At 41.4% G+C, this 141198-nt stretch overlaps 8 protein-coding genes across 15 annotated transcripts; 4 read left to right on the top strand and 4 right to left on the bottom strand.

Annotated features, from left to right (window-relative positions):
* Positions 1 to 15585: 15585 nt before the first annotated feature.
* Positions 15586 to 22467, bottom strand: kynu (kynureninase). The gene is made up of 14 exons (XM_084346836.1): positions 22321 to 22467; positions 20915 to 21101; positions 20705 to 20825; positions 20531 to 20613; positions 19391 to 19452; positions 19195 to 19266; positions 18890 to 18964; positions 18299 to 18445; positions 17609 to 17707; positions 17450 to 17523; positions 17292 to 17344; positions 16965 to 17050; positions 16165 to 16395; positions 15586 to 16039 (listed from the first exon to the last, which is right to left on the bottom strand). The coding sequence occupies exons 2-14, from the start codon at positions 21081 to 21083 to the stop codon at positions 15920 to 15922; spliced, it is 1392 nt and encodes a 463-aa protein (XP_084202962.1). The 5' UTR covers positions 21084 to 21101; positions 22321 to 22467; the 3' UTR covers positions 15586 to 15919.
* Positions 22468 to 27691: 5224 nt separating this feature from the next.
* Positions 27692 to 59450, top strand: LOC311253308 (von Willebrand factor D and EGF domain-containing protein). Of its 3 annotated transcripts, none has more exons than XM_084347186.1 (33): positions 27692 to 28742; positions 35182 to 35366; positions 35556 to 35784; positions 36460 to 36525; positions 36675 to 36907; positions 38197 to 38286; positions 38750 to 38891; positions 39668 to 39885; positions 41191 to 41264; positions 42112 to 42388; positions 42570 to 42772; positions 42860 to 43758; positions 44536 to 44672; positions 44750 to 44911; positions 44996 to 45100; positions 46526 to 46640; positions 47938 to 48209; positions 48810 to 49029; positions 49232 to 49369; positions 52246 to 52713; positions 53098 to 53268; positions 54009 to 54367; positions 54447 to 54942; positions 55029 to 55124; positions 55207 to 55302; positions 55400 to 55495; positions 55595 to 55690; positions 55831 to 55926; positions 56014 to 56109; positions 56406 to 56501; positions 57920 to 58015; positions 58108 to 58205; positions 58744 to 59450. In XM_084347186.1, exons 1-33 carry the CDS (start codon positions 28661 to 28663, stop codon positions 58762 to 58764), a joined length of 6228 nt encoding a protein of 2075 aa, XP_084203312.1. In that variant the 5' UTR covers positions 27692 to 28660; the 3' UTR covers positions 58765 to 59450. The 3 variants fall into 3 exon arrangements, with proteins under 3 accessions (XP_084203312.1, XP_084203311.1, XP_084203310.1); XM_084347185.1 differs by having other exon boundaries at positions 52243 to 52713; positions 54450 to 54942; XM_084347184.1 differs by having other exon boundaries at positions 52243 to 52713.
* Positions 59451 to 61970: 2520 nt separating this feature from the next.
* Positions 61971 to 64471, top strand: LOC311253245 (uncharacterized protein). Its single transcript, XM_084347069.1, has 2 exons — positions 61971 to 62801; positions 63840 to 64471. The coding sequence occupies exons 1-2, from the start codon at positions 61974 to 61976 to the stop codon at positions 63873 to 63875; spliced, it is 864 nt and encodes a 287-aa protein (XP_084203195.1). The 5' UTR covers positions 61971 to 61973; the 3' UTR covers positions 63876 to 64471.
* Positions 64472 to 67307: 2836 nt separating this feature from the next.
* LOC311253529 (eIF5-mimic protein 2-A-like) lies at positions 67308 to 76387 on the bottom strand. The gene is made up of 12 exons (XM_084347560.1): positions 76280 to 76387; positions 75039 to 75112; positions 74753 to 74929; positions 74007 to 74101; positions 73782 to 73847; positions 72974 to 73109; positions 72169 to 72278; positions 71912 to 72082; positions 71230 to 71376; positions 69150 to 69288; positions 68603 to 68725; positions 67308 to 68027 (listed from the first exon to the last, which is right to left on the bottom strand). Exons 2-12 carry the CDS (start codon positions 75100 to 75102, stop codon positions 67996 to 67998), a joined length of 1260 nt encoding a protein of 419 aa, XP_084203686.1. The 5' UTR covers positions 75103 to 75112; positions 76280 to 76387; the 3' UTR covers positions 67308 to 67995.
* Positions 76388 to 77782: 1395 nt separating this feature from the next.
* Positions 77783 to 91303, bottom strand: aox6 (aldehyde oxidase 6). 2 transcript variants are annotated; one of them, XM_084347385.1, is made up of 35 exons: positions 91188 to 91303; positions 90143 to 90200; positions 89953 to 90049; positions 88963 to 89071; positions 88698 to 88824; positions 88521 to 88582; positions 88156 to 88236; positions 87384 to 87464; positions 87166 to 87310; positions 86507 to 86599; positions 86228 to 86379; positions 86020 to 86113; positions 85828 to 85937; positions 85381 to 85565; positions 84945 to 85107; positions 84794 to 84871; positions 84534 to 84703; positions 82808 to 82934; positions 82420 to 82542; positions 82193 to 82289; positions 81992 to 82116; positions 81739 to 81872; positions 81545 to 81632; positions 81077 to 81163; positions 80787 to 80978; positions 80474 to 80701; positions 80302 to 80397; positions 79546 to 79674; positions 79375 to 79449; positions 79244 to 79296; positions 79053 to 79167; positions 78908 to 78973; positions 78547 to 78735; positions 78292 to 78459; positions 77783 to 78117 (listed from the first exon to the last, which is right to left on the bottom strand). In XM_084347385.1, the coding sequence occupies exons 1-35, from the start codon at positions 91239 to 91241 to the stop codon at positions 78067 to 78069; spliced, it is 4002 nt and encodes a 1333-aa protein (XP_084203511.1). In that variant the 5' UTR covers positions 91242 to 91303; the 3' UTR covers positions 77783 to 78066. The 2 variants fall into 2 exon arrangements, with proteins under 2 accessions (XP_084203511.1, XP_084203512.1); XM_084347386.1 differs by having other exon boundaries at positions 88156 to 88233.
* Positions 91304 to 94478: 3175 nt separating this feature from the next.
* On the top strand, positions 94479 to 102405 carry LOC311253147 (growth/differentiation factor 8-like). Its single transcript, XM_084346925.1, has 3 exons — positions 94479 to 94831; positions 96266 to 96636; positions 97483 to 102405. Exons 1-3 carry the CDS (start codon positions 94504 to 94506, stop codon positions 97861 to 97863), a joined length of 1080 nt encoding a protein of 359 aa, XP_084203051.1. The 5' UTR covers positions 94479 to 94503; the 3' UTR covers positions 97864 to 102405.
* A 789-nt stretch (positions 102406 to 103194) lies between these two features.
* On the top strand, positions 103195 to 111718 carry stat1a (signal transducer and activator of transcription 1a). 4 transcript variants are annotated; one of them, XM_084347664.1, is made up of 25 exons: positions 103195 to 103305; positions 104992 to 105119; positions 105387 to 105531; positions 105625 to 105720; positions 105827 to 105913; positions 106004 to 106082; positions 106169 to 106260; positions 106479 to 106630; positions 106743 to 106901; positions 106999 to 107091; positions 107271 to 107330; positions 107436 to 107456; positions 107593 to 107683; positions 107799 to 107840; positions 108047 to 108136; positions 108518 to 108616; positions 108728 to 108863; positions 108961 to 109016; positions 109146 to 109240; positions 109325 to 109464; positions 109618 to 109806; positions 109967 to 110042; positions 110129 to 110225; positions 110387 to 110428; positions 110837 to 111718. In XM_084347664.1, exons 2-25 carry the CDS (start codon positions 104992 to 104994, stop codon positions 110864 to 110866), a joined length of 2295 nt encoding a protein of 764 aa, XP_084203790.1. In that variant the 5' UTR covers positions 103195 to 103305; the 3' UTR covers positions 110867 to 111718. The 4 variants fall into 4 exon arrangements, with proteins under 4 accessions (XP_084203790.1, XP_084203791.1, XP_084203789.1 ...); XM_084347665.1 differs by having other exon boundaries at positions 104989 to 105119; positions 109149 to 109240; XM_084347663.1 differs by having other exon boundaries at positions 104989 to 105119.
* A 1325-nt stretch (positions 111719 to 113043) lies between these two features.
* Positions 113044 to 138916, bottom strand: glsa (glutaminase a). Of its 2 annotated transcripts, none has more exons than XM_084347552.1 (18): positions 138496 to 138916; positions 127854 to 127944; positions 127479 to 127597; positions 124673 to 124802; positions 124500 to 124579; positions 123537 to 123700; positions 122157 to 122215; positions 118601 to 118633; positions 118061 to 118119; positions 117852 to 117918; positions 117679 to 117729; positions 117354 to 117530; positions 117135 to 117266; positions 116791 to 116883; positions 116376 to 116437; positions 116223 to 116299; positions 116066 to 116129; positions 113044 to 115655 (listed from the first exon to the last, which is right to left on the bottom strand). In XM_084347552.1, the coding sequence occupies exons 1-18, from the start codon at positions 138768 to 138770 to the stop codon at positions 115508 to 115510; spliced, it is 1881 nt and encodes a 626-aa protein (XP_084203678.1). In that variant the 5' UTR covers positions 138771 to 138916; the 3' UTR covers positions 113044 to 115507. The 2 variants fall into 2 exon arrangements, with proteins under 2 accessions (XP_084203678.1, XP_084203677.1); XM_084347551.1 differs by having other exon boundaries at positions 127854 to 127950; positions 138496 to 138915.
* Positions 138917 to 141198: the final 2282 nt, after the last annotated feature.

Here is a 141198-nt window from a genome sequence, read left to right as displayed (position 1 = left end):
AATTCAGATTTTTTTTCACTCATTTTCAAACATTTTCACTGCAAAGACAATAAAACTGAGATTCTGAACATTTGTTTTCCCTAAACATCAGCCAAATTCTGCATTTTTATAGCAAACAAGTGCGTTGAGGTCATTTGAGACTCATTTGGCTTTCACCTGGTCTTCAACCCATGACTTTGAAGTTCCTACTCAGTATTTCAACCACTTACTTGTTTTGACTCTATCCTACATGGCCACTGGACCAACATGACAACACAAACCTGTCTGACAGCAACGGATGAAGAATATCAGCTTACTAAGGGGATGCCACTTTTTACTGGCATATGCCGCTTCTAACTGGCATATGCCGCTTCAAGTCGAGATTGTTGCCAAGTTGATTATTACGCAGCTTCTGTTTCACAAGTTGTATAGTGCCCCATCAGGAGTGGTATCCTGTTTAACACGGCATACCAGTCAAGCAATGCAAAAAAAAATTCTTCTGAATTCAGATTTTTTTTCACTCATTTTCAAACATTTTCACTGCAAAGACAATAAAACTGAGATTCTGAACATTTGTTTTCACTAAACATCAGCCAAATTCTGCATTTTTATAGCAAACAAGTGCGTTGAGGTCACGTGAGACTCATTTGGCTTTCACCTGGTCTTCAACCCATGACTTTGAAGTTCCTACTCAGTATTTCAACCACTAACTTGTTTTGACTCTATCCTACATGGCCACTGGACCAACATGACAACACAAACCTGTCTGACAGCAACGGATGAAGAATATCAGCTTACTAAGGGGATGCCACTTTTTACTGGCATATGCCGCTTCTAACTGGCATATGCCGCTTCAAGTCCAGATTGTTGCAGAGTTGATTATTACGCAGCTTCTGTTTCACAAGTTGTATAGTGCCCCATCAGGAGTGGTATCCTGTTTAACACGGCATACCAGTCAAGCAATGCAAAAAAAAATTCTTCTGAATTCAGATTTTTTTTCACTAATTTTCAAACATTTTCACTGCAAAGACAATAAAACTGAAATTCTGAACATTTGTTTTCCCTAAACATCAGCCAAATTCTGCATTTTTATAGCAAACAAGTGCGTTGAGGTCATTTGAGACTCATTTGGCTTTCACCTGGTCTTCAACCCATGACTTTGAAGTTCCTACTCAGTATTTCAACCACTAACTTGTTTTGACTCTATCCTACATGGCCACTGGAACAACATGACAACACAAACCTATCTGACAGCAACTGATGAAGAATATCAGCTTACTAAGGGGATGCCACTTTTTACTGGCATATGCCGCTTCTAACTGGCATATGCCGCTTCAAGTCCAGATTGTTGCCAAGTTGATTATTACGCAGCTTCTGTTTCACAAGTTGTATAGTGCCCCATCAGGAGTGGTATCCTGTTTAACACAGCATACCACTCAAGCAACATATGATGCAAAAAAAAGTTCTTCTGAATTCAGATTTTTTTTTCACTCAGTTTCAAACATTTTCACTGCAAAGACAATAAAACTGAAATTCTGAACATTTGTTTTCACTAAACATCAGCCAAATTCATGGCAACGGCAACGGCAACTCAAGTAAATTCATGACGCTAAAAAAAATTCTTCTGAATTTTCTTTCACTCAGTTTTTTTTTATTTTGGCCTTGATGCGGCTTTATTGACAGTAAAGCTTGAGATATGAAAGGAAACAGTATGAGAGAGCAACACAGCAAAGGGCCCCTTTCCAGGACTTGAACCCAGGGCTGCCGCAGCAAGGTTAAGGCCTCTGTAGATGGGACACCTACTCTACCAACTGAGCTAATCAGACAGTTTAAAAATTTGAAATTCTGAACACTTGTTTTCACTAAAAATCAGCCAAATTCTGCATTTCTTCTAGCAAAAAAGTGCATTAAGGTCATTTGAGAGTCATTTGGCTTCAAGACCTTGAACCCATGACTTTGAAGTTCCTACTCAGTATTTCAACCACTAACTTGTTTTGACTCTATCCTACATGGCCACTGGACCAACATGACAACACAAACCTGTCTGACAGCAACGGATGAAGAATATCAGCTTACTAAGGGGATGCCACTTTTTACTGGCATATGCCGCTTCTAACTGGCATATGCCGCTTCAAGTCCAGATTGTTGCCAAGTTGATTATTACGCAGCTTCTGTTTCACAAGTTGTATAGTGCCCCATCAGGAGTGGTATCCTGTTTAACACGGCATACCAGTCAAGCAATGCAAAAAAAAATTCTTCTGAATTCAGATTTTTTTTCACTAATATTCAAACATTTTCACTGCAAAGACAATAAAACTGAGATTCTGAACATTTGTTTTCCCTAAATATCAGCCAAATTCTGCATTTTTATAGCAAACAAGTGCGTTGAGGTCATTTGAGACTCATTTGGCTTTCACCTGGTCTTCAACCCATGACTTTGAAGTTCCTACTCAGTATTTCAACCACTAACTTGTTTTGACTCTCTATCCTACATGGCCACTGGACCAACATGACAACACAACCCTGTCTGACAGCAACTGACGAAGAATATCAGCTTACTAAGGAGATTACACTTTTTACTGGCATATGCCGCTTCTAACTGGCATATGCCGCTTCAAGTCCAGATTGTTGCCAAGTTGTTTATTATGCAGCTTCTGTCTCACAAGTTGTATGGTGCCCCATCAGGAGTGGTTTCCTGTTTAACACGGCATACCACTCAAGCAACATCTGATGCAAAACAAAATTCTTCTGAATTCAGATTTTTTTTCACTGCAAAGACAATGAAACTTCTGAAATTCTGAAAATGTATTTTCACTAAACATCAGCAAAATTCTGCATTTTTCTAGAAAATAGTGCATTAACATCAGGTCTTTTGGCTTTCACCTGGTCTTGAACCCATGACTTTAAAGTTCCTGGGTAGTACTGTGAGCAGCTGTGGCACAGGGAAAACGCCTGTGTCTTGTTATCAGCAGGTCCCCGGTTCAATTCCCATATGGCTCCCCTGGTGTTCCTGGGTAAGATACTGAACCCCAAACAACTCCCGATGTTGATTGGCACTTTGCATAGCACACTAAACATCAGCCAAATACTGCATTTCTTCCAGCAAAAAAGTCATTTGAGAGTCCATTGGCTTTTACCTGGTCTTGAACCCATGACTTTAAAGTTCCTACTCAGTATTTCAACCACTAGCATTCAACCAATTTCACTGCAAACACAATAAACTGAAATTCTGAACATTTGTTTTCACTAAACATCAGCCAAATTCTGCATTTTTATAGCAAACAAGTGCGTTGAGGTCATTTGAGACTCATTTGGCTTTCACCTGGTCTTCAACCCATGTCTTTGAAGTTCCTACTCAGTATTTCAACCACTAACTTGTTTTGACTCTATCCTACATGGCCACTGGACCAACATGACAACACAAACCTGTCTGACAGCAACGGATGAAGAATATCAGCTTACTAAGGGGATGCCACTTTTTACTGGCATATGCCGCTTCTAACTGGCATATGCCGCTTCAAGTCCAGATTGTTGCCAAGTTGATTATTACGCAGCTTCTGTTTCACAAGTTGTATAGTGCCCCATCAGGAGTGGTATCCTGTTTAACACGGCATACCAGTCAAGCAATGCAAAAAAAAATTCTTCTGAATTCAGATTTTTTTTCACTCATTTTCAAACATTTTCACTGCAAAGACAATAAAACTGAGATTCTGAACATTTGTTTTCCCTAAACATCAGCCAAATTCTGCATTTTTATAGCAAACAAGTGCGTTGAGGTCATTTGAGACTCATTTGGCTTTCACCTGGTCTTCAACCCATGACTTTGAAGTTCCTACTCAGTATTTCAACCACTTACTTGTTTTGACTCTATCCTACATGGCCACTGGACCAACATGACAACACAAACCTGTCTGACAGCAACGGATGAAGAATATCAGCTTACTAAGGGGATGCCACTTTTTACTGGCATATGCCGCTTCTAACTGGCATATGCCGCTTCAAGTCGAGATTGTTGCCAAGTTGATTATTACGCAGCTTCTGTTTCACAAGTTGTATAGTGCCCCATCAGGAGTGGTATCCTGTTTAACACGGCATACCAGTCAAGCAATGCAAAAAAAAATTCTTCTGAATTCAGATTTTTTTTCACTCATTTTCAAACATTTTCACTGCAAAGACAATAAAACTGAGATTCTGAACATTTGTTTTCACTAAACATCAGCCAAATTCTGCATTTTTATAGCAAACAAGTGCGTTGAGGTCACGTGAGACTCATTTGGCTTTCACCTGGTCTTCAACCCATGACTTTGAAGTTCCTACTCAGTATTTCAACCACTAACTTGTTTTGACTCTATCCTACATGGCCACTGGACCAACATGACAACACAAACCTGTCTGACAGCAACGGATGAAGAATATCAGCTTACTAAGGGGATGCCACTTTTTACTGGCATATGCCGCTTCTAACTGGCATATGCCGCTTCAAGTCCAGATTGTTGCAGAGTTGATTATTACGCAGCTTCTGTTTCACAAGTTGTATAGTGCCCCATCAGGAGTGGTATCCTGTTTAACACGGCATACCAGTCAAGCAATGCAAAAAAAAATTCTTCTGAATTCAGATTTTTTTTCACTAATTTTCAAACATTTTCACTGCAAAGACAATAAAACTGAAATTCTGAACATTTGTTTTCCCTAAACATCAGCCAAATTCTGCATTTTTATAGCAAACAAGTGCGTTGAGGTCATTTGAGACTCATTTGGCTTTCACCTGGTCTTCAACCCATGACTTTGAAGTTCCTACTCAGTATTTCAACCACTAACTTGTTTTGACTCTATCCTACATGGCCACTGGAACAACATGACAACACAAACCTATCTGACAGCAACTGATGAAGAATATCAGCTTACTAAGGGGATGCCACTTTTTACTGGCATATGCCGCTTCTAACTGGCATATGCCGCTTCAAGTCCAGATTGTTGCCAAGTTGATTATTACGCAGCTTCTGTTTCACAAGTTGTATAGTGCCCCATCAGGAGTGGTATCCTGTTTAACACAGCATACCACTCAAGCAACATATGATGCAAAAAAAAGTTCTTCTGAATTCAGATTTTTTTTTCACTCAGTTTCAAACATTTTCACTGCAAAGACAATAAAACTGAAATTCTGAACATTTGTTTTCACTAAACATCAGCCAAATTCATGGCAACGGCAACGGCAACTCAAGTAAATTCATGACGCTAAAAAAAATTCTTCTGAATTTTCTTTCACTCAGTTTTTTTTTATTTTGGCCTTGATGCGGCTTTATTGACAGTAAAGCTTGAGATATGAAAGGAAACAGTATGAGAGAGCAACACAGCAAAGGGCCCCTTTCCAGGACTTGAACCCAGGGCTGCCGCAGCAAGGTTAAGGCCTCTGTAGATGGGACACCTACTCTACCAACTGAGCTAATCAGACAGTTTAAAAATTTGAAATTCTGAACACTTGTTTTCACTAAAAATCAGCCAAATTCTGCATTTCTTCTAGCAAAAAAGTGCATTAAGGTCATTTGAGAGTCATTTGGCTTCAAGACCTTGAACCCATGACTTTGAAGTTCCTACTCAGTATTTCAACCACTAACTTGTTTTGACTCTATCCTACATGGCCACTGGACAAACATGACAACACAAACCTGTCTGACAGCAACGGATGAAGAATATCAGCTTACTAAGGGGATGCCACTTTTTACTGGCATATGCCGCTTCTAACTGGCATATGCCGCTTCAAGTCCAGATTGTTGCCAAGTTGATTATTACGCAGCTTCTGTTTCACAAGTTGTATAGTGCCCCATCAGGAGTGGTATCCTGTTTAACACGGCATACCAGTCAAGCAATGCAAAAAAAAATTCTTCTGAATTCAGATTTTTTTTCACTAATATTCAAACATTTTCACTGCAAAGACAATAAAACTGAGATTCTGAACATTTGTTTTCCCTAAATATCAGCCAAATTCTGCATTTTTATAGCAAACAAGTGCGTTGAGGTCATTTGAGACTCATTTGGCTTTCACCTGGTCTTCAACCCATGACTTTGAAGTTCCTACTCAGTATTTCAACCACTAACTTGTTTTGACTCTCTATCCTACATGGCCACTGGACCAACATGACAACACAAACCTGTCTGACAGCAACGGATGAAGAATATCAGCTTACTAAGGGGATGCCACTTTTTACTGGCATATGCCGCTTCTAACTGGCATATGCCGCTTCAAGTCCAGATTGTTGCCGAGTTGATTATTACGCAGCTTCTGTTTCACAAGTCGTATAGTGCCCCATCAGGAGTGGTATCCTGTTTAACACGGCATACCAGTCGAGCAATGCAAAAAAAAATTCTTCTGAATTCAGATTTTTTTTCACTCATTTTCAAACATTTTCACTGCAAAGACAATAAAACTGAGATTCTGAACATTTGTTTTCCCTAAACATCAGCCAAATTCTGCATTTTTATAGCAAACAAGTGCGTTGAGGTCACGTGAGACTCATTTGGCTTTCACCTGGTCTTCAACCCATGACTTTGAAGTTCCTACTCAGTATTTCAACCACTAACTTGTTTTGACTCTATCCTACATGGCCACTGGACCAACATGACAACACAAACCTGTCTGACAGCAACGGATGAAGAATATCAGCTTACTAAGGGGATGCCACTTTTTACTGGCATATGCCGCTTCTAACTGGCATATGCCGCTTCAAGTCCAGATTGTTGCGGAGTTGATTATTACGCAGCTTCTGTTTCACAAGTCGTATAGTGCCCCATCAGGAGTGGTATCCTGTTTAACACGGCATACCAGTCGAGCAATGCAAAAAAAAATTCTTCTGAATTCAGATTTTTTTTCACTCATTTTCAAACATTTTCACTGCAAAGACAATAAAACTGAGATTCTGAACATTTGTTTTCCCTAAACATCAGCCAAATTCTGCATTTTTATAGCAAACAAGTGCGTTGAGGTCATTTGAGACTCATTTGGCTTTCACCTGGTCTTCAACCCATGTCTTTGAAGTTCCTACTCAGTATTTCAACCACTAACTTGTTTTGACTCTATCCTACATGGCCACTGGACCAACATGACAACACAAACCTGTCTGACAGCAACTGATGAAGAATATCAGCTTACTAAGGGGATGCCACTTTTTACTGGCATATGCCGCTTCTAACTGGCATATGCCGCTTCAAGTCCAGATTGTTGCCAAGTTGATTTTTACGCAGCTTCTGTTTCACAAGTTGTATAGTGCCCCATCAGGAGTGGTATCCTGTTTAACACGGCATACCAGTCAAGCAATGCAAAAAAAAAATTCTGAATTCAGATTTTTTTCACTCATTTTCAAACATTTTCACTGCAAAGACAATAAAACTGAAATTCGGAACATTTGTTTTCCCCAAACATCAGCCAAATTCTGCATTTTTATAGCAAACAAGTGCGTTGAGGTCATTTGAGACTCATTTGGCTTTCACCTGGTCTTCAACCCATGACTTTGAAGTTCCTACTCAGTATTTCAACCACTAACTTGTTTTGACTCTATCCTACATGGCCACTGGACCAACATGACAACACAAACCTATCTGACAGCAACTGATGAAGAATATCAGCTTACTAAGGGGATGCCACTTTTTACTGGCATATGCCGCTTCTAACTGGCATATGCCGCTTCAAGTCCAGATTGTTGCCAAGTTGATTATTACGCAGCTTCTGTTTCACAAGTTGTATAGTGCCCCATCAGGAGTGGTATCCTGTTTAACACAGCATACCACTCAAGCAACATATGATGCAAAAAAAAGTTCTTCTGAATTCAGATTTTTTTTTCACTCAGTTTCAAACATTTTCACTGCAAAGACAATAAAACTGAAATTCTGAACATTTGTTTTCACTAAACATCAGCCAAATTCATGGCAACGGCAACGGCAACTCAAGTAAATTCATGACGCTAAAAAAAATTCTTCTGAATTTTCTTTCACTCAGTTTTTTTTTATTTTGGCCTTGATGCGGCTTTATTGACAGTAAAGCTTGAGATATGAAAGGAAACAGTATGAGAGAGCAACACAGCAAAGGGCCCCTTTCCAGGACTTGAACCCAGGGCTGCCGCAGCAAGGTTAAGGCCTCTGTAGATGGGACACCTACTCTACCAACTGAGCTAATCAGACAGTTTAAAAATTTGAAATTCTGAACACTTGTTTTCACTAAAAATCAGCCAAATTCTGCATTTCTTCTAGCAAAAAAGTGCATTAAGGTCATTTGAGAGTCATTTGGCTTCAAGACCTTGAACCCATGACTTTGAAGTTCCTACTCAGTATTTCAACCACTAACTTGTTTTGACTCTATCCTACATGGCCACTGGACCAACATGACAACACAAACCTGTCTGACAGCAACGGATGAAGAATATCAGCTTACTAAGGGGATGCCACTTTTTACTGGCATATGCCGCTTCTAACTGGCATATGCCGCTTTAAGTCCAGATTGTTGCCGAGTTGATTATTACGCAGCTTCTGTTTCACAAGTCGTATAGTGCCCCATCAGGAGTGGTATCCTGTTTAACACGGCATACCACTCAAGCAATGCAAAAAAAAATTCTTCTGAATTCAGATTTTTTTTCACTCATTTTCAAACATTTTCACTGCAAAGACAATAAAACTGAGATTCTGAACATTTGTTTTCACTAAACATCAGCCAAATTCTGCATTTTTATAGCAAACAAGTGCGTTGAGGTCATTTGAGACTCATTTGGCTTTCACCTGGTCTTCAACCCATGTCTTTGAAGTTCCTACTCAGTATTTCAACCACTAACTTGTTTTGACTCTATCCTACATGGCCACTGGACCAACATGACAACACAAACCTGTCTGACAGCAACTGATGAAGAATATCAGCTTACTAAGGGGATGCCACTTTTTACTGGCATATGCCGCTTCTAACTGGCATATGCCGCTTCAAGTCCAGATTGTTGCCAAGTTGATTTTTACGCAGCTTCTGTTTCACAAGTTGTATAGTGCCCCATCAGGAGTGGTATCCTGTTTAACACGGCATACCAGTCAAGCAATGCAAAAAAAAATTCTGAATTCAGATTTTTTTCACTCATTTTCAAACATTTTCACTGCAAAGACAATAAAACTGAAATTCTGAACATTTGTTTTCCCTAAACATCAGCCAAATTCTGCATTTTTATAGCAAACAAGTGCGTTGAGGTCATTTGAGACTCATTTGGCTTTCACCTGGTCTTCAACCCATGACTTTGAAGTTCCTACTCAGTATTTCAACCACTAACTTGTTTTGACTCTATCCTACATGTTCACTGGACCAACATGACAACACAAACCTATCTGACAGCAACTGATGAAGAATATCAGCTTACTAAGGGGATGCCACTTTTTACTGGCATATGCCGCTTCTAACTGGCATATGCCGCTTCAAGTCCAGATTGTTGCCGAGTTGATTATTACGCAGCTTCTGTTTCACAAGTCGTATAGTGCCCCATCAGGAGTGGTATCCTGTTTAACACGGCATACCAGTCAAGCAATGCAAAAAAAAATTCTTCTGAATTCAGATTTTTTTCACTCATTTTCAAACATTTTCACTGCAAAGACAATAAAACTGAAATTCTGAACATTTGTTTTCCCTAAACATCAGCCAAATTCTGCATTTTTATAGCAAACAAGTGCGTTGAGGTCATTTGAGACTCATTTGGCTTTCACCTGGTCTTCAACCCATGACTTTGAAGTTCCTACTCAGTATTTCAACCACTAACTTGTTTTGACTCTATCCTACATGGCCACTGGACCAACATGACAACACAAACCTGTCTGACAGCAACGGATGAAGAATATCAGCTTACTAAGGGGATGCCACTTTTTACTGGCATATGCCGCTTCTAACTGGCATATGCCGCTTCAAGTCCAGATTGTTGCCAAGTTGATTTTTACGCAGCTTCTGTTTCACAAGTTGTATAGTGCCCCATCAGGAGTGGTATCGGGTTTAACACGGCATACCAGTCAAGCAATGCAAAAAAAAATTCTTCTGAATTCAGATTTTTTTTCACTCATTTTCAAACATTTTCACTGCAAAGACAATAAAACTGAAATTCTGAACATTTGTTTTCACTAAACATCAGCCAAATTCTGCATTTTTATAGCAAACAAGTGCGTTGAGGTCATTTGAGACTCACTTGGCTTTCACCTGGTCTTCAACCCATGACTTTGAAGTTCCTACTCAGTATTTCAACCACTAACTTGTTTTGACTCTATCCTTACATGGCCACTGGACCAACATGACAACACAAACCTGTCTGACAGCAACTGATGAAGAATATCAGCTTACTAAGGGGATGCCACTTTTTACTGGCATATGCCGCTTCTAACTGGCATATGCCGCTTCAAGTCCAGATTGTTGCCAAGTTGATTATTACGCAGCTTCTGTTTCACAAGTTGTATAGTGCCCCATCAGGAGTGGTATCCTGTTTAACACAGCATACCACTCAAGCAACATATGATGCAAAAAAAAGTTCTTCTGAATTCAGATTTTTTTTTCACTCAGTTTCAAACATTTTCACTGCAAAGACAATAAAACTGAAATTCTGAACATTTGTTTTCACTAAACATCAGCCAAATTCATGGCAACGGCAACGGCAACTCAAGTAAATTCATGACGCTAAAAAAAATTCTTCTGAATTTTCTTTCACTCAGTTTTTTTTTATTTTGGCCTTGATGCGGCTTTATTGACAGTAAAGCTTGAGATATGAAAGGAAACAGTATGAGAGGGCAACACAGCAAAGGGCCCCTTTCCAGGACTTGAACCCAGGGCTGCCGCAGCAAGGTTAAGGCCTCTGTAGATGGGACACCTACTCTACCAACTGAGCTAATCAGACAGTTTAAAAATTTGAAATTCTGAACACTTGTTTTCACTAAAAATCAGCCAAATTCTGCATTTCTTCTAGCAAAAAAGTGCATTAAGGTCATTTGAGAGTCATTTGGCTTCAAGACCTTGAACCCATGACTTTGAAGTTCCTACTCAGTATTTCAACCACTAACTTGTTTTGACTCTATCCTACATGGCCACTGGACCAACATGACAACACAAACCTGTCTGACAGCAACGGATGAAGAATATCAGCTTACTAAGGGGATGCCACTTTTTACTGGCATATGCCGCTTCTAACTGGCATATGCCGCTTCAAGTCCAGATTGTTGCCGAGTTGATTATTACGCAGCTTCTGTTTCACAAGTCGTATAGTGCCCCATCAGGAGTGGTATCCTGTTTAACACGGCATACCACTCAAGCAATGCAAAAAAAAATTCTTCTGAATTCAGATTTTTTTTCACTCATTTTCAAACATTTTCACTGCAAAGACAATAAAACTGAGATTCTGAACATTTGTTTTCACTAAACATCAGCCAAATTCTGCATTTTTATAGCAAACAAGTGCGTTGAGGTCATTTGAGACTCATTTGGCTTTCACCTGGTCTTCAACCCATGTCTTTGAAGTTCCTACTCAGTATTTCAACCACTAACTTGTTTTGACTCTATCCTACATGGCCACTGGACCAACATGACAACACAAACCTGTCTGACAGCAACTGATGAAGAATATCAGCTTACTAAGGGGATGCCACTTTTTACTGGCATATGCCGCTTCTAACTGGCATATGCCGCTTCAAGTCCAGATTGTTGCCAAGTTGATTTTTACGCAGCTTCTGTTTCACAAGTTGTATAGTGCCCCATCAGGAGTGGTATCCTGTTTAACACGGCATACCAGTCAAGCAATGCAAAAAAAAATTCTGAATTCAGATTTTTTTCACTCATTTTCAAACATTTTCACTGCAAAGACAATAAAACTGAAATTCTGAACATTTGTTTTCCCTAAACATCAGCCAAATTCTGCATTTTTATAGCAAACAAGTGCGTTGAGGTCATTTGAGACTCATTTGGCTTTCACCTGGTCTTCAACCCATGACTTTGAAGTTCCTACTCAGTATTTCAACCACTAACTTGTTTTGACTCTATCCTACATGTTCACTGGACCAACATGACAACACAAACCTATCTGACAGCAACTGATGAAGAATATCAGCTTACTAAGGGGATGCCACTTTTTACTGGCATATGCCGCTTCTAACTGGCATATGCCGCTTCAAGTCCAGATTGTTGCCGAGTTGATTATTACGCAGCTTCTGTTTCACAAGTCGTATAGTGCCCCATCAGGAGTGGTATCCTGTTTAACACGGCATACCAGTCAAGCAATGCAAAAAAAAATTCTTCTGAATTCAGATTTTTTTCACTCATTTTCAAACATTTTCACTGCAAAGACAATAAAACTGAGATTCTGAACATTTGTTTTCACTAAACATCAGCCAAATTCTGCATTTTTATAGCAAACAAGTGCGTTGAGGTCACGTGAGACTCATTTGGCTTTCACCTGGTCTTCAACCCATGACTTTGAAGTTCCTACTCAGTATTTCAACCACTAACTTGTTTTGACTCTATCCTACATGGCCACTGGACCAACATGACAACACAAACCTGTCTGACAGCAACGGATGAAGAATATCAGCTTACTAAGGGGATGCCACTTTTTACTGGCATATGCCGCTTCTAACTGGCATATGCCGCTTCAAGTCCAGATTGTTGCCAAGTTGATTTTTACGCAGCTTCTGTTTCACAAGTTGTATAGTGCCCCATCAGGAGTGGTATCGGGTTTAACACGGCATACCAGTCAAGCAATGCAAAAAAAAATTCTTCTGAATTCAGATTTTTTTTCACTCATTTTCAAACATTTTCACTGCAAAGACAATAAAACTGAAATTCTGAACATTTGTTTTCACTAAACATCAGCCAAATTCTGCATTTTTATAGCAAACAAGTGCGTTGAGGTCATTTGAGACTCACTTGGCTTTCACCTGGTCTTCAACCCATGACTTTGAAGTTCCTACTCAGTATTTCAACCACTAACTTGTTTTGACTCTATCCTTACATGGCCACTGGACCAACATGACAACACAAACCTGTCTGACAGCAACTGATGAAGAATATCAGCTTACTAAGGGGATGCCACTTTTTACTGGCATATGCCGCTTCTAACTGGCATATGCCGCTTCAAGTCCAGATTGTTGCCAAGTTGATTATTACGCAGCTTCTGTTTCACAAGTTGTATAGTGCCCCATCAGGAGTGGTATCCTGTTTAACACAGCATACCACTCAAGCAACATATGATGCAAAAAAAAGTTCTTCTGAATTCAGATTTTTTTTTCACTCAGTTTCAAACATTTTCACTGCAAAGACAATAAAACTGAAATTCTGAACATTTGTTTTCACTAAACATCAGCCAAATTCATGGCAACGGCAACGGCAACTCAAGTAAATTCATGACGCTAAAAAAAATTCTTCTGAATTTTCTTTCACTCAGTTTTTTTTATTTTGGCCTTGATACGGCTTTATTGACAGTAAAGCTTGAGATATGAAAGGAAACAGTATGAGAGAGCAACACAGCAAAGGGCCCCTTTCCAGGACTTGAACCCAGGGCTGCCGCAGCAAGGTTAAAGCCTCTGTAGATGGGACACCTACTCTACCAACTGAGCTAATCAGACAGTTTAAAAACTTGAAATTCTGAACACTTGTTTTCACTAAAAATCAGCCAAATTCTGCATTTCTTCTAGCAAAAAAGTGCATTAAGGTCATTTGAGAGTCATTTGGCTTTCACCTGGTCTTGAACCCATGACTTTGAAGTTCCTACTCAGTATTTCAACCACTAACTTGTTTTGACTCTATCCTACATGGCCACTGGACCAACATGACAACACAAACCTGTCTGACAGCAACTGATGAAGAATATCAGCTTACTAAGGGGATGCCACTTTTTACTGGCATATGCCGCTTCTAACTGGCATATGCCGCTTCAAGTCCATATTGTTGGCAAGTGGATTATTACGCAGCTTCTGTTTCACAGAAGCCCCATCAGGAGTGGTATCCTGTTTAACACAGCATACCACTCAAGCAACATATGATGCAAAAAAAAAAGTTCTTCTGAATTCAGTTTTTTTTTTCACTCAGTATCAAACATTTTCACTGCAAAGACAATAAAACTGAAATTCTGAACATTTGTTTTCACTAAACATCAGCCAAATTCTGCATTTCTACCAGCAAAAAAGTGCATTAAGGTCATTTGCCATTTGGCTTTCACCTGGTCTTGAACCCATGAGTTTACAGTTCCTACTCAGTATTTCAACCACTACCTTATTTTAACCACTATCCTACATGGCCACTGGACCAAACAGACAACACAAACCTGTCTGACAGCAACTGACAAAGAATATTAGCTTACAAAGGAGATGCCACATATGCTGCTTCTAGCTGGCATAAGTCCAGATTGTTGTCAAATGACATGACGCTAAAAAAAACTCTTCTGAACTTTCTTTCAGTGAGTTTTTTTTTTATTTTGGCTTTATTGACAGGAAAGCTTGAGATATGAAAGGAAACAGGGTGAGCAACACATCAAAGGGTCCCTGGCCAGGACTTGAACCCTGGGCCACTGCAGCAAGGCCAAAGCCTCTGCACATGGGACACCCGCTCTACCAACTGAGCTAATTAGATAATGAAATATTTGAAATTCTGAACATTTCTCTTTCACTAAACATCAGCCAAATTTTGCATTTTTCTAGCAAGTCCAAAAACATCCTGAGATTGTGCCTTTTTAATACAATAAAAAACGCAGCATTTTTCAATGTCTGCTCATGTCTTGTATACACCAGCTACACCGTCATTTGTTCCCGTGGGAGGAGAATGACCGGCAGCTTCTTCTCATTTCTTTCTGTTTGAAATACTTTTTCCTTTTGCGTTGTTACCCTCTTAAACTGAAACCAACTCTTTTACATTAAACAAAAAAACTGCCACTGAACATTAAGGTCATTTGGCTTTCACCTGGTCTTGAACCCATGACACTAACTTATTTTAACCCCTATCCTACATGGCCACTGGACCAACATGACATCACAAACTTAACTGACAAAAAATATCAGCTTACAAAGGGGATGCCACTTCTTACTGGCATATGCCGCTTCTAACTGGCATATGCCACTACAAGACCAGATTGGTGCCAAGTTGTTTATTATGCTGATTCTGTTTCACAAATTGTATGGTGTGCCATCAGGAATGGTTTCCTGTTTAAAAACATATGTCGCTTGCACATGCAAAAAAAATGTCTTCTGAAATTTCGAAAAGCCAAATTCAAGTCATAAACACAGGAGAGAAAACAATTTCAGACGTAGAAAAATGGAACACCAGAAAAAAATGTCTTAACTTGCCCCTCAGAGCTTCAGTAGATTCTTATTCTTGTTCTTATTTTTATATTAAGTCCTGTTTTTAACATAATAATTCAGTCAGTGATGTTATTTCAAGTGTCATTTGCAGAATGTACTTGTTAGAAATAAAAACTCTCATTATGCAGAACAGTATTTAAATGCAAACTTTTATTTTTTAATTAAAAAAGAATAATAAAAAGAATAAAAGTAATAGAAGTAGCATTGTATTGTTTACCTGTGTGGGATGAAATCAGTTCAACTCAACTCAAGAGAAAAAGAAACTCTGCAGACTGGGTTTTTAATTTTATTTTAATGTTGTAGTAAAAATTGTTTATTTTCAGCCAATTCATGTTAAAGTTCCTGAAACAGACAAACACTGATAATAACCTGAGAGAGGTCTCAGTGATGCAGTAAGGCAGCAGGTGAAAGAACAGAGGTGATGGTTGTTTTTCAAGTACAAGGTCAAAAGAACAAATGTGTTGCATTAAAAACAATCAATAAACAACTTTATTAAGTATGAGCAAAGTTCACAAATCTGAGAATAAAGCTGTTCTGGACCTGTCTGAGTTTACAGCAGTCAGTGGATTTAATCAGCGCTGTAAACTTTCACTGCTCTTCTCTTCACTCATTGGCTGCCGGCGGCGAGCGCTGCTCCCAGTGTTTCTACAAAACGATGGACGTCGCTGAAGGAGTTGTAGAGCGGCACCGGGGCGATACGCAGCACGCTGGGCTCCCTCATGTCACACTGAACAACAGGAAGTCACAAAGTTCATGTTAGAGATCATGAAAAGAGAAATCTCCTCTGTTATAAAGAGACTTTGGAGGGTTATTTTCATCTTAAAGCTGTTAGATTATTTAGGATCTACTCACAGCGACGCCCCTCTTCTCCAGCTCCTGGAAGACCTTTCGGATGTGGATGGAGAAGCAGAGTGAGAGCTGGCAGCCTCTCTGCTGGGGGTCGGAGGGCGTGATGATGCTGACGTGAGGTTTGTGAGGCTGGGCAGGGTCTTTGGTGTAAAAATGCTTGATCAGGTACTCCAGGTAACCCGTCAGCAGGACGGACTTCCTGCGCAGCGCCTGCATACTGGTCATGTTGAACACCTGGAAGAATGATATTGAGGTGAAGTTGGTTAGTACTTTGGTGGAAAAAAGTATTGCCAGGATAATCTTTTAAAGTTTCTTTTTTTTTCATGTGTAAAACCGGATGAAAAAAAAATCAGGAGACATTTTTTTACCGGTAGAAAAAAAATTTCCAGGGAAAAAAATGTTCTTGAAAAAAAAAAAAAATTTTCATTTGAAAAATATTGGAATGATTTTTGATTTTTGAGATGTTACTTTGTGATTTATCAATTCATGCACAAAAGGGTTCAAATCCATTGAATTATCTAAAAAATGCATTGGTTAAAACATGGATTTTCTTGATTCTTACATATTTTGGAGAAACATTCTCTTCAGAGACAAAATGTCATTATCATACTTGATGAAAATTTAGATTTTATGTGCAAAATTCCTCATAGACAAATCTTGATATTTCAATAAACAAATTACAGAAATTTAGATGAGAAGTAAAACCAGGTGCCAAAAGAATATTCCAGATCAATTTCTGGGAATCTATTTTCCCAGTTGTTCATGTTGAGAAAGTTCTTTCATTAACCCATGTGCTGCAGTACCTCCAGACTGGCCTGCAGGGGGCAGACCAGCAGGATGGGCTGGTTGGACAGTCTGAAGCCGCTCACTCCAGGCTGCAGCTCCAACACTGAAAACACATGCAAACAACACTGTAAACTACACCAAACACATGGAGCCGTCTGAGACTTCAGTCATTCATTTACTGTACAAACAGAGTTTCTGTGTTAATACACAAATGTGGCGATACTCCTGATGTAATATCATGTGAGACCACAAGATGTCAGCAAACAGCAACTTTAAACTCACAGCAGTGGCCTCAGAAATGTGGAGGTGAGTGATAAAATCTTTTAAAAATGATTTCTGCTCACCGTTACTCATCTGGAAGCGAGTGTGCAGGTTGTGTCCCCACCATCCCATCAGCCTGAGGAACAGGATGTAAAAATGATGAAAGCAGTTTGACTCAAAAATTAAAAATAAACCTGAAGCTTTAAACATTTAGAAGAAAGGTTTTGGACGAAGCTCTCACGCAGGTTTGATGGTGTCTTTGTGTTTCTCGTGGATAAATGCAGCGCCAAGACCTCCAGCACCTGAGTTTATATACTGAGAGCAGACAGTCGTCATCAGGCCACACTGTACATTATATATACATCAACTCATATGTGGAGGATTCTTCCTGTCAGCTGACCTTGTAGGAGCACCAGCAGGCGAAGTCGACCCCCCAGTCGTGCAGCTTCAGCTCGGCGTTTCCTGCAGCGTGGGCGCAGTCAAACCCCACGAAACAACCCTGACAGACAAAAGGAAAATAAATTATATTCTCCTGTTCTCATCTGTTTTATGATGACTAGTATAAGGGATCAAGAGTTAATTCACAAATCACATTTTTTTCTTAAACGTCAGATTTTTGCAGCACAAAGTATTTCCACACTTGGAGAACAAAGGAAATCAGCGTGTTTATAATAAATGTAAAAGTCTGAGCGATCGATAGATAAAATACTAAGTGCATCAAATAACAAAACATTACAAGAAAGCAAAAATAAATCTAGCAATATTTGCAGGTTTATAGGAGGACTGAGGATCTTAACTGTCCTCAAAAACACATTCACAGTTTTTTATCTTTGCCTTTGTGTTTCAGGGTCCTAAGAACTGTCCAGAACTGATTCCCTCAAATTTAAGGACCCAAGGCATAATAAACAACTTGGCACCAAGCTGGACTTGAAGCGGCATATGCCAGTTAAAAGCGGCATATGCCAGTAAGCAGTGGCATCCCACTGTAAGCTGATATTTCACTGCTGTCAGTGAAGTTAATGTGATCTCGTTTTTTGGTTTTCTCCGTGATTATATTTAACCCTTGGTGGTTTGCATGTCTTTCTGTTACCTTCCTTTGGCCCGCCTCAGTGATGGCGGCCATGTTGAACAGCTGACCGGTGTAATACTGAACTCCGCTGAGCATCACCACAGCGATGGAGTCGCCCTCCTTCTCGATCACCTCCAGGATGTCCTCCGTTCTCAGAGTCTCTTCTCCCTGAACAGTGATCAAACACAGTTTTCACTCCGCCTTCTCAGTTATTGTGTCCTGTGACGTTTTCTTTCTGGTGATCCATTTTCTAAGTCTGAATAGTTTTATCTCCTGTGTTTGTGGCTTGAGAACGAGTGGAAAAAAAGGTTTACCAGGATAATAAGGATCCAAGATTCAAGGGGGTGAAAGTTCAAGAGAATTTCTTTATTTTTCACGTTTGAAACCGAGATTGTTTTTTTTCTCCTGACTTCTTTTTCTTCACTCGGTTTCACACATGAAAAAAATAAATCTCCTGGAAATGTTATCAGACTTAGAAAATGGATCATCTGATTAAAAAAAGTCTTCACTTCCATAGGAAGTACTTTGTTTTCCTAAATATGTAGCTCAGAGGCTAATGCTAGCTCACAGCAACACAACTGAACTTTGTGTGTGAACTGTCTGCTCTTGTACCGGTCTGGCCTTCAACAGCAGCATGCTCTCCTGAGGGTCGAATCCTCGCAGCTGGATCTGAGACTCGACGGCGTACTGAGGACAGAAGAGACAGGAGTCACGTTCATTTGTTGTTTCTGTGTCGGACCACCAGCTTTTAACATCCAGTGAACTTTGATATTCACAGTTTTTATCTGAGCTGGAGTCAAAGTGCAGCAGGGCTACAACCAAGAAGTAAAAATTGGATTTGCGGCTCAATAATTCAAGCAGATTGTATAGAAACTGGGTGTTTACGTGTCGGTTCAAACATTCATAGGTGAACTCACGTGGTCTGAAGGAAAGGCTTTGTCTTCCAGGAGGATTTTGTGGCGAGCTGCTGTGGGTTTGTAGAAGGAAAGCTGCAGAATAAAGACATGAACTGTCATTTTGAGTCTTTTCTAACGTCTGTTTTTCCTTTTTTTATTTTTCTTCCAGTTGTGTTTTGCCGTCTTCTAAATGCTGACAGATTTGTTTGTTTCTTACCATCAGAAGGTGTAAATTAACTGTCAGGCCGTTCATCAGTGCCACCTCCTCAGTTTTAGCTCCTGTAATGAAAAGAGAACGACTTCTCATTTCATACATCGGTGCTTTTCTCAAGGATCACTGAAGATCCGCTGATATTTAGAAGAATCACCAATCTAATTTATCTTTAACGCCGTACATGCTGGATCAGTCTTGTGAAATCTTTCATTTCTTCTTGTGTTATTTATTTTTTTGTCTTGTTATTGTGTAATATTTTTTAATAAATCGAAGCAAATGTGATGAAAAAAGTCAAAATGTAAAGTTCTGTTTGTTTAAAAACCCGTCATGTGGACTTTGGACGCCACAAAAAGTGCAGTGACCCAAACAAGCAGCTTCACAGGAGAATGATAAACAGCATTACAACAACACTGAGTGAACATCTGGATTCACGTGTTCAAGTGTTTTGTGTTCAGCTCCATTTGATTTAAAAAATGTTTGATTGCACAACCCAGTCTCCAGAATAAATGTTAGCTCAGTACATTTCTGCAAAACCACATTTAAGTTCATAATTAGTGTTTCTTTTTGTTGCAACTTTACGTTTGTTTCAGTTCTCTCCTTTCGTAACGCTGTGTTGTGCTCTGGTTAGGTTTAGGCACAAAAATCACTTGGTTAGGGTTAGAAAAACATCATGGTTTGGCTTAAAATATCTGTTACAAAAACATCTGGAGTTGGTCCGACTTCCAATGAAAAATAGCCGGTTTGGTCGCCACTAAAACAGCTGGAAAAGTCCCCACAGACGGCCTTGAAATGGCATTGTTTGGCTTAAAATACCTGTTGTGATCTCCACAAAAAAGCCTGGAGATGGTTTGACATCCCGTGAAAAATAGCCAACACTGGTCAACACTAACCTTGCTGGAAATGTCCCTGTTTGTCAGCCTTGAAACGACATGGTTAAGCTTAAAATACCTGTTTTGGTCGCCAAAACAACAACTGGAAATGTCCCCACAGACTCGAATTGCAGTCGCACATTAAGCAGCCTTGAAATGTCATTGTTTGGCTTAAAATACCTGTTTTGGTCCATTGAAAAATAGCCAGTTGTGGTTGGCACTAAAACAGCTGGAAATGTGGACACAGAAATGTTTAAAGTACAGTGTCTCTCACCAACAACTTTAGCCATGAGGTCCTCGATGTTGTTCTCAGCCCAGGCCCAAGGTCGAGAGCCTCCTGTGTGACCGTGGACACCCCTGTAACAGAGTAGATGTTACACACTGTAACTGAACGTTTACCTCATATTGAAACCCTTTTGATAAACGATGAATATAAGTGAACACGTACGTCTTGGCCCACTTCTCCAGCTCCTCTTCCAGGTACTTCCTGGCCATTTTGGGCTGAAGCCCCAGTGAGTTTCCCACGAGGTAGATGCATTCTTTGGTGCCATCGACCAGCAAAGGATCAGCTACAGAAACACCAAACACACTAATGCTAATTATTTTCATAGGCTTAAATGACTTGACATTGATATGCAATCAGCAATTTTTCACTCACAGGGAGGCAGGTCTGCTATTTTGGGCACCAGGAATTGCTCCCTGAGATGTCTCAGTTGGTCATGTTTGTCGAGGTACGCAGCCACGTCTGCAGAGGTCGGACTGCAGCCCAGCTCGGCTGAAACCCGCCTCAAAGTTTCTGTCACTGTCGAGCCATCAAACGGGTCCATTACTGTGAGGCTGCTGGCCTGCAGAGAGACAAAATACTACACTTTTTGTAAGTTCAACATATATTTCAGCCCAGTTAGTTACGTGTTGGAATAGTATGTTTCTGGAAACCACAGAAACAAGACTGCTGCCAAGAGGAAAAACAGCCCACTTCAACGGGGTGATTTCATTCAAGATGTTGAGACTTTTTACGGCCATCTTTGAGTTAATGAAACCAGATATTTTTGACGAGATGTCGGGACTTTTTGCAGCCGTTTTTTGGTGAACAAAACCAAATAGTTAGCACAACGTCTTTTTGCAGCTGTCTCAACAAGACATCGGGAATCTTTGCAGGTGTCTTTAGAGCAACAAAACTGGATATTTGTAATGGCACGTCAGGACTTTTCACAGGTTTGCAGTTTCTCCCTTGACAAGAAATCCTGAATTAAAGGGAAAAAAACACCCCAAAACATCTGATTCATTCAAAACTTCTTTTAAAATGGCCACAAAGTATTTTGGAAGTTGTCTCTCTCCAGTGAAATAAGAACTTAACTTTTCAGGAACTAAGAAAACGCCACATGCACTCTTTTTAGTTAAGTATTGGACGAGGATCAAATCATTCATGCAGTCATCTTTTCCTGTCTTGATTTCCCCTTTTACTCGCCTTCATCAAACTGCCCCGGCACCAGTTCAGCTTGGCTCACATTACACCCATTCTAGCCTCACTGCAAAGGTTGCCAGTTAAAGTACTGAATTGATTTTTTAAGATTAATTTGGTTTAAATCTTCTACTGAAATTAAAAAGATTGGACTTGCAGCAAAACACATAAACCTGCGAATGACATTTTCAAGAATGTAATCTGTGTTTGTAGTTACATTTTTAAGTGCACATTTGGATATATATCTCAATAAACATGCTATAGTGTCTATTCTATATGAGATATGAGTTTGTGTACAGAAAGGCCTCACTTTTCACCTCACCTGTTCACTCATACATCAGCTGCAGTTTGTTAAAAGTTGTTGAAAAGTGTCTGTTTTAGTGTAAATGCTGCTTAAGAAAGTCTACTTCACTATGAAATGTATATTTGTGGTGAAACCTGCGAGCTTACTTCCCCTGGGAGTTTTACTCTGCTTCATCGACACCGATAACAGTCCAGTTTTTACACAATCTAATTAAAATGCTTCTGTTTACATTCAACACGTGTGACTCGTCATTCATGCTTTCATTCCGTTAAACAATGTAGCAAAAGACAAAACTCACGGTGTGCAGATGAGCTTCCTCTCCACAGTCAGCTGCTGGACTGAGTGACTCTGGAAATGTTCTTTAACCTCTCTGTTAACTCACTCAGGTTAATCATTGTTCTGATGAACAGAGCTCGAGATAAAAACAGAGAGGAACATGTCCTCCGACTCTTCAGCGAAAGTGATCCGACTGATTCCTGATGTGTAGTTTTGTGCCGCAGGCAGAAGAGAGTGACTTCCTCATTTCTCAGTTTCTTTTTATTGTGAAAATCTGAAGTTAGAGTGTGAAGTTCCACATGACACACCCAAACATGTGACTCCTGTGACTGTGCTCCTTTTACTCACTGCAGCCACAAGTGGAAATTATAATATAATGCTAAATGATTTAGCTGTTAGCCAGACTGTTGAATATTTAGCTAAAAAGCTAAATGAAAGAGTGTCGCCATTGAACAAAAGTCAAGTAAACTGACTTGGTATTTTGCATTATAGAGAAATGTGGACTTGAAGTATGATACCCACCACATTAAAGGAACAGTTCACCCAAAAATGAAAGTTCATCATCTCCTCCTCTCCATGCTGATGTCCACAAAACATTTCTGGATCTTCTCCTAAACAACTGAAGTAGCTGGAGACTTGTTTTAATAAACAAAAAGGCTCCATACTGGTGCTAACCGAGGCTGTGGAAGCCCAGATATCCCAAACTGATGTGACAAGCTATTTACATCCTTACATCAGAGTTAAATGTGCATTTTCTTCAAATGTCCACTAGATAGCAGCAAATAACAGTCAGTCTAGAAGGAGATTAATTTAACTGTTAAGATGTCAGGTTCCCTTAATGTTTCCTGTGTTTCACTCTTCTCACCATGATTATAAAAAAAGTCTAACAATCACTACAGCTAATATAAATGCACTCACACTATGAATTACAGATGAGGTACATTCTGTACAAACAGATTTGCAGGTTCAACATTCTGATTCATTCATTCAACATTATGATGCTGACACTATGTTAAAGCAAATCCATGCAAGAGTATGTAGAAATGTCTTATTACAATATAGAGATCAATAATTGGATAATATTTATGTTTAGTGGACTGTAATAGTTTTTTAATGTTTCGTTGTGTTTTCATATTTTATACAAAGTTTTAATTGTTTTCAGAACTACCATCTATATCAGTGCTGCCAAAGGGCCCGCAGCCAATCTTTACCTGCCATAAGGTTTGAGTTGACCTGCCAGATGTTTCAAGCAAAACATATTTATACATAATTTAAAAAATTGTAAAAAAAAATGTTTTTGTTTTTTTTGCGGGTAAAAATGCTCTGCTATTAATTTGAGGGAAAATATTTGTTTTTGTATCTCTGCTGCTTTTTATTGATTAAATGTGTGTATTATTTACATAACTGCATATTTTATTAAGTTTGAGTCTAACTCTGAAGACCTCTCGTCTGAAAAACGGTTCTCATATTCTCATCATGTGACTTTAAGGACTGAGATTTGGCTTTCGGTGAGTTGAAGTTTCAAGTGTTGTTCATCTTCTTCCTCACCTTCTTCTTCTTCTTCTTCTTCTGCCTCATTGTTCCTCCTCACAGCTCACTAAGCTGTCTGCTTTCATGTCGTCACATTAGCTGCAGCTGACGGTGATGGTGATTCAATCCATACTGCATCAAACTGTGTTGGAACATAGAATAATACAGCCATGTACAGCATTAACTACACAATATTGTTTCTCTTTAATATTCGAAAAAGAATCAAGATTACACACGAATGTATTCATTGAAAGGCCTCAAAGGACTTTAATTTTGTGATGAGAGCCAATCAGAGCCAAGTCCAGAGGTGTTGAGAGGTGTTTTTAATCACCTTTCACGAGTAAGATTGTTTCCTCACAGTAACCTGACATTACCTCAGTGACACCTCACTGTTTGGGAAATGTCTCATGATCAACCTGGACAGAGTGAGATGGTTTAGAGGTGACCTACAGTGCGGAGGTGTTACCATCACTCAGTGAGGTCCAGCAGTCTGTGTTTTGACTCAAAGTGAGGCCAGAACCTTCCGTCAGACACCATCTCTGGAAAACCTCCTGACTCAACTGACAAACTTCACTGTATCTTCTGGGGATTTTCAAGAGGATCTGAGAAGGTGCCCTGAGAAACGCCTTCAACACAACACAACACAACATAATGCAACATAACACAACACAACATAATACAGCACAACATAAAATAACATAACACAATACAACACAACATAACACAACATAACATAACACAACATAACCATAATATAACACAACATAACAAAATATAACATAATACAATACAACATAACATAAAATAGTATAACACATCGCAACAGAACATAAAATAACATTACATAACTCAAAATAACAAAATATAACATAATGTAACATAACACAACATAGCATAACATAACACAACATAATAAAATATAATATAACACAACATAACATAATAAAATATAATATAACACAACATTACAAAATAACATAAGATAACATAACATAACACAGCACAACAAAACATAATGAAATATAACATAACACAATATAATATAACACAATATAACATAACACAATATAACATAACACAATATAACATAACACAATATAACATAACGTGAATAAAAGTTTAAAACAATACCTCGTCGGTGTTTCTAACCTAACCTTTGTATCATGTGTGCTGTATTGTCCCTTCATGCTTGTATACATGTATATGTCTATGTGCCTTTAACTATACATATTGCTCCTACAGCTTCATGTGCATGTTGTAAAAACAAAACTGCTCACCTTAGACATGACCTTCAGGAAAACTCAATAACAAGTGCCCTGTAGGTCAAGCTGATTGACCTTTGACCCCATTCACCCTGCCCTCTGAGTTTAGAGTTTACAGTTGAATGAGCATTTTTAGGTCATGATGGTTTTTCGTTCTCCACAAGAGCTGGAAACAATAACTACAAATGAGCTTGTCGTCTCTAAGACAAGCTGACATAATCAAAGCAACCAGAGCCTTTTTTTGTTTTAATCTGACTGCACTCTTAAAAATGACAAGCTATTTTAAAGACATCAGGACGGCACATATTTGAGCCGTGTTCTCACACCACACGTAAAGAAAACATGTATAGATTGCGCGTGTGGTTAAAAACACGGCATGTTTTAGAGAAGACGACGTTGGTGTTTTGAAAGGCTAACAACGCAGACGTGTTAAAAATGACTCATGGTTTTTAATAGTGCAGAAACAATATGGTTGCAAGATGTTTGTGGGCATTCGCTGACATGCCTCTTGTATGTTCCTCCCTTGTTTTTCTCACAGTAAAGAAAAGGATGTGTGACATCTGGAAGCGCTCAGGAGGCAGGACTGAAACTTCCCCCCGTGTCGTTTCTCAGGGCACAAACATCAAAGGAGGCTGCAGATAATGTCTCCTGTTCAGAGACGAGCCACCACCGCCGCCGCTGCAGTCTCAAGCAAACCAGGAGGGTTTCAGGAGGTTCTCAGGAGGCTAATGTTGGTGATGCGGCACTTGTGAACACATGCAGGACAGGTGTGAAAAGGCCGAGAGCTACAGGACAAATTGGGGTTTGAGAGCAGGAGCAGCAGGGAGGACAACAGGGTAGAAAGAGTTTTTAGTTTCTGGCCCCTGTGTCTTGAATTAGGTTTCTTATCTCACTAATTTTCACTAAATTTTGTTTCCGAAAGAAACCAATATTTTGCTTTCTTGTTAATTCCTTCAGTGTCTCTGGTTGTATTGTAGCGATGTTGCAAGTTTTTATGCAATGAAACACCTTTATTTTTAAGGTTTAAGCCAAAAGCTGACACAATCAATCACAACCAGCTGGTCAGGAGTTGTGGATGTTAAAAAACCCCAAACTTACCCAAACATGTCCGATCCACTGAAATGTTACTGATGTGTTTCATTTTGGTTAATAGGTGAAATGAAATGGTATCATTACTTCCTTTATGTGATGTATTTCCTGTTGAAACAGGTCACCACGGGGTCAACCTCAAGTGTAAAGCAATCAGCTTTTAGTATGTGAGAGAAAGGTAGTTGGGTTGGATCAGAGAGAAATCTGTGAATACTTACTGGGTCGGACTTTTTGTTTCTTGAGGCCGTTTCACAGTCAGCGTTGGGATTTAAAGTTGCAACTCTGGGCTCATCAGTGCTCTTCATATTTGTTTTTATTGCAATTGTTTGGAAATGGGGATGAACTGAAGTAGCTTTTCGAACATGAGAATTGACAGTTTGTTTAATTGTTGCATCCGGCAACTTTTCTGTAAAGATTTCAGTATACTAAAACCACAAAAGTGTGAACAGCTGCTCCAAATGGCAACACTTGGAGGCAGGTTGGATGTTGGTTTCAGAAAAAGTTGTAAAACCAGGGCCGAAACTTTACATTTCTTTATGTTGCAACTTTTGCTGCTACGAGAACAGCTGGGAAATGTGCTGTCTGGTTAAAAATATCCAGTAGTTTCACACTTACACATGTTTAAACCCAGTCTTGAACAGTGGTCTCTGGCAACCTTCTCTTAAAAAACAACATTTTATTCTGGTGTCAGAATCCACAAGAAAGAGTTTAAGACACAACGTGTTTCAGGTTTTAAATACCTGAAAGTGAAGCAAAGTGCTTAAAAACCACCTGCTAACGTCTCAAACTAAAGGTCTGAGACTTTCTCACAGTGCTGAAGTCTGAATGAAAAGGCGAGCGCAGACCACCTGCTGCTCCTCTCAGGTCCTTTATTTAGTGGAAAGGTATGTCTCTTTGTCTCAGTGGCCTCCAGCACCTGATATTTACTCTTCAGTCGGGAGGCCGACCTTCTCTGTTTCAGCTCTGCGGGCTCTCACTTCCCCCCGCAGTGAAATCATCTCAGTCACAAACTGTTTTCAGTCACATGAAGAGATAATGAACCGAGCGAACAGATTAGGCCTCTGCAGAGGGCAGCGTTTAGAGTCTAACCCACATTTTAGAAATGGAAAACAATCTGCTTTAAAGAAAATACAGGTTTTTAATTTAAACTCAGTAAACAAGAAATTTAGTGTCAAGTACAACATTTTTATACTGTCTTCATACTGTTTTGCTTTCTTTACTACATCATGTGTATATTGTTTGTGTTTGTATGTATTTCTCTTCTGTGTATTAAGTGTTTTGTGAAAATCATAACAAATTAATCCTGCAAGCAGCTTTGAACAGGACCTTGCCCTTCTGTGTAAGTTGGACTGGTGGCAGCCACGGCTCTAAATTATTAGTATTACTTATTATGTGTTATGTTTCAGTATGACAATAGTTGACCACACCTTGAAGTGTCGAGTAAATCATGTTTATTTGTTTCATGTTGATTAAACTTAAAGTTTATAATCTTTTATTTTCATACCACACTTATAAACATGAGTTCTTCTAACTCGAAGACTTTTGACTTTAAATGATGCTGAACAGTCGTTGAGTCAACTTAAGTTAACTGAAGATGAATTTTCAAGTTCAGCTAAAATAGAAAGAAAACTTTAAACAAACTATTCAACCTAAGTTAAGTTAACTCAAATATTTAAGGCTGTAATCAAACTGGAAACAGCCCAAAATTATTTAGTGTACAAAAGTAGCTGATAGATAAATAAGGTTTAAAAAAGAAACAATAACAATATGTGATATCTTGAATGAAGCCTGTCCTCCACTGTTAATAATTCCTCTCATGTGCATCCTCTTATCCTCGTGTTGCTCCATCATGAAGCCTGACTGGACCTGACTTCCTGCACAGCTGCTGTCATGCTGTGAGTGTATACAAGCAGGCGGACACGCTGAGCGCATACAGCTGCGTGTATATACAACGTAGTGATGTGTGAAGGCTGCTGCACGATGTCCCAACTGTCGGTTCCGAGTCCGGCGTGAAAGTTTGACTCTGGACCAAGTTTACTGAAGGTGTCCACTGGTTCTGGAGGAGAATGAATCAGACGTGAGTCAGTGAGTTGGCTGCAGATGAAGAGCAGTTTGGTTTTGTTTGGATCTGCTGATTCTCAGGATGTTTCAGATCGTGTCTGTTTCCAGTCGCAGCTCAGGAGCGCAGAGAGGAGCGCAGCTCTTGATTGGGATCATTATTGATCTGAACCCACGTGATGTTGATGGAGAGACGCTCGTGAGGACCCACCTACAGGCAGAGACTCCTCGGTGCTTCACTGCCTCCTCCCTCCTCTCCTGTTGTCATCTTACGCGCTGCGCGCTCACAGCTCGCAGACTCATTTCAGCCTCTTTCCTCTAATTATCCAACAGTTTGCGCCACTTTCCCAACAAACTTTCAATGGGACCCGACGACTGAGGCCAGCCTGCTGCATCTCTTTAGCCCCCGGAGGAGCCGCAGCCATGGACTGTTGCGCATTTGGTTGTGGATTTTTACGCATCGCCTTGCTGTGGGTCGTGCAGTTTGGAGCGTTTGCGCAAAATGGTAAGTGGATCAAAAACTTCTCTACAGCTCAAAATCCTCCAGCTGGTGCGCAGAAGATGCTTTAAGGCACAAAAGCACTTCATGATTTGGGGCATTTAGAATAAATAAACATCTTTTAATGATTCATTCGTTAAATATGAAACAGATAAAGGAACATCTTGCCTGTGACTGTGCAGAGCTGCGGGTCTTGGCCTGTGAAGCTGCATTCCGATCACTCAGCAGGTCCAGCAGAGGTTAGATGGACCTTCAGAGACAGAAAGAACAAACCTGCAGTCACATTCAGAGGACAGAAGCACACTGAGACACCCAACTCAAAGAAAGACAGATATTTCCGCTGAATGAATGTGCCAACTTTTGATTTAAACGCAAAAGTTCCTTAATTGATGCAGCAGCTCTTTATAAATCATTAATTATCACTTCACTTAAAGAAAATTAAGGTCCTGGATGTAAATTGAACTCAATTAAAACTACAAATTACTGAAGAAAAAGGTGATAAAATGCTTCAGAAACAACATGAACAGAAATAAAAACAGTCTCTGAGAGAAATCCTCATAACAATGCAGCTTTAATTGAAACAAGACAACAAAACTGAGTTGTGGTGACTCACTACACAACATTTAACACTTGTTGCTCAATGTAAGACTTCTCCAATCATGCTGTTGTCGTTCTGCCAGTTCTGACATCACACATGTGCCCCGAATTTAAAAAGACGACTGTAGAAAAGATGATTCTGATTTAAGCCCAAAAACTCAGATGTGATTCTTCTGTGAGCTGCTTTATTCACAGAGGAGCAGCTGTCAGGAAAGGTACGCCAAGGCAAATGTTCAGAGCCTCCCTCAGTAACATTTGGGATACATACATACATAAACCTCCTTAAACCTCCCATGACGGCACTATACTGCACCGCTGCTGCCTCAAAACCAGAGGTGGCAAAAGTCCACACACTGATACAGCTTCTTTACTCGAGTAAAAGTAATAGGTATAGTATAGGCTCTGAAATGTACTCACAGTATTAAACTCATATTAATATAATCCAAAGACTATTAAACTTAAAGGTAGAGTCAGTAGGATTTGTCCCAGCTGTTCCTGAACTGTTATTTTTCATTCCCGGGACGTCAAACAGCCACATCCGCCATTAAAGTGTCCTAACGAGCCTGTTTTGAAAATGTGAAGAGGAGAAAGTTCAGATATTGAAACTTTGGTACAGTAACAAAGTACTTCATTAATTTAAGATTTAATTGTTATTAATACACAGAAATGTTATGAATCACTGAACAAGGTTTGGATATGACAATTTTTTTCGTTGGTGTCAGATTATTTCTAACATATTGGTGATGAGCTCTGATTGGAGGGACCAGTGGTGAATTTTTTGCTTTGGGCCCCAAAGGACTACAGAAAAAACAGTGTCTTATTAATATTAACACATATTGATTCTGAATATTTAAACAGTTTCAGTACTCGACAGCATATTGACACAAATTGTTTTCACAGGCCTGAAACAAATGTTTCCAAAAGGTATGATATTTATGTCCAAGCCAAGAACAAAGTTGTACCTCATATATCTTATATATATATTCTCTATAAAAATATAAAATGTTATGTTGTTTCAATCCTCTTGGTTTCTGAAATGGTCTCAAACATCGATATTTTTGAAGGTACTGTATTGAATGGCAGCCAACGTGTTCCAAAACAATCCAAAAGCGTCAGTATTTGACTTTAAAGTGGTGATTTTATGACTGTAATCTGGTGTTTTCCATCCAGTTAATAATGCAAATATCTGATACAAGAGGAATCTTTGACTGGAGCCTGAAATCAACCAATGTGAACACACTGACTCACGCTTTAAATCCGATTAAACTCAATAAAGACTGCAACGTATATTTATTTTAAGTGTCGATTCATCTTGTTGATTGTTTTCTCGATTGATTGATTGATTGATTAGTTGTTTGGCAAAGATATTCAGTTTTCTGTCACAGAGGAGGAAAAAAAACAGAAACAAACCCTAACAAATAACTCAGTGATTAATCAATTATTAAAATAGCTGACGACTAGTCGATTACTTCTACTCAACTATAACAAAAGCTGTCATCTCCGTCCAACATGCCACCCTGTCTTCCCTCTCGCTCATATCTTTGTCTCCAGGACGTCCAACGACACATCAAAGCACGCGGTCGTAAAACTTTAAGGCAGCCCGTCGTAAAAAGAAGCGCTGTGGGTCGGCAGAGCTCTGCAACAAGAATACCAGGCATTTCTGTGCCAAAACAAACTCAACTCCTGTAACTGGAGGAGACGCATTTTCACACAAAATTCAAACAGTATTGGTTCAACAGGCTGAAAGACGCCTGTGGAAACCAGCAACAAGTCTTAAATTCTTCTCCAGGTGCTTAAAACGCCTCTAACCTCACTGAGCCCTCAGTTCATCAATGAAAAGTCATGTTGTGACACCAAACATCGTCCAGACCCACTGGACTTTATTCTGAAGTCTAGACAAGATACTGAAGTTTACTGAAACCCCAAACATCTGCCAATATTTTGTACTTGACTATCTTAGTCAATAACAGCTGCAGTAATGTGTTTTTCTGATTTTGGGAACATTTAAGTCCAACTGTGAGTCAAAAATGAAACATTTCTGGATCTCAGTGTTGTGTCCTACGAGACAAAACTCAAATATCTGGTACTTTAGTAGCATAAAACAAAAAACAGAGGTCGTTTTGCATCTGTTCGCAAATTGTTCTGCGCCTTATGCCTTTTTCAGGTTGAGGTAATTCAGTAACTTGATTACAAAGCCATGCTAGCAGCCCTGTGAGGCTGCACAAAGGGGCTTTGAGCTAATGCTAACATGGCCACAATAGAAATGCTAAACTGCTAATGCTTAGCAGGTGTAATATTTAGCATTCTCACATCAAGTTAAGCATGTTAGCATGCTAACATCCGCTAATTGGGAATCAGAACGTACAGCATTTGGTCATGCATTGCCCACTGAGAGTTTAAACAGTTCCCAAAAATTCAGGACCGTTCACCCAAAAATCAAAAAACCTGTTATCATTATTTATTTTGCCACAATGTTTTTATCTGCGTTACCAAGTTTTGGAGCTGAGCTATCGGGTGTAAAGATGTCTGCCTTCTCTGGAAAATAAGTTCACATCAGAACACTTTTCTTTCCACTGACTCACCGCTGACTTTTCAAAATGTAGTGTTTTTTTGGCGCTTCGAGCACCAGAAGCCACGTGACATCTAGTTTTATTATATTCAAGAGAAGGCAGATATCTCTCTGAAAAAGCATCTACAATCTTTGCCAGTGGTGGCGTGAAAAAAGAAAACACAGCTTCAGGAAACTTGAGAGCAGCCGTTCCAGTGACATTTAGAGCGTAAAAGTGAAAATTCTGGCTTGATGGCGAGGTTACAGAGAAAGGTCAAGTGGTCATCCTCTGGGGAACGTAAATGTCTGAAGAACATTTCACGGCAATCCATCTGATGATGAGATATTTCAGTCCGGACCAAAGGGGTCAAAGCGGCTACTGTATGTGAACCCTTTCAGTTAATTGATTCTCGCGTGTCCTCTTCTTTTATTTACATCATAAATGTGCTTCTTCTTCCTCTTGTGCAGACTTTTATTGGAGAGTTTTTGTGTCTCTCACTGGTATGAATGCTGCTTTTTCACTTGTAAGGAAAAGAAACTCTGGACAAAACATATAGTTTCTGATTTAAATGCAGACAATCAATCACGTTGAAGTGTTATCTACCACAAAACATATTTAATGTTGATAATGAGTCCTCAAAAGACCCGTAACCAGAGTTAGTTAACACCACGCTCTTTCAAATGTGTTTTATTTCCTGATAAACTGGAGGCTTCCCCGCAGAGTCCCTGCACATCTGGGCTGCTGAGGGCCTCCCTCCCAGTGGGATCTCCTCCCGCCCAGGGGGACACTTCATTAGCTCACCCCCTCCCCGTCAGCTCTGTAAACTCATTAAGCCGCCAATTGGAGTAGTTTAGCCAGCAGCCAAAGTCTCGCCGATTGTCCTCCTGCCTGAAAAACCTGGCTGTTTGGACAACCTGTGACCTCGAGTCTTGTCAGCGGAGCTTCCAGACGAGGTATAAACAAAAGCATTTGCTTTCAAGGGGCTGTCAACATGAAGACAAGCCCGTAAGACCTTGTTTAGGTTTGGGATCACTGGCAGTAACTTCGCCCTGTCCATTCAAGGCTTTGACGGTCTCGAGACATCCTAAATACCCAGAATGTTTGTCCTCCCTGATGTGGCTTTACTCAGCCGCCACAATCAAACTCAAACAGGAGACAGGGAACTTGTTTTGTCCGCTGGAAGTGAAAGAACAGCTTGTTCTTGTTGTTTGGCTTCTGTTGACGACTTCGACCCCTTTCACTTCACAGATCTGAAGCTTTTGAGAGTTTGCTAGTGTGGAAAACTACATGTTCTGCTTCAAATAATTCCTCCCGGTCGGTTTCAGCCTCCAGCTGCAGGCGGTGTTCACAGGCCTGTCATGCGCCATTGGCTTTAGCGTCCTTTCCCGGGGCAAGTTTAGAGAGGCGAGAGGCTCGCAGGAATGTCTGTTATTCTTAGCAATTTAGATAACCTCCGGGGGTGAAATGATCCTTCCTGCTCACCTCCTCAACGCCTACTGGCAGTTCAAAGAGCAAATGGTACACATCATTTTGTCACCTCTTCCGTGCTACCACTTCTTGTCATTTGCTTTGATAATGAGTGGTAATTTCTACGATCCGTGAGTTGTTTTCGTCCGTCTGTGTTGTTTCTGCACTCCAGTTCACAGTGAGCACCTGTCAGTCAAACGGCCTCTCTGTGTCATTTCAGCTACTGGCGTCATCGCTGCTCATAGTTAATACACTGTTGTGCAAATGTTTCTGCATACCATACAGTACGGTGGCCCTGAGGGTCAAAACACAAGAACAAATCAGAAAACAACAACATTTCAGAAAACATGATAATATTTCAGAAAAATACATTTCACAAAACTAACAACATTTTAGAAATCACAACATGTGTTGTGTAATATGCAATGATACAAGTTTGTTGTGTTTTCTGAAACATTGTTGTGTTTGTTGCTTTAAATGTTGTTGTGTTTTGACCCTCAGGGCCACCGTAAAACAACAAGTAAGCAAATGCACAGAAAATAGAAAAGATCAGTTGGATCAATGTTCTGTCTCAGTGTAGAAACATGTTTTATATGATGGTAACAATGACATCAATTCAATCTTTAGTCTTTTGTTCCAGTCAACGAAGTAAAACTTTGCTCTTTTGATTTGTTATGTCGCAGTTTAAAGAGGGTCGGTTGGGTTTCATCCAACAGTAATAACATTAAGACTTAGTAATTAACTTTTAAACTTAAGGTAGTTTATTCACCATTCTGACAGAAGGGGATTCAAAGTGCTTTACAAGGCACAGAAACACATTTAAAAGACTCGAGTGGGCTCCATTTTGAAGGTGGGATTAGTTTTTGAGGTGTTAGACTTAACACAACTGAGTTTTATGATTATTGATCTGTTTGGTCAACAACTGTAGCTAGCAATGAAGTCTGGAACGGCAGATGTGTAACCCACAACAATGCACACTTGTTAAAAGTTACTTCTCTCACTTTAATGGCATAATCACACGCAGCAGTGGTGGTTTCATTTTATTTTCAGTGGTCAGTGTCTTTTATTTGTTGCTGTTACAACGGATATAAAACTTTGGTTTTCATCATTGAAGTGAGTTTTACTAAACCAGATCACGTAGAGCTGTTGAGTTTATGTTTAAATCTGTTTTTTCAAACAATTAAAGTCCAGCAGAGCAACGATTAACCTAAGTTTGATAAAATACTTCACTTCTTAGCTTCTCTGGAGTCTCATGGACGTTTCAACAGATGTTTACGTTGAGGTATAATTTACGATCTCTACCCATATATCATCCGGCCAAAGATAAAATTAAGACTAAGATTGTTTCAAACTGCTATTCCCAAGACCAACAATACACTTTCACCCTCCAGTTTAAATAAATCCTTCTACCTACAGCGTACTGAGGGAGATAAGACTTCTTGGTCAAGCCAAGGACACTCAGACATTTCCCATGACAGCATGAGCTGCTTTTGTTTCGTCTATCTTTGTCATGTCTGTCCTCTCTATACAAAACCAAACAGCCGGACTCCGTCAAAGATAAAGACATGACTCCGGGGTAAACCCGCTCATCTGAGAGTCTTGAGTTTTCATTTCCTCTTCATTAAATTGACACATCTGGAACTCAAAAAGAGAAAAGAGAGGAAGAGATTGATATTTCATTAAAGGCGAGCTTCCAAAAAGTTTTCTACGGTGAAGAAAAGGAGCCACAATAACACTTAGTGTCTGTTTCTCAGCCTGGAACAATCCATTTTACTTGTTTTGAACTTTAACAGAATAACATCTGCTGAAAGTCCTCTTTCTCCTCCTCTCAGCTCCAGAGTGTTTCCCAGGAGGCCATCGGACTCTGCGTAATCCCTATCGCAGCGTGGACTTCGACTCCACAGAGATCCAGAACAAGGCCATCCAGGACCTGATCTGTGACCACTCGCTCTCGCCGGGCTGGTACAGATTCAGGATCAACAACAAGCCGGCGGAGATGCCGACGACCTGCGTTGAGGTGAGTCAGAGTTCGTCCAAAAAACTCTCTCCCGTGTCTCCCGTCTTTTGCCAAAAAATATCATCCTCTGCCAGTGCAATCATCCAGCATGCAGCAGAGTGGTTTAATAAGCAGCTTCAGTCCAGGTGGAGGGTATAATAACCCCCTCGCTGCAGGTAATGACTGTTTCTGTCGACGCCCCTCCTGCAGATGAACCGCTGTGGTACTCAGGCTCCGGTGTGGCTGTCACTGAAGGACGCCTCCCTGCCGCGACCCGGCGAGGTCCGCCAGCTCTCAGCCTGCGCAACCTGGCAGTTCTTCCACGGCAGCACCAAGGACTGCTGCCTCTTCAGGATCCCCGTCACGGTGCGCAACTGCGGCGAGTTCCTGGTCTACTACCTGCAGCCCACGCAGGGGTGCATGGGATACTGCGCTAAAGGTGAACATGACATGAAGTCTCAGCCGCTCTGTGCTGTTAGCAAAGGACAAAGTTGTACATTACTGTCTTGAGGCCGAAATCTACACTGATATTTACAAATCTGATAGATATACTGGCCAATAGATCCAGACATATCACAGACATTTTTGATAAGATGCCAATGTATCGGGAAGCGTGTTTCTATAGTTCATGTTCGTCTTTTTGGAAAATCCAATGGATGACCCCTTAATCTGGCTGTCAGTAGTTTGTTTCACTGAATATCAATAATTATAAGACACTAATACCTCGTCTTTTCTCTTTATAAAGACCAGATAGTGCAGGTAGGACTGCAGGGTCATTACTTGACTTGGACTCAATGACTTAGATCACGTCTGATAGATATTGACAATATCTTCTACTAATTCATTAGTAATACAATATCACACATGCTTATAATAGCCATAGATATGTAAATCATGTTAATGTGGACAGGAGCTTTTATTACGGGCTGTTTATGGGCAAAGTTTAACTTTTTGTTGCTTGAAAAGAGTCAATAAAAACTTCCATCAATCCAATATTTGATCAACATTTCATATCATGTACGACATTTAAATGAAGGAAGCAAACTAACCTAACTTTATTTTTTTTGTTTTGTGTCAATACTGAGAAGAAATCTGATAAATGTTCATGTTTCAGTTGCTGCAGAGTTGGGACCCAGACTCTGTCCGCCAGGTGAGGTCGAAGTCAACGGCCGATGCAAAGGTGAGACTTCCTGAGACTGTAGAAGAAGTGTAAGAAAAGATGTCCATCATAGTCTCCTTAACACAAAGTCCACATCTTCAGATTACTACAATCAGTGTTGTTTTTGATCACTGTGTTACACTTCTTTACTCCTCCGTCTGTGTTTTCAGCCGCCGTCCCGTCCCTGCCGTCCCGACCAGCGATCACCCCAGAGCTCATCGGCCAAAGCGTCCACCTGAAGTGCTCCTTCATCCCGCCGCCGTGGAGCCAGCCGCTGGGCTTCCAAGTGGTTTGGGCCAGACACATCGGCCACAGCATGAAGGCCGAGATCAAGCAGGAATCCACGCTGAAGCCCTTCTCTGTGGTGGAGATGGATGGTCTTCACTTCAGGCTCGGAGAGACGGTAATTCCTGCCAGACCTGCGAGTGCAGAAAGTTTCGGGGAGCACATGTGGAGGGTTTGACCCCTCCAGCGGGCAGCGTAAGCCTTGGATCACGCTGACCTCTTTTTGGCTGGGTTCAGACTTACAAAGCAAAGGCAGAGAGGTAACATGTGTCGTATCCCGTTAGGAGAAAGCAAGAGGAGGGTGGGGAAGTTAAATCAGTTGCAGGTTGGGAAAGCCTCGCTCCACATGCTTCTCGTTTAAAACTCTCCATTCAAATCTCCGCAGTGAATTCTAGTGACGTTATATTTACATGGACAGATGCACATTCATACAATAAAGTTGTTGTTTTACACAGTTTTCTCAACCAACAGCTCGGCACTTCCACAGTGGAGTCACCTGTTCGTGGGCATTCGTCTGGCTGTTTTATTTTGATCGCACAGGTTTTGGGTTAAATGTACCGTACCAATCGCTTTAAGGACGAGGATTAGCGTCCTCCTACCGTGGAAAACATCCCAGAAACGTGCCCACATTCGTTATCATGGGAAGCTTTTGAATAAAATTGCGGATCGGACTGGAGAATCCACAGTTTGGCAACGTTTCCTCAGTCGTTGGTTATTAATGACGTTGCTTTTATATCTCTGTGGTAAACTTGAAACATTAACAGTTTCCTGCACAGCCTCATTTCCCAAATAACCAGCACCCAGAGGCTGCTGACGGCTCTCATTTCCCGGAGAAATTATCAGTTGCCAGGAAACATTAAGTAATTAGATTTTTTAAAGTGATGCTTTTTGAAACCGAGGTGAAGTCACCCCGCCACAGCTGTGGACCATTGTGCTGCCATATTTGGACACCAGGGTTGTATTAGCTGCGTCTGGAACGTGTTGCAGAGGGCCGTCGTTAACACATGTTGATGTAGCAGCTGAGTCGGGTCAGAGGTCATCTTCATGTTTTTAACCGTGAGAGTGAGTCAAATGTTGGAGCTGTACTCTGAGCTACATGGGGACATGTTTGGATAAATCACAAATACCACGTCTGTCGTACATCGTTAGTCTTTCGCAAGACTAACAAGCACAATTTCAAGAGTCTCTGTCACTTGGAATTAGAATCAGAAAATGTTCATGTTAGGTTTTGTAAAGCTTAAAAATAGATAGTAGCAGAAATTTAAAGTTTAAAAACCCAACCAGAGTCCGTCTATGCAGGGCAGGATTGTGTTTTAAAGACTCTGTTACACCTTTATCTTTCACTTCTCTTACACATATGTGATTTTAGGGATTAAGACAAGCATCAAATTATGTTTTGTTTTGCAGTTCTCCTGCAGTGTGTCGACTTTCAGAGTCAACTCCAGCCACAGCAGATCTCCTCCAAAAGAAAGCGAGAGTTTCTACGCCGGATTGAAGGTAAACGTTCCAAAAGTTAAAGTTTTCCACTTTATAAACAACAAAACCCAATGTAGGTCGACACATTATGATTAGAAATTGAAGAAAAATAAACATTGGCTTTTCATTACCTTATGTTTCTTTCTTTAAGTACATAAAAAAATGATTCATGCAACCACTTTCTTTCCAGAAAGGTGAAACCGTCAAACAATCCCCCAATAAATAAATTTCCTGTTTCCTTTCTATACCTCCAGCAACAATTATCCTTCACAGGTCTCATTCTTGAAGTTTCACTGGAATATAATAATACTGGTGTTTGATGGTGTAATGTGTAAATATGCCCAGTGTATCTCTGACAAACCACCTTAAATGTGTTGCTATGTTGTTAGCACCAATCTACACCAAGTACTTGAGAGCTCCTGTTGGAAAAAACCTTGGTTAGTTGAAATCTTCCCCAAACTCACCAAAGTCTCTTCTTCTTCAGTTTTCTCCAGACTCGCTCCACATAGCCGAGAACAGTAAGGAGCACCAGGTGACCGTCCACAGCACGGTGCCCATCCCCTGCTACGACCCCGACCACGGCCACCAGTGTGGAGTCCCTCTGGCTCTGAGCGTCCATGACCCAGGTCAGACCTGCAGGAAACCTGGATTCGTCAACCTTATCTTCTCTTATCTATGATGGGGACAGTTGATACACATTGACCATCTTGTTAAGTTGTTTAACTGAGTGGATTGAGCCACAGCTGACCAAACAAACCATTCTTTAGGCCTCAATATCTCCTTAGCAGGAGTCACTACAGGTGGATAGGGTGACATGTTTAACTAACAGATATCACCATGAAACCTTGGACATATATTTTTATCACTCCATAAATCAGACTGTCAACTGTCAAAAAAAAATCAATTTTCGCCATGTTTTTAGGTATAAAATGTTCTACAAATCAGGCTGTGAATGATATATGAACAAACCCCTCTGTAAATAGGAATAAAACAGGAAAGGTTGGTGTATGTAAGGGCTGCTGAAGTAAAGATTTCTGGCGCAGAGTCTGAGAAATAAACATATTGTTCAGTAAATTTGCTGGTGCATGAAAAAAACGATGTTTCATCTGTAGTGTCTCCCCGTAACTGGACAATGATATTCAAAACACAAACTAGAGAAACGGAAAATTGAGACCTTAAGATCATTTTAATGCCGTCATCCCTGAGAAATCCAAATGTCATCACATGCAACGAGATCAGAGAAGACTCCTATTTCATGCAGAAAACTCTTTGGCTCTTCTTCTCTGCTCCGACTTGCCCTGTACATCACATCAAAGCCAGCTCAGAAAGACATTATTACAGTTCTGCAGGCAGCTGTGCATCGTCCGTTAACACTAACTTAGTCCTGTGTTGACGTCCACAGACAGTCTTGGACATGAGGCTTCTAATGTGGCGCTGTCCGCCTGCCAGGTGGAGCTCCAGCCTAATGCCTGCAGTGATGGCAGCTGCGGCCGGGCGGCGTTTTTTGTCACAGCTGTCACCGATTTCACCAGAGACGGGAATCGGCCGAGTCTGATCGGTGTTTTGCCCGGACACAGCGCACCAAGACTCTGGAGAAACTACATCCCAACGTCCCTGAAAGTGAGTTCTTTGGATGTTCAAGGATAAACATGCATGAATCTGATGTTATCTCGTTAGCAAGGGGTGATTGATTTATTTGATTCCCATTTATGATGAAAAGTTAATTCAAAGTCAGCTCTATTTTACTTTAAAACTGTGTTGTCCATGCAGAAGTTCATGGGATTTGATGTGGAGACATCCAAAGTGTAGAGAACAGTGTCCCTTGAGGGCAGTTCAAGAGATCCTTCAGGGTTTTTCAGGAGTTCATGAAGAAGTTCAAGTTATTCTTGAGGGTGTTCTAGGGAACTTAAAGGGATCCTTGTACAGGTTTTAGTGGCCCCCAACAAGGATCAATGAGTACTCCAATAGGTTCCCTAATCCTAGATGGGCTTCCAGTTGTCTTTGAAAGAGATTAAAGAGAGACGGAGATGGAGATGGAGATTACCTTAAATAGGTTTCGACATCCAAATTTAAGCGAAAGTGTCCCTTTGGGGAGTTGAAGAGATCCTTGAGGGTTTTTAAGGGCTTTATAAAAAAGTTTGAGTTATTCTTGAGGGTATTCTTTGGATCTTTAAGGGATCCTTGTCCAGGTTTTGTGGCCCACAAGGGGGATCAATGAGTACTTCAAGAGATTCCTGTCATCCTTGAGGGGCTTCCAGTTGTCTTTGATGAAGATCTTGGAGAGAAATTTGGACCATTTATGGACCTTAAATGATCTTTCATTGTTTTGGAGAAACTGAAGAAACTTTAGGAAACTATTCCATAAGTAAAAGAGGTCTTTGTGGTACCAGAGATCTTTTTGGATGTTTTAAAAGTAATGTTGTGCCATGGATCCTTGATATTAAGGTCCTTTGGTATGCAAACTGCATTGGAGGTGGTCCTGGAGGGGTATCATGAATCAGTTAAGAAGGTATCAGGGCTAAAAAAATAAATGAAGTTTTAAGTAAAAGCAGTGCGATATAATTATGTAAATATTACTGTAATCAGAGAGGATTAAAAAGATGGCTGTAATTGCAGGTTTCTCTGTCGTAATGTTTACATATACACAGTGCTTTTTAAAATGAAGGGGAGGGTTCAGGTTTAGTGCCAAAAGTGTGGCTTTGACATGATGTTTAAAGAGAGCTGTTCAGTGTGGTCATTACTCGCATCTATACAAGCTATTACGTTACGTAATACATGATGTCAGCCCTCCAGACATTGTGTCTCTGAGGAGCCTCTTGCAGAGGAGTTTTCCCATCTGTGTTTAGTGAAAACATCAAAGCCAAAGGTCGGCGGGTCAACGGGTGGAGCCCCCCTAATCTTTGCTCTACTGACTTCTGCCCTCAGGTCACGGTCCAGGACGTTCCCACTTCCATCTGCTACTCCCTGACTGACCCACATGTTATTACCCTGGACGGCAGGTAATTTACCTCCTAATCGGTTCCCAGCAGACGCCAAATGGGAGTTTGAGCTTCAGTTTGGCATTAAAGCACAGGAGTGGCACGATTCTCCAAATAGATGATTCGATTTAATTCTCAATTTAAATACATTTCCGCACTGACGGCTCTACCATTGTTAGACTATCATATCTGGATTCATAAAGATCGACAGATCATTGGTTTTATTTCCTGAACTGTCATTTATGTTTTCAGATTCTTCTTTAAAAACTAGAATGGCATTCAGTAGAGTTCATACCTCTGCCAAGCCCCAACAGTCCCCATTAGTTCATGCAAGCATGATTAGATATCAAATGAAATACAGTTTATTTAAATCTGCTAGATCTGGATTTTGTGTGGATCTTCGTCAAATTGTACTCACTAATAGATACCAGCCACCTAAATATGACAATTTTTTGTCATCAAGATGCAGTATTGATCTGTCTCTTTACCTGGATCTGCACCAAAAGTAAATGGGGTCCAGTAAATGAGGATTCCAAGAGTTCAACAAAAAATACCACCCTGATTCAGTAATAAACAACAAAAGATAGATCTTCTTAAATCAATAATCAATCTCTGAAATAGAAAAACATCTCAGATGATGTCGGAGTTTCCTCCAGTGGTTAATCATCTTCTTGCAAACAGAATAAGTGAGGCTGCAGGCTACCACTAAGCTAGCTGTGCTGTCTTTGAAAGTGTTGTTGATTTCGATGATCAAAATTGAAAGCTAATATCCATCGGTTTACAATGTAGAACCAAAATCGTGACACCCCTATTAAAACACAAGATGAACTCAGATATTGACATATTTTGATATCCTTCTGTCAATCAGGCGATATGAAAACCACCAGACTGGCACCTTCGTCCTTTACCGGAGCCTCGTCAGGGACTTCGAGGTCCACTCTCGCCAGTGGGACTGCGGCAGCCGACACTACGCTGTCGCCTGCAACTGTGGCGTTGCGGTGCGAGAGGAGAACGACGTTGCTGTTTTCGACATGTGCAATGGTCAGCCGCAGGAAACCAGGCCACAGCTTACCCTGAAGAACGTGGGTGACAGGGAGGGCAGTCGGGTCAGGGTCCTGGAGTCCCACCAGGGGAAGAAGGTCACCGTAGGTATCCGAACATTTTGACACTGGTATAGATTTGTTTGGAAAATCTTTACATGCTGTTTGCTTGAATCATGAGTCAGTTGCATGAGGCATCTTGGAAGGAAATTTGATCAAGAATGCAAAGAATTTGCATCAGGAGGTTTTGTTAACTAGCTACTGGATTGTGACTCTCCTCTTGTAGTTGATCTTTCCCTCCGGGGCCTTTGTTAGGGCTGATGTTGGCGATTGGGGGATGAGTCTGTCCGTCCGTGCGCCCAGCGTTGACTACAGCAACACACAAGGCCTCTGCGGTACTTTCAACCGCAACGGCAACAACGACTTCCTCGGCTCTGATGGTGTCTCCTTTGCACCCGATGACCTGCCACGCTTCATAGAGGCCTGGAGGTCAGTTCACAGCAGCAATTAGTGGGTTTGTTTCGCTTTAAATTCATGACTGATTTTTGATTCTTTGTTCCTTTGTGTGTGTGCTAGGATAGCTCCAGGTGAGAGTTTATTCGACAAGACACCTCCTGGGACGGTGGAGGAGTTCAGGAGGCCTTTCTGTCAGTGCCAAAAAGGATACAGCACTTCTCATCACAGTGGCAGAGGGTTGAGGGACTCGTACAGTCCTTCCGCACACTCCGACTGCATAGCGTACAATAATGTGGATTACACATCTGTGTTCCCTTTCATGGATACAACAGTGGAATACATCAAAAGTCCAGAGACAGAGGAAAGCATCCTGGATATGTCTGACTTTAACAGTCATCCTCTGGAGAGGAGGCACCTTCAGCGTCACAGCGAGAACAATAAAAACAGTGAACTGGACGGTGAGTTCCAGGAGGATCTTCTGCTGTCTGTTGACAGGCCAAAGAGACAGGCTTTGTTTGAATTCCAGCCGGTCTTTGCTGCTCAGAGCCTCAGCCAGGCCGATCTGGAGAACCTTGCATACTTCTTCCCTGAGGATCATTTGGCGGAAGCCCGTCCGGAGGTGCAACCTCAGTGGCCCACGCCAAGTGGCCTCACCTCGGCCAAAGCTCTGGAGGTGTGCCAGATAGCTTTGGCCAACTCCACCGTTGGTGCGGTGTGCCGAGGGCTGCTGGGACGCCGCCTGGATGAGGCGGTGGATCTCTGCATTTTGGACCTGCAGCTCAAAGACGACCTGGGCTGGGAGGAGGCACTGCTGCCATACCTGGAGAACGAGTGCGAGAGGAGGCTGTTGGAAAACCGGACCCAGAGAGCGTTGGAGGTGGGTGGTCCAGAAGGAGCATCCAGGGAGGTGGTGACAGCGCTGCGCTGTCCCAACTTTTGCAACGGAAATGGAGAGTGCACAGAGTGGGGTTGCCAGTGCTATCCCAGCTACAGCTTCTACGACTGCAGCCTAGCCATCAGTGAGTAATCAGAGACAGATGTTCCCATCCTTAATGGGTTTAGCAGATCATTAAATGATTTTACTTTGCTCAAACTACACTGCCTTACCATAGTGTACAACTGTAGAATCATCCTCAGTATAGTGCATCTAAGTTTTTCTCAGTGAATCCAGAATAAAGCTACAGTATGAATTGATCACAACAAGGTTCATGGAGTCAATTTCAGAAGACCTAGCCCATGAAATAGATTAACACCCTTAGTCCAGCAGTTGTAGAGAATACAGATACCTTCTTTGTAGAAGTCGGTGTCTTAGACCTCCAGAAAGTGGTCCACAGCAGCAATAACACCATCATAACTGTCAAAAGGCAACCATTGAGCTACTTCTTCATGTTGGAGAAGAGGTTGTAGACTAAGGAATGCCAACTCAGGTGACTAGGACCCCAGGAGGACTAGCTGGCTTCATGACGTAAGCTGATTTAGATCCTAATTAACTAATAAATAAATAATTGGGCGAGTGTTGGATAAGCTCTAATGTGTGTACCTAGATGGCAGCTATCAGCACTTTGGACTTCTGGACTTTTTTCTCAGACAGTGCTGACTTGCAGAAATACTGCAACAGATTATTAACCTCAAACTTTCTTCAAAGAGTTGAACTGCACGTGCAACGAACAACAGCTGTTAATCTTATCTCCTTCTACCTTGGTCCATGAACTCATCAATCATCCCTTGAATGTGGAGCTTTCATTTGATCAGCTTGTAATGTGCTCATGAACAAACAACTACCTTTCCTCCAATAGGCCAGCCAGTAGAGATAACAGACTTGGAGAATGGTGGACTGTGCGACATCCGAGCCTTCAACTGTCGCAACATTCGAGTCTTCGGCCTCGGCTTTATTGACTCTCCGGACCTCAGCTGCCACGCCACCAGACTGAAGGTGAGGAAAGGCAAATTCAAGTGCAGCTGTTTTTTTTCCAAATATTTTCTCTGAACTGTGTTGATCCGCCTCCACAGTACATGAATGGAGTTTGGGTTCCAGGAGAAAAACAGAGAACCAAAGCCACCTTCCTCAGCTCGAAGGCTTTGGACTGTGCTGGACCATCCCTGAGCAACATTGCCGTCAACACAGAAGACTTCATGATGGACGACAAACCATATGCACGCTGGGAGATCAAGGTCTCTAAAGAGTCTTTTACTGTTTGTTTTTGTTTGTGAACATTTTTAGAAGTGTTTTTCAGTGTCAGCTCCTTCCTGTTCCAGGTAACCAATGATGGCTCCCAGTACAGCCAGGCCAAGGTGCTGACAATCTATGATGGCGCTTGCCAGGTCTGCGAGGCATCGCGCTCAGGACTCTGTAAGTTAAAGGTAACTCACCAATAAAACGACCCAACAAAATGACCCATGAGAGCGTTTTTTTTTTTATAGGAGGAAGACAAATGCATGTTGTGGTCGAATAATCTTTTTTGTTTAGAAAGATTTCTTTACTGAAATGATCTGGAAGTTTCTAATGGGGATATTTTTTTTTTAATTCAGCACTTTGAGATTGACATCTCAGTACGGGTTGTGGAGACTCTCACTTTTTACCAACAAACCCCCTTTTCCACCCCAAATAAGCCTGTGTTGACGTTTTTTGTTGAAGTTTCTGTCCTGCGTCCCCATTTGTACTGCCAGATCTGCTTTATTTTATTGCCTCCACATCTTTTCTTGACTTCATGACGCTTTCTATCAGAGTCAAGGACTGCTATTAAGGAGAAAAGATAGGAAGTACATTTTTCTGACTATTCAACCCTGCAGGACTTTTTTTTCCTAGTTAGAGGTGCAACATGTACAAATTTTAGGTGGAAACATGAAAAAATAACTGAAATTATTAACACAATGTAACAAATTAACATTTTCAAGCTTATGCTAACCAGCTAGCCGCAGCCTGTCTCTGTCCAAAGCTCTTGTGCTAGCCATATGCCATCAAACAAACCATATAAACACTAACTCTCGCTGAGCTCTCAGTCTGGATTGCTAGCTGCACAGCTAACTAAGCTAAGAAGCTGACGGTAGCTACATAAATAACAGCTGTTTTTCTGGTGATACACTGCGCCATTTTTCTTTTGAGTATAAATTCACAAAGACGCCAATTCTCACATACTTCACCTTTAAGTGATTAAAAGTATGTGGTTGAGGGTGGAAAAGATCCTCGTCATCGTTAGAAGAAACCAGCGAGCTGTTGTTTGGTGTGTCAGACATAGACAGTTTTTTTTAAAGGAGGACAGTGATCAAACACTGCAGTGTTTGAAATTTGATTGCAGGAGACAGATGTGATTCAGTGGGTGTTTAGAGGAAAAGTGTGGGGAAACGTTTAATATGCTCTGTTAGAGCTGCAGAATCCACGCTCTGAACAACTTGTAGCTATTGGATGACTAATCCAGAGTCAACAGCTGGCAAAAAATAAAACTTTTTCAAAAAAAGGTACAAAGGAGGTTTTGTTGTTACCGGAACAGCTTTTTATGGGACTGGAGACAGGACAACTTGTAACCTTACAAACAATTTAGAGTGAACGCATTTGCATGTGTCTGCCAGAGCCGAGCTAAATTGAATTAACTTCTGCAGAGATGGAGCAGACGTTGTATTTAAAGCTGATTTCCTGATACTTACCTGACACCCCAGAGAACACCACACAAGGAAAACTAACAGCTGGGAAAAAATATGTTTTATACGGTTGTAAAGCTGCCCCAACAACATTTTAAATATGAGTACACAAACAAACCTTCTCCTTTGTGTTGTGTCTCTGGTTGCCAGGAGAGGACATGTAACATCGACGGGATGTGTTTCACAGAAGGAGACTCCAATCCCAGCAGCCCCTGCCTCCTCTGTGACCCGGACACCTCCAAATTCATCTGGTCTGTCAACCAAGGTACAAAAAACTTACGTATTACGTATCTCATCCTATGAAAAGAGAAGCTTTTTTCAATACACAACCATCTTCAAAATAATGAGATAACCTGCCTGACACTTTTAATTAGAAAGTACAGATTTGCTTTACAATATATGGCCAAAAATATGTTGACAAGTGCGTCCTGAACTCTTTCTGTGTATCTTTAGTCTAGTGATATTTTTCATGGTTTCTGCTTGGCCCCTTAGTTTCAATGAAGAGACAATTTTCCTCTTGGGAATCTAATCTTAAAGGAAAAGTTTACCAAAATATCAAAATTCAGCTAACATCTGGAGGAAATGCAGATTAAGACACATGGTGTCAACAATCATACATGGGCGTACAGTTTGAGTTTTCACATATTGTCTTTGGCTGATATAAGATCAAGACCTTAATCTGGTGCTATCATTGATTTTGTACGACTTTTGCTCATTAATTCACAAACTGAGTGAGAGATCCGAGGTGTTTGTGATGAACAACAGTGAAAAACAGTGTTTACCTCACAGTGGAAATGGTCTGTTAGTGTGGTAGCTGTCCAACTGTGGTCCTGTTTGTCACCATCAGCAGATCAAAGGAGCGGATGTTTAAGTTTCCCAGCATGCCCTGACCTGTCGCTTAACCACTGCGAGCGAGAGCAGAGGGGGTACATCACATGGTTGATTAGCACAGCTACACAGAATGACAATCATCCTTACTTAGACTCAAGAAACCACAAGTTAGTTGAAACAGTGAGGCTGTAAAAGCCTGGTTGATTCATGTTGGATGCAAGTGGGAATATCTCACCACAATGCCAGACTTTTTACTTGTTTCTAGACAGTTAGGTTCGGAATTCAGTAATCATAATAATCCTCTTAATCAGCAAGTGTTCTCTTGTCAGTAACTTAACATATGACTATCACGCTGAGCAGGTGTTTCCTGGGATTATCATTACTTTCTTCCGATTAAACATCTGTGGGGGAAGCGTGATCTCAGTAGTGGATGCTACATGATCCTGTTGAAATGGCCGTTGAGAGCTTCACTTGGAAAGACAAGCTGGAAACCCCTCGAGCCACGGGCATGTGTGTTTACAATGATTCTTCCAGGAACAGCCTGGAGGAGTGTTTTTGCCAACTTGTAAAGAGTTTATTTCAGGACAAGAAGTGGAGTCTGTCACCAAAACACAAAGACTTGTAGTTGTAGATGTAATAGTAAATAAGAAGGTGGGAACAACATGAGCAAGTGTTGTTGCCTGCATAGCTCTTGGTATCAGCTCATTGCTACTTCCCTCCTCTCTCTTCAGTCAACGAGCCGCCGGCCTTCCACCGACCGCAAAGCGACCTGCGGACATTTGCCGGGGAGAACTTCGTCTTCCAGTTTGCAGCATCAGACCCGGAGGGTTCGGCACTCCTCTTCCAGCTGGAGGAGGGGCCGAAGGAGGCTGTCCTCTCCCCTGCCGGCCTCCTCATCTGGAGGGTCCCGTCGGTTCCTGAGGAGGAGGGACGACAATCGAGCCGCTCTTTCCGCTTCATGCTGTCGGACGAGTGCAACGCCCAGAGCACCGTCACCGTGGAGGTAGAGTAGAAGGAGAGCGCAGAGCAGATAAGCTAAAAGTATTCTTTTACAGCTAATTAGGCTCCAGTAAGAGGAAATTAAATCCTGTGAACAACAGTAATTCAGTCAGTGAGCAACAGTTAGTAAGAACAGCAGTAATTTAGTCAATGAACAGCAGTTAGTAAGAACAGCAGTAACTTAGTCAGTTACTGATGCGGTTGCATTAGTCAGTAAACAGCAATAATTAATTCAGTGAATTCAGTCAGTGGACAGCAGTCATTTAGTCCTTGAACAGCAGTAATTCAGTCAGCAGCCAAACTGCAACTGCAGAATTTTATCTACACCTGACCGCCACACTTTTTTTCTGCTCTCACATTGATCGGAGGGAATGGTACAGGAAGCTCAAGGATTTATGGGAAATGTGGTTTGAATTTTTTAAGGAGACACTAACACTCACAGCACAGTACTGCTTGCATATGTGGGCAGCTAAATGTTGTCACCAGCAGGTGCTTATGAATTATAAAGAAGTATCCCTGTTAATTCAAATATGTTAAATATCATACATGAAGCAATTAAAAATATAAGCCTCAGCAGCGTCTCTCTCTTCCACCTGTAATACAGATTGATGTGGTGCCATGTGGGTGTCAGCATGGAGGTACATGTGTGACGGACGTCAACTTCCCTGCTGGCAGTGGGAAGTACCTGTGTGTATGTCCTGAGGGGAAGCAGGGTGACCTCTGCGACGAGGACGTAGACGAGTGCTTGTCAGCGCCATGCTCAGTCGGAAAGTGCATTAACACAGCCAGTGGGTACAGATGCGAGTGTCCTGCGGGGCTGAGAGGTAAGATTTAATAAAAGTCCTTCAAATCCATCTGCTGCAATTCACAGAAAATACAGCTCTTGATATAGAAAACTCACAAGAAGAAGATTCATATTACCTCTGTCTGGATCATCTGGTCTCACATGTTTCCAGGTGTAGTAGATCAATCTCAGTTATGGTTTATGATCGTAGAAACCGTTTCCTGTGTGCGTGTTTTTGGCAGGTATAACGTGCCTGGAAGATATCAATGAGTGTGAAAGGCAGCCTTGTTTCCAAGTAGTCCAGTGCTTCAACAGCTTTGGCTCTTATGGCTGCGGCCCGTGCCCTAAAGGCATGATGGGGAATGGGACGACATGTACAGGTAAGCATTAGTAAGGCGTGTGTGTCTTCTACAGTGACTTAAACCAAAAACCTAAATACCTACAAAGCATGGACTTTTGTAAATGCTTTACAGATACCCAGTAACAGGTTTGCCAAATCTGGCGTCCAGTCGTAAGATCTGAAAGAACAAAAACAGCTAAAACAGCCTGATCACTACATCATGTGAATAAAATGATAACTTTTTTTTACCCTCCACAGGTTTCTGAGATGATAAAAAATGAACAGATTGGTAAAATTACACTGTAAAATCGTAATACTTCATATTCTGTCTTACTAAAAAAAGCAATATATTTGATTCAGCTTTCGATCAAAAGTACATTTTCACTGGATCCTAGGACATTAAGATTTATAAATTGCAATTAATTAATCATTATTATTCTAAAACTATTGAAATGTCTTTCTTTTTTTATTTGCCAAAAAGAAAAAGACTGGTACAATAATGGAAATTCCTGTAGAAAATACACTGTACACATTCAAGACTACCTGACATGATGGCATAGCTCCTATCCCCAAACCTGGATCTCATTAAAAGCCACGAGTTTATCAGATACTGATGTTCTTTGAAATTGCAAAGTCTTAGGTCTCACATAATAAAAAACCTACTATCATATATGATCATCTGTTGGAGGTTGTGATGTTGGCTCCAATATTCCTTGTGATTATTTCCAAACATTTGAAGATTACCAAGTAAATCACTTTGGATCAGAGCTTCAGCAAACTGCCCAGAATGTGAAGGTGAATTTGTTCATCGCAGTCAAGCGTCTCTAAGGAACACTCAGCAGGGATGCAGTACTTGTGCTCAATGGAAACCAGATGGCTGATGGCAGCTGATACCACTGCCTCCCTCCATGTGCTCGCTTTGTGTAGCAGCGAACGCTAACTGGAGTTAATGCTTTGAAAACACTGACGCTGTGGGAGGAAAACCTGCTTCCTGCCAAGCTTAATCGTTCAGTTGTGTATATTCACGTGTATGGATGTAAAATCCACACAGTAAACACAACACTAACAGTTGTAATACTGAAATGCCTGAGATTCATAAAAGTGGTAGCTCCTGTGTTCACTGTGAAGCAGCTGCAGGCACGCAACAGTCTCCCAGAAGGTGAAGAAAAGGCTGTATAAATGACTTTCTGACTGAGGGCTATAGTTAGTTGGTTGGTTGGATGGATGGTTGGTTGGTCAGCAGGATTACACAAAACCTGAATAGACCCCATTAACCCTTGGTGCGATCCGGATAAAGAGACAGATCCATGAATTGCTTAACATCCACTTGCTTTAACATGAGATGGGGCATTTGTCAACATTTTCTTTAATTTCTATCCACTACTACAAACAAACAAGTGGACCCATATGAAAACATAACCATAAAGAGGTGATGAAAGGCAACAGATTAACTTTAAGTTGTTTTTGAGTTGCTTGCCAGTTAAAAGCAGAACTTGTTTCTCCAGCCTAAGAAAAGCTTTATTTTGAGTCGAGCAGCTTGGTGCCACAGGTCTATTTTAAGTTGGTAGTAAATGGCTTTAAATCAAACCTTGGCTGAATAGCATTTGCAAATCATCATCAGCGTTTGCTTTTACATGAGGACCTTCTACATCAACAGAGTTGAGGCTTTTTTCACATTCCCATTGTTGTCCTTTGAGTAAACAAAGAATGTCAAAACCTGGCATCTGAGCAGCTGAAAATCAAATCAAGTTGTCTGCCTCAAGACATTATTGTCCCTAATGGAAGAATTGGCTCACGGCAAAGCACATAGCTTAAATTACAGTCAGTTGCACAATGTTTGTCATTTTTATGGAACTTTGTAAAAGGATACTCATGAGGACAGAGCCGTGGATTCCCTCATCCGCTTTGTTTAACTGCATATTCATCAGTCTTCTGATCTTCTCGCACAAAGGGACTTATTTGACCCCCTCTTTCAGTTCAGTGCAAAAGATACACAACTTTGTGTGTCAGGGGCCAACAGGAGCTGCACCAGGGGTCACACCGTGAAGTTCTTAAATCTTAAAGCAAGCTGTGGCGAAGGGTTTTCCTCATCTCTTGTGGTCTTTTTTCTGCTGTTCCCTGTTGAGATCAGGCCTGCAGTCAAAAGCAGACGAGTCGTGTCTAAAACAGAGGGATGAAGACATCTTGATTTATTGCCAGTACAGCCCTTAATCACAAGCAAGTGTCTCAAACTGAAGACAGAGAAGAGACGACGACGAAGAGAGAAGACAAATTAGAATCAGTAAATGAAGGATCACAGTAAGAACAGAAGTACAATCCATGTGCTATTAAAGATGATTGTAATTACATGGCAATACACAGAACATATCTCTACAAATCTACAAATGGATCAGAAGAAAGAAACTTCAAAAGGTACAATTGACGTTTGACAAATCAATCAGGCGTAAGCAAATTCAGCTCTAAAAAAGTATAAACAGATGAGAGTCGTGATGTCGAAACTGAAAAAGTTTCATCTGCTTCGGTTGATTTAGAGTCAGGCAAGAAATGCACTGTTGACAGCGCTAATGCAGCATAAATCAGATTCAGGTTGCAGTCATGTCTGCAGTCTGTCGTCAGGAATCACTGAGTGTTTCCTGCTTCGCTCGTGGCTTGTAAATGTGTTGATAGGCTGTGAGTGGTAATCATGCCTCGTTGAGATCTTTACACAAACTCGTTCCAAAGTCTCGTCTCTTGCTGGGCGTCTGTCTCATAAAAAACAACCTTCTGAACCTTCCGGGCGACAGTCTTCAATCCTTTACCTCTGTGCGGTTGGTTTATTTCAGAGTGGGTGATCTAGAAATTCAATAGGAAGTTAAAGAATCAGATAAAGTCGTCCAAAATATAAAAAAATAATCTGTGTCTTTCATCCTACAGCAGTCGTCAGGCCAATCCCCATCTCTCCCACATCTGCTCCTCGTACGACTGTCTACAAGATACCAGATGTTCTGCTGCAGCCACCCAAAATAAAGCTAGACACTTTCCGGAAGACCTCAAGTGGTAGTTCCCCGCAGACGAGGGCTGAGGTTGGGAAGCCGATTCCAAGGATTGATCCAATCCGATTAAAACCTAAAACCACCACTTTGAGGAGACTTCCAGGAATAAGCCAGAGCCCAGTGCTCTCTACGACGGAAACTAACAGGAGCATCACACCAATTGTTTCTCAAGCAAAGACCGATGTTTTGAGACCGAACCATGGAATTAAACTTGACCCATCCACAGGCACTTTCAAGAACATCTCAGGGGTAAGACTGGACCAAGTTAGGCCTGATCCACCAAAAATCAGCGACACTATTGCCAAGACATCCACTGTCACCCTGCCTTTGGGAAATGGAAAACCAGCTTCAGGTAAGCCCAACATTTCCAACCACCTCTACCAAACTTCACTGGGTTGTAGTGCACTTGATGAGCCTATTTCGGGGCATTTTCAGGTGAAAATGTAAGAACAAGATGAGTAAACTTGAAAGAGAAGATTTTATTTGGAAGCTCCATTATATCTGTACAGAGCTGTAGTACATTTGGTGATTCTTTAGAAAGATAGTTAACTGTTGAGTCTTGTTAACCCAAAGCGTCAGTGTTTGACGACCTGGGAATGAGACTCAACAACATGTTCTCACTCCCAACTCGTCAAATCCGGCAGCTTTATCAGTGACATTCAGTTTCAAAAGATGATGCTCTAGGAACAAGTAATGGAAGCGTAGAAGGTTTCTCATTATAGTTTGTGTCTCTCAGGATCTGGTCAGACTTTGGCAGCGAATGTCTCGGCTACATGTGCCAGCAGACCCTGCTTCCCCGGGGTTCAATGCATCAACCGCAGGCCGCCACATGTTGGTTACGTCTGTGGCCGTTGCCCACCTGGCCTTTATGGCAACGGACGTGTCTGCATGAAGAACGCCAAAGCTGGTAAGGACTTTGCCGTTTTGTAAGAAAAGGCTTTTAAAACCTTTCATTGTTTTAAAGCACCTCTAAAGCTGAAACAAACTGGAGATCTATGGAAGAGTACTTGACTCGGCCTAAAGAGACTTTTCTGTGTGATTGTTGGGGGATAAAAAACATTGTGGGCTACTTTAAAGATCTTCAAATTTGTTGTTATGATGGTTTATGTGTTTTTCTTGGTGGAAGGAATGGCATTTATTGCAGCCGATAAATCAGTTAAAGTACTTAGAAACCAGAGCACCACCATTGGTACTTGGCTTTTTGACTCAGTGCCCAGCCGCAAAGTTGTGACTGAGTTTGCTTAATGTTATTTTCTCATGAAAGGAGAGGGGGGTCCTAACGACACAGAAGAGACAGTTTCATTCCAACTTTGATCCCTTTACTGTAGATCGGTCTGTCTGGGACAAAGTGTTTATGCAGATGAGTCACTCAAACTCAAAACAAGACATGAATCATTTAAAGTGTTTCATCGATTTAGTGACTGTAAATTTTCTCTTCAGATTTTATTCATCCAAGGTCTGGTTGCATGCTCTTCTTCAGCAACATGGCATATAAACAGATTCCTTTCCCAAGTCCGGAAAGAGCGGGACAGACCCAATAAAATTTCCCTACACTAGAGTATGAAATGCGCCGTAGTCCTTAGAAGTAGTCGGCTACTTGGCGTCGATTTGTCTAAGGCACTGATGTCACCTTCTGTCTTCCTTCAGCATCCAATCACCTTCCTCAGCAGCAGACGGTCGTTAAGACCAGCCGATCCGCTCATGGAAGCAGCAGCAAAGTCTCCCAGCTCCACCTGCCCAACCTTCCCATCAGGCACAGCATCAAACACCTGTCCCCGTCTGTCACTAGAGCGAACCGGGATAATACACCACAGCAGGTTCCCGCCTCAGGGAGGGGAGGCGGGACAGGGCGGAGAGAGGCGGTCACTGCTTCAAGAGATTTTCCAAGAACGTCAATCAGTGCAAATACTTACATCACCCGCCAAGGTGTAAACCTCAGGACATACGCCAGATCTAGCACGACTTTCTCCAGAGAGTTTACAGTTCCCCATGTGATGGTCTACAAGGTGAGTTCACCATTTCTGTTCTGTGTGTCAAGTGGACATCAAAACATCTTCCTTCTTTCATTCTACGATTATCTCCCAGCAGTCTGAAGGAGCATCGACTGGCACCACACCTTCCAAGGTAACACTGTCCAGTCCTCACCTCTCCACTCAGTCTGCCAAAAAGACAACCCAGCCCCAGCTTCACCATCTGGCATCCACTCAGTCCAAACCGTGGACCCCTCCAAGACCGGCCCTCCCTCTTACAGCTGCCCTCACCGCTCTGTCCTACTCGCTGTCTGAGTCAGAGTTCTCTGCAGATGGAGATGAGGCAGAGCCTGGATCTGAAGGGTCAGAGATTTTGCAGGTGGTCCCAGCTTTGACCTTCACAACGCCTGGCAAGACTGTCTACAGCAGCCCCCTGCTGCAAAAAACTACCTCATTCCAGCCAGTGGATAGGACTGGCACGACAGTGCATGTGACGACCTGCGCCGACCGGCCATGTTTTCCTGGTGTCTTGTGTGAGCCAGCGATGGATGGGGGTTACCGCTGTGGGAGGTGTCCAGTAGGATACACTGGAGATGGACGGGCATGTCGAGGTAAGGCCTTCACTGTTCACTAGTGCTGTGCGGATTGGAATGGAAAGCTGTACACAGGTTTAACCATACAAACGTCTGTTTTCAAGCTGTTTGCAGACATACATGTGGCAGGAACATGGAGTGTGCTGCACCAAATACATGCCGCTGCAAACCAGGATACACTGGATTCGACTGTCTGACAGGTAAACAAATAAACATCTTACATAAATTCTTTTAGTCATTGTCTTTCTCTATGTATTCATTTGTTTTTATATTTCTTCTCAGCAATCTGTGAACCAAATTGTATGAACAGTGGTGTTTGCATCGCCCCGGGTGTGTGTCAGTGTCTCAAAGGTTTTCATGGAGAAACCTGCCAGGAAGGTAAAGCTCGCCTCCTTTGTCCCAGTTAATCCAGTCACAGATAAAAAATATGGGGTACGATAATAAATGTAGAACTAATTTAAATGCATCTCTGCAGCTCTGTGCAGGTTACCGTGTGAAAACGGAGGCACTTGTGTTGGACTGCAGACTTGTTCTTGTCCTTACGGGTTTGTTGGACCTCGATGTGAGACCAGTGAGTTCACATTTCACCTTTTTATCGATATTTACTGGAAAAAGTTGATCGCTTTCATCATGATCGTGATAAATATTGGGGTTTTTTTGTTGACTGCAGTGGTGTGTAGTCGTCACTGTCACAACGGAGGCCAGTGCATGTCTCCAGACGAATGTTGGTGTCCGCCAGGGTGGACTGGACCGTCCTGTGAGACCGGTGAGTGTGGTCTGGATTTTCTACATTTGTTCAACAGCTTCATTGAGACCAAAATGCTGGATCCCATAGTGTATATCATTCATGCATGTTTTGGTGTTTGTGACCTCTCAACGGCGATGCTTTCATCTCTCTTTCTCCAGCTCTCTGTTCTCCTGTGTGCCTGAATGGAGGTTCGTGTGTTCGGCCGAATACTTGCGAGTGTCCTCACGGTTTCTACGGTGCCCAGTGTCAGAACGGTAAATCTACAACTTCAGACGTCAATCAAGTCAATAAGTAAAACATCAATTCAAGCATTCATTGAGTTATTCTTTGTCCTCCTCCAGCCGTGTGCAGTCCTCCCTGTAAGAACGGCGGTCTGTGCATGAGGAACAACGTCTGCTCCTGTCTGCAGGGATACACCGGGAGGCGATGCGAGAAAAGTTAGTTGTTCTTGTCTAATTTTCTTTGAATTTCTTTGTTCCTTCTGCGGCACTACCTCAATCATGACGTCTTAATCCCTTTCCTCCACTTGTCATCATCCTCCTCTTGTTTCCTGCTTCCTCACGTCTTCCTTGAACTTCTTTACTTTGGCATCTTGACGTCCTTCTTCTTCATCCTTGGCTCTCTTCTTCTCCACACGTCCTTGTCCCTCGACCTCCTCCTCCTCTTCAATGTTGTTTAATAAGGATACTTTGAAACAGTCTCCTACAATTTCTCTCTCTCTCTCTGTTTGCAGGTGTGTGTGAACCCATGTGTATGAACGGCGGCAGGTGTGTCGGTCCAGATGTTTGCGATTGTCCTTCAGGTTGGCGAGGAAAGAGATGTGATAAACGTAAGTGCCTCGATCCAAGAATCTGAATCGAATTATCATCCTCAAGGCCACCTTGTTGGATCCCACTATGCATCAGTGTGAACACCTGAAAACATCTGCTTTTCCAGTCCAGTACAAAGTCACACCACCTAAAATATTAGCCATGTATGGGGGCGACTCTACTGGTTTCAAAAAGAAGATTGCTTGTATGTAAGCTTATGAGAAAATGATCCTACTTCTCACTTGATTTATTACCTCAGTTGACAGATTTCTAAAGAGATTAAGGTCTCAATCCCTAGTTTCAAGTCTTCTTCAACACCGCATCATGTTCAGTTTGTGAATTAAAGTCTCATTTAGAGTAAAATAGATGATAAAGCAAGGTGTGTTTTAAGGCGTGGCAACCTTGTGACAAGTCGCTACTACAGTGATGTGTCCTCGGGCTCTCAGACCGATTAAAATAAACCATTGATGACTGTTGGGAGAAGACAGAATGGGAACAGCAGCGTCAAAAGTCAAGGTCAGAAGCTTTTAGGATCCCAACATCCTCTCTTTGTGGCACTACTTTTATTTCGTCACTACTTTTGGGACATTCAATATTTGTTTGGTTGTAGCGTTTAACCAAAGGTCCAATGCTGTAGTTATTCTCCACCCTCTTGTCCAAATATGGTCACTTCTGGCCCCAAAAAACATCAAAAACTAGTGAAAAATGTGCATCATAAGACAAAGGAACATTTTCAAATATAGTTGTTTGATGCAAAATCTATAAAACAGAGAAATCCTCACTTTGGAGAAGCTGAAATCAGAAAATGTAAACAATTAATCGCTAATCAAATTTAGCGTCAATTTTAAGTTTTCAATAAAGTCATACATTTATAAATTAACCAAAGTAAAGTCAAGTTGCTACACTGCTCCATTGGTATGTTGACATAACATCTGCTCGTCAGTGAGCTCATGTGAATCTTGGAGACAGAAGCACTTTAAATACCACAGTTTCTACATGATCTAAAATCTTCAGATCGTTCACCCTTCACTTAACCACAGCCCCACATGGATTTAATATCAAGAACTGAGTCAGGAGAGGAGGTTTGACCTCACAGTCAGACGATCATACGAGAACGTCAGAGCTTTTCATCATCTCTGTAGAGCTCAAACTGAAGCAGGAACAGGCTCGGTGACACTGTCCAGCGTCTCCAGTCTCTGCTGACGGATGCTTCCACAAAGGCGCCTCCCATATGGAAACCATCAGCTGTAATGTCTGCAGGGTTTTATGGGGCTGACCTTCGCTCTTCTCAGCAAGACGCTGCTGAAGAAACGGTTACCTAAAAGACATCCAAACACCAGGGAAGAGAGGATTAACGGCAGATAATCTTTATCCGTTGAAGCTATCCTTCAACAGTTGACAGCTGTCGCTCATCGGCTCGCTTGCTTTTGTCTCTCAGCCAGCTGTCTGCAGAAGTGTCTAAATGGAGGAGAGTGTGTGGGAGCAAACACCTGCCACTGTGCACCAGGGTGGCAAGGCATGTTGTGTCAGATCCGTGAGTATCCCAACACAATGCACAAAATGGTTGGTGGAAATTTGGTCTCTTGGCTGATTCACATGATGCTGAGTTATCGTTTGTTTTCTCAGCTCTCTGTGAACAGAAGTGTCTCTACGGCAGTCGATGTGTCCGACCGAACGTCTGCGCCTGCCGGAACGGATTCTCAGGTTCTCTTTGCTCCCAAAGGGTAAGAACGACTGAACATGGAGCGTTACGTTAACTCAAGAAGGTGTCCGGCATGTGAGGAGGATCCAGGACTTTTTAATGACTCTCAATCACTTAAAATCCTTCTTTACTTGCTTGTCAAGTCCTCAGGTTTCACCCCAACATTTCAGTTACTTTCACTGCTGCATGTTTCCCAGCTGGACCAAGATTCACACATGTGTCGGTCAGAAGACTCGCACATGAAGAAAAACTGGAAACACGTGAAAATGCATCCAATCTCATGAACTGACCGGTTACAGATGATCAGATGATGATGATGTATTGAGGCGCAGCGAACAAAGCTGAGCCAAAGGAAGTCCAAAAAATGTGGACGGAAAGTTTGCAGTAATCAAAGCAAAATTAGTTTCGGTGGTGAAGCTGCTTTTTATATCTGTGCAAACATGTTTCAAATGAGCCTCATGGTGCGCCCAAGTAGGGCCTCGAGGATTAATCGATTGGTTGACAACTATTACATTTTGATCATGTTGTGTTTTCTGATCCGTCACTCATTGTTTTTCCAGCTCTCTGTTGCTAAAGGCTAACACCCGGGTTACAACCGACAAACACCAGACAGTTGGAGCTCAATCAGCACCGATGAAACCTTCAGGTGATCCAGAGCCATCAGCACCGACCATCATCAGAAAACAGGGGTGTGTTTCATCTCTGTGCCTCTAGTACAGAGCCTAACGTAGCAAAAAAGACCGGAAGCTGGAGGAAAATGTCTGTTTTAATAACTTGCATCCAACAAAAGCTACAGAAATTGTTGCTAGTTGGAGAAATGCATGAATGAAATGAAATTACCCAGAATGTAAACAAGGCCGCTTTGGAGCTAACAGTTCCCCCTTGCTTCCAGTCTTTGTGCTAAGCTAGGCTAACGATAAAACCCAACATTACGTGCATTTCACCGTTTGGTATCCCGACGTTATCAAAGAAGAGTACGAAGACGTGACGCCATTTTCTCCAACACTTCGATGTCTTGTGGTCCACAATCAGGATTTTTTTACGAGCAGCTGTTTCCTTCCACGTTCAGGCCGGACAGAGTTTTCACTGTAAATGTCATCGAACCCAAAAACCTCTGTATGAGTATTTATTTATTTGGTTGTTTTATATTGTCGTATATATTTCTTGTTGTATATTTTTTAATCACTGTGTAATCGATGTTATTTCTTATTAAAGCTTGTTTATTGGCCGTTTTGTAAGAAAACTAATAAAGATCCGTTTAAGGTGATGATTGTTTCAGATTCCTTCGACTGGCAGGTTAAAATAATTTACTTCCTACAAACAAAAGATGGTTTCTACGACTCGTCTGCTCAAAAAACTTTTAAGTATTTTAATAAGAGGTACCTTTTGTGTCAATAATCTGAATCTTCAGAGTAATTACAGCTGTTAAATAAATGTAACGGAGTAAAAAGTATAATATTTTCCTCGTATTAGATACCACAAATAAATCAAGTTCAGCACCTGAGTAAAAGTACTTAGTTACATTTCACCAAGATGTACTGTGGTGCTTTACCTTCTGTATCTACAGATGGTTTGAAGTACTGCATCTGTCTCTCTGTACCCATAATCCCTCGTTAACAGCTGTTCATGGAGCTGAAGACCTCCAACATGGCCGCCAGAGGAAGTGTCACATCACCTGAAAGTACAGATTGGATAAAAGATGATGATGAAGCAGCCAGATAATGTTTTATAACATCTGTGTTTCATGATTTTAGCTGCTTCAGAGATGTTTTTAGTTCCCTGATGTTCCTTCAGGTTCGGTTAGTCGTCGTCAGCAGCAGCAGAGAAGCATTTGACTTTGCTGCGAGGGGCCAGACAAGTTCACGGCCAGCGGGTCGGGGCCACGGGGGCGGCGAGGAAATGAGGATTAAAAGATTAATGAGGCCGCATTAGATCCGCACCAATTAGGATTCCTGTCTCCACAGAGCCGGTTGACTTTTTACAAGTGATTAGGATGAAGCTGGACGCTCGGTTGAGACGCAGCAGGAGCAACAAGCTTCAGTCGCTGTTGATATTTGTTGCCGTCACTCTGATTCCTGTGAGGCAGATGCTTGAACATAAAAACCAGGTCTTTACATGTTCTAGAAATCCAAATAAATCTCTTAAATTTACTGTCTTTTGACCTCAACAAATGATTTAATATCTCATGTTTTAGTTGCTGACTGATTGTAGAGAGACTTTTAAATTAAAACCTTCTGGAGATGATCTTTTACTGCCCTCTGGTGGCTGCAAACGTATAATCTGTTTATTAAATCCTCAGCTCAACAAGTTAAAAAGTCTTCTCTTTAAATTAATTTCAGGTTACTGATGTGATTGGAAAACAAATTGACAACCTGTCTCGACGGTCCCTCTGAGCTTTCACAGCAACACACACTCGTCCGTTCACAGATATTTATATCCACCCCCCCAAAGATGGCACTGGACAAGGTGGAGCAGGAGGGGAGGGGGGGTGACAGTGTGTCCGTCCTGGTGGGCACAGACAGACCAGGACGGGACCGGCGGGTCCACCTGGACTCTTCACTCAATAGACGCTCCGAGCCGCCGGCCAAGGCAGCAAGGTTATCCTCCACCCTGGATGCCAACAGGCAGGACGCACGTAAACACATACACTTGTTATTAGTAACCTACAGAGGTCTGAAGCAATGAACTGCTTCATTAGAGGCCGAGAGGGCGTATCAATGATTTCATTCATGCTAGATGAGCTCTGTTTCACTGGTGTTGCTTCCTGATTGGCTGCGGGGACTTACACACAAATGAAATCTGTCTAATTGAGCCAGATTGCAGCATTCATCAGACTCTTGCAGCTAAATTTGTCCACTTAGCTGTGAGGGTCAAACAACACGAAAGTTTCATCATCTGCTCTCAGCGAGGGTTCCCACCAAAGTTTCTGCCATCATCTGCAATTTACGTTTCCACAAACCACAAATATGTTGAAACGGTACAGTCTGGTTAGGTTTAGGCACAAAAACCACATGGTTAGGGTTGTGGAAAAGATCATGTTTGGGCTTAAAATTCCTGCTTTGTTGCCACAAACACGACAATAAAATGTCCTGACGTCTCATCAAAAATATCCAGTTTTATTACCAAAACATTGCCGACGTCTTATTAAAAATATCTGGTATTTTCACCACAAACACGGCTGCAAAATGTCCCAGCGTCTCGTAAAAAATGTCAGGTTTTGTTTCCTTAACACAACTGGAAAAGGTCCTGACATCAGAGGTGAGGTCTCGTTAAAATATCTAGTATTGTCGCCACAAATACGTCTGGAAATGAACCCAACGTTTGTCAAAAACATCTGGTTTTGTTGCCACAAACACGGCTGGAAAAGGTCCTGACATCATGTTAAAAACATTTGGTTTTATAACAACAACAGCGCCGACGTCTCGTTAAAAATATCCGATTTTATTGCCACAAACACGGCTGGAACACGTGATGGTAAAAATATGGACTCTATAATATTGTCGTCCAGAGTGAAGGATGTTCTGCAAACACATCCAAAACTTTAAAACTGTGATCGTTTTACTAAACTACAGTTTGAATTATTTTGTTGTGCAGTTCAGGTCCTTGTTGTTGTTTGTGTTTTCAGGTCCAGTTGTTGTCATGTGACCAGGCTAAACGTGTTCCTCCTCGTGTGTTTCTGTGTTGTTGAGCCTTCAGACTGATGGTATCAGGAGGAATATCACCACTTTAGAGAGGTGAATCTGTCGGTATCGGCCTTGACCCATATCGGTCGATCCTAATTTAAACCTGTATGCTCCAGACCACAACAGGTGCCCCCTCCTCCCTCCTCCCCTCCCTTTACGCTCCACCTGTCTTCCCTTCTCCGCGGCGGGCTGGCGACCCAGAAAGCAGCCGTCATTCATTAGAAATGGTATGCCGATCCGCCGGGGGGCCGGACGGCACAAACCCCCTCGGTCACCGGATCGGCGGCAGCTGCTCGGCCCCCCGGTGCTATTTTCACCTCCAGGATAAAGTGATGTGCAGCCGCCGCCCGCCCGCACGGCCCCAGCAGCTCCAGTCAGACCCGAGACGAGCCAGGATGAAGTCCACCGGCCCCGAGCGCAGCGCGCAGCCCGACGGCTTCACCTCCGACCTGGACGACCTGGACAGCGGCAGCGGCAGCGGCAGCGACAGCTCGGACGGGAAGTCCACCGGCGGCTGCAGCCCGCGCATAGAGCCGGAGGAGCCGGCTGGAGGTGGCGTCCGAACCGGGGCGCCGAGACGCAGGAGGAGGCGGAGACGATCCGGGAGAGACGCGCGTCTCTCCGGGGTGAGCCAGCAGAGACAGGCGGCCAACGCGCGGGAGCGGGACCGCACGCACAGCGTGAACACGGCCTTCACGGCGCTCCGCACGCTCATCCCCACCGAGCCCGCCGACAGGAAGCTGTCCAAGATCGAGACGCTGCGCCTGGCCTCCAGCTACATCTCACACCTGGCCAACGTGCTGCTGCTGGGGGACGACTGCCGGGACGGACAGCCCTGCCTCCGCTACCAGAGCATCCTGCACGGGCCCGCGGCGCTCAGCGCGGCCTCTCTGAGACCCATCTGCACCTTCTGCCTCAGCAACCAGAGGAAACTGGTGAGTGGACGCTGCACCTGTGAGCCAGGCTCAAACACATCTAGAAAGAGCTCCTTCTGTCGCTTTTACGCAGAGCCAGGACGCAATATCTGTGCCAAAACCTCTCCATCCATCATGACGCGTGTGCTGCGCAGGTCACCGCCTCTTTTAACTGAAAATAGTGTTTCTAATGGTTGAAATGATGCTTCAGAGATGGTTTGACTACAGTGGCAGCTGTTTCTCCTGTGATTGACAACACACAATGAAAACAAGCTGTGGTGCCTTCAGAGGTTTAAAATAACTGAAAATGTGACCTCAACTGGACAAAATTGTTGTTCTGCACGCTCCAGAAATGAGATTGGTTTGTTAGAGGAGGACAGGCAGCAGACTTGGTCATAATTAATCATAAATTAGCAGTAGATTTACTTTATTTAAAGGCCTGCTGGTAGATAATGAGTTTGGATTTGGAGTTTGGCTGCTGTAGATGAAAAAAAAGGTTCCAACCTGGATTAAAATGAACAAAAAAGCTGTAAATAATCAACATGTCGATGGATATAATCAATGTGAAGTGAGTGGCCTAGTGTTTACAGTAGTTGATGGTGTTTGTCTGGACACCTTGCAGCTTTTAATAGCGACTAGAAACTGGCACAAGATCAGTAATATTATGTCACGATTACTTAACTTCAACATGCAAGCCTGTGTTTTCTCTGACACCAGTGAAAACTGTTTTTTCTGGCTCGCTGCAAAAATATTATTGTCTCGTAAAGTCTTCAAATCTCAGTTTTCTTAAAGTAAATAAAAGAAGAACTGGAGTAATTTTGTGTCTTTCCAACAACAAATTAAGTAATTTTCTTCTTTTACGTGTTTAGTTTACTGTGTAAGTCCTAAAACATCTAAAAGTGAGTTTAAAATAACAGATTTAAAACATTAATAAATGATTACAAAAGAAAATACACTTTAAATTAACATATGATCAAATAATCCAATAAATAACAGGAGAAGTGTTGCCTTCACTGGACTGATTTTGTGGTAAAAACGACCGTTTGTTTGCCTCCACAGCTCAGAGATGGAGGGAAACACTCGGCTGCTGTGTGAGGCGAAGAGGACAGACGAGGAGTCCGCCTTGATGTTTACATGCAGATAAAATACTCCTGGAGGACTTTGTAAATATTTATCAACATATTTATTTTTGGAATTAGACTAGAGGACAAAACAAACACTGAAAAGCACTTTCTGTCCACGTCCGTGTGCTTCTGAACCTCTGTGTTTTGGTTGAGCTGTAACCTGAGCCGATGTGTAAAGTTGCACCTGACGGGGGGCTATTTTAGTCCCACAACTACCCCCCGCCACCCTGCTCCCAGCTCCTAAAAAAAAAGTTGCCGCGTCCAGTCACATGAAGGAAACTGAAGAGCAGCGATTGCAGCGGTCGCTGTCAGTTGAGTGGAGCGAACGCTGCCTTCAAGTGCTGTCAGAAATGTCGCAATTCATCCAGGGGCACGTTAAAGGGGCATTAAGTGATCGATCGCCTCTGATCTAACAGTGGGAACTGCAACAACACTCGCAGAACTCGATCTTATCGTCACCGAATCTTTGAATCCTGACTTTTCACAGAATTCCGACATTTATCTGAAAATTCTGTTTTTTCACAGAATTCCAACTTTTTTCAAAATTCCGACTTTTTTTTCCAAAATTCCGACTTTTTATTCAAAATTCAAATTTTTTTCAAAATTCAAATTTTTTTCAAAATTTCAACTTTTTTCAAAAATCCAACTTTTTTCAAAATTTCAACTTTTTTTCAAAATTCAAACTTTTTTTTCAAAATTTCAACTTTTTTTTTTTCAAAATTCCGACCTTGCATTCAAAATTCCAATTTTTTTCAAAATTCCAATTTTTTTCAAAATTCCAACATTTTTCAAAATTCCGACTTTTTTTCCAAAATTCAATTTTTTTTCAAAATTTCAACTTTTTTTAAAAATTCAAACTTTTTTTAAAAAATTCAAACTTTTCACAGATTTCTGACATTTTTCACAGAATTCTGGCTTTTTTCTTCAAGGATTAAGTCAGAGTTCTGAGTTCGAGGGTTTAAAGTCATAATTTTGACTTGATTATAAGGTAAACTTTAGATAAGTGATCGCATACAAAGGCAACGAAAAGACACGATTAGACGTGAATTTGCCACCAGTGGTGCAACGTTCAGCTTTTTTTAAAATTTGAGTCAAACATTTGCACAAAATTTATGCCCTTAAATCCTATTTAAGTTTCAATATATCACCAGGAGGTGGGGGATAAGTTTGGGATTTTTGGCGCTTTACCTGCTTTCACAAAATCAGGGAGATGAAACTTATTTAAAGAAATACGATGTAACTTTAACAGTAATTGATAGTCTTTACGGGTTATGGGTTAGTGTCAGACCTGGTTTTAGCTCCTCATCAACGTAATCTTAGATTCAAAAGTCAAACACTTTGTCCTCACCAGGAGGTTTTTCCGTATACAGGCTCTTTATTACCATGTTATTTCTGCACAGGGCAAACTTTTTACAACAGCAAACACTTTCAACAAGACTGACGCCCCTTTTCTGCAAACATAGACGTTGAAAAGTTGGTGAAGTGAAGTGAGATGGCCATATTCTACATTTTGTCAACGCTGTTACAATGTTTCTGCTGAAAACTGGTTTTCTAGATAGTCCCAATGGTCCGAGTCTTCAATGCAACTGGCTGGAGAACCAGAGCTAATTTGGTGGAAGCTGAGTTTGACAGACAGGTTGTTAAAAATGAAAACATACCTGTGATATGCTTTATGGTCTAACGTTTAAATATGATCTGCAAAGGACAATAACATGTAAAATGTGTTTGACATCATTTAATCAGATATATTGAGGCTTACAATCCTGATTTAAGAAAACATAATTTGCCATTGTAGAAGTTTGGATCAGGATCATTTGATTGATTTTTGATTACATTAATCTGGGCTTAATATCTCCTTGTTTAGACTATTTTAATTATAGTCCCAATTGTTGCTGCTTTCATGCATAGTTGGAAATAAAGAATGGGTTGTGTGGAAGTTTTGGCTCCACTGAAGCCGTTAAACCTCAAAGCTTTTACCAGAAATATGTGATCTGCTCCCAATTTAAAGAAGTGCAACACTGAGACGCTTCTTTTGTCTAACTCTACCGCTCTGTCTTTATCTTTCAGCTGTTTGATGAAGTGTTAGGAAAACTATATTTGCAGTGTGGTGAAATGTTTACTTTTGCATTGTTGCACAATCTCTGTTATCACTTTAAAAAACACAAACTGTGATGTTTTGTGTGCACATGAATGTGGGATGCCCTGACATGCAAAGTGCATTAGGTTACCTTTTGTACAAATTTAAAGACAAATCGAAATGTAATCATTTAAAATCAACTGGATCCCTCGATATTTATTATACAGCACATATGGGAAATGTTGCACACTACCTCAAGCCTCTGTATTAAATATGAAGGCCTACCTCTAAATCTAATGTGTGACACGTCTGTGTAAAAATGTACTTGAATACCTGACAACTGTGTCCTTTGCACATCGCAAATACTGAGAAGCTGCTTGAAGAAAAATGTATTTTTGTACAATAAAAATGAGAATATCAATGTGTTTTCTCTTTGTTTATTGTCTGCAAATATATGTGTAACATACGTCCAAGACAAATCAAATCTTTACTCAAACAAAACAAAAGCTACTGCAGTCGATACTGTTTTAACTAACGCAGATGAGTAATGATCTAAAAGTTCACGAGACTTTAAAACGTGTTGAAAAAGCTGCCGAAAGGCCAGATAGTATGTTGAATTCTGCTGAAATTCATTTAAAGTGTAGTAAAATTCATAATGAGGCAAAAAAAAAAAAAGCATTGTAATGCCAAAGATTTCCAAAGGACAGAGAGAACTGCTGACTTTTGACTTCATATTTCTATTTAGTGCCGTTTTTGAATCATACATCTTAGTTAAGAAGGCACAGGTCACCCAAAAAAATGAATATTTAGTTGGCATCTATTCCAGGTGCTGATAAAAAGTCGGGTAACTGTTCCTTTAAAAAGAGTCCCGTTTGCAAGAATAGTTGTTTTTTTGAGTCTCATTCCCCCTAAATTATCAACACTGACATCATATATGAAAATTATTTCATTCCTGGGTGATAGAAAACTGTTTATAGCTTGTTTTTAGCTTCATGTAGCACAGAAGTAAGCACAAAAAAAGTTTTTACAGCAGATTTGTGAAAATGTCATTTTAAAAGACGTATATTATGGTATGTTTTGTCGTATAGTTCATTTTGAGTCTGGAGCAGGGTATTTGTATCATGTGCCAGAAAATTTTAAATTTCAATAAACTTAATGACAAAGTATAAAACGAAAAATGATTATTTAAACTTCAGTTGCTTCAGTAGCTTAAAAAAAGCTAAACGTTTAGTTCCTTGTAAGCGGTAAGGTTCGACTTCACATCGCATCGCGTCACATGAGTGCAGTCACAGTATGCAGCTCCACACAAACAAACAACACAGTGAAAGCATTTCAATAATCTTTATTTCATAAAAAAGTCAATCGGTTTATATCAGATTAAAGAAAGTAGAAACCAATAATAATCAGTTAGCTGGCGAGGCATCTTACAGGGGGGCGTGTCCTCTGACGGACTGACAGAGCGACCTCGACACGCCGTACAGGTTTACCCAAAAGTCAAGAAAAAAGGCGAAGTTTAAGACCCAACAGGAGCCAAAACATGAGCCGGGCCAAATAAAAACTTAAAGGGGAGATTTAAAAAAAAAAGAAAAGAAAAAAAAACTTTGGCAAAATCGCATTAATATTCGTCGGCCTCGTAGTCGCATGGCAAAAATGCGAAATCCTGGTTCAGATTCATTCAAAGCAGCGGCCATCGAGATCCCATGGAATGTTTTGTATCCAAATTACAGAAGGCGTTACAACAATGATAGTACCAAAAAAATAAAGAGGGGAGTATTCATCGTTTTCCACGTCGAGCCGCGACATCAAAACATGTTACGAGTAAGGACTGAGCCCTTTTCATTTTGTTAAAATAACGTTCAAATGTGTTGGAGTGGTGGAAGAGAGCGTGTCTCGAGATAAAGAAGTAACAGGAGGTAGAAGAGAAAAAGGGGGAGAAAAAAAGACTTTACTGCTCCTGCTGCTACTTAGGAAAAAAAATAAAAGGAAAAAAAAAGCTCATCTGGCGGTGGAGGTTTTAGTCCGTCTCCTCTTCGTCCGATTCAGACTCTGCAGAGAAGAAAAAACAGCATTTTAAAAACTATTTTGCTCAAAGTGATCGCCTAGTTAGCTTGCGCCTTGTTCATGAGTAAATGCAGGCGTCCTTCTGCGTGGTGATACTTAAAGATGGTTCCTAACCTCACCGTGTCATGATTTCTACAGAGACACTGCTGTTTCATGCTTTCGCCAAAACAATCTTTTAGAAAACCTTCAAATTCAAGGCACATTTCTGTGTTTTAACATATTGAACGTGGAAGTTACATGCACAACAATCAGTGTTTTAAATAATTCATCAACTATAAAGAAAACTACACGGCGACAACTGATCAAGTCATGGAGCAGGATTTTTTAAAAACGTGCAGGTTTTTTCACCATTTTGAAGACATTTGCAAGCTTATATACAATAACTGTCCTACGTCATAAACAGTCTACAGCAGCCAATTTTTTTTCTTTATGCGACACAAGCCTGACTCCAATAAAAGCTGAATTTCATCATCATGATCGCACATCTTCTCCCGCTACAAGTCAAATATCTGAGAAAGGTTTTTGGCCTCAGGGTGAAGCGGTGTGCGTTTTCCTTTTACCTTCCTCTGCGTTTTTCAGCCACTCGACAAATTTCTTCATCTGCTCGAGGAAAACGCTTCTCCCCTTGGAGAGGTGGGCATCAGAGTACCACTTCAGTATGGCCTCTTCGCTTAATACATCCGCTGTGAGGAGGAAAAGGAGAGCGTCAGGACGACAAATATTACAACTAAAGGTGCCTGAAATGTGCCTTTTTAAAAAGGATCACTTAAAAGAAAAACTGTTAACTGATGCTTGGTGGGAAGTACTGCTTCTTATGTTTACTTTTCTTAAAAACAAAAAGTTTACATCTTATCAAAGGGTTTTTTAGAGAAGTCTGTGCACCAATCAGAAGCAGACTTGCAAGAGTTTAGTTAAAAATGACACCAAGCATTAGGAGGTACAACATTTTAAGGTCAAGAAATGTTGAAAAATGACCTCATACTTGTCAGCGTTAAAAGTGAACGGATTTTCATAAACCTAAAACAAAACGAGACAAACTGTCAGTGGATGGTTTACGTATTTAATTATTGCGCAGCTGAATGTTCCTCTGCAGGACGAGACACCGACCTTTGTAGAGGAGCACCGCGATCTTCTGAAAGGAGTTCATGAAGTGGATGTTGTCGTAGCAGTACTCCTGGATCTTCAGCAGCAGGCTGAGCTCGGACAGACCCTGGGAGGTGAAGGCTTTCAGCAGAAGGCTGTATTGCTGCAGGAACCAGAGAAAACATGAAGGTATGTTATTTTAGTTTTCTAGTTCCCATTTCGTTTTAAATTCAATCTAGTTTTGGTTAGTTTTCAGAGTTGGTTTGCTCGTTTCACTTTTGTTTTTATTAGTTTCCCAAGATCGATCTTCGATGTATGCCTTTTCCTGTGGATGTGTGACGGAGTCCAAAATTAACACCGGGGACAAGGCTTTATGCGGCATTGTAAACCTCTTTGCTGAGGTTGCCGTTATGAATCATTGTCTTGGTCCTTAGAAAAGGGACATCTCACATAAAATCTGAGAATTTATTGCATTAAATTTGTTTTAGTTACCACGCTGCAAGTTTTTGTAAAGCTTTAGGCTGACGATACTGTCCTTTATCTTTGTGTTAGTGTTCAGAAAACGGGACATTGCACATAATTAAAATGTTCTACAGTTATTACTGAGTTATTAAGACTTTATGCTGTATCATTTCTGCCAAGTGCGGGTAGATATAAAAGTGCACATGAAGGCACCTTGTCATATCTGAAATCTATATGCAAAAGCCCCAAAGATTGTTTAAAACACAAAAAAAAGGTCAGAGTTCTTTGTACAATTTACAGTATCATTTCCACCAGAATTTCTTCAACATCTAAGCAAAATTGGTATTTGAATCCGAAATTGAATCAAATTTGAAATCAAAACCTTGTAAAATCAAACATGTGGTCAGTTAACACCTTTTAATTGAATTGTGTTTAACTATAATAACCTTGATTTATAGGACAATCATATTTTTTAAGCAGAGACAGCTGGTTAAGTTCCTCTTCACATTTCTAATTGAGAACGTTGTTGTTCTTGTTCCCGTCTGTCTGCTTTCACACCCTCCATGATCACATTAACAGTACAAATTGTTTTTCTCAACTTCACACGAGCAGAGTGCTGTACTCCGCTTCGACAGAGTGAAACAGGCCTGAATGAAGTGAGTGATGTAATGGTTCCTCCTAAATTCAACGAACATGTTGAGCACTGCTCAGGCTCCAACAGGTCGGTGCTTCCTAAGAACAGCTACAGGGGACGAGACAAGAGGACTCAGCACATTAGTCTGATTGCTCAATTTCTATACTAATTATTTACACCAGGGCTCATCCAGCTCTATAACTATATAATAACTATGCATTAGTTCTATTCATGTGGCATGGAGTTTACGAACTTTCATTTTGTTATGCAGCCCTGTGTTGTATATGACAAATCACCTTTGACCCCTTTAAGGAGTTAAATTCAAGCTTGTTTAAAGAACCTAAACTCAAAGTCTTTATCATCAAATCTAAATTATTTCTATAAATGTAATTGCAAAAAATAAAGAATATAAACCCAGAAGGAACCTTTAGAGTTTGGTGGAAGAACCGAACAAGATGAACGTGCCTTTATCCTTTCTCTACTGCACTTTAATTTACTTTATTACAGCTCTGTAACTGCATTTCAGGCCTTTTACACTGGTATTTTATTTCATCAAACTTAACATTTAAAGTTATTCTCTGTTCTTTTTTTGCTTAACGTTGTCTTAATGTTTTCCTTTGAACTGCCTCTATGTTTAAAAGGTGCGATATAAATTAAGCCACCTTGCCTGTACCCGAATAAAACCCGAGCTTCTGCTTTTCTAATTTGCAATTTTTTCCCCACATGAAAGACTAATCCCACTCGGTCAAACATCCCAACTTTTTCAGTGTTTTTTTGTTGCAGAATTTTGTCTTTTTACCAAATTAAAAAAGAAAAACTTGACTGCACTCACTCCCAACAGAATATTGAACACTGCACGGCTGAAGAAAGCACTGAAAAACATTTGAGGCCTTAAAATCCAAACATTTTCCGACGTGTCAGAACCTGCAGCCACCGAGGCAAGCTTCACACGTTCTTGCCTAATCCTTGAGAAGAAACACTTTTGAACAGCTCCCTGGTGCTGCTTACCTTCAAGTGTTTGATGGCTTGTTCGGTCACCAGCTCTTCCTTCTTGTTCCACTCCACGCAGCCCATCAAGCTGGACCAGATGATGCTGATCATGGCCTGCTCAGAGAGGTTGGCCTTTTTCATCTCCTCTTTGGTGAAGGCGATAATCTGAACCGACAGGGAGAAAACACAGCTGGGTTAGAGTTTATCATCGGACACTGAACGTTGCATTCACAGTCACAATCTGGAATGTAGGTTGCTTTAAAATGGTTACTGTCACGCCGCCATTACCACAGACAAACCCTAACTGTGTATTCAACTTCATGACTCATTGTGTAGCCGCCTTAGTTATTGTAGCGCTCAGTAGAAATTGTCTGGTGTGACAGACAAAATGATGATGCAACGTGGCAAAGAGGGAAAGTGTCAATAGTGAGGACGTTTGCCAACACAAAAAGTCTGTTACGAAAGAGGAACAATGGTGACAGTCAGACCTTCACCTGCACAGACTGACAGACATCAAACAAGATAGTGACAGCCCACAGAACGCGGTTATCAGATTCAACTAAATGTGAACACCATTTGCTCTGTTGTCACGCTCCTGCAGGTGTATTTGCATCTTATGTAGACAAATTGCTCCGAAAGCCAGGCTGTAAATATAAATGGGAATTTTTTACATTTAACTTCTTATTGTCAGCAGCCTCACCTCCTTCTGAGGGTCCCCGCGGGACATCTGCTCCTGGAGCTCCTTCTGCAGCTCCTTGCGGGCGCCGATGGATTGCTGGTTGCGCGCGAAGTCGGACAGCTCCTTCAGCCCGGCGTCGGTGAAGTACTTAGAAAAATGCTCACAGCTCCGTTTGTTGGCAGGAAAGAGTTCCTGTTGGACCGAGACATTAACAGTTAATACGTACACAGATATCTGATGATTTCTCCAGACATCTTAGATCATGACGGTTCTTTTACCATCAGGCGGTTGTCCATGCCAACTTTGCGGAGACTGGCAGCAACTGAGTTGATGTCCTTCTCATTGATCCATGACTTGAACAGCTTGACAGCAAAGGCTGCAGATACTCCTGAACAGAAGTGACGAGACAAATTCAGTTTCTGTTGTTGATGGTTGGATTTTAGAAGTTTAAGGTAAATTCAAGATTTTTCTGCAACTTGCATCCGTGGTAAATTACTCCTTTATAAACAAATATTCACCGAAAATGATTATTTCCCTTCATCACATTAAACAAACCTACAACAAGGAACTTCCAACTGGTTTATCAGACAGTCTCAACTTTATACTGATGCCTCTACATGACCTACATAAGGAAATGAGACCATTAATGAGAAGATTGGCTATTTCTGTATAGTTATTATTAAGGACGGTTCGTTGGATATGTCAAAAGGAGTGGAGTGTTGAGGATGAACTGACACTAAAACAATGTTTACTTCTTTTCACCATCGTCATCTTTTGTCCAGAGGCTGCCACAATAAAACAAAACGCTCTTTGTAGCTGCTTTAAATTAGACATTAATGAACTATAAACGACCACGACTGAATTAAGGAGGGAGAAAAACAAAGTTTTGTGTTTCATGTGTCACATGTCTAAGTAAACCTGGCATCCTCTTTGATCTGTCCGAGCCACTTCAAACAATTTATTATGAGATTATTGTAGCTACAGTTCCAATCACTTCATCCAAAATCCATCAATTTTCAAGGAAACCCAGAATTGACGTTTTGGGAGGACCTAAAGCCGTTCTCGCTCAGTTTTCCTCCTCACCCTCCTTGACGAGGTTCTCGTTGAAGAGGCTGTTCAGGATAGAGGCTGATATGTTGCCGTTGGCCAGCAGGATGCCAGTCAGCATGGCCAGTTTGTTGCGCTCAGACTCAGTGAATCCCTTTAGAAACAGCAGCAACTACAGACAAGACAGAGAAAAAGAAACTGTTTTGTTGTGCGCACAAGTTACACTGGTTAGTTTACAATCAACGTCAAACTGTGTAAAGTCCTGCAGGTGTGGCTTCTTTATTGTCATGTAGCTGGCAAACAATCAGCTTTTTTACACCGTGTTATTGCTTTCCCACATTACGAGATGACTTTTATTTACACTTCAACTGCTGATAAAGACAAAACCTGCCACAACAGCGTGAGAACTGTTGATTCAATATCAGTTTTCCTACTAAATCTAAGGTGCTTAGTCAGTAAAACTGACACAAGAGGATTTATGTTTTATATCATTTAACTAAAAGCAAATATTCACTCTTATTTTAGACTATGATAGTGAACAGATCAAAACAAGCCGTTTCAATATCAACCTGATTTTTAACACTTTCTGGCATTTGTAAGGCGTCTCCTTTAAATGTCACACCTTTAAATTTACAGCTTTTCCACTATAAAATGAGGAGCCGCACTCTAAATCAGCATCTGTGAAATGGCTGTCTAACTTGAATTACTGTCAAACTGCCAAGTAAGGAACAAACTGCACGTTAAAATGACACACACACCCATCTGAGAGACATTTCCAAACAGCACAACAAGCTTTGAGCCCAGTTTGAACAGGAATGTTCTGGCAACATTTTTGAACGCTCACCTTCTTGATCTCCTCTTCGAAACCCTTCTCCAGGTACTTGTAACGCCTGATCAGCTTGTTAAAAACCTGTTACGGTGGAGAAAAGAAGCACTTTGTTAAAAGGTTTCTTGTCCGTTTCCCCCCCCCCAACATCTGCATTCAAATATTATTAAATGGATCAACGGCTGCTGATATTTCCTAAGTGCTTGTAAATTGGTAAAAGCAGTAGCTGGGAGTGTGTTCTACCTGAGCATATGCTTGCATCGTCTCAAGGTCTTCTTGTGCCGTGAAGAGGCAGAACTCGGTGCGGGTCATGTCGTCAGACAGAGTCCCTCCTGGGGCTGCAGGACAGGAAATAAAAACAATACAAGTCAAAAAAGGGACTGCCTGCGTTAATAACATGGATTGTCTACTTCCTGTGCACATCACATTTAGAGAAGTGACTTTAGTTTGCTTCCATCAACCTTTTAACCCTCAAAGACCAAGAACAATTTTTGGGCCAAGCTTGGTGTGTCTGTGGTCTCAGTCAGAACCGCAAGAAGTTTTTCCATTTCAAAACATTTATTTGGATTTTCAATGTGAACTTGTCCCCATCTGACCTTTCCTAAGGACGGTACAGCTGTTTAATATCAGCGAAAAGCTAAAAGACTTCACATTACATGATTTTTAAGGCATATGATCAGATAAGGAGCTCAAAAGTGATCCAACATTTAAGAACAACAGATACTATCAGCAGCTAGTGGCTGTCTATATCTTTAAGTGTTAATGTTACATTCCAGATTAAAATGTCTCAAATGAAAATAATGCATAGCAATTCAAACTTAATGTGTTTTTAATCAACAAAAATACTCTCCTGCTCTTTAAACAATCATTCTACCAAACTTAACATGTCTGTACTCTACACTTTGACCTGCTTTTCCAGGTTATTTTCAAATCTTTTCAAGATTTACAAACTCCAGGGAAAAGAGTGAAATTCAAACAACACAACTCACCCAGCATGCCGCCGGCCACCAGGATGTCAAAGAGTGTCTCTGCATACCGGCGGTAGTCAAGCTTGGCGCCAGAGGCATCAAGGAACTTCGCGACCGCTTCCAAATCAGTGCCAGTTTGATTCAAGCCTTGTACGATACTTTCTTGAAACTGAGTAGGGTCAAATCTCTCCTTTTCATCTGTTGGAAGGGGAAAAAAAAAAAAAAAAGAGCACACATGTCACGAATTAGGACATAGTCGGATACGCAAAGCAGAACGCATGCAAAGCAGCAAAAGATGAACACAAACCTCTTTTCCTCGTTTTGAAACGCTGGCCTGTTAGCGTTGGCTTTTGCTGCTTTTGATTATTCATAAAAGACACCCTGAAATGGATAAAACACAGACGGTTAATGTTTGCTCAGACGGCGTGTCGACACAAGAGTGAGAGCCACACAGCGTTCCCTTTAATTATGTTGGTATTGTTAGGTTTGGGTGTAACTCGGGTGAGTGCCATGTCTCTGTCATGAGTGCTTGGCTGTAAATTATTCTTACATAACTCCAGTTTGACAATAGAGTTTAACTCCTGTGGCTAAATGTGCATCTTTAGCTTTAGAAAAAGGATTAAAATGGTGATTTAGATGAAAAAGAAGCAGCATTTGTGTATGTCGGTCACCCTTTCTAAAAACTTCTGTCCAATTATTTGAGAAAATAACTGAGCTTTTGTGCCAATTGTATTTATTTTAATGAACTGCCAACTTAAGTATTTTAAAAACTACAAATACATACAACAATACAGAGTCAGATTCATGTACATTTGGCATAAACATTATTGTTACAAGAGTCAAATGAGTTTCAAACTCATTTATCATTTCCAAATTACAGGATTACAAGTAAGTTTTTGTAAATAACCATACAATAGCAAAAGGTAGACAACACAGACAAAAGACAATACGAGGTGTTACAGTGGATCTGGATCCTGTAATTAAATCAGGACAATTAAAGAGTTTTGACCTTCATTAAAAGTGCGACACTTGTGGGAAAAAAATATTAAAGCGAATTGTTGAGGAGTAAAAGATGAAAATAAGCTTGAGAGTACCGAGATTTCCCACAGCTACAGCTGGCTAATTGTAGGTTAGCACTGGCTAACTCCGGCCCTCACCATGCGCTGAGCCAGAGCTGGCTAGCCGGGCCTGCTAACAGGCTCAGCACTTTAATTTAACTCAAAAATACACAACTTAACCACTACAATCCACCACGATGTGTTCATCTGCTCTTGAACACAACTTCCTGTCGAAGTGTCATTACACACTTTGAATTCACACCGAGGCAATCGTCCAGTACGCGAGCGAGCTAGCTACAACGAGGCTAAAGCTAAGTTAGCTTAGCCTAACCGGAGAAAAACCAAAACTCGCCCTACATCGGCGCCCGTGATGGCGACGTTCCCGATTAAAAAACCTTCTTTTTACACAAGCCAACCCGACGTAATGGCGTCTTTGTGCGCCAGGTGAGGCGTGTGACGGCACAGAGAAGGTAGAAATACAGGTACTCACCGAAATTAATGCAGATAAAAAACGGTTGTTAACCAGGGGAATCTAAGCGAGTGACGAGTGTCTGAGTGGCCCAAACAAAAAGACCTTCCCGTCAGAACTTCCGCAGGCTCCGCCCTCTGCGCATGCGCGATTTAACGGGGATTTCCGTTCCACAAAGACGGGAAAAAAAGGAAAAAGTCATTTAAAGTTATTATTTTATTTATTTAATTATCGTGTATTTACACTTCTTTTACAGCGAGTTTTTGACATTTAAAAAATTATAAATATATTAATATTTTTTCCAGTTGATTTGATACATTTTATCATTATTTAAAGTGCAATAAAGGCAATTTAATGTAATTATTTTTTAAAAATAGGGTTACAAATGCATCAATTACATTACATTAATTCTATTTCTATGTACACTACTCACAATTAGTTAGGGATATTGAGAATAATTATCAAATTAATTGTTTCACGTTATTTTTGGGGACCAAAACACAAAATAAAAATTCAAAGTGAAACACTTAAATGTCCCAATATCTCCGACTCATTTTGAGCATCTTTTTTGTGTCCCATTTTAAATATTTGTATTTATTTATCAATACATTTGTTACCACTTCTAATGTTAATATACAACCATTGATTGTTTTGAATTTCAAGGTAAACAGTGTATTTTTTTCCTCCTCGTCTTTTGCCAGTGAGCTGTTGTGTACAGTTCCAGGAATGAATAAAGTCGTACTGTATTGAATTAAATTAATTAAAGAGTTTAATCCCTTTTGTCCACTTCCTGTCAACGTCACATTTTTATGAATAATTTCATTTAGCAGTACAAATGCTTCAAGTTAAACAATTAATCCATTTGTTTTGTTAATTGTTTTATCATTTACTTATTTTTTCAGGCTCCAACTCCAACAATAGTTTGTGTAAAGCTTCTCCACTGGAGTTACTGTAACTAACTGATCTGTCAGCTACAGGAAACATAACGAGACGATCAGGCCGACAAGAAGCTGCAGCTTCACACTGACTTGTCTTCACCAAGTGAGCTGATCTTTAATGTCATTGGGAAAAAAGTTTATTGCCATTAATTGGCTTTTTATGCAATATATTTCTTTCTTTCGTTTTTTAAATTAAGAATGATATTTCAGCTGTAGTTACAGGAGTCTGAACTAAAACGTCTGTTAGACAGTGTTCCCTTCAGACTCGCTGCTGAAAAGTTTTTGTAGAGATATTATTGTGATATCAAAAGATAAAATGACATGTGGACACTTTGAACTTAAATAACTTCAAGAACATTAAGTAAAGATGTTTGTAAAAGTTTTTAATCTTATGTATTTAGTGTAAAATGAGACCTTTGCATGCAAAGAAAGTAAATACATGGTAGATTTGTGGTTGTCGCTGCAGCACACTCGCTGAGCTCTGGTCGTTCACACAAATCACACACAGATACAACCTGTAACATGTCTGCCAGAAGCCTGATCATAAAACATTAAACACATCATATATCACAATAAACACTGTTCATTAAATGTGTTCAGTCGCTTATTCTTCTGTTACTGAAATAATGATACTGTAGAAAAAGAGCACAAACAATCGAACGCACTGTTTATTTTAGTGGTCACACTGCAGTCACTTCATATCATACACTGTTGAAAATGAGAATACATGTGCAATTAAACTAAATTCAAGTGTATTAGGTTTTATAGAGTATAAGAAAATTAGCTGCATCGCTTAATCATCGCTGGTTACATTGATTTCACAGTCAGTTTGATTTGATTACATTTAAAACTAACGAGCATGATTAGGTGTTAGATGTTTAATGCCCACGGTTTGAACGATCCTGGTTTCGTCACTGGAATCTGAAAATAAAACATAAAGAAAAAGAGAAATCAATACATTTATGGGGAACGTTTGGCCAGGAATCATGATATTTTATTATATTGTTTCAAGTTTGGCTTCTTTTATGAGTTTATTCTCAGACAAAACACTAAGGAAAGATTAAAAAAAAAATACAAATTAAATAATTCATTTACCTTCTGGGTGAACGGGGAGGCACAAGCCAGACAGGCTCTCTCCGGCGTCGCGGGGCTGTCCAGAGAAAACGGGCCGACCAAACCGGAGTCTGAGCGAGCTGCAGCCACGGCGTCTTTGATAGCGAAGAACACGGAGCTGCCCAGGAAGAGGATGGGTTCTCCGATACCCTGCAGAGCCGGGGATGTTACTCGTTAGGTAAAAAAAAAAACAGTGGACTGTTTAAGAAAGATCATCTAGGCATTGTGACTTCTGACCTTGGAGGAGTAGATGGCGTGAGGGTTGTGGGAGTCGGGCAGCAGATAAACGTTGAAGCGAAGCGGCACGTCGCACACCGCAGGGATCTTATACTGGGACGGACCTCGAGTGTACAGGAGCCCGGAGGGGGAAAACTTCAACTCCTCCAGAGTGTAGAGACCCAAACCCTGCATGAACGCTCCTTCAATCTGACAGAGGGAGGAAAGAGAGGCAACGGTGAAGAAAAGAAAGAGAAAGGAGAAAACTCGAACCCATTTATTGTATGGGTTTGCTTAAAGAAAGAAAGAAAGAAAGAAAGAAACCTTCCTAACATATTACAGCTGCATATCTGAAACTTTAAATTATTGGTTCTGGACTCACCTGGCCGATGTCCACTGAGGGGTTCACACTTCTACCGATGTCGACCACGAGGTCCGTCCTCACCGTCTACGAAAAACAAACAAACAAAGGCTCAGTGAGTCTGCTCAGAGTTCAAATAAAAGAGTTGTAGCGGTTCGGTTCTGACCCTGTAGTCTCCAGTGAGACAGTCCAGCTCCACCTCACAGCAACACGTTGCGTATGTGAAGTAGGCGTAAGGCTGCCCCTCCATCTTGTCCCAGTCCATGTAGAGATCTGGACCCCTGAGGACAAACAGGAAGTTGTTACCGTCACTTCATCAATAAACACGTTCAATCAGCCTTGATTGATCCGTCGTACCTGTAGAAACCCGTCGCTGACAGGCTGATTTTCTCAAAGTACGCTGCTGTGATCTGAAGACAGAATAAAGAAATACATTCGTCTTAGTGATCACTGAGAATCCATGTTTTCTTCTCTTGTTAAAATCATACCCAGCTCTCCCATGATCCTTTGGGGTTCTTCTGCCTGACTGGCTCCAGTCGCTGGTACAGAGTCATGCAGGCATTCTGAATAAAAGACAGATTTAAATCATATATTATTATTAAGTCTTTCAGATTGAACTGTTATCTGGAGCAGAAGCTGTTTAACAGACAGGACCTGACCTTGACCGCCATGCCGTTGGCGTCAGTACCGAAGGAGGCGGCGGAGGGGCAGGTGTTGGGAACAGTGCTGGTGCTGGTTTCACTGATGTAGATCTTCGAGGGCGGGATATGAAGCTCCCGACTCGCCACCTGACAGGAAACAAACCCCTGAGCTGAATACGAGCAGTATTTTATATATTTATGTTATCACGACATGTTAATGGATACATTCACCTGACTCATCCTTTAAAGAAGAAAAAGCTCAGGTGTGAATGCAAAAGCAACAGGGACAAGACTCGATTAAAATTAATTAAATTGAGTAGTCTATATGCAAAAAATAAACAAATATATATTTAAATATATATAAATAAACAATTATATACAGAAATAAATGAGCAAATGTGAAAATTATTCTTTTATATTTTGTTATTTGTCTTTAACTTATCATTTCTCTCATATCAATCTATAACAAACTGATTGTTTTATTTATTTCTCTCTTACATCCACATTTATTTTCTTATTTGTTTACAGATTTATTCTTTTCTACTGCTCTCCTGTGACTCCACAGAAAAGGAAAGTCCCTGAACTAAATAATATAATATTATTATTATAAATTGTGTTATAATCCAATGAAAGCCAGTGTAGAAAGGAAAATATCGTAACAACCACAATAACCTCTTAAAAATAAAGCCAATAAAGAAAAGCAGTGTGTGAATGTTTGAATGTAGCAGGTGGGACGGAGGCTGTGATGAGCTGTAGAGGCCTTTGTCACAGTACCTGTTGCATTTTAGTGTGGATGCCCTGACCCATCTCCGTCCCGCCGTGAGTGACCAGAACAGATCCGTCCTTATAGACGTGAACCAGAGCTCCAGCCTGTCACACACAGACGAACACAGTCAGTTAAAGAATAATGTAACATTATAACCTGCTGACAAAGACTCGCACAGACCTGATTTAAGAAGCTCTCTGCGAATGCGATCCCATATTTAATGGGGATGATAGACATGCCCCTCTTCTTCCAGCGGTTCTGCTGGTTAAACTGGTCGACAGCTTTGCGGCGGGCGCTGTAGTCGGACTTGACTTTACATTCGTCCCAGCAGCGCAGCATGTTCTCTGGGCTGAACTCCATCTTGTAGTGGGTGACTGACGGCCCCTTGTACATGTTGACCTCCCGAATCTGATGAAGGAATCAGGATTTAGTCGCACTGAGCCCGGAGTTCTGCCCATCCTTTTTATTTTATTCTGATATTAATGAGGTGGACCTGGTCTGCATGGCGTCCCAGCAGCACGGCCACGTCGTTGATCATGTTCTCCACGATCATGATGCTCTGCGGCACGCCGAAGCCCCTGAAGGCGGTGTTGGAGGGCAGGTTGGTCCTGCAGGCGGCGGCACGGCCGTGCAGGTTGGGGATGTTGTAGGCGTTGTCCATGTGGAGCAGAATCTTTTCTACGACCTGCAAGAAGAAGAAAATCAATGATCACATCTTTTTTGATTTATTTGTCTTGTCACAATGTCGCCTCCGAAGTTACAAGTAAAGCTGCTTTTACAAACCAGGGTCGACTCATCGATAGAGTTGCCAGCATTGGTGTAGTACTGAATGTCTGCAGCCACGATCCTTCCATCCTTCATGAAACCCACCTGAGACAAACAGCAATCACTATCAGGTCATGTAAATATCTTATTTTAACATGTTTGTGGCTGAAACATGTCCTGTGGGAAAAGCCAGAAAAACTGAGGAGGTTGGGTTTAAGATTTATCTAGAGAAGTTTGCCCCGGAGTCATAAAGAGATACAATATATATAAAAACAAACTATATTTAATTGTGCACAAAGTACAACTGCTCTCGGTTTATTCATGTTAACAAGTTATTCAACATGCAACTACAGCTCGTCTTTTTACACTTTTTATTATTTCTCCATCGTGTTTTTGTTTGTTATTCTTGTGTTTCTGTAAATTTGAGGAATCAAATAAGAAAGTTCAAGATCGAGACCCCCACAGCGTCAGAGTGTGTTGTTGTACTTTGTATCTTCCCAGGACGGGGTGACGAGCTCCTGTGATCAGCATGTCATCGCCTCGCTCCAGGACGAAGCGCACTGCACGACTGGTCCTGAGCAGAAAACGTAAAACAATTATAATAAAGGGAAAAAAGGATTTTCTGAAAAGAAATCTCTGATCCTGTTTTTTTGTTTCTGAGTGTTTCTCTTGCGACGTACTTCAACGCAGCCACAGATGTAATAGAGGCCAGTATGGAGGTTTTAGTGACCTTCCCGCCGAAAGCTCCACCTATCCTTTTGACGTGGCAGGTGACTCTGTTGGACGGGATGTCCAACGTCTCCGCAATCGCATCCTGCAGTCAGGAAAACAAGACACAGCAAACAAACAATCCTTACGTCTGAGTTCTCTTTGAGCCTCACCATCAGTCTTAAAAACAACATTTAAATAAAGGTAATCAAAATATGTGTGTACCTGAGTTAACGTCGGCCACTGAGTGGAGACGTAAACGTTGAACTCTGTCTCCTCTCCGACAGGAACCACCAGCATGCTCTGGGTCTCCATGTAGAAATGCTCCTGACCGCCCATTCGAATCTGTCCTGAGGAAACAAACACAACACGGGGAGATGAAACCAGTCGCCAAACCTTCTGATGAAACTGAACGCAAACATCTACCTTCGTGAAGCTGATCGACAGTCTTGAAGGCTTCAGTCACGTTTCCTCTCCAGATCACCCGCCGAGGCTCAAAGAAGGACGACTTCTCGATGGCTTCCTGTCACACACAGAAACAACAAACACAAAAACGAGCTGTGATGTAAAATTAGAAGGTAATGTGAACAAAACGCAGCTCAAAACAAGATCTGATGTCGTGCTGCATCCGTACAAAAACTGCGTCCTGTCACCTCTGCTGTAAAAACTGGGTTGGGCAGGTCTTCGTAGCTGATCTTCACGGCCGCCGCTCCTCGTTTGGCGTGCGCCCTCGTGTCAGCGACCACCGCACAGATCATCTGACCGACGCACGACACCTGCAGACAACAGAGATTCAAAAAGAGATGATCACAGCAGCTTGATTTAAGGACGCAGTTTTCACCAGGGCCTTAAAATGAAAACTGGAATAAACAGCGAGAGCTTTTATACAAACTTTAAAAATAAGCTTCATTTAGATTTCCTTACAGAAATTAATGAAACGCAGAGATATTGGCCTGTTGTGTTATTTTTCTTTTTTAACTTTCTTACACCCCTCAAAATCAAGAACGCCCGGACACACCGTGAAGGTTTGGCGACTCCTACCTGGCTCTCAGCGAGCAGCTCCTCGTCATAACCAAATATCGTTCGGACTTTCTTCCCGGGAATATCTTTAGCCGTGATGACGTCGACGACGCCGGGGAGCCGCAGAGTCTCGCTCACATCCAGACTTCTGTTGGACGAGAGACACGTTTAAAACCACAAGTGCAGACAGGGGCGGACTTACCATTAGGCAAAACTAGGCGGTTGCCTGGGGCCCCACGTTCCTGAGGGCCCCATAAAAATCCTCATACAGTTATGGTTAATACAGTTATTACTTATTTGCGCACATTAATTATGTTTTTGATTCAAATCCTCTCGCTAAAATGCAGCAGAATGCTAATCGTATTATGTGTGTGTCGGGCCCCCCCTTCAGTCTCCACTACATTGGATCAGTCCATCTTACTGCGCATGTGCAGAACGGATCCAGGAAGACAGCAGCAAAACGAAAACAAACGGCGCGAAGTGGCGAGAGAAGAAGAGGAGAGTATAGAAGAGAAAAGTAAAGAAAAGAGACAGATGAAAAGAAGCTATGTGTCGACTGCGACCAGTGGTTCCATGGCTCATGTCTGTCCATGGACAAAACCTGGAAATGTCCCTTATGCCAATAGAAACAAGGGACATGTTTATGTTATAATAAAATCATTGGAGCCGTACTAGTGTTGCATAATGTTATTCCACTGGCTGCGTGAGATAAACCTCTTGTTTTTACATTTTACGTCTGTTCATATTTTTTATTCATTTTTATTAATTTTTATATGTAAATATTAGCATGTTAGCTCAATAGCTCCCAGGTCATGTGATCAATCGACTCAAATCAGTGAAGGATCATGTAACTACACTGGCTGCATGAGATACGCCTCTTGTTTTTACATTTTACACCTTTTCATATTTTTTATTAATTTTTATTATTTTTTATTAATTGTTATATGTAGCATGTTAGCTTCTCAATAGCTTTAAAAACAGTATCTCTGCTTTAAATATCCCACATTTTTATTTTGAAAACAGGAAGTCGGTACACGCTGTAGCCGTCTTCTCTGTGTGTTTACTGTAAAGTCTGCAATACGGGTGCACTTGAAATGTTGGAGTGGCTGCGAATGTCGAATATCCAACTTAAAACTAACTTCACTGAAGTCTTGTCATGATGTATTTTCCAGCTGGCCCAAGACGAGTTTTTAAAGAGTTTTGGCTGAAGAAGTCGCCCCACAAAGGAAGACTCTTTCAGTTTATCACAAATATTAGCATTAAATCATCATTTTGAGGGTACATGGTTTTCACTGGGCAGGAAGGGTTTGAAATATGTAACCAGCAGCGTAAATGATGTACAGTAGTGGAGTAGAAAGTGCAGTATTTGCCTCTGAGATACAGCGGAGCAGACAAAACTGAAGTTGCATGAAATCCTAAAATGTCTACGTCAGCACTTGAGTAAATATACTTACACTTCACCACTGGGTCAGAGCCTCATACTGTGTTTTGTGTGTGTTTGTTTTCAGAATGAGGGAGAGAGACAACATGAAAAAGGGACAGGAAGAGAGGGACAACAGGTAAAACACATAATACATGTGTATTCTGTTAAAACGTATGTGTCTGTATAATTGACCTGTTGTTTTGTGTGTTGTCTTCTCATTTCAGAGGGCCCCATGCCTGCCTTTGCCTTGGGCCCCAAATTTCTTAAATCCGCCACTGAGTGCAGATCAGAGAGGGAGTCACGCATCGTTCACTTTCTCCTTACGTGATTTTAGCGTGTGCTCGAGAGCTGGTGACCAGAGCCATGAAGAGCTCCCCGTCTGTCCTGGGGATGTCGTCACAGTACACGGCCTCGCCTGTGGCCTGGCTGATGGCAGAGCGATGCATGATGGGACGCCCCACCGGGTCCTGGGCGCTCTGGTCCTTCGACACATGCTGATGAAGAAGAAGATGCAGTCAGGTTATTTACTCTTCATGTCGATCGATGAAAAGAAACACAGCCTGGAATGAGGGATGATTTCAGACCTGGAACTCCTGCAGGCTGGGCTGGATGTCTCTGGGTAAAGGACGGATCCTCTCAGGAAGCTCATCTTTAATCACATTCTGCAAACAGACACTCTTTAAAAACCTCGAGCATGTCAGCCAAAACAGTTATAGAAGTAGTTCCCTGTCTTACCATTTCTCTGAGCTTCTGCAGGACCTCCAGGTTGAATTTGAAGAGGAGGCCGAGAGTCAAAGAGCGACGAAACTCCACTTTTCCTCCAGGAGCCGAAGGAGGGAGGACCAACTCATCCAGGAGGACGTCGTAGGCCCGGCCGAGGGTCTCATCGTCCCAGGGCCTGAAGGAAACACAAGATGTTTTTCTAGTTTGAATTTACCAGCTTAAGAGAACAGGTGTGTGGAGAAAAGGAGAGAAAACAGGAATAATCGAGACGGAAAGGTCAGACATGAGAGGTAAGACACAGAGGACACGAAGAAGAAAGAAAGTAAAGAAAAGAAAATGTCACGAGAGGAGATGAAGCAGAAGAAAGGAAAGGAAGGAAGGAAGAAAAACAGAGAATAAAGGAAAAGAAAGGAAAACTAAAATATTGAACAGACAAAGTGTCTCTCACCTCGAGATGATAGCTGCGCAGGTTTTCGCGACGCTAACGACGGTCGGTCCCATTCCTCCGTAGTAAATACTGACTTCCTGAACCACTCTGGAGCCCTCGGAGAAGAACACTCTCATCCCGGTCGTCACTGTGGCGAAGGCGCTCTCCTTCCTCGGAGCCTGACGGAAAGCTCCCACGAACTCCCCCTGCAGGACAGACCATGAATCATCCATCATTGGCTGTGTCAACAAAGGCAAGCCACACAGGAAGTGATAAATAATAAATGATCAATGACTGGACTCTGCTTTGTATTCATCTAATAATTAAATGTAACTTATTCTCTACCACATTTACACTTGGTGTTATTAAAAATACATATATTTCAAGTTTACATCAACTTTTTATCCTTGTGAATAACCTGATGACAATAAACTGGAAGGTGGAGAACATTCACAAAGATATCTGCACCTCTCTGGTGAAGGGAATGAAGACAGAAACGATGATTTCCTCCGGCTTCAGGACGGTTTTCCCAAAGCTCACGAAGAAGTCTTGATTCAGTGGAACCTCTCGTCTTCCTCCTGGTGGATTCAGAGACGACTGCTCGTTAGATTTAAACATGTCTGACGTGAATCTACAGCAGATCCTCAACTCTCGACTCACCGTTGGAGACGACGCTCACTTTGCAGTTCCCGGCAGCCAAAACAGGGTTCAGGTCTGAGTTTGGGTACGCACTCATGATGTTTCCTCCAAGAGACTAAAGATGCAAAATAAATCTAAATGTATGAATTCACTGGACTGTTGCAGCAGAGCAGAAAGAAATCAGAAAGAAAGTTAAAAAATCGAGTAGTGAAAGCTGAAGTCTGCGCACAGCAACGTTACGGATCTGCTGGCTTCCCAGGTTCCTCAGCTGTCGGATCAACGCTCTGAACAGTTCGGTCTTCTCCTCCGGACACTGAGGAACCAGCTTCTCCAGGAGAGACTGGACCTCGGACAGATTGCAGCCCGCTCCCACCCAAACACCTGCAGGGAAGCCAGAGAAGCTGCGAGTTGTGTCGTAGTTTGGTGTAGTTTCATGAACCTCCGGGACTTTTAAACACTGTTTTTAAAAATCAGGAAAAACAGAAAACTACAGAGGGAGGTTACCCACCCTGTGGCGTCTGAGTGACGTCAAACAGCTCCACAACTCTGGTTGGAGATATTATCAGAGGATGCAGGACACCTTTGAACTTTATATCTGGACCTTCAACACCGAACAGAGAGAGCAGAGTCTCAACACAACAACAATACGTCAGTAGTTTATAGTTTATAGTTCATCAATCGCTACTCGATACCACACGAGGTTCAGTTTGTTACAGAAGCCCTGAGAGAAGTGAGAGTTTCCTTTTTCTAATCCGTGAAAACAAATAAAAGTTTGGTTGTTGAAAGTTTTGGCAGGAACATTTATCCAAGTCTTTGTTGTTGTAATACTCATTTCAGCCACAAGAGGCCATGTTTACTCTTCTCACCTGTTCTCCACAAACAGACACTTTATTTTAAATGCATCAGCAGGTTTTTTTTCACCTGCATCTCAGGGCTTTCAAACCTTCCTGCTTCTTGCCAGTAAATGATTGTGAACAGGATGTTTTGTTTTTATTTAAATCATTTATTAAAGTAAAAGTATTATTAAAACCATTCAACCACTCAGACCTGCTGAATATCAGCTGGTGCAACCAGAGAAAAAGTGTTCGGTCACACTGAACATGTGCGACCACGCGATGAGACTCCTGCTTGTTTTCCTGCAGTAAACACTTCGGTCTGATTTCTCACCTACGTTGGTGTTTCCCATCACCAGAGGAGCTTTAGGGTTGCTGGTCTTCAGCTGGACCAGCTCGTCCAGGGAGGTCGGGGACACCCAGCTCATCCTCTCCCCATAAAAAGTGAGTGTCTTCGGGTTCGACGATTCTGCCATCAGCTGTGGACAAAAAGGCCATTTTTTTTACACAATGTGTGCAGAGCGTGAATAAAGTTAACTTGGCCTGACTTACGATCAGTTCAGGAGGGAAGATCAGCTCCTGCGTCGGGTCCAGAGGCAGAAACTCTTCCTTATCGAACAGCTGTGGCTTCTCCTGGATTCACCACGGCAGGATTATCAACAGGAACTCAGATATCCGATCTGTCTCTTTGTCTTTATTAAAAACAATACTTCTTCTCAGCCTATTTTAATCTCTCTTACTGTAAAAATAATTCCTGTTTATCTAATTGTAGAGGGCAACATGTGATGTCTGAAATACACGTCATCACATTTTTAACCTTTTCATTATCAATCAATCTCTATTTGTACATCTCATGACCCTTTTCTAAATTAATTCATTTACAAGGACGTAATATTTCTCTCATGAGCAAGCAGAGTGACAGCGGCGAGAAAAAAACTGCCTTTGACAGGAAGAAACCTGCAGCAGAACCGGACTCAGTCGTGGGTCTGCCTCGACCGGTCGGGTTTAAAGATTCAACTGTAAATTTCCTTTTTTAAGCAATTCCCAATATCTCCCACAGTTATTGTTAAACTGGACCTTTGAGAGAGAGAAAGAGGAAGAAATGAAAGAGAAAAGAAAAAAGTAAAGGGTAAAAAGAAAAGACAAAACTAAAAAGACAGCGACGGGGAAATTAAAAAGGGGAGAAGACATTAAAACAATAAAAATAAAAATGAACAGCAATGAAAAGTTTATAGAGACACAAGCAAGGAACTGATTAGATAACGACAGAAGACAATAAATAACACAAAGAGTAACTAAAAACAAGATAATCAGCTGAACTCACATGATCCTGCTCATCAGGCTCGTCCTTTACGTTGAGGCAACAGTCTCCACCTCCATTGGCCTGGCAGCAGTTGGCCTCCTGCTTTGAGTTATACGAGTGTCACACCACATTTAACAATTACATTTATCACATTTCCCAACTCGTGACATCATTTTCTGCTTCATCTATTTATATCAAAAGAGATCCTTCACTATTAAAACCTTTCCGCCGCTCTTTCCCCCGTCTCTGCTCTGCTATCAGATCTCAAACTGGTGTAGCGTGACGCTCATTAGTCCAACAAACAAATTAAGTTACAGTCCTTGATCTGATAGTTGTTAAGTGCTGAATAATGTAACCTGTAGTGGTTATAGAGCTGAGCTTTGTACCTGGCAGAAGGTCCTGCAGCCGTCAACAATGGGTCGATATCCAGTGCATCGACACAGGTTACCTGAAACATCACGTGTAAGGACCATCTGCATCTTTATTTCTCGTCTTAACGTGCCTTTAAATATTAAAGTGGCGGCCTTTGTGACACATTTTAAAGCAGAAACAAGCGAACGAACCAGCCAGAGCCTGTGTGATGTCCTCCATGGTGGGCTGAGGCTTGTTCCTCAGCAGAGCGTACATGGACATCACCATTCCCGGAGTGCAGAAGCCGCACTGGGAGCCGTGAGCCTTCGCTATCCGCTCCTACAGTCAAACAAACACAGCGTCAGCAGTCCAGGTTCACGAGACGGCTTTGAAATCACGCGTTTCTTTCTGGCTTGATGTACTTCATATTGAATTTCGGTGCTCCTTTTATTGTTGAGCGTGACGAGCGACACTGACCTGCACAGGGTGGATCCTGGTCTTGGTGCTGCCGATGCCCTCCACCGTGGTGACGGCGGCTCCGTGGAGCTGGCAGAGCGGCAGGAGGCAGGCGTTGGCTGAGTAATGTCTGACGCTGTGGTGAAGGTGCTCAAGCATCTGACACTTAAACGGTAATTCCTGCATTTTTAAACCTGGACCCTATTTTCACATATTTTCTTGTGTAAACGCAACAATGCTACTGATGCTACTTCTACCACCGTCGATTAATCTGTCGATTATGTTCTTGATGAATCGATGAGTTGCTTTACTGTCTCAGAGGAGGAAAGAAACCAGACAACATTCACCTTTGAGAAGAAAATTATTCAAACAGATTCACCGATTATCGAAATAATTGTAGATTAATTTGATAGCTGACATTTAATCCTTTCATGGTTGCAGCTCTATTTACAGTTTACTTTTACTACTGCAAATAAAACTTTGATTACAACCACTGCAGCTTCTTTTTGGTACAACTGCCACTACTTCCTGGATTTAAGTGTAGATCGAGCTGCATTTACTACCAAAACAACAGCTTCTTTTGCGTAAGTGCATAAGAAAAAGGGGAAAGCAGAATCAAAGACGCTGCTACTCAGCATGAAGTCTCTGTCCAGCATTTGTTTTTCATTTGGATGTGTGTTTGCGAGATTATCTCCTCCTCTGCTGCAGCACGATGAAGGACTGACACAGCTGTTGCATTGGTTTTTGGCACCGGGAAGGAAAATAACTGTCAGCCACCAGAGATATTCTCTGAACCCTCAGCTGAGGATGTCGACAAACCACTTTGCCAGATAACCGGCTCGCATTCAGACTCCCTCTTGTTCTCTTAAAATCGAGTTTATCGTTGATAAAATGGCCACACTGTTTTGTTATTGGGGAATTTTTACCGAGCGTGTATCTACACTCGTGTGATTGCGTCCCAGCCAATCAGAGAGGAGCAGCGGGGGTGATGGGGTTTGTCTTGCAGGATACAGGATGGTTTTGGTGGCGGGTTGGTAGCGCGACACCATGACAGTGCACGCACCGCAGCCTCCGCCGCCGCAGCCATACTTGGTTCCGGTTAACCTCACTGAAGCCGCCGTCAAGGAAATACCCGACTGTCGAAACCTGCAGGTGGAGCTCAAATACAATCAGTGATGCAAAAAGCTGATGTGAAGGATACGCTTCTCTCTGAGGAAGGACAGCAGCATGGTCTCAGGGTCTGCATGGTTCTCTGTGACCTGTTTAAACAGGAGGAGAAACTTTCCATGAAGTTTGTTCAGTCACAGAAAAAAACTAATAACTAATATTCAAAGAGTGAGAGAAGAAAAGGCAGGACAAGTGATATTTGTGATACCAAAAACCAAACTACCTCACACGCTGGTGAAGTTTTAATATAAAAGACTGAATGTAATAAATAGAGTTGGACAGAGCATCTCATCCAGGAGGCTTGTTCAGCTCTCACTAACTGTCCTCACAGGGTCTGCTAAGGACACGTGTCGGCAGCTGTGTCCTTGGAGGACCAGAACCTTCATCAATTAAGTACAAGTACCTCAAATGTGTACTTAAGTGCAGTATTTGAGTATAGGTACTTAGTTGCATTCCACCACTGCATCAGTGCACATCTTACAATAAAGAAAAAATCCATACAGGGTGAAGTTTTAATATAAAAGATTGAATTTAATAAATAAATAAAATGGTGATTTTTTTTTGTTTTGGCTCATATGTCGCACAAAATGGCCCCTCACATTATTATCGATCCTTCAGAGCCTAATTTCGTTTAAATTTGTATGAAATCACTTTTTTGCTTATCCTATTAATCAGTGTCGATGAAACAGTTTTAATAAAGTGTGTAAAAGTTGGACAGATGCTGTATTTTTCCAGCTGTTATGGCAAAATGTGATTTTTAGGTGCGATGGCAAACAGAGCCTGAATCTGACGGGTCACAGATTTCGGTGTAACACCTGTCATTGCCCTGACGCTACTTTAAGACAGTTTTCGCTTCATTTAATCGACTATTTTAATAATTTTCCAAACTCCTGACAGCCTTTATGAGTCAAAAAGAAGAACTTGTATCGCGTGTGGAGACGTTTTAGCAGCTGGAAGACACAACAGTGAGCGTGACAGTTGTGTTTGTGGCGGAAGTCAGCAGAAACAAACTACAAGCTAGCGGCTGAAACTCGCAGCACACAACAGGAGAAACTGTGTAAATTGAAGGTTAAACGCACCTTTCTCCCGTTGATGAAGAAGCACAGAGTGTCTCCCTCCTGTCCCGAAGACATCTTTCAAGTGTGGGACAACAATTCCTCAAGGAAAAGGTCAAGTTTGTCCAAATCTGCGGGACTTCCGCCTGTCATTATTTTCAAAATAAAAGAAAAACGTTTCGAACTACATTTAAAGGGCAACTCCACCAATTGTACACATTAAAGTTTGTTTACAGGTTTTTGAGAGGACTACAACACATCTTTAATTAAAAAAAAAAAAAGTGGTGTAAAGCTTTTTGTCCGCATGCAATCTGATAAATTGCCTCCAGTGATGTCACTCAGTGGCTAAGTTGCATTGTTGGTGCCAGAGATGTCACCTCTTTTGTTCAATGCATTCTTCTTCTTTATTTAAAACCTGACGCCTACATTACCCACAATGCAACTTAGCCACTGAGTGACATCACTGGAGGCAGTTTGTTTATTTATTAGTTTAGCTTTGATGGTTGCTCTTCTTATGTATATATATTTTTTTCATTATAGTGTATGATGTTTTTATGAATGCTCTATAAAAAAGATTATTATTATTTTCATGCTTCTATGTTTATTTTTAACCGTCTATGTTCAGTGTTGTTATCCTTTGTTACAACTTTATATAAACATTTCCAAATATGTTATACAATAAATACTAGAAATATGATCCAGACAGTTTTTTTTCTGCAGAACTTCACAGTATAAACACATGAATACATATCCAAGGATATAAAACTCTCCACTTTGTAGTATTTAAGAATATAAAAGAGTTTTATGATGTATGTAACAGGATTTAAGCGTCGCGGATACTTGTGATCAGGTCATTTTGTTGTGCTTTTATTTTAGAAGCATTATCAGTTGATTTCCTGTCCCACACTGCTGCCTCCATCACACTTGATCCATCCAGTTTGCTTGTGCAGAACCAGAACCGCCCACTTTCACCTTCTGTGATCCTGAGACCAAAACAAACATAACCTACATTTTTTGTCAGTCAGACCTGAAGAATGTCAGTAACATCCTGTCACAATATCCTGGTTGATCTTTTTTGTGTGTTTGGTAACTCTTTGTTTTCTATTGGTCCCTGATCTCTGCAGCCTTTCAACAACAAGTTGTATTTTATAATAATTAACCTGAGCTGACTCATCTGTGTCAAAGGTTTCCTACGTGTCGTCTAAACTGATAAATATATTAAATATTAAGCCCGACTTAACATCCGACTTATCCTAACAGACAGCGTCCTTTAACAAACAACGCATTATACAATTACAGACCAGGTTTATTTTTTATTTGGTAATGAAATTAAGCACAAAGATATTTACAGCAAGTTTCATGATAATGAGATGAGATATTTTGCTCTCAACTATTGAACTAGTAACCACAATATCACCAGACTCCCTTAACAAATAATCTGATTTTAAGAGTTATTGAGTGAGGAGAAACCTAACAAACTTTGTGGAACGGCTAGGAAAGTCACCAGACTCCCTTTAAAAAACACTTAATTTTGAGACGTGTCGCACTGGGATCAATTTAACAAACTTTGTGAAATGCTGTCTACTCACATTCCTAACTATTTGGGCCCACTTGTTAATTTGGCAAAGGTTATACTGAAAACAATATCACCAGACTCCCTTAACAAATCGTCTGATTTTAAGAGTTTTTGAGTTGCGAGAAACTGAACAAACTTTGTGAAACAGTTACGAGAAGCTCTAAATCATTGGTGCCTTCTTGTAAATTCTTGTTTCTAAGTTGTTTCTTTCCTTGTAAAGCGTGTCAGTTTGTACCCGCCTACATTAAGCAATAACTACTGTAATATGAGCTACTTCTTTGTCATCTGTGCTGAAAGTCACCAGACTCCCTTAAAAAAACACTCAATTTTGAGACTTGTTACAGCAGGAGAAACTGTGTAAACTTTGTAAAATGCTGTCTGCAACAAATTCTTATACATGAAGACAATATCCCCAGAGTGTGAACTTTGACCTCCAGTCTATTTCCATGTATATTGATTATCTTGAACATAAAAGACTTAGATGTAGACTTCTTGACCTTGTACAGTAAACGGTGCATTGTTATAAGATCAGTTCTGGGCTGGATAGTTCAGGAAAGTGTCAGAGCTGCCAGACTGAGAGTGCAGGACATGAGACTCGCCACAAGAGAGCGCTAAAGGACAGGAGATCAGCATGGATCTAATAATACATCCATGGAGATCAGAGGAGAAGCACCAGAAGAAGCAAAAACATGCTTTTAAAAATGTCTGAACTTATTTCACACTGTTTTCTGTCACTTTGTTCGTATATATTTTCTTTTTTATGTGTGATTTGATTTGAAAAGTGCTCCATGAATTATTGTCGGGGGGTTGAACGCTCTTCTTTTTCTCCTTTTTGTTTATGTTCTTATTTTTCTGTGTTTAAAATGATCCACACCCTTATCTACCCAGTGCTACGGTCAGGTATTAAAGGGTAAGTTCAACCAAAAATATGAATTCAGTCATTATTTATTCAGCTCCATGCTGATGGAAAAGTCAGGTGAAGTTTTGTAAACCACAAAACATTTCTGGAGCTTCACAGAAGAGTCGCAGCATTCTCCTAAACAACTGAAGTAGATGGAGACTTGTTTTAAAATGTAAAAAATAACAATAAAACAAAAAAAAATATCAATCAAAACATCAATTAAACTTTGCCAAATGAGTTATTATAAGTTCCTGTTTGCAGTGTGCCTGTGGATATACACACAACGTTCACTAGATTACTTATTACTTACTTATACTGAAGTAAACTTAAAACTGTGAAGTTTCTAAGGCAAGTTCTGCACATGTAAGGAGGGTCTCTTTTTTCAAGTATTTGTAAGTGGATTTATGAAGTCAGTATTTCTCCTAAACAACTGAAGTAGCTGGAGACTTGTTTTAAAATGTCAAAAACAATTAAAGACAATTATAAAATGGCTCCAGGAGGGCACTTTCTCACACAGTTAGAGCTGAATTTCTATTTCTTGTTAGGTTTATTTCTTGAAACAAGAACAAAATGAACATCATGAAGATGAAGCAGCTGCTTAAAACTTTCATTATGAAACCAAAACAAAATAAAGGTTTAGGGTCTTTTGTCAATGATGTTAAAAAAAAAGAACATTTAACCTAAAATTAAGACCCATCACAGGAATCAACAAAGTATTAATCATAAAATCCCTCTTCCTCTTTAAATTTCCCCTCTGATTAAAAAAAAAAAGATCCTCCTAGCAGCCAATCATAAAGTCCCGAGGCCCGGGGACAGACTCATATCAGACAGCGTCACTGCACTGACCTCTTCTTCTCTCCAGGATGCTCGTCTTCCTCGGCCTGACCGTCCTCCTCTCCGCGGGCTTCTCCATGGAGATGAACCAGACCTCCAAGCTGCTGGCGGAGAGCGGAGAGCAGTGCTCGGCCTGCGACTTCCGGGAGCACAGCAAGCAGATGAGGCTCCACAGCATCAAGTCCCAGATCCTCAGCATCCTGCGGCTCGAGCAGGCTCCCAACATCAGCCGGGACATGATCCGACAGCTGCTGCCCAAAGCGCCACCTCTGACGCAGCTCCTGGACCAGTACGACCCGCGGGTGGAGGACGAGGATCACGCCACGACGGAGACCATCATCACCATGGCCACCAAGCGTAACTAAACCAAACCAAAAGTCCTCCACGTGTTCTGGATTCTTTTCGCTCTGCTCCTTTTCTGAACCTCATGCGTAAAATGAGAAGCGTGTGATCCATGCGTAAAACTTGTGCGTAAAGTTTGTTTTCCAGGCAGCAGAATAAAGGAGACATTTTTTCAAATTAAACCAAAAAACTCAAAGGTTTTATTTCTTCTTCTTTGCGCTGCACCTTTTCTGATTGTTGTGCGTAAAAAGAGAAGCGTTTGATCCGTGCGTAAAAGCTATGGGTGATGGTCATTTTGGTTGCAAATGAAAATGTTCGACCTACGTGATTATTTTTTATCTGAACAAAGAAAAAAAAACACCTTTCAAAGTGAAATGTTGGACTTTAATCCTAAAATAATATCCGCATTTTGATTTTTGGAGATGTTAGTACTTATAATCTATAACGTAGTGTTTGGAGAGATATATGTAATATTTTCACTCGGGTTAAATAATAAGAAATGCTTAACTTTCATGCCACCTTTTGCACACTGCTGACTATGTACGTCACAGTCACAATCTGGAGAGTTATCTGCCAGTTGAGTGAATAAAAGAAATCAGACTCAGGCCAGATGGTGGCGCTAGAAAAGAAGTGATGGGGTCAATAAATACACAAAAAAATATTTGAAGGTCATTGTTTTGAAGATAAGATGCAATGAAGCGTTGATCAAAGGTACATTTTTTGCTAATGGTTGCAAGAGGATGAAAGGTCAAAGGGTCAAAGAAATAAATAGGGTTCATCCTCTGGGGATCATCAATATTTACAGCCATTTTCATGTTAATGTTCAAAAGTTTTGAGATATTCTGCTCTTGAATACATGAACACACTGTTGATCCAACCATTGAACTAGTAACCACAATATCACCAGACTCCCTTGACAAATCATGCAATTTTGAGAGTTGTTGAGTGAGGAGAAATTCAAAAGACTTTGTGAAACGGCTACAGCTAATTCTAAATCATTGGTGGCTTCTTGTAAATGCAGCATTAAATGCAAAATGTAAAGTTGTTTCTTTCCTTGTAAAACAGTCAGACAATAACATATTGGTGGTAAACATGTTATATTTTACAAATACAGTGAAATGTAACCAATATAGCCTACTTCTTTGTCGACTGTGGAGAAAGTCACCAGACTTCCTTTAAAAAACACTCAATTTTGAGACTTGTTGCGTTAGGAGAAACTGTACAAACCCTGTGAAACGCTACCTTCTACAAATTCTTAAAACTTTGGGCCTACTTGTTAATTCAACAAATGTTATAAATGAAGATATTACTTTCTTTGTGTATAAAATGTATTTGTCTGTTCCTGTAATATAGGTGTATATTTGCTATCCCCGCTTCTAGACTGGCTAAACACACAAAAGCTAACGTTCAATCTGTTAATTTAACATTTTAATGATTTTTTTCCTCCAGACAATCCGATCGCCCAGGACGAGTTGACCTCATGTTGCCTCTTCAGCCTCAGTCCGAAGATCCAGCCCAAAAACATCCTGCGCGCTCAGCTGTGGGTCCACCTGCGGCCAGCCGACATGGTCACCACTGTCTTCCTGCAGATCTCCCGCCTCAAACCTGGGAAGGAGGGAAACAACACCCGAGTCAGAGTCCGCTCCCTGAAGATCGACACCGACGCTGGCGCTGGCTCCTGGCAGAGCATCGACATCAAGTCTCTGCTGCAGGCTTGGCTGCGTCAACCGGAGACCAACTACGGCATCGAGATCAATGCATATGATTCCAAAGGAGAAGATCTGGCTGTTACCTCAGCAGAGCCGGGAGAGGAAGGATTGGTGAGTGCAATCCAAATATTAACACATAACTCTGGACGTTTACTGATGGTCCATTTTTAATGCTTTGTTCTGGCACTTCAAAAAGTGGCCTCATGGGGGCGTTGCATTTTTTACTTCCACGTAGGGCCTTGTTCTGGATGGATGACTTGGTGTTTGGTGGGTTGGTTTGTTGTTCGGTTAGTTGGTTGGCTGGATGGATGGATGGATGGTTGATTCGGTGGTTGGTTGGTTGATTTAGTGGTTGGTTGGTTGGTTGATTGGATGGTTGATTTGTTGGTTGGTTGGTTGGTTGGTTGGTTGGTTGATTTAGTGGTTGGTTGGTTGGTTGATTGGATGGTTGATTTGTTGGTTGGTTGGTTGGTTGATTTAGTGGTTGGTTGGTTGGTTGGTTGGTTGATTTAGTGGTTGGTTGGTTGGTTGGTTGGTTGGTTGGTTGTGTGAATAGACCCTATTAGCTTTTGGTGCGGATTCAGATAAAGGGATGGACTCCAAGAATTTTTTCTCACTGTGTCTAACATTGCAAGATATAGCGTATTTCCACATTTTCGTCCTCAGGGAATAATATCTGGATCTTAATAGGAGAAAATCAGGCTTATTTTGGTGGCTGGTATCTATGAGTGAGTACAATTTTATGCGGATCCCAAAATCTAGATCTAGTGGATTTGATATTGGATTAGGCTTGATTTAATCAAAGGGTACTGGTGGGCCTTGGTGGAGGTGTGCACTCTACTGAGCACCATTCTAGTTTAAAGCTGCAATTAGAAACTTGCAATGGAAGGAAGAAACCCTGCATTGTCATGTCACTAAAGTTGTCAGTCATTTTCAACATTTTAATTTCCTTTCCAGCAACCGTTCATCGAAGTGAAGATCCTCGACAGCCCCAAGAGATCTCGCCGAGACTCGGGCCTCAACTGTGACGAGGAGTCTGCAGAGACCCGCTGCTGCCGCTACCCGCTCACTGTCGACTTCGAGGAGTTTGGCTGGGACTGGATCATCGCGCCCAAGCGCTACAGGGCCAACTATTGCTCGGGGGAGTGTGAATTCATGCACCTGCAGCAGTACCCACATGCACACCTGGTGAACAAGGCCAACCCACGAGGCACCGCGGGGCCCTGCTGCACACCCACCAAGATGTCGCCCATCAACATGCTCTACTTCAACCGCAAGGAGCAGATCATCTACGGGAAGATCCCGTCCATGGTGGTGGACCACTGCGGCTGCTCCTGAGGAAACCCGACCATATAAGCTTTGTTTTCAACAAAGAGAAAGAGACGAGGAGTATTCTTAAGGACAGGACTCCTAAAGTTGTTTTTAACTTTCATACTTTGTGCTTTTATTCAAATACAAAAAACAAATTCTAACTAAAAAGACCAAGCATCCAGATTGCTAGATCAGGAGGATGAGGGTTAGAATAATAAACTAGATGTTTTTATTCACACATTCTTTGAAAATGTAACATATCCATCAAAACACACAAACTCTGCTAGCTACTAAAGCTAACAAACTAATGGTAACATGTGGTTTTATAGGTCACCCTACTCAAATTTGATTGGATATATTTATGTAACCGTTCCTAAGTTCAAAAGTATTTTTATTTAACTTTTAAAGGAGCAATTTCTAAGACATGGCCAGAGTTTTAGTTTAAAACAAAATCAACAAATTCAAATTCATCAAATAATAAAGATAATGAACAGAATGTTAAGAAACAACAGTGAAGTTCGCATGCTAACCAGCTAGCCCCAGCTGGTTCCATGTAAAATACCACTTTGTAAATCAAGCGGTGATAGTCTTCTATTAGCCTAGTTACTTTCAGCTGGGAGCCTTTCTTGTCTTCTCGTCCCTGGAGTCATAATCCTGGTCAGAGCCGCTGTAAATCGCCTCCTTCCTTTAGCCACTGTCTTTATAATGTCCTCTGGCAGTCTCCGGGGCTGTGTTCAGTCCGAGTTTGGTGTCAGGCCACGTTCACTGGGAGGCGGCTGAGCCCTGGTGACCTTAACTCCATGGCTAACTGAGCTTCTTGCTAACAGCAGCTAGTCACTAAAGCCAAAGATAGCAACAGCAGAAGTTAGCAGTTACGCTGCCTCTTATAGTTTTGGAGCAAACATTGAATTCTGGCCATTTTCTAATAAATTCCACCTTTAAAGCTTGTGTCACTACTATTTTACGTTTACGATGACTACCCCACGTATCCTGCCGTCCTTCAAAGGAGGAAGTCAAGTTTGCAGAAGACTGTAAACAAAGAAGAACAATGGCAGAAAGTTTTGTCACCGCAGTTTCTCTCCACAATATAGTAACTTCCTCAAGCATAAACATGTTTAGTTAATAATGTTGTGCAAAATGTGATGTTCTCAATGTAGTATATCAAGTATATCATGAGAGGTTTTCATTCTTAAAAAACAAAAACCAAGATACAAAAATATGGAGGCATACTGTGTATTCAACAGATAGATGGACAGACTCCTGCTGCTTCCTGTCCTCCTGTCTTATGAAAACGTGTCCTGATTTGAGCCTTGAACCAGAACAAACGCTGCAGGACGTCTTCCATGTGCGCCCTTATTTTGAAAAACATGAACCTTATGACTCTCCCGAAGCTTGTTTGCAAACTCCTCGCTGTGATCTGTTCTCAAGAGCATCACAGTGATGTGAGAGAGAAAGATCTTTTTTTAAGGACGTTGTTGCAGGTGTGTTGTGATGTTATTGTGTCATTTGTGTTGTGTGTCGATCAGTTTGTCAGGTTTTCTTGTACTCAAGTTATCTTATCCTTGAGGCCAAAAGGTTGAATGCATTTGTCTTGTTAAGAAAGACTTTCAGAGCTGTTTTCTTATATTTTGCCTCTTCTTCTGTCTTCTTCTCTGGCATTTTGCACGTATCCTTCTTCCTGTTTTGAAGCTTCCATGTGGTATACATTTACAGGATAAAGGGTAACTTGACACCAGTGTGAAAAGCAGTATTTAACTGCCCTCAAAGTGGCCCTCCTCACCTGAAAAACAGCCCATGAAAGCAGGTTATTGTGACCCATTATTATGTTTATCGTTAGGTGGCGACCTCTAGTGCTTGGAGTAATTATTATGGCAGCGAAGGAGGAAGTCGGGTCAATCAGGTGCCACAGTCTTTCACCAGAGACCACTGTTCCCGTCTAGTGTGAAACTAAAAATCAACTTTACTTGTTTTAACTTGCAAACAATTTTCCAAACGTAACCGAGTAGTTTTGGTGCCTAAACCTACAACTGCGACAGTTTCACTAATGTACTCACGTGACAATGAAGGTCCAGTGCGCCTGTCGCTGGTGCTCTCCAAAGGTCAGATAATGGGTCTTTACAATTACCAGTTATACAGCGCCGAGTTGAGCAGCGCTGCACCTGAGGTGGACCGTCTCCAAAGTCAGGCCAAAGTGCTCCCACCCAACCTCGGGTCACTGCAGCAGGATGGGAAGTTAAACCACTGGAGGTCAGCAAAAACAAGAGCGTCATAATTTCTGGAAAGAGACACTGCTGTTGAATTGTATCTTTTTGGCGGGTTGAGCACCACAAGACGAGTGCCATCTAGTGCTGTATTGGACAGAAAGGGCCGAAATCTCCAAAACCAAAACAATCTGGATGGAGACGTATGTATTTTTTTGATTTAGGATTGAACGGTCACTTTAAAAATAAAGATTTCCTGGTTTTCCTGTTATACTCAGAGTGGAGCGGCCTCTAGTGGACATTAAAAGAACTGCAGCTAAAGGGAATTCAATGCTTTCCTTAGCACACAGCAAAAAAAACTAATAATTTCAAGCAGTTTGGAAGCAATAATACTTTGATTCTCTTCATCACTGATGGGTAAAAACAGTGTGGGGAGTTTCGGGTCCAACGTGAGGGCAGGAACAGTGATCTCAGAGGGAGGTTTGATCCCGATTTGAAGCCGAGTGCAGATGTCCTGACTGTTGTTGTGCTTCACGGGGGTTTTGACCCAAAACGCTTTGTTCTGCTGCTGGAACAGAACGTCCACCAGTGACACAGGTTTGTGATTCTGCAGCGAACAAAATGTCCTGTCCTGTTTCCTGTGAACCAGTGTCGGATCACTGAGCAGTTTTATCCTCTTCTCATTTTTGTTCTTTATGTTCATTTCTGCAGAGGTTTCCTTCACATACAGTAGACGACAAAGAAAAGGCTGGATTATTCCACTTCATGAGAGTTTAAATCTCGATAAAACTAATAAGTAACAGGTGAAAGTTGATACAGTCTGATTTTAAAGATGAGTACTTTTAAAGACGGATGATGAAAGAAGTGGATTTTGTTTTATTTTGCGTTTTTTATGAGATTTTGCAGAGTTCGTTGCTATTTAAGTCAAGATAGACAAGAGTGACTTGATTGTTATGTATGTGCACATACAACTAGGGTTGCAACAGCAGTCATGGAATGTAACTAAGTACATTTACTCAAGTACTGTATTTAAGTATTTGTACTTTGAGTATTTCTATGAGTATTAGTATATTTTTCTGCTACTTTATACTTCCACTCCACAACATTCTGGAGGCAAATATTTTACTTTATACTCTGCGACATGTAGAAAAATTAGAGAAATGCTGAATATCAGGTTCTTTTTACAACATTGTGCAACAGTGTAAGTTTTTATCGAAATGATAACATCTCACGGTTGATGGGATGGTGCATTGAGGGACAATCTGACAACTGAAAACTTGATGTTGGTTGCTGAGAAGCGTTGCATCAGTGAGCTACATGTTTACAATCACGTCAAAATGTCATTGGTGTCTTTGAAAGTACCAAAATTTGATTTTAAAGCATTTACCTGCTTCATATTTCTTTTTCTTTTCATTTTCTTTTCAAATTTGCTCTCGTCACAACTCTGTATTTATGCTCTGGTTGGGTTTAGGCACAAAAACCCCTTGGTAAGGGTGAGGAAATCATCATGTTTTGGCTTAAAAAATTTCCTGAGGTCACCTTAAAAAAATATCCTGTGGTGTCACGTTTACGAATGCTGAAATGTCGGTTTCCACAATAAAACTATCCATTGACATGTACAAAATGCTGAAACGGAGGCTGGAAAATCAGGTAGTAAAACACATAATGTGACCTACGTAGCCTACAATACGTTCCCTGAGGTTTGCAGAAACATTTCACATCACATTTTGATGAATAAGGACACAATGTTGGTGTCACATTGTTCACTGTGATTGAAAACGTATTTCAAGTTGATTTTCTCGCAAAATATGTCTAAAATTGACTGAAATCAGTGACTGCATGTGATGAAAAATGGTTAACAGTATGTAAAAATGTGCACACTGGTGTGAAAACAGATTGTTTTTATGCTCCCTGACTTCGCACACAAGTTGTAAAGTGTCAAACCCAAACATCCTTCAAAATATATATTCAAAATATATATATGTATTTCTGCCACCAGGTGGCGCCAACGTGCACTGTTTCCAAATTGAAGTCGTATGAAGATGACCTTTAAAAGAGGGTGAACATTGTTAACTGTGTGCTTTGGATATTTGTGGTGTTTTGTGCACTAGATGTTCTATAAATGTCTCCATTTTGATAAATACTGTAAAGCGTTGACGTATGTGAGGAAAAGATCTGATTCAGACTCAAATATTTGTATAAATAACATATTTGTATCATGCTTTGTGAGTGAACTAACAGGCTTGGATGCATTTGTTGTGCTGCTGAACAAAATATTCATATTTTCTCTACCAGTTGTATAATCTCTAAACCAGTTATATGCTTTGTTATCCTACAAAATAAAGCCACTTCTGGGAGCTTTTCACCTCTTAAATCTTTCAGATTGTCTTATTTGCATAAAGGGTTACACAATTTAAAGATTCACCCAAAAAAAAAAGGCATACAAATGTACATTTTTGAAGCATTTTCAAGCTTATTATTCATCTTCATTTTGGAAACTTATCAGATTTATCGTCTTTATTCACCCCCAAGATGGAGAATCGCTATATACACATATATAGGATATAATAATGATAAGAGTTATTGTGTATGATTTCTTATTGAGACCAAATCTGACAAAACATGCAGAAAAATGTGGTTTTTTTTTTTTTAAATTATTCAACAATTTCTGTTTAACAGTAGTCATATTTTCTGGAAATCATGTTATCTGATTTTGCACGTGATGACCTTATCGATACGGAAAGTGATCAGAGTGATAGATAGGCTTTTAGTTTCAGAGTTGGAGGAGTTTGGCTTACTTTCTGTTTCTCTGAAAACACGTGGTCACTTCACGCTCTTCTGCTCAGTGGCTTCCCTCCTTCAATATCTGTAACATTTTGCTATTAATCATTTAATATATATTTAACAGAGAGTTTGACAACCTTAGAGTGTATTAAAAATAATAAAGCGCGGATTTATTCGTGATTTTTTGCTCATACTACGTGAAAAACGTGAAAAACACACTGTTTACAGTTGTTATTATGGGGGAGCCTGCTAACTGACAGAACAGCCGGTTTACAGCCATCTGATTGGCTGTCACAAGCAAAAGGGCGGGCGCTTCTCAGTAATCCTAACCTGTGGTTGGCTGACGCAGTTTCCGCACAGCTCTACACTACACAGCAGCAGAACGGAGGAAGCTTCCTGCCACACTCGTTGCACAATTTTGGACCTTCCCCGAAATAAAACTTCATTTCTGTCAGAGATTTTACACATTTCCTCTAAATAAAAGGTAAGTTTAAACACTTACTTCCTCAAGGAGTGGCTAACTGTAGGCCAAATACGATATTTGTTCTGATATTGTTATAAAACTGACGTACAGATGCGAGTTGCTGAACTTGGCTTCGCTAGTCGGGAAATGTTAAACGAAAACAAACTATTAGAAAAGCGCTAATATCTGCTGATACTTCGCTAACTTCTACTTGTGTATGAGCTGTAACGAGCTGCAGTTATATTAATCTAAATTCAACTGTTAATAGTGGTTTACGTCATCCATCTCCGCCCAGCACCTGGAATCTGAAACATTAGTTATTTAACACCAACCTGAACAAAATGTCGCACGTGTACTTTATATGTCACACCAGGTGAATTACATGTAAGCCGAATTCACAAGTGAACAATAAACAATTAGAGGGAATGTTAGGTTTCATTGTTTGATGCATATATTTACGGCGATAATGAAGAAATCCTAGAAAACGTCACATTTCTGGGTGGAGTTTGGTTCATGACAGGTGGCAGGTGGGTTCAAGGATGTTTTCTTTTGTGGGCTATTTATAGACTGATGCTGGAGCGAGGAAAATGAAACCTATGGACTTCACCTGCTAGCGTACAGTGACAACAATATCAATAAAGTTGAGTTTGAATAATAGAAAGATTAGTTGTTTTAATGAACGAGTTGTAGCTGAAGATGAGTCTGCGTTAATTATTTGTCTTCTTTTTTGGATATTCCTGCAAAATTGCATGAAAATGATAAACACACAACACAACTGGATAACATGTAAGCCGAATTCACCGGTGAACAATAAACATTTAGACGAAATGTTAAGTTTCATTGTTTGATTCATATATTCATGGCGATAAAGAAAAACTCCTTAAAAAGTCACATTTCTAGGCAGAGTTTGGTTTGCACAACTAGCAAAGCAGTGTGGGTTCAGGGATGATTTCTGTTGTCAGTTTAGAAACTGACGCTGGAGCGGGGAAACTGAAACTTATGGACTCCATCATTAACCATCGCAGCTCATAGTGACAATGATACTTATGACAATGTTGAGTTTTAAATATCAAAAATGAGGTTTGATGCTGAAGTTTCATGAACGAGTTGTAGTTAAGGATCTGTACTAATTATTTGTAAAATGTTTAACACACAGCTCTACAGACTCAGATGTTTGACTCTCCTGTTGACATTGAATGCATCTTATAACTTGTATGAGTTAAGGAGGAAGGATGCAGCCCATAATAATGACAGAGTCAGCACTTCAGATTTCTGTAAACAAGCAGCTGGGTTGGTGAAGTGAGAAAAGAGAGAAGTGCCCTTGAGGATACATTGAATTTCATCAATTTCCAGAGCTCCCTGACCTTTGACCTGTAGGGAAACAGATCAGTTTTTTGCATTATTCTCTTATTATGCAGGTTTTAAAATGAGTTTAATGATTAGATGAAACTTTAGTGATTGTTGTGGGAACACTAAGAGGCAAAAATGCAACTATATTAAATAGTAGCAACATTTGGATGCTGGTTGTAATTTGAACAAGAAACAGTAAAATCCTTATTATTTCACATTTAAGCGATCCTTATGTTTGAAAAGCAAATAAAGGCTCATGATCAGATTTTTTAGGTGATAAACTATCAATGTTGGTGTTCAAAAATCAAGAGGTGGAGAGGCTGAATCCCTCATGACGCTGCTCTCTTTCTCCAGAAGATGGCGCAGTGGTGCCAGCTCCAGATGCTCGACTGTAAGTACCTGGAGCAGGTGGACCAGCTGTACGATGACTCGTTCCCCATGGACATCCGGCAGTACCTGAGCAGGTGGATCGAGAGCATCGACTGGTAAGAAGACCTTTACTTTATTAAATGACAGTTCAAAACCATATGACATGTTATTAAAGTGGGAAAGTTTGGACAGAAAAGTAAATTTGAATTTTTACAAAGCTAAACTTGCTCTTGTTGCAGCCTCTCCAATGTGAGAATTTACTGCTTGTCTGTGTTTTATATCATCGACATTTGAATATTTTTGTTTTTCAGACTGTTTGTCGGACATGTTTTTCCCTGATGGTTGTATCTGTAGTAGTAGTGCTGTGTCTTCTGCCTCCTCAGGGACACGGTGGCGATTCAGGACTCTCTGGCCACCGTTCGCTTTCACGACCTCCTGGCTCAGCTGGACGACCAACACAGCCGCTTCGCCCTGGAGAACAACTTCCTGCTGCAGCACAACATCCGCAAGATCAAGAGGAACCTGCAGGTCGGACTGCAGACTTTACTCTTCGTGTGATGTTAAGTTGTGCTTTTAAATCTGGTGATCAGCTCGCTGAATGTAGAGTCGTTGTCTCTCCAGGATCGGTTCCAGGAGGATCCGGTCCACATGGCCATGATCATCTCCAGGAACCTGAAGGAGGAGCAGAAGATTCTGGCCAGTGCCAAGAGCGCCGAGGTAAAACTCTAAATCCTACACACTGAACTTTTAAATGGACCTGGACATGAACAGTTTCCTATAAACTCGACACAAGTGAATTAAAGTGTGCTGGTTCTGTGTGCAGCAGGAGGGAGAGGGGACGGTGTCGGCCATGGTGGTGGAGAAACAGAAGCTGGACAACAAAGTGAAGGAGCTGAGAGAACGAGTCCAGGTAGGACGAGTTATACACTCACAGCTTCTGACCTCACGCTGCTAAAATGTCACGAATGCATCCAATGTCTGCTCGTTTCCTCTGATTCAGGTAGAGGATCAGAACATTAAGAACCTGGAAGATGTGCAGGACGAGTACAACTTCAAAGTCAACATCCTGAAGAACAGAGGTGAGGAGAATGTGGAGGCTGACGCTCTGATCAGTCAGGGTTTGAGATGGAAGTGCATGCAGTCTGATTTCTTCATGTTTCTGTAGAGAATGAAATGAACGGCATGACGCCAAAGGAGCTGGAGAAAGAGAAGATGGTGGTCGGGAGGATGTGCTTTGATCTGAAAGCCAAACGACAGGTGAGCAGAGCGCGACGTGTTGAAACCATGACGACCTGCGATTAGCTGATACTACACAGACAAAATGGGCCCTCAACACCTGAGATGGGACAGGATCAGGGCCAACGAGAAAAAACAGTGTTTTCTGACTTTTGTGTTTCTGACTGATTTCCACAATTCTGACTTTTTCTCAGATTTATTTTCTTCTTATTAAGTCTGTCTCTGTCTCTGTTCTTCAGGACGTGGTGACCCAGCTGACCGACCTCCTGAACGTCACTCAGGCGTTGCTGTCCGACCTGATCTCAGAGGAGCTGCCTGAGTGGAAGCAGCGGCAGCAGATCGCCTGTATCGGAGGTCCGCCTAACGCCTGCGTGGACCAGCTGCAGAACTGGTGAGAGGGTCTGAGTCCGAGCTACGACCTTTAAACACAAATACACAACAAAAACCTCCTCTTCATTTCTTCATCTGTGTCGTCTTCCCTCCTTTTTATCCTCCTCCTGCAGGTTCACAGCAGTAGCGGAGTCTCTCCAGCAGGTCCGTCAGCACCTGAAGAAGCTGCAGGAGTTGGAGCAGAAGTTCACCTACGAAAGCGACCCCATCACACAGAAGAAGGCGCACCTGGAGGCCCGGGCCCTTGAGCTCCTCAAGAACCTCCTCTCCAAGTACGGAAGACCAGTTATTGATCACATTATTATTGATTATCAGTTAGGAATTTGATCTCAGCCTGTTCTAATTTTTGTTTTGTTGCGTATTGTGTAGCTCGCTGGTTGTTGAGAGGCAGCCCTGCATGCCCACCCACCCTCAGAGGCCCCTGGTGCTGAAAACAGGCGTCCAGTTCACTGTGAAACTGCGGTAAGAACTGCAGGAACTAATGTGGTTTTCTGTGTTTTTCACCCAAAGTAAATGTAAAGACGCTGAAACTGTCGCACAAAGGAAATAACGAAACGAAACCAAATGTTGCTGCAGAAGGAAAAAACAAAGAGGTCACTTCCTGTTTCAGTTGAATTGAACTTGTTTTTGTTTCCGTTCAGGTTTCTGGTGAAGCTGCAGGAGTTTAACTACCAGCTCAAAGTCAAGGCTGTGTTTGACAAGTAAGCTGCATTCAAACATCTAGTTTACCTGCTCTGTACTGTTCATACCTGAGTGTGTTTGAACGTGTTGGTAAATAAATCTCTGTATTTCTTCTTCTTCCTCAGAGATGTTACGGAGAAGAAAGGGTACGTCTCAAAACCATTTACACACAGTTTAAATATATACAAGTCGCTTATATTCTCATTAAATGTCAATGAACTGAATAAATTATTGTAAATGTGTCCTGATAAATCGACTCACTGACGTTGTGTTTATTGTCAGGTTTCGTAAGTTCAACATTTTGGGAACAAACACCAAAGTCATGAACATGGAGGAGTCGAACGGCAGCCTGGCAGCAGAGTTCAGACATCTGGTGAGTTGTTTGACTTGTGAGTGTTTTTAGCTCCTCGTCCTGTTTTATCAGGCTGAAATTTAAACTTGTGTGTAAAAACTGTTTCTCTAACTTCTCGTTCTTTTCCTTCATGCAGCAACTGAAAGAGCAGAAAGTCGCCGGCAACCGAACAAACGAGGTAAGAGCCAAAATGACCATCGTTAACTAAACGAGGAGTGAAGAAGCTGTTTTTCTTTGTAGATGATGTCATCTTGTTCCCTGCGTCTCGACAAAGTATTCATCTTAGTTTCTAACCCACATAAAATATTTCACAGTTTAAACTTTGTTGACCTGATTGAGAGTGTTGTGCTTATTTTATGTGTGTTGTTTGTTGTGTACGTTCAGGGTCCTCTGATAGTCACCGAGGAGCTTCACTCGCTCAGCTTCGAGTCCGAGCTGCAGCTCAACCAGTCGGGACTCGACATCAAACTGGAGGTGAGACACAAACTTATCTTGTTGTTGTTGTTGTTGTTGGTTATATGTGTCTGTTGTTTATTTGTTGTTTGCATGTTTTTCTTGTTACATGTTTTTGTTGTTGATATGTTGCTAGTGTTTGTGTATTGTTGTTAAATGTTGTTGTGGTTGTCTTTTTTACATGTTTTTGTTGTTGTGGTCGTTGTTGTTTATGTGTTGTTGCTATTTTTAAATTGTTTTTGTTTAAATGTTGTCTTTTTGGTCGCTGTGTATATTTTGTTTTAATGTTGTTTATGTTGTTGTTTCAGTTTAAGTTATACAGTTTATATGTTGTTGTGGTTGAGTTTACGTTGTTGTTATTTTTATGTAGTTGTTTAAATGATGTTGTTGTTGTTGTTGTAGGCCATGTCTCTGCCTGTGGTGGTCATCTCTAACGTCTGTCAGCTGCCCAGCGGCTGGGCCTCCATCCTCTGGTACAACATGCTGACCACCGAGCCCAAGGTGAGCTCGTGAGCCGGATCAAGATATTGATGATACATATTGTTTGAAATATCAGTGTTTCATCTGCGTACCAGTTTGCTGTTGTTAATAAAGTTTCCTCCTCATCCTCAGAACCTGAAGTTCTTCCTCTCCCCTCCGGCGGCGAAGTGGTCTCAGCTGTCCGAGGTCCTCAGCTGGCAGTTCTCCTCCGTCACCCAGCGAGGCCTGAACACGGAGCAGCTCAACATGCTGGCTGACAAACTGCTCGGTACGAACCACAACGGAGAGGGAGCGTAATAATTCACCTTCACCTTCACCTTCACGCTGTGACACTGTGTGATGTAAACATGAATGTTTCTCTGCAGGAGCCAAAGCTCAGAGGAACCCAGATGGACAGATCCCCTGGACCAAGTTCTGCAAGGTGAGCCGCAGTCAGCCTGGGATACAAAGATCCAGTCACCTCTGAGGCCCGATCTCTCAATCTGAATGTACTTTTAGTTTTCTTTAAAGTGTCATTTTGCCAAACTAAGCACCTTTTCTTGTCGTTTAGCAGAGTGCCAATGAGAAAGCCTTCCCCTTCTGGCTCTGGATCGAAGGAATCCTGGACGTGATTAAAAGACACCTGCTCTCCCTCTGGAACGACGGGTGAGACACATCGAGCTGTTCCTTGTTTCAGACATTTGTACGAGGTCCCGGGTGGATTTGTGACTGTTTTCTGTCCGTGTGCAGCTCCATCATGGGCTTCATCAGTAAAGAGAGGGAGAAGTTTCTGCTGACCGACAAGTGTCCCGGTACCTTCCTGCTCCGGTTCAGTGAGAGCAGCAGAGAGGGAGCCATCACCTTCACCTGGATCGAACACGACGTCTTTGGTGAGCCAAGAAATCATTAAGCAACATCAGAGTGGCTCCTACGGGACTTTAAACAAATCAAATTCAACAGGTTCTTGACAGTGAAATACTGTAAACTGTCTGAGACTTTCTACGTCTTCACCTCGAGTTTCTAACGTCTCTTTATGAACACAGACAAGCCGGTCTTCCACTCGGTGGAGCCGTACACGAAGAAGGAGCTGTCCGCCGTCTCTCTGCCCGACATCATCCGCACCTACAAGGTGATGGCCGCCGAGAACATCCCCGAGAACCCGCTCCGCTTCCTCTACCCCAACATCCCAAAAGACAAGGCCTTCGGGAAGTACTACCCCAAACCCACAGAGAGTAAGTCACACGACCTCGGTAAAGGTGGAACTGGATCTGTCGTAGATCTGTTACTGCATATGAACGTAGTATTTTTTAATAGTAGTGCAGAAACTGCTGCTTTATTCTTCCTTGTTCCAACCTACAGACATTAATTTCTACTATTTTTACCGTCTTCCAGCTCAAGAGCCGATGGACGTGGAGAACCCAGAGAGGAGGGGCTACATGAAGACGGAGCTCATATCGGTCTCAGAAGTGTAAGCATTGATTTTATGATCATTAACGCGACGTATTATCGATTGCACAGATTTAATGTGGACGCTCTTCTGTCCTGTCGCTTCAGACCTCCGTCCAGGCTGCAGGACAACATGATGCCGATGTCTCCCGACGACTACAAGGCTCTGTCCAAGTACGTCAGTCCCAGAGACATCGACGCCGTGGTGAGTTGACGGACTGCTGCCGTGTGCTGCTTTAAATACCGCTGTCCTGCACTGAACTGACTCGCGCTCTGATATCAGATCCACAGAAACAGACGTGAGAAGTAAATCAATGATAAAATAAGTCTGTCTGTCTCCGTGTTTTCTTCTCGCTCTGCTTTCAGGCCAACAACCTGATAACAGGATTTGAAGATTTTGACATTCAGGTAGACGCAGCTTTAAACTGTTGCTCTACACTGGATTGTATCTGTTGTGCTTCTCTGTACTAACTGTTGTAGTTTACCCTCCTTCTACACCATTAATTTTTTTTTTTTTTTTGCATCATGGCACCTACAGGGTTCCCACGGGATGTTAAAATCCAATAATCTGGATTTTAAAAGCAACAATTCACCAGAATAAATAACCCCATATTCCTCCAGAAGTTGTTGTAATGTCCGCGTTAGCTTCATTGTGTTAGCCCTGAAGGTTGCTGCTCGGTTAAAACCTGCAGAAACCCTGTTAAACCATCACCCCCTCACTAACCCAACACCCCTTTGACGCATGACCCCGTCCATCACTTCAAGATACAATGTAGAAAACAAACTAAATGTTCTCCTTTTCTTTTCCCTTCACAGATGAGTGCAGACTTTGAGGAGCAAAACTGAGGACGACAGAGTTTCCATCCTTGTCTTCACACTGTAGTTTTCCTTCAGAGCCTTTGTTTCTTTAGAGGTCGTACGATCTCGGTCGATCATGTCATATGCTCTTAAAACTCGTCTTTCCTTTCCGATTATGGGATCTGAGAACCTTTTGAGTTTGGATACAGGTCAGTACCAGAACAATGGAGAGATAATAAAGCCCCAGTTGGACCGGATTAACATCACAGAAGTAACATTCGCTCTCGCACGTTACGCAGGAAAAAGCCAAACATGGAAAACATGTTGACGCTTCAGAAGTCGCCTGAGAATCTTCAGGTTTTTAAGTTTCCTTCAGGAGCAAAACAATCCAGTGTTAGTTGTCGGTACGTGCGTCAGTACGCTGGAAACAGGACCTGCTAATTGTTGATTCGGCACGTTTCTGATGCCAAAATGGAACAAATTTGACACATTTCAGGAGGTATTCGCTCTCCTGATGCCTTTATTTTACCCTGTCGTCACACCTGCTAGTGTGAGCATGTTTTCTAAGAGGCCCTTAAAAAAACAAATCCAGTCTGAATGGGGCTTAAAACAAGTTGAGACAGTCTGTCACTTTATTTCGTGTACATAGATTTCTTTTTATTGAATGTGAACTTTTAAACTCCATCATAAGCCTGTTAAACGGTGACAATTAAGAATGTGATTCTGCAGATAAACTATGAAAACATAGGACACGTTATTCAGTTCGATTTAATGTTTGTTGGAAAAAAAAGAATTTGTGTAGGTTTCCTGTCATTAAATAAAATGTATCGTTAGCTTTGGTTTCCGTAAGTGATGTAGCAGCAGGACAGCTAAAAGCAAATAAACTACATCATGACCTCATGAGCTTTGTTTTCTTTCTATAACGGGGTTCCTCGTGTCACGGGTACAACAATGCAAGAAAACGGCAGAAAGATAAGCAGCTGGTGCCGGTTGACGGATCAAGTCCGAGCTCAGTCGTAACATGAATGATACAAACAACGAGCCGACACAGATCAAGTCTGAACAGCGCTCCAACAAACTGAGCTCTTTGACCTGAGATACTTTGTCTCAAGTTCTTGAAAGTTTTCATCTTTTCTTGTTGGCAACTGACTTTAAAATTTATTGACCCGAGCAAGGATTGAAGTCACTTCCTTCGAAGCTCTATCTATCCTCTAACGAGTTTAGTTATTTGATCAGGAATACTATTATGAGCCTTCCTCTTGGTGTGGTTGGCTCAACCCCAGGCCCTCAGGACACAGGAGCAGTGTTTTAACATGCTGAGATATTGTTGGAGGTTTTCACTTTTTCTTTTGGACAACAGACTTAAGAATTCAAGGATTTTAGCACAGATCAAATCCAGCTTCTTATAATTGTCAAGCAAACCTCGAACACCTTGAGCTTTTTGATCAACATTTTAGGACCGTTTCTTTGAGATTCTGATCCTTTCTCTCGGTGTTGGGAGTTTGTAGCGGTACTGGCAGTAAAATGCTAACAGGCCGGCCCAACCTACATAAAAATATAAACATCTAGAGGGGATGCCCGATGTCCGCTACAGGGACAATAAACCAATAAACTAATGCCTCTTCAGGGGAGAACCGAAGTGAAATGTGCTCCCTACAAGCCCCAGTGAAATAAAATGTTAAAGCTGAAGGTGTGTAGGAGCTGTAGGGTTTCAAGAATGAACATAGCCAAGAACACAAGATGGGGCCTAAACAGACCAGAGTTTCTGGCTGGTTATCTAATGGGCCGAGGTTCTCAGTGAGTCACGGACTGATCCAGAATGAGTGTGGAGCCTCCTGGGTGTCATTCCCCACCTCTTTTAAGCCTTCAGAAAAGGGCGTCATCACACCATGATTGGCTGGGAGGGAAGCGCCCCGAGCTGCTTCCACTCCTCAATCAGGAGTCAGTCTGCTCACCTGCACACAGGTGATCTGAATCACCTGCAATCAGTCCAAAACAAAGAACGATAGAGGGAACCAAGGATCGAACCTGTGACCTGGTTCGTCGGAAAAGTAGTGGCGACTTGGAAGACTGTAGCGGAGCTCAATGTGCTCCATCAACTGGGGAAATCCTTGGTCCTCTACTTTGGAAAATGGTTGGTCGTCAGGGGCAATCATCTCCATGGTTTTCTTTAGTCCTGCTTTCAATTAAACTCCCAACAAAAGCAACAAAACACAGACACCTGATTGATTTTTACACTTTTATTAAATGTTTGATCTGTGAATAAATATCTGAAGTGCTGCGACGCTCAGAAAACCGTCCGCCGTGAGCCGAAGCAGCATAAATATACATGAAGAAGAAACAGAACGACACCAAACACGTTACATTCAGAATACTTCAGTCGCAGCTGCACACAGACGTCACTTCATATGTACGACAGCTGAGTGAGCGGAGCTGCAGGTCGGGATCACTTCATGACAACTGAAAAGTCAAATCCATATTGCTGATTTTCGTCTTACAATCATCACACTTCTATTGCTAATTGTTGCATCAAATAGTTCAGGTTTGTGCTTCTTTTCTTTTAAATAATTTCAATCAAACTGAACGAACTGATCCCGACCTGAGGGAGAGAAACGTCGCACTAAGTTTGAACAAAATCGGACCGGATTGTTGATATCGCAGACGTCGATTGCCGGGTTCAGTTCGTACAGAAACAACATCCAAACTTCTGGAACGAAACAAACACTTCACAGACCCACGACTGTTCAAGTATGACAGATTCAAAAACAACAACAACAATCTGTCTGCGCTGTAAAGCTCCTTCGGTTTAGTTTTTAGTGTTTCAGTTCTGTCGTGGAGACAGACTGGACCTTCCTGAGTCCTCCGCTCGAACAAGTGTTCACATACAAACTTTCATGATTCATGTGATACATTACAGTCGACACATTTCTGCACAAAACTGTGATTTTAGGAAAGAAACGATAAAAGTGTTACAGCATGAAATGAGAGGAGGTGGTGCACTCAACCAAGGAAAATATTTTGGGTTTGTTGCGTAGATGAAGTCAGATTTCTGTAGATTCTTTAATCTTTTATCGAGGTTTCTGGCTCAAGCGAAGACTTTTGTCGTGAATTGGAAAGAAAATGTGTTTAGGTCATTTTCAATGAGTTAAATCAGCTGTTTTAGTGTTAATATTTCACTAAATTTAGATGTTTAGTGTTTCATATAAGACCACACAGTCCAATTTATTACCCACAGTGGTGGAAGCATCAAAGTATGATGGAAACCAGTCGGGACAATATTTATCTTTTGTTATAGCGCATGTTTTTATCAATATTTTCATAGACGTATATATCAGTAATTCTGACATAAACTGAATCAGCGGCTCTGGTTCACCAGTTTGGGACCATCGTTGGTTAGAAAAAGGATCAGAGAGCTTTTTATTGAAGCTACATGATACAAGATACATGAACAAGATTTTTACGGCTGCTTCATTCAATCAAACAGGAATATTCTGGATGTTTTAAGCGTCACTTTATAATAATTTTCCACATTTTTAGTATTTTTTACATCTTTATGATCTTTAAAGTTTCTAATGAAGTTCTGTGGGTTTGAGCAACGTTTGGCTGCACTGAACTGCATATTTTCTGTTGTTGAGTGAGTCTCCTTTGACAGAATATCTGATGTTTTGAACTTAAAATATGCAAAATAAAAGCATAAATCTAACTTATTATGAAAATGTTGGATCTTTACAGTAATCAAAGCTTCTGTCAGTGCTGGCAGTGTCACATCTGGTATACAAGCTGAACTTTGGCCGACTTCCTCACACTGTTTCCTCAAGTTACAATAAAATAATAAATATCAAATAAAACAGTTTAATGGTAAAAAATAAAAATCCAGTTTTTGGGGGGTAAAAAAAACCAAACAGCTATTAGATAGCAAAACAAAAGAAAACATTGTTTTTAAACTCATTTTCAGTTTAAAGCGACATAATGTAAATATTAATCATCTAAACCGTCGTGTTTTCGAGTTTTTTAGTGAAAGGGACGAGAACTTCCTGTTTCAGTGGGCTGATCGACTACAGAACTACAACTATACACCTGTACGTATTTACACTAATATCCATCTCACACACACACGCGCGCACACTCACACACACACACACACACACACACACGTACACACACTACATGAATGTACAGTTTATCTTAAACAGATAAATATCACACACACACACACACACACACCGAGTGTTTGGGGGAAGATACATTCCACCATGTTGTGATGATGAAGTGAGGAAGGTTTGTAACCGTCTTTCACTGACACTCCCTTCCTGTTTTTCAAAATAAAGTGAATTTCCCAGCCGCAGCCGCATTTCCCCAGCATTCAGCTGTGTGGCTGGTGGCGTCCTACAGAGCTACAGAGCTGATGGTTAAATACAGAAGGAGAACTGAAAGAAAAAGATCGTCCTCACTCAGTTTACATACATCGATATACAAAAACCAACAACATCTACTAACACGATGAGGAGCTTTTACTCTGGAGGGACGCTGGCTGCTCTAAAGGGAGTTTCTTTAGTGTTAACGTGATGTTTTATAGAGTTTCCTGTCTGACCTCTCTGGTTTAAGACCTTTTTCTCCCTCAGAGCGACTCGTCCTGGCTGATTTTCTTGAACATCAACCGTCCAGCTTCCTGTCTTGAGCCGTGTCTCGTCACAGCATCCCGTCCAGGTTCTTCTCTGCGTTCTGCTTGTCGGGGGTGGGTTCCTGAGGGCTGTACTTGTCGTGGTAGTCTCGGAGGATGGTCACCACGTCGTGGTGGCCGAAGTGGACCGCCTCGTCCATCGGTGTGTTTCCCCACCTGCAGCGGAGAGAGCAGTCAGAGCAGGGTAACCACTGACTGAAGCTGCTGTTAGCTAGTTAGCTCAGTTAGCTGTGCAGCTAGCAGGCCAGACTCTGAGTTTGGAGCACAGGAGCTTTGCACTGGGACGGGACTTTCCTCATATTCTGTGGATAATCTATAATTGTTTTATGTTTTCAACTCAAATTCTAACATGTTGCACCTTTAAAGCCAGTTGAACTACAACTAGAGGTTATTTTTATTATAAAATGATCTTAAGTAGTTTGTTTTGGCGTTTTTAATGACAAAGAAAAGCAGCAGCAGAAGATTTGATGTTTTTTAAGAAGCTGGATCCAGATGATGTTTGACCTTTTTGCTTGAAAAATTACTGACAGGATGAAAAGACCGGATGTGAATGCATTTCCTGTTACCTGTCTCTGGGAACTGGGTTGACTTTACAGGCCTCCAGCAGGAAGCGAACCACCTCGGCGTGTCCTGAAACACACACGGAAACACACACATCAGCTCCCTGAACACAAACACACTGATCATCAGACACATTAACGACGGTATCATCAGTGTTTTTACCCTCAGCAGCAGCCACATGCAGCGCCGTCCTGGAGTCGTAGTCCCTCTGCTCCATGTCCATGGAGGACAACGCAAACCTGGACAAGACGACAAACGTTAGGTTAAAAACGGCTTCCTCGGTAAGAGATGGGAAGACAAAGCGAGTTGGTTTACCTCCTCAGAGCTGAGACGTCTCCGGTGTAAGCAGCAAACAGCAGATTGATCACCGACTTCACCTGAAACACAACGACAAACACATTAAACTCCACAACATTAGAAAGACAAAAATCGAGTTTCTCCACTCAATACATGACAGTTTTTGTTGTCTGGTGTTACAGATATCTGCCACCAGATGGCACTGTGCATTAAAAAAGCTCCACACAAGGTCATTGATCCTCCAGGCCTCTGAGGACAGGAAGTGACGCAGACTGTCTGAAAAATGTTTTACTGCATTAAAGTGACGTTAAAGAGACTAAAAATAAACCTCCAGAGAGTGAAGATATCACATGATCTCTGCAGTTTGAAGACTTTAACAGGAGGAGGGTTGTAGGAGGAAGAGAAGGAGGAGGAGGATGTTGTCAGGACTCACCCTCTGGTCTCCTCCCTCCCTGCGAGGATCCAGTTTCTTAGCGAAGTGTCTCAGGTTGTCGTAGTTGTGAAAGTTACAGAGAGAAACCAGGTCCTGAAACAAGAGAATGAACTCATTCATGGACTCGTGTTGGTCGGGTGAAATTACTTCTATTAAAGTACTTTTTTTTGTAGTTTTAATATAATATTCTTCAAATATAAACAGAAGGAAAGTGAAACATGCAGCATCGATATCAAAACTAGTGTGTAGAAAACAGTTACATACTATATTTAAATAAAAAATAAAGCAAGAACCGCTGTGGAAGTTACAAAATGCTCAAAACTAAAATATAAGACAAGAGTCACCGTGCAGAACTGGATGCCTCTGACGCTGTTGCCCAGCTTGTCCAGTGGAGGAGACCAACACATGATGCCCATCACGTTTGGAACGACCAGCAGAATTCCTCCAGCGACACCGGATTTAGCCGGCAGACCGACCTGAAACAGAAGAAGAACGACGTGTCGATGAATAAAGTCCCAAATATTCCAGGAGTGATGTTGAAGTCCGATGAGCGAGATACTGACGTGGAAAGCGAACTGTCCGGAGAAGTCGTACATGCCGCAGGAATGCATCAGACTCAGAGTGTTTCGCACCGCCTCGGGGCTCAAGACGCGCTCGCCTGTGATTGGACAGAAGCCGCCGTTGGCCAGAGTGGCTGCCATGACGCTGGCGCTCTCACAGGTCACCTCGATGGAGCACAGCTGATGGAGACGCAGATCAAGAACGAACATCGATTATTACTTACTCGTATATATTATGTTATTTCATGAGGAGCTTAAAGGGACAACGACAACATTTCTTCTTCTTGTATCTTGAAGGAAATTTCTTTTGTTTCTGAGCTTTATGTACCTGGAAGTAGAAGTCGAGGATGGAGGTCATGTCTGTGCCCTCTGGAAAACACTGAAGGAACAAAAACACCGTCAATCTGTCGACTCACACAGCTGCTGCTTCTCTGCAACTTACAAATAACCTTCATCGTTTTAAAGGACAACATCAAATTATAATCTGTACTTTGACGTTACCTTCTTCTCCTTCAGGTAGTAGCCGATGGCAAAGTTTCTGTCTCCAGACTCTCGCTCCGACTGGAAACTGGGACGCAGAGAAGAAGAGGTTCATGACTCAGCTCAGGTTATATAAAACAAAGACTCAACTCAGTGAGACACAACTGTCCTTTAAACATTCATCTTAACATCGATGAGTTTGACCTGCGGTCATGTGTCGTTTGACTCACGTGGCGTTGCTGAAGCCGACGTACTCGTTTCCTGCCAGTTTGTTCATGAAGTTCATGACCTGCAGAGCACAGCAGCAGATGTTAACGACTCGCTAATGATCTATATCGACATTTTAAACAAAGTACTGACTGGATAAAATATCACAATGATACAGAAGTTGTTTTAAACAGGCAGTAACTAATTATTTTGGCCACTAGGGGGCAGCAGAAACAAGTCGTCAGAGCATCATTGACACATCAGCAGCAACAGATTAAAATAATCAGAAATCTACAGACGTCCAATATTCTCTCTCTTTTAGCTCTGTGTTTGGTCTCCTCCACCTCCTGAGGTCTCTTTAACTGCTAAATGCGCCACTATGATAAAAAACTGTGAAGATACTTTACAGATATTTTCTTTAAGTATTTCTTGATAAATCGTTTAATCAATTTATCTATAAAATGTCCGAAATAACGTGAAAATGCTTGTCGTTATTCCCTAATGTATATGTTGACCAACAGCCCAAAACCCAACACAACACACAACAACACAGTGATACTCACATAATCGAACTTCTCAGCGTTGCTTGCCCCTTGCTGAAACACAAACAGAACAAACACAGTATTAAAACTGAATCTCACCATTTAGGACTGAACATCAAACAGTGACCCATGTCATGACATTAGCACTACTATGTATGATCCATATCTCTATGATATTAAAACTACGACAGTGCAAGTTTACATCACTACGATTTGTAAATCAAAAGCTGAGCTCATCAGTCATGTGACCAAAACCAATCGATGAATTAAGATTAGAGGTGGGAGACTAGCTGGAGATGGAGGAGGAGGAGGTGAAGTAAAACAGTTAATCCACTCAGAGAAAACACGATCATGGAAAGTATCAAAGAAAAATATTTAAACTAAACGTGTTCCATCAAGATAAACTACAGTGACAGAAGTTTAACTACTGATCAGGTAACTGTCAGTCTACAGGTGTGTTTATGTGGAGTGTGTTTACAGCAGGTGAGTTAGTTTCATTTAAGGTGCGTTCACACTGCGAGCTGCACGATCAACAAGTCACGAGACGTCTTAAAGGGGCACTTATTATTATTATTATTGGGGTTATCTCAGCTAACAAACCAGAAAGCCTGAGTTACAAACTGGAGGTTTAGCATTTAAAATAAGTGCCATTTTAGGCAGACATAGTTCAACAAAAAGATGATATTTATTGCATGATTGGAAATGTAGGATCCAGTGTTTTTCTGTACATTTAAAATCTAAACCTCAGGATATTTTGACTTCTGTTGCTTCAGTCTTGTTAATCTATGTCCCGTGCACACCTCCAACTTCTCAGTGAAGTAACTAACTCCTTTTACCTCAATAACGTTGTCAGGTTCCCTGTTGGCAATCGGTTTAAATCAGAAATATTACCAAATATGTGTTTTGCTTTCAGAAAATATCCTCTGCCATCATCTCATCGGTCAACTCTCCTTATTCTTGTCACATGATAATTGAAATGTCACTCCTGCTACTCTGTTGCTGGCGATGTATGGGGGAAACACTTTCGGTTTGTAGTTTTAGCGTCTTTCATCCTAACTAAGTGTTGATAAAAAAAGAAAAATATGGTGGGCAAGTAATGTAATCGATGTAACACTGGTAACAGTGACTAACGCTGCTTAACTTTGATTTGTAGCGAGTCACGCCCAGCACGCATCAACCAATGTCTGGCTTCACTTTCAAGCTTCCTCTTGCTTCGTCACCGCTCGTCTGAACACACCGTAAAATATGTCTTCAAACATATAAAACCACAACTTGAACAACTCAGTTTGGGAGATTTGTGGCTTTAATTGTGACATTAATATAATTAAAAGTAATAGTGGTATAGTTATAAGTATACTGTACAGACTCGTTTGACATGTAGCTTGCAGTGTGAATACACATTTTTAGTTTATCATCTACAAGTAGAAACAGATTTTTTGAGGCGATTTTAATTAAGAGCGTCTCTACTGTAGTAACTCAAAAGGATGACTGATAGACAAACAGAATCAGTTAAAATCTGAAGAAATTAAAAACATTGAAATCAAAACAAAGAGGTCCTTCTCTACAGAAGAATGGAGTATGATATAAAACCAGTGTTTATAGCTGTACTGTTTATAATCCAGACGTATAAACAGTTTTGGAGAATGCAGGTGAAAAGTATAAAAAGCCACATTGAAACATTCATAAAACAGCCATGTGAAGGCTAAAAGCTTGTCACAAATCCAGACAAAAGAGGGGAAAAAATAATTAAAAAGGAAAAATTACCAACGTCATTGACCTGTTGCTGTGGTCATAATTTCCCAAAGATCCTAATGCTGTAAAATATGCAACAACACATAAAACCACACAACGAGCCTTGAAAAGGTAACATTGCAAATGAGTGTGAAATCTGAAGTGTAGATCTAGATTCAGAGAGGAGAGAGGAGGCGGGACACATGCACAGAGAACCTGGTTGGATCATCAGGATCAATGGATACGATCAACCTGCAGCTACACAAAATCTCAACAGTGATTGGTTGGGATTCAACAGGGGGGAGTGGGATTGGTTGACAGGGCAACTTTTCATATCAGGCGGGAATGATCGACTGTATCCGTCTTCTTTCTGATTAAACTACAAATCAAGAAAATTACTCAGTTGAGAGTTTTCCTGGTCGTCATTCCCGTTTGATGTGAACACAACTGGATGATTCCTCTGCTCATCCATTTATCCACAGCTAGTGTCATGTGAAATAAAAATAAATAAATCAAAGCTACTCTGAAGCTTTGTTGGTTTTGGACTGAAATGAAAACAAGGACAAAGACACAAGCCTTTTTTAACTACGTCCTCAGTTTCTCTCACAGCTGATGTACTGTTTGTGTTCTGAGCCCAATTGTAGGTCATTTTCTAAGATGAGGCTAAAACCTGCAGTCTGGTTTTACTCTTAAAATCCATTTGGCCAGTCAATAAGTCTGGTACTGAAATTGACCTGTTGCTAAAGCTATCATTGATGTAGCCTGTTGGAGCAGCTGATACTGTCAGTTTGCAACTAGCAGAGAATGAGTTGTATTGTGGGTTTTTTAAATATCTCTCCTGACAGTGTGTCTTAGTGATGGTTGAGTGTTGGTCAGGATGTTTTAAAGGCATGTATGAAGACTTGTACTGGTGTACTGGTTGTATGCAGAAATCTTCTCTATCAGTTTAGGATAAAATTGGATTTATGGTATTTACAGAAACATGTTGCATAACTGCATTAAGGGAGAAAACAATCTGATCTAAGGATAGGAATGTTAGCTGTTACAAAACTGTCCAAACTGAAGAATTTCCAAAGTTAGGACGGCATTGACCCCTGATCTAAATTCAAGGTCTGTATCACAAGACGATGAAGGTGTTGAACAACATGAACACCAGAATCTTCTGATTAAAAGGCTGCTCAAACCGTAACTGCTGGAGGAGCTACATGAAAGCTTGAAGCCTGTGGATCGTCTCGCTCTGCGTAATTAAACTGCTCATGGCTCTGCTGGGAAACCTTTGTGATCCTGACTGTTCGCTGGAGGAGCGACGGGTCAGACTCTCCGACAGTTTTAATTTTTTAATTGAGGCCTTAAATCAGCAGGTGGTGCTCTTGTGTCTCTAACGGCTCCCTGAGTGAGTGTGTGGCGGTCAGAGGAGGACGTTTAATGAAACACTCAGGTGGAGGAGCAGTTTCTCTGATTAAAGCTCGAAATGTGGCTGAGCCATCTCCGCCCACTCTGAAAACTGTGTGTGTGTGTGTGTGTGTGTGTGTGTGCAGGGTATCTGAGCGATGCTGCTTTCAACCAAATCCCCTTTCAGCATGATTATCTATAACCTTAATCTCTCCGTATACAGTAATCTGGCGGAAACACGTTCTCAAGACGATTATAATTCTATTTCATACAATTTCTCTGTCGACACGACTTTTTTTAGCTGCTGTTAGAAACAGAAACAACTAAAACAAATTTCAGGATTTTACTCTAAAATCACAGACAGTCATGAGGCCCTGAGCCCGATTTATTCTCTTGTATCAGTTTCCAAAATATAAACGACTTAATAATTAATGATGTGGTAAATGCAGCTTACCTTGATGAGGGAGGTACAGACGATAGCGCCAGCATTAACCATGGGGTTGTGTGGTTTATCTGTAGAGACAAAATAAAAGTTATTATCAGCAAAGAGAAATGTTTACATTTCTGTTCTGTAAATGTATGAAAACGAGAGCATTTTTAATTAAATAATGTCTCGTGTATATTTAAACATAAATATGAGAAGACTCCTCATGTCTGAATGTAGTTTTTACTCCATTCACCTGTAGTCTCTCTTATGTTCTGTAACACATGATGCTGGAGGTGAAAACACGTCCACTGAGTGAACATCAAGCTAACGAGGCAGGTAACTCCACAACAGTGTGTGGTGATAATAACCCACATCCCCTCTGTGTTTTAATCTTCTTATGCAACAGGCCAGAACAATGTTTAAAAAAAATACATCTAAAAATAAACAGCTGGAATATTTCCGCTGCCAGCCGAGTCCTTTGCTCTGTTAGATAACAACAAAGAGAGGAAACCTGGAAACTTTCTCACACCAGTCTCCATTCAAAAATACTATATTTTTACACAACCTGCAGCTGCACAGGAAGGACCGACACGTCCACACGCACGGTTCTGAACAACAAGTTCTTTGATTGACATTTAACGTATGTCATCGTTAATAATAACCTCCAAAAACAATGAATCCTACATTGCCCATGATGCACCTGGATAAGGCTTTCTGAAATAACCTTGATGACATCACTATGACCTGACGGAGGTCATGAGCTCAAGACATTATGCAACTGTTTATACAGGCTGCACTGATTTTAAAGTGTAAAGTTGGTAGAATGCTCCTTTAAAATCCTAAATCTCCATTAATAAGTCAACATTTTAAAAGAAAAATGAGATATTCTGCTTTTTTCCTCTCCTGTAGGGCTGAACATTATTTTTTATTATTGACTGTTTTTCCAAATAACTCTTCAGTTCAATGTTTGATCCAGAAAATGGCAGAAAATAAAGAAGAAGTTCAAGTCTCAAGTCTTTAAACCTTTAAAATCACCTTAAATGTCTGTTGAGACAGTTTAGTTTCAGGTTAAACTTCCTCCATCACTTCACCTGTTGACCTACAGGTGTTGCTGATTGGCTGATGAAAACAGATTTTCCAGGATTGACGTGAAATATAAAAACCTGCAGCGCTGTTTGAAAACTAAACGTTACAGAGCAGTCCCGGCTGGTTTCTACGGAGCCATGTGTGAGCAGCTTGTTGTATTTCCATGTTATATCATCTGTTACAGACGCCTCTCTGTTTTATTCTGCTGTGCTGCTGAAACCTCTCATTAACAATTTATCCCAGCTCCATAGCAACAGGCCTGGAGATGGATCCTCTTACAGCGAGTGTGTGTGTGTGTGTGTGAGCGGCTCGTTTCCTCACCGTCCTCGTTCAGGAAGAGCTTGTTGAACCGCAGGCCGCTCGGCTCTTTGCCGATGAAGCGGTGCACGTACTCCGTGCCGTGGTCGTGGACGGCGATGGCGTATTTCAGCGGCTTCACGCACGACTGCAGACAGAAGGGGACCTTGGTGTCGCCGACGGTGTGCCTGAGGAGGAGGCGGATATTTATCATACTAGAAATAAAGTTTACAGTTAGTTTGCTTCTTGTTAATTATCGCAGCTATTACAGATTTAAGTCTTTCGATGGAAATACTCGACAAACACCCAAAACGATAGCACAACACTAACATTTTGTACTTGTCTCGTCAATGAAAACAAAACATACTGTTAATAACACATTTAATAATCAAAGATCTATTTTCAGCTCGTCATCGTCTCGTCTTAGTCGCGAATAAAAGCTTGTTGACGAACACTGTTTTTTTAATTAAATCTACTTGGAAATCACTTGTTTCTGTTCCATGAGCCAAAGTCAACAGCTATAATCTGTGTACATCACAACTGCTTTTATTTTGTACTTGTTTACCAAAAACCAAAAGTTTTAATCCGAGGGGTAAATCAGCAGTTCAGCTGCCAGCTCTATTTTAAAAGTGTACTAAAACACATTGAACACTCTCACAGCCTCTGACTTCACATATTTAATGTGATGCCTCTTATTTTTCTGTGTCAGTGTCGAGTCTTGCTCTGCAAAGGGCTGTTTAAGTGAACTAGTTTGGATTTCTCAGCCAAACAGCCGACAGTTCTCTCACTGACGGCTGCTAATGAACGTCGAGTACCAGAGATTTCTGTCAGGAAAGGCGTGCAGCAAACAGGAGCACAGCAAAATAATTAATCAAAAGCTTGGATTTGATTTGTCGTGACCTTCTTTTTACATCCACTTTCGTAGAAAACTTTTTGAAAAAGAGTTTAAACTCCTGAATGAAGCATGAATCAGCAGGTCAGTCGTACCTCTGTCCATCGACGGTGCACAGAGCGACGGCCCACAGATCAGGGCTGAAACGGGCCAGCTGGGGAATATAGTCGGCCACCTACAGCAACACATAACACACAGAAATCATTAAAAAACACATTTTTGTAGTCAGGTTCATCACTTTTATCATGGCAGATGTAGGGTCACTCACCTGCCCTCCTGACATGTTTCTAGCGGTGTCATAAAGCTCGTCGATGTGGGCGCTGAAGGACTGGAAGTCCGGGATGACGAACTTCTTCCTGAAGGCCTGAGTCAGCAGGACGATGTTGCTCTGGACACATCTGAGACAGGAGAAAGAAAACTGGTGAGGCCTCCAGTTTAGACTCAGGGGAGCTGTTTCTATTGGTGAAGAGGTTGTAGTTAGTCTCCAGTGGACGTCTTTAACAAGTTTTGTTGTTTGCTTATTGTCTGCTCTCGTTTTCTAACTTTCTGTGGACAAAACTGGTGATAATGGTCCAAACTGATGTGATATTGTACATTTATTATTAAAAAATGTGAATTTGAAGGCAGGTTTGTGTTAACTGAGCGTGGTTCCCTTCTCGTCAACACTTTACTCATTAGATAGACGAGAGGTCTAAAGAAATGTGTGGTGTTGGCTCAGTACAGGTGATTATTAACTCTGCAGCTCACTTGTTTGGTGGTGAAAAGCCTCACAGAGCTTACAGTTAAGCCTAAAACTAACAGTGGCTTCAGACTCTTTATTCAGGGTCATAAATCTTCCCTCAACTGGTCCAGTTCTTCACACAGCAGCTGCCACTGAGAGACATCTGCTCCTGGATTTAAATATCATGTAATCAGTGCAGGAGGGTTTTCTTCTGGGAACCTGTTAGCAAACAGGTTTCTGCTTCACTGCCTTCACTCCCAGGATGAAATCTGTCTGCAGACTCAGCTGGTGCAAGTTTGTTTGAAACTGTGGTCCTCACTGCACCCCCACTAAATGCTGTCCAGATTTCTGTCCTGATCCTTTTTATCTGAGCGATTAAGGACCACAGATAGTAAACACACGACTCCCCATATCCAGGTGGTGGAAGCTGTGCCTCTCTGGTAGCAGAGAGATTTGTGGCTCAGCTATCTCCCTGCATACAACCCTGTGTAATCCCTGTAGCATAGGATCCCTGCACAGACAACACACGCTACGCTCACGTGCCTCCCTCTGTGAGCTCTATAAATAAGCCCGGGGAGCGGATGTGATGGATCCCAGCCAGGAGAGGCGGCGTCGGGGTCTGTTGGCTGAGGATTCAGCTCCCCGGTGAGCCGTCATATGCCCCGACTCGCCACGAAGCCGCTACGCAAGCTGTCACCCAGTTCTGTCTCAGCATCGTTTCCTCTGGGGGGCCAAACGGCAGCGGTGCTACTGTAGCGACCCGGGTCCATGTTGTTTTACTCCTCACACAGACGTGTTGGGTTTCCAGCTGTGGTTTCAAGGCAGCTCGTGGGGCAAATAAATGTGATTCATACTGGTGCTGTGTTAGAGTTTCCATCTAATTATAGTGAGCTATTTAGATAATCGATGATTCATTTTGAGTTATTTTTTTAAGGAAAAAAGTCAAAAATCTCTGATTCCATCTTGTTAAATGTGAATATCTTCAGTAAACTGAACATCTTTGTGTTGTGGACAAAACAAGACATTTGATTTGTCATCTTGGGCTTTAGGAAACACTAAACAACCTTGTAAATATGTGAAGAAAGGTTCAACGTCTCCAGAAGGAGCTGTGTGAAGTCTGATAAATGTCCCTGAGTCATGTCTGTTGAGTCAGCGTCGTTTTGAGCAACATGTTTGAAACTGAAACAAATCTGAAAGCTGCAGCTGACGCAGCACAACAAACCCTAATCTCTAGCTAAGCTGTCTGAAGTCAAATTGCATTGTGGGTAATGTAGGCCCCAGGAGGAGGAGTCCATTTAGTAAAAAGGATGATGCTGTTAGCGTTGGAGCTCAATAGTTTAAAGATTGAGACTTTTCTTTACTGACAAGCAGATTTCTCACCACCAGACGACTTCCTGCTGGAACGAGCGCGACAGTCAAACTGCTGCTCTGCCACACGAGTCTGTGGTTTCATAACAACTACTCTGTGTTTTACCGCACGCTCGCAACAGAATTGATTTGACCTTTGGTGTAGTTCAGTCAAAGGTCGCTCTGTGAGCTGGATTATGTCACTTGTTTCATCTTTTACTCTTCTATCAGTTCTATCAGAAAAACCACTGATCTGTCTTGTGTCTTCAACAGATGTTTAATGTTATCACCAGACGTGAAGATGTTGCAGTTTACACATTAAGACTGTGGGCGACCGTTAAAAACACCTCCTAAAACATGCTGGAGAACTAAAACCTTTTATTTCCCAGCCCCTGGAGCAGAGAGAAGCTTGAAATAAAGACCATTTAAGAGCTTAAGACTTTGGCGTTAACTGGAGGTTATTGCCTCTGCTCTAATGTTCATTAAAGAAAACACACTCCCGTTGCAGAAAGATTTGCAAAGCAATGTCTGGTCTGTCCTTCTCGTGGGAACATTAGTGAGGGTTGCTAATTTGCTTACAATCGTATCAGATAAAGGTCAGATGTTAATCTCACTTCTTCTCCGATATCACCCTAAACCTCACTACGGTCCTTCTCTCTGCAGACAGCCGGAGAGTCCTTTTGCAAATTGCTTTGTGGAGGTTTCTTTGTTTCTTCCTCTTGAGTGAATCCTGCAGGATGAAAACCTCAATAACATTCAAACTGAGGAGTGATGAATAATTAACGACGCGCAGTAACCCTTTTCTGCTGCAGGGACGTGCAGAGGACTCTGACCAGCATTAATAATTCTTTTAATAGACTCTGATGAAAGATTGATGCTGATAGTAAAAGGTGGAACAGCAGCAGGATATTACTTAAAAAGATAAATACAATCTTCTGAGTTTTATACCTTGGAAAAATCAACGTATCTCCTTGGTTACACATGAAGGGTTCAAGTAAAAACCTACTTTTTGAAGAGGTGTCGGTCGAGCGCCCCGTCAGACGTCGTCTTCACAGTCACCTTCAGCATCTCCATACATTCTTTCAGCCGAGGGTCTCCTGTGCGAAGCCCCGTGGATTTAAGAGCCTGCAGAGAGAGAGAGGAGAGGGAACACGATGATTAGGACAGGCCTGACAACAAATCAATGAAGCTACGAGCCGTGAACTGAGACTCCTGAAGAGCCTCACAAGAGGAGTTATCCTGCTCATAATTCAACCAGGAGACATTCGCTGCCTCAAGTGTGCTATAAATCCTCCAGTATAGGCCTCTTCTGTTTCTTTTATAAGAAACTAGTGATTACAAACATTAATCCTCGGTGATGTTTCCTGTTTTGAGGACTCACTGTGGTGAATTTGTGTGCAGGGATTTTCTCCTGGCCCTCTGCGATGGTGTAGAAGAGCAGGTCCTCCAGGCTGGGCAGGATGCCTGCCTTCCTTCTCCTGCAGGAAACAGACAGAGAAAAACACACAGACAGAAAAAGTGAGAAAAATAAGCCGACCGTTAGGTGGAAACTTGGAGGGGAAACTGCAGCAGAGGGAGGAGAAGAAAAAGCTTTTTGACTGCAAGGAGAAGCTGTGAGTAATATTAAAATACTGCACTGGAAAACATTACGTTACGCTGACCTTATTCAGTTCATAACCAGGGGAAACGACTCGCTCTGTGCAGGTGTTTTCCACAGGTTAATGCGCTGAGATAAGGCCACTGTAGTGTAAACTGTTTGCTGTCTACTTGCTAGAACACCAGCCAGGAATGATTTTAAAAAAGCTGATTAAATGACCCAGAGTGAAACTCTCTTTTTGCATTTATTCTGGATAAATCCCGGGGACAGGAGCAGCAACATAAAGACCAGAAAGACAACAAATACTTCATGACGAGCAACCCAGTCTGCCAGAGAGGTGTCGCTGCCTTACAGGCATCTTCGTCCACGCCGAGTGCGAGGTGACGGTGTCGCTGCAATTCAGCCGAATAAAAGCACAATCTGGTATATTGTGATGACTGGGCCTTAACTGTGGCAGCTGTGACGCCCCTGGCACATCAGTGCAGTGTTGTTCAGTGGCAGAGAAACGACCACCAGCCTCAGACTGAATGACGGTGCAGTCTGCACTGTGGTCGGTAAAACACCCTGAAATAAAGCTCCAAGCAACAGCATCACCAAGTCAACGGAGGTGTGATCATTTCTTCTGGAGCTGAGGGAGCAGGGAGGTGTGAGCGCTACACAATCATCGCCACAGCTGAACTCTGAGCAGGATCAGACTGTCACACTTTATTTTATTGTTTATAACGCTCATGAGAAAGAGAGTGTCCGCGGTTTAAAGTCTGTTTTATTTGTGATTAGCAGGATTTCATTCTAATTCAAAAAGAAGTTCATCCAATCACCTGCCAAATATTTTTTGAAAGTGTCTTCTCTTTTTCTAGCCAGTTAGCACACATGGCCCCTCAGACGTTGGCCGTTACGTTGGAAAGACGTATTATGAGTAACCAACATGGCTAAATGGTGGACGTGGACACACATGTTGCTTTGTGCTCACACGGCAGTGAGGTTCACTGTGAGTCATCTGCTAACATGCTCACAGGCCTCTCATTGTGCTCGATGGGCACTTCACATTTAATTTTGAAACCACTGAATGTGTTTATTATCTCCAGTCTTTGTCCTGCTGCAGTCCCGTAATATGCAGCTGCAATAACCTTTGTTCCCCACGGTGATCAGTGAGTTAATTAACTTTATCTTCGCAGCATCTGACGAATGCTGTAATGTCGCGTGTCGGCCTGGCTGGTGTTCTGAGCTTCAGCACTAAGTCGTCTCTGGGAGGAAAGTTAGTAGCGTGTCAGGAGGCAGACGGGGCGAGCAGCTCACAGCAGGCTCTCTGCTATGATTCATATCAACACCAAATTGGATTTGTGCAAAGCTCTGGGTGCCCAGGCGCACGCTGTCCTGCAATGCATCATGGGGCACGGGCCTGTGCGCTAGGAGAGGATGTCTGAAGGTAAAGCTTTAGTTGGCAGGTGGCTCCTCGCAGCAGCCGACCAGACATAAAGCTGAGTTTGCGTCCTTGGAGACATGAGAGCAGAAATCTACCAGTTTGTCACGTCAGCCTGAGCAGGAACAGGGTTTCCTCTGGAGTTATTCAGGAGCAGCGAGCCATCAGGAAATGTGCATGACAACCATAAAGAGGTCAACTGAAGCTGGAGATTTTCATACATTAATCAAGTCCTGAACCATTTTTCTGGATTGTGGCTTTTTCCTTTCTTGTGTTCAGACAAGAGGATTATTCTATGTTTTACATTACTGCCAACAAATCCCAGGAAAAGACCAAAAAATGTCTTTTAAGCCATCATTAAAATGTTTCCTGGACCACTGTGAAGAATAACCAGAGGAAACACTGAGACCAGGTCTTTGACCGTCACTTTTTTTGCACTGACAGGTCCACTCAGAGTCAAACGTCAGAAATTCAGAGGGAGAAAATTGGGATTCAAGCCAGGGAAACAAAATAAACTGCTCTGTCTCACTGCAACAGTCATGTTAACTCCAATTTATTAAAACTTCAGCGCTGTTCCTTTACTCATCAGATGTTTTCAGGGTTTTATACTGTGTGTTAAATAAGGTTTGGTGATTGTTGCATTTTTCCGAAGTCATTGGTCACTTATTTTCTGTTTCCATCCGCTATCTGCATGTACTGTTTCCAAAAGCCCCGTCGCTACATGACCTGACAACAACAACCTCCAAGCTCGCAGCCTACACGCTGAAACAGCAATCTGTTCGCTAAGCGCACGAATGTAAACAAGCTAGCAGCTGTTACCTTTCCTTTTCTTTGTCAGCCCTTTTGATGAAATAATCTCGCAGCTGTGGGTGTCTGAATGACTTCTCTTAACTTTCTTAGTCTAATACATAAACAAAATAAACTCACAGGATATCAAGAAAATAAATATTCTTCTAAATTAAACACGAAGAATGAAAGTTTCTTTTACCAAACTAAAACGAGCTTAACTGCCTCGTTAACTCGTTAACTACATGTGAAAATATTGTGGCTCAACACTGTGTTTTCTTTCACTCGTTCTTCAGAGGGAGATTAAATCAAATCAGCAAAATAAAATGACATAAATCACCAAAGAAACCCAACAAGCAATGGACTTGATAGCCAATATATTTGTCCAATCAGCAAACCATGATGTCAAACTTACATCCTGACTTTAATTATCGTGAGAGGAGCTTTCTCCGAGAGGAAACCTGAATTTCTGACTGTACGACTCGTGTGGAGCGCCAAAAAGTTTAAAAATACAGTTAAGAAGTCTCATGTACTCCGGACAGGGGTGGGCGATCTGGACAACAAGTAATATCATGACCTAAGATCTAAATTGGCGTGATTGGCGTGGATCTGCTGGTCAATGAGGCTCCGTGAGGTTTGGTAAACAGAAGCCGATTGTGGACGTCTTTAAGATCTAACATCATCAGATCGCCCGCCCCTGACTCTGGATTATCATGTTGCTGCGTCTTTACAGAACCTGCAACCTTTTCCATTAATCGTTAGCGAGCTCTGATCTCATTAATGAAGATGCCTGCTGGTGAGGAAGGAATACACATCAGAGAGAGTGTGTGTGAGGAGGGAGGGAGGGAGGGACGGATGGGAGGACGGAGGTGAGGTAGGAGGGAGGGGCTTCAAGCGCAGCCGCTGGGAGGAAGTGAGGTAATTTCAAGGTAAAAGCGTTCATCGGCTTTCCGCAGAAAACCTCTACTTCTACTGGAAGACAGATTGTTCAAAAAAACATCTAAAACTAAAATAAAAAATAGAAACATACTTACAAATGCAAAGCAAGCAGATCAACAACAGGGAGAGAGTGTGCAGAGGGAATAATACTGAATTAGTAACAGTGAAAATGCCATTTACAGAACAATATGAACACTGAAGCAAACACACAAAATGTACCAAATATTCACATCGTTCATTAACGTTAAAGTGCTGCGTCACACAGACAGAGCTGCAGCGATTAATCGATTACGTTTGGTGCCAGTTTGAGTCCAGATCGTCTGAGTGCAGCTTCTTAAATGTGAATATGTTCTGGTTCTGACAGCAAACTGAATATCTTTGTGGACAAAACAAGAAAAACACTTTTCTGACATTTTCTCGACCAAACAACTAATCGATTAATCCAGAAAGTAATCAACACATAAATAAATACAAGATTAAAACATGGTTAACAATGGCGCTGTGTCATAAACCTGAAAGAAAATCACGTTATTTGATGAATCAAAGAATCGTAATATGCAACAATAAGAAGCAGCGGCTCGTTCAGTATCCAAAAATAAACATTAAGCTAACTTAAATCCAGTGTGCCTGATTAATAATAACCACCCAGCGACACCCACTCACCCTTACAGTCAATATGAGACTGCTATGAAATAATACTGAAGCAGTATCCTTGTTCAGTTAATGAGGTCTGTGAGAGAAGAGTTCACCTCTGGGAGCATCATCACCACCAGGTTAGAGGTGTCCACTGAACATCTGGACCGGCCTCATTAATCTACCTCAGCCGCTCTCATTAGCGCTCTCCTGCCTCCCTCGCTGTGTGTTTTTAAAGGTCAGCGGTGATTCAACACACACAGTTTGCCCAGAGAGGGGAAAATAACTCGCTGTACTGTAGATCCGTTGTAGAGAAACTGAGGCGTTTTATGTTATTCAGTCAAAACCAGGCTGTGAACAGAGAAGCTAGCTGTGCCTTTTCTGTAGAACGATCGCAGTCTTCTCGATGTAAATTTGTTCCCAGGTTTGTTTATATAACTCCAGTCTGTGGTTAGGTTTAGGCAACAAAATCTCTGTGGTTGAGGTTAGAAAAATATATTTTCAGTTCGTGAAACATACTTGGCAATTAATCTGTAGGATTCACTTTGGTTACGGTCGGGAAAGAAACTACGGACTAAAATTGACACTTTGTGCCAATGTACTCGATTCGGGACGATCTTGTTGGGACAAGACACTAAAGTGAATTTCTGAAAAAGTGTGAATCAGGATTATAAGGGCTGCACGATGTTTTTTATGACATTTGTTGGGGTCTTCACCAAAAAAAACATGTTTTCTTACATGTGGAGAAGAAGATTTGTAGGACGGGGTCGCTGTAGCTCTACAGTACTTCTTTATAATGATGTTTCTCATGTATATAATTAATAATTGTGCAGCCCGGTCAATAATTTGGATGTTTTGTCACAGGTGAGGACGCTGACAGCTGAACGGAGGTCGGCGCTGGTGTCCTTCTTCCGCCCCACTGATGTCTCCTATCTGCTGTGATGCTGGGGTTATAAAGTTTTTAACTGCGGACGGCCAAATATGATTTGTTTAGAGCGGTTTGGGTCATTCTTCTACAGCATGATGCCAATTATTGTCTGTTTCCAGCTCCTCCAGTTTGATGGTTTGCTGTGTTTTTTAAAGTTTTGAGTCATCGTGAGTTTAAAATGTTTGAGTTTTGGACAATAAAAGATATTTGAGGACATTTCTTTCGTCATTTTAAAGACCAAGCAATCAGACTAATGGAGGAATTTGACCGAATACCTGGCAGATTTATCAGTGAAGAAAATATGTGATATGTGATAAGTTTCCGGATAACTCTGCTTTAGATTATGTTATTTCATTTTTCTTTGACACACTGTGAGACTGGCTCATATTGGCGCTCCGTGGTCAGCGTCTGATAGAGTCGTCTGCAGTGTCTGCTGTATTTATTCGACCCGATCGATGCTGCTGGTCTCACTGCCTCACAGATGTCATGACAAATCGCTGTGGAGGGTGGAGGCAGACGTTAAAGTGGCAGCGTTGAGAGGCGGCGCTGCACAAATCAATCTGTGCGAGTGACTCATCTTCTCCTGGAGGCCCTGACAACTGCTGGGCAGCACGCCAGCTTCCAGGCTTTGGTGCAAAAAAACTGTGGATAGATGATGTGGGCGGGATAAGCTCCCCTGCATTACAAACACTTTTAACCCCATATCAGCCGGAGCACAGCCTCGGGACCAGACTGGAGTCGAGGCGGAACGCTGTCGGGGCCCTCGGGACCTCAAACGCCCCGTCCTGGATATTATATTTAACAGATTTATTCTCGTTGTTCTGGTCTGATTTAGTGACTCTTAACCCTCGTTATTCTTCATGTCTGCTGCCACAGCTGTGTGGGAGAGTCCTCTGCTGATTGAGGATGGACCAAGTCATCTGTTGATCAATTTTTGGATTTGTCAATGAATGTTTGTTTATTAAATGTGATTATTTATTCAAATGAACCCTGAGAACATCGAACATAATACTTTGTCTTTGTCTACACTTAATGTTTGACAATTTTTTTTTAGGTTGAATACCTAAAGATATCCAAGAGAAAACAGACAAAAAGCAGCAAATTCTCACATTAGAGAAGCTGTAACCAGAGGAATGTTGACATTTTTGCTTGATAAACATGATAAATTGATTTTCAAACCTACACACGACCCAACATCACATACGCACCCGACCTCCTTAATTCAAGCCAGAAGACTAAATGCCTCAGCAGGGTGTCCACATGATGTGATGACTCACTGCCTTCCACAAGCTGAGAATGAACAGCCAGTGTGTTTCTCAACAGTGGTTGAGGGTCTTGTTCAGACTGCCAGCACAAATCTGCTTTTCAGCGAATCAAGATTGATTTTAGGAAGTTAAGACGGCGAAAAACACACATAAAAAGCCATTTTTGGTTAAAAGGACTCTCCAGACACTCAAATAGGACCGAGACTGAGTGTCTTCTCCGTCACTTGCAAAGATGAAAACAAGAGGTGTCTTCCTTTTAGTCCGACGCTTGTCAGAGCTAACGTTGAGCTAATGTCTGCTAGGCCTAGCTTGACTTTTAGCTCACCCTTCTTCTTCATCCAGTAGCTCTCGATGTTATAACGTACTCAGGCTTGAGGTTACGTTAACGAGCTAGCTCTATGAATCCCTCACACTCTAGCCCAAAGCTCCTCAGACCAGAGGGTCACACCATCTCCTCCTGGCTAGCAGCGACGTGATCTGTGGCTGCGTTCACTCCTAATGCGTCCACACTGGAAAGCTGCGTCACCAGCGTATGTAGTTACTGACGGCTGAAAACAAATCTGATTTGTCTGCAGTGTGAACAAATGTTGTTCCTCCTTGCTGCTGATGATTTCTCAAACACTGATCTTTACTGCTAGCAGAACAAGCTGAGACTGAGATTAACCTCCGGGGGAAACTAGATGTTGCTGAACACCAGTCAGCTGAGCAGAGTGACTGCCTAAACATGGCCGACCGCTTAAGCAAATTGTCCATGAATGGAAACAAATGGGACAACGTGGGCCTGCGGGGGCAATGAGGCATTTTATTACCATAGAAACTCTCTGAAGGGAGGATCCAGGCTGGCGTGGTGGCTGCTGGCACAGCTGCTCTGAATGTTAAACCAAGGAAACTGACACTAACATCTTTATTTGGACTTAACGTGCTTCAGCAGCTAACGTTTATACTAGAATAACTCCAAACCCTGTCTAATACATCCCCAATAACCAGATTACTGAGGGAGATCCAGCTCCAGCTGGATTGATTCAGTCCAGATTGTGAAGTATGCGAGGCATGCAGAGTCACTGTCGGAGGAAGCATCGCATCACATACCAGACAGATTTCCATCTCATTAAAATAAAGCACACATCAGACTGGATGCAGGGAGAATACTAACACAACCACAGACCAACCAGGGCCCAGAACATGAATAATCATCTGTAGTACCTGTCAGGGAAGTCGAGGATATCTGGTTTCACACGTCAGGCTTCAAAATGGAAGAAGGATGCTTGTAAAAACGTTCAGATTCGTGCCAGCAAACAACGAGCTGGCAAGTAGGAACTGAAGTATGTCAGAAGCCGATATGAATATTGTATTTCATGACCAAAACCAGTCTTTGGTTCAAGCTTCTCACATGTGAGGATTTGCAGCTTTTCTTTATTCTATCTATTTTTTATTTGGGACTGTTGAGCAGCCTGAAGATACAATCTTGGACATTTTTCACCATTTTCTGGCTTTTTTATGGACGAAACAATAAAATAACGAGAGCCTGAATGATATAGCAGTATGGGAATATTTTGCTCCCTAATATTTGGCATCGGTCAAGCTCTAAAAATAAGATTTAGATGACTGACTGATTGAATAATAACGTTGCAGCCCTGATGGTACAACAACAAGTTACTGGTTTGATCTTGCAGAAATGTCAGTGTTGCACCTTTATTCCTGTTAGCAATCATATACATTAGTTGCTAAGAAATTAAAGTGTGTTATTGGGTGTAAAAAGTTAGTCTGGTTGTTCGAAATGCTTCTGCTGTTTCACAACTAAATAAGTTTGTATTTTGTGATTTCTACTCAGAAATGAAGGCTCACTCTCGATTATTCAATTGGTGGTTTGGTCTATAAAATGTCAGTAAATGATGAAAAGTGTCGATCAAGATTACGTCCTCAAATGTCTTGTTTTGTCCTCAAAACAAAGATAATCAGTTTACTGTCATAGAGGAGGAGTTTGGGATTCGTGTAACCTGTGAACATCCTCCTGTACATCACGATGCAGCAGTCTGTGTTTGAGTCAACGTGCTGCACAAACAGTCTCAGAGCTACATAAAAAAAATCATTAAGTGACGTCGGTGTGTTTTAAGTGGAATCAGGAGGCTTTATGTTTTGGTGTTTGTGGTCATTAAATGCTTTCACTGAGAGGACTCATCCTCTCTCACTGCTTCCTCCTGTTGAACAATCACCTCTGTCACACACTCAATTACAGCCTTATCGCTCGGCTAACAACACGGCAATAAAACACTGATAACGACGATGTAATAATGCTCCAAATGACACTTGAATGTCAACAAAGGCCTCTAAATCATTCTGCTTATCAGACACGTCAGCTGAAATCTGTGGCTGATTGTTCTGATGGCAGAATATCAACTTATTGAACATTAAAACCTGATTATCTATCGTTTATTATCGTATAGAGCTGTGATATCATGCTGCTTTCAGCCCCTCAAACATGGAGATTTCCTGCTTTTCTCTGTTTTATATCATATTAGGCTGAATAACTTTGAGTTACGGGTTGACAAAACAAGTCATTAAAAAGGCATCAGCTTCAGTTGCAGCCCATCATCCTATTAAAGCACATTAACCTCATTATGTGTCAACTAATTGAACGACGACTCGGGCAGGATCAGGTTATCAGTTTGTTCTTGCAGATTTTCTCTCATATTCTGTTCTTCTTTTACCATATTTGCTTGTTAAAGCATCACAAATACCAAACCAGCACTCCAAAATATCAAAACAAGACATTCAAAGACGTCACTTACGACTTTGATGAACTGGGACAGACGTCTTCTCGACTCTCTGACATTTAAATCACTTCTTAAAACACACTTGCTTTGATGTGAAGTCGCCCTTTTAAACTGACTCTTCATCTTTCTATCTTTTCACTGCTCTTAGTCTATTTATGTTTAATTCCTTCATGTGATGTCTTTTTCTTTCTGTCCTTTTCTGCTTGTATTTGTTAATTTTCAATCTATTTATCATGTGATGTCGTCTTCTTATCGTCCTCCTACTTCTTTTTCTGGGATTTTGCCCGTTTACGCCTTTTACTTGTAATGACTCATGTTATCTTTTTGTGTTTTTACATTTTCTGTTCAGTCTTCTTGTGTTTACTCACCTTAGACTAGACTTTCTTGTGTTTGGCTTGTCTTAGTCTTGCTTTTACTCATTTCTCGAGCAAAAGTATTATTTCAGAGACAAACAATTAACCGATTAATCTAGAAAATAATGAAAATGATTGCTAGTTGTGGCACCAAAACACTACCTGCTGGTTTCAGTCTTGTAATTGCACAGATTTACTGAACTTTTCTTCGCCATTTTGAGTGGAAATCTGTGTTATTCGGGGCTGTTGATGGGAATTAGTGAATAAAATCTGGTTTCTGTTGATTCCTGACACTCATGCCATTTGATTAATACATTACATCACTAATTAGAAATAACCTTTAGATGTTTTTCTAGATCCAGTGATGACTGACCTTCATTAGACATTGAGTCGAGGCTTGCTCTGCCTGCAGGGTGCATCAAACTAACCAAAGCAGACACATATTTTATTTTTGCAGTTATATTATCGTTATCAAAGGTAAGAGGAGCTGGTAACAGATTACTGAATCTGTGAGTTTAACCTGCTGGACTGTGGATGAACGCTTCTTGCTGCTCGTCACGATACCTGGAAAGCTGCACATGCATGCTTCCATTTTCGGACATAAGATAATTTACACCCTTTTTTTCCTCTTTTTTACATCCACAAAAGTTCAATGACAACCACTTCTCTTACAGACACTCGTTAACATTACAACTATATGTGAATGCTGTTGAAATAATGATGATATAATATGTTTTTACAGCCACATAGCTATCACGCCCTGGTTGCTAACTACGGGCGCGCACTCAGCTGTTCGCCGGGTCATCCCTGAGCTGACCTCCGCCGGTGAGCGAGGTGTCACCGGCCGCTTCTGGCTGTGTTCCCCCTCCACTACAGCCACGACGAGCCTTGTTAGCTTAAACCCGCACAGCTACATCGGTTGGTTGGTTAGCTGGCTGGCTAGCTCGTCTATCCAACTGTACATAATCTGAGCTAGCTAGTTAACAGCTAGCCTCTTTACGTGGTACGCTTGTAGACCCTCAACGCCGAACTACGTTGAAAAAAATCTACAACTTGATTCTAAAGTTAAAAGATAAATGAAGTAAATAAATACATTTAATAAGAAGTTAACATTAAGAGTCACTCTTTAAATCGGCATTTATTCTGCGTGAAAAAAATAAATGTATCACAATGAAAAATAAAATTTAAAGAATGGCTCCCAGGTGTCGTCAGCTTTCCATCCAAGATAATCGCTCCACTAAATTGTCGGTTTTTCCTATGGGGTTCGGCCATCAGTAGAGCTAGCGGCTAACATCTTCCCACAGACCTGGAGGGTTAACGTTACTCACTTTTCTGCCGCAGAGTCCTTGGAAGCCTCATTTTGGCCGTCACCTTTGGAGCAATAGCTTCTCACGGTGTGCCTCCTGGTGAGGTGCGGCGGGGCTCTCCACCCGGCAAAAGCCTTCCCTCTGCCCGGCGACCTCCCATCCGAAGCAGCGCTGCTGCTGCTGAAGCAGGCGGAGGCTGCAGGTGCCGCGTTCACACCGACTCTACCTGTCAACGGACGCTTCAGCTGGGTCTGAAATAACTCCTTGAGCGCTACCGTTGACCGAAAATGTAACATTTCAATCCCGAAGAGAAGAGTATCCGGATGGTGTAAGTGCAGTAAAGCCGAGCGGAGAGAAACAGGGACTATCGGGCTCAGCTCCTGGTGACAGTGTCGGCGGTCCTCGGTCGAGTAACGGTCCTCCGGTGACTCAACACACAAGCTTCCTCCCCGGACTCAACCTACCCTCGGCGCCGTGAGCGTTTTGATTGGAGAACGATACCGCTTATCTGCACCTGATTGGCCGAGAGGGCTGTCAATCATGAGAACTGCCCCGCCCACTGTTGGGTCGAGTTATCTCCATCACTCACCGTCAGTGAGTATTTTACAAAGATTACTCATGTTTACTTACTTTTATACTGTTTTAAAGACGTTTTACTCTCTTATAACTGTTTATATAAGACATGCAAGCACCACAGAGATAATGTATGAGAGTTTAGAGAGGAAACATCGTGGAAACGTTGGCTAAATGACAGAAACAACTCACTGCTGACTGATTTTTAGCTGCAAAACAGAAAAGTTGATGAAAAAAGTTCAATAACAACCAGCAATTTATAAAATCCCACTTAAAAACCTTAAAAGTTGACTAGTATGCTGTTCTCTGAAACTGAAAACTCTGAACATGAACAATTAACTTTGACCCAAGAAAACAGGTAAACGTCAGGAAATGTTCCCTCAAGGTTATTTTTGGTTCCAGAGACATTAGTTAAAGGTTATTGTTTATAAAAAACCTTTAGAAAATATTCCCTAAAGATTCTCTGAGAGTGTTTTTGTGTAACTTTCAGAAAACCTTAAGAGAATGTTCCATAAAATAAGCTTCAGGGAACCTTTAAGGAAGTGTTAGGGAACATTCCCTGAAGGTTCTCTTCTGTAGCCTTCAAATAACCTTCAGGGAATGTTCCCTAAAGGTTCTTTGAAGTGTATTTTTGTGTAAAATTCAGATAACATTTAGGGAACATCAACCAAAGGTTCTCTGAGGGTATATTTGTGTTATCTTCAAATACCTTTCCATGACTGTTCCCTTTGGTAAATTTTCAGAGAACCTTTAGGGAACATTCCCTATCGTATCCTTTAAAGAGCTTTCTAGGAATGATCTTTAAAAAGGTTGTGCTTACAAAAAGGGACTGTTCCCTAAAGGTTCTCTGTGGGCATTTTTGTGTAACCTTCAAAGAATCTTCAGGGGATGTTCCCTAAGGGTTCTCTCAAGGTTATATTTGTGCAACCTTTACAGAATTGTTAGGGAACATTCCCTGAGTGTTGTCTAAATTTTATTGTTAAAAAAAACTTGGAACGTTCACTGAAGGTTATCTGAACATTACATTTTTGCTGTGAAGTTTCTAAATGACCATCACAGCCACTTTTTGGAGCTACGTTATCAGGTTAATCATTAAGCCACAGTGAGGCGAGGACAGATTTCATGATATTTATATTTGAGGTACGGAATAGATACTTTCCCAACATCTGTCTCACTTCTTACTGTCATTTTATATCATTATTTTCTGCTAAATACCTATTTTTCTTGCTTATTCTGACTCAGTAAGTATTTGTCTGTGCAGCTTGTTTCCTTTTGAACATAATTAATGTTCTTTTATTAGAAATGTGCTTTGCATTTTCTTATTTGTACGTTTTTTACATGGATTCTGTTGTAAATGCAGCTTCGTATTTAATTTTGTGTTTAATAATAAACAACCAGGTGTCCACATGTCACCCCTGACACTTGAAGTCCTGATAATATTTGAGTGAGTCAGTGTAAATGACCACTGAGACGTATGTTGTGATGTCTTGTCTGAGTGTGACACCATCTGAGCTGGTTGGGTACTGCACTCACTCAGACTGTTTCCTCAGCAGGTGGCGTCTCTGGACTGAACTAAACACTCACAGCACCATCTGCTGGTGAGAAAGAGAAGAGCGACGAGATGAGAGGTGGTGACATGCCATTTGTTTTATTACAGACATGCAGCTCTTTTTTCTATATGAATGTATTTTTATACTTCTATATCTTATCTTTTATTTTTATTATATGAAACCTTTAACATTTATTTATAATAAGTACTATTTTCTCAATCAGCTCATAAATGGTGGAAAAGTCAGTTTATTTTCGTTTCCTGCTGTCAGTGAAACAGACTTATTTTGTCTTCACTGTACTGGACCTGAGTCAGATGGCATTTTAATGTTTGTTTTGACCTCCATCGCGCCCCAGGTGGGTGGGGTTTGACTCGAAGTATAAAATAATGACCTACAAAAGAGATTACTCACCGGGAAGTATTTTTGGTAAGTGCTTCAGTTTACTTTTTCCCCGTCTCCTCAACTTTTTATCTGACTTTATCACAGTAAACTCCACCCACCTGGAGCTCCAAGGAGGATAAAACAAACAGATTCGTGCTGACTAATAACGCCTCACTTGGAGCATGAAACATTCATGAATTTGGACTGAATGCACTGGAGG

Source organism: Pagrus pagrus (genome assembly GCF_965226575.1).
Source record: "Pagrus pagrus genome assembly, chromosome: 24".
Classification (NCBI taxonomy): Eukaryota; Metazoa; Chordata; class Actinopteri; order Spariformes; family Sparidae; genus Pagrus; species Pagrus pagrus.
This window is presented reverse-complemented; position numbering and strand designations above follow the sequence as displayed.

Coding starts and splice junctions, on each gene's coding strand:
- kynu (XM_084346836.1), bottom strand. CDS start 21,083: ATGGACCCGTTTGATGGCTCGACAGTGACAGAAACTTTGAGGCGGGTT. Junction 19,453..20,530: donor CCTCATGGCTAAAGTTGTTG/GTGAGAGACACT, acceptor TTTTCATTACAG/GAGCTAAAACTGAGGAGGTG. Junction 17,345..17,449: donor AAAGACACCATCAAACCTGC/GTGAGAGCTTCG, acceptor CCTGTTCCTCAG/GCTGATGGGATGGTGGGGAC.
- LOC311253308 (XM_084347184.1), top strand. CDS start 28,661: ATGGACTGTTGCGCATTTGGTTGTGGATTTTTACGCATCGCCTTGCTG. Junction 43,759..44,535: donor CGACTGCAGCCTAGCCATCA/GTGAGTAATCAG, acceptor TTCCTCCAATAG/GCCAGCCAGTAGAGATAACA. Junction 49,030..49,231: donor GTGTCCTGCGGGGCTGAGAG/GTAAGATTTAAT, acceptor TGTTTTTGGCAG/GTATAACGTGCCTGGAAGAT.
- LOC311253245 (XM_084347069.1), top strand. CDS start 61,974: ATGCTCCAGACCACAACAGGTGCCCCCTCCTCCCTCCTCCCCTCCCTT. Junction 62,802..63,839: donor TCAGCAACCAGAGGAAACTG/GTGAGTGGACGC, acceptor TTGCCTCCACAG/CTCAGAGATGGAGGGAAACA.
- LOC311253529 (XM_084347560.1), bottom strand. CDS start 75,102: ATGAATAATCAAAAGCAGCAAAAGCCAACGCTAACAGGCCAGCGTTTC. Junction 73,848..74,006: donor CGATGCAAGCATATGCTCAG/GTAGAACACACT, acceptor CCACCGTAACAG/GTTTTTAACAAGCTGATCAG. Junction 69,289..71,229: donor AAGCCATCAAACACTTGAAG/GTAAGCAGCACC, acceptor TGGTTCCTGCAG/CAATACAGCCTTCTGCTGAA.
- aox6 (XM_084347385.1), bottom strand. CDS start 91,241: ATGTCTTCGGGACAGGAGGGAGACACTCTGTGCTTCTTCATCAACGGG. Junction 82,290..82,419: donor ACCCAGTTTTTACAGCAGAG/GTGACAGGACGC, acceptor TGTGTGTGACAG/GAAGCCATCGAGAAGTCGTC. Junction 81,164..81,544: donor CCGTCCTGGGAAGATACAAA/GTACAACAACAC, acceptor TGTTTGTCTCAG/GTGGGTTTCATGAAGGATGG.
- LOC311253147 (XM_084346925.1), top strand. CDS start 94,504: ATGCTCGTCTTCCTCGGCCTGACCGTCCTCCTCTCCGCGGGCTTCTCC. Junction 94,832..96,265: donor CATCACCATGGCCACCAAGC/GTAACTAAACCA, acceptor TTTTTCCTCCAG/ACAATCCGATCGCCCAGGAC. Junction 96,637..97,482: donor AGCCGGGAGAGGAAGGATTG/GTGAGTGCAATC, acceptor TTTCCTTTCCAG/CAACCGTTCATCGAAGTGAA.
- stat1a (XM_084347664.1), top strand. CDS start 104,992: ATGGCGCAGTGGTGCCAGCTCCAGATGCTCGACTGTAAGTACCTGGAG. Junction 105,721..105,826: donor CCAGTGCCAAGAGCGCCGAG/GTAAAACTCTAA, acceptor TTCTGTGTGCAG/CAGGAGGGAGAGGGGACGGT. Junction 107,684..107,798: donor CAGCAGAGTTCAGACATCTG/GTGAGTTGTTTG, acceptor TCCTTCATGCAG/CAACTGAAAGAGCAGAAAGT.
- glsa (XM_084347551.1), bottom strand. CDS start 138,770: ATGTTACATTTTCGGTCAACGGTAGCGCTCAAGGAGTTATTTCAGACC. Junction 117,730..117,851: donor ACTACCTGAAGGAGAAGAAG/GTAACGTCAAAG, acceptor TTGTTCCTTCAG/TGTTTTCCAGAGGGCACAGA. Junction 115,656..116,065: donor AACCCAGTTCCCAGAGACAG/GTAACAGGAAAT, acceptor TCTCCGCTGCAG/GTGGGGAAACACACCGATGG.